The 144,179-nt window shown below is 38.2% G+C and overlaps 3 protein-coding genes across 4 annotated transcripts in view; 1 reads left to right on the top strand and 2 right to left on the bottom strand.

Moving 5' to 3' along the window:
- The window catches only part of mideasb (mitotic deacetylase associated SANT domain protein b), a 73,869-nt gene extending 64,574 nt beyond the window's left edge, over positions 1-9,295 (top strand). For both annotated transcript variants that reach the window (XM_061896259.1, XM_061896258.1), the window contains exons 12-13: positions 2,429-2,646; positions 7,720-9,295. In XM_061896259.1, coding sequence (XP_061752243.1) covers positions 2,429-2,646; positions 7,720-7,969 — 468 coding nt within the window. In that variant the 3' untranslated portion in view covers positions 7,970-9,295. The remainder of the gene's footprint in view (positions 1-2,428; positions 2,647-7,719) is intronic.
- Positions 9,296-18,515: 9,220 nt separating this feature from the next.
- Positions 18,516-25,297, bottom strand: crip1 (cysteine-rich protein 1). The gene is made up of 4 exons (XM_061896256.1): positions 25,138-25,297; positions 18,828-18,922; positions 18,707-18,764; positions 18,516-18,632 (listed from the first exon to the last, which is right to left on the bottom strand). The coding sequence occupies exons 1-4, from the start codon at positions 25,175-25,177 to the stop codon at positions 18,595-18,597; spliced, it is 231 nt and encodes a 76-aa protein (XP_061752240.1). The 5' UTR covers positions 25,178-25,297; the 3' UTR covers positions 18,516-18,594.
- A 30,061-nt stretch (positions 25,298-55,358) lies between these two features.
- On the bottom strand, positions 55,359-132,859 carry crip2 (cysteine-rich protein 2). Its single transcript, XM_061896255.1, has 8 exons — positions 132,700-132,859; positions 86,480-86,574; positions 63,204-63,261; positions 62,992-63,126; positions 60,587-60,655; positions 60,399-60,493; positions 56,231-56,288; positions 55,359-56,085 (listed from the first exon to the last, which is right to left on the bottom strand). Exons 1-8 carry the CDS (start codon positions 132,740-132,742, stop codon positions 56,036-56,038), a joined length of 603 nt encoding a protein of 200 aa, XP_061752239.1. The 5' UTR covers positions 132,743-132,859; the 3' UTR covers positions 55,359-56,035.
- Between the last annotated feature and the right edge of the window lie 11,320 nt (positions 132,860-144,179).

Below are 144,179 nucleotides of genomic sequence, written 5' to 3'. Positions count from 1 at the left end.
GAGTTATGTTAGGGTTGTGTTAGGTTATCTTATTTTAGGTTATCTTAACTTAGATTAGCCTAAAATAGCTGGTTAGCTTAGCTTAATTTTGGTTACTTTAGGTTAGGTTAAATTCAATTATCTTTGGTTAGGGTTTGGTTAAGTTAGTTTAAGTTTAGGTTGGGGTAGGTTATCTTAAATTAGCATAAGTTATCTTAGGTTATGGTTTGGTTAAGTCAGGTTAGGATAGGGTAGGTTATCTTAAATTAGGGTAGATCAGCCTAAAATTGCTTTGGTTTGGTTTTGGTTAAATTAAGTTAGGTTATTGTTTGGCTATGCGAGTTATGTTCGGTTTATGTTAGATTATCTTATTTTAGGTTATCTTAATTTAGATTAGCCTAAAATAGCTGGTTAGCTTAGCTTAATTTTGGTTACTTTCAGTTAGGGTTAGGTTGGTTTACAATAATTTAGGTTATGTTAAGTTAAGGTAAGTTAGGTTAGGTTAGGTAGTTTATGGAACTACTTTTACAATATAACTTACATTTTAACTACTTAACTTAAAGTTACACTTAACTTTAACTACCTAACTTCAAATACTTTTCCTAAACTTTGACTACTTAACTTGAGCTTGAGGTTCAAGTTAAGCGATCAAAGTTAATTAGTTAGAAGTACAGTTTTAGCTCAAAGTTAAAGTTCAGTTCAAAGTTCAGGGTACCTAAAGTCAAAGTTCTTTTGCAGCCACATTAAGTCATCCATGAAACATCCAGGATAAAGTGCAATCCTCGACATATTTATTATTACTCATCCCATCCAGGAATTAGCGCTACCATTTTTGATTTATTTTGTATTTTTTCAAAAAGTTCCTACATTTCCAGGAATGACTCTTTACTTGAAATGAATTTATTATTTATCAAACATCCACCTTTCTCAGCCCATTCCAAACATTCCAAGCTGTGTTGCGTAAACCTTCTGGATATTAGATCTCTCCCTTATTTTGCCTGGGATTAAACAGTCAAATAGTGAGCACAAATAGACTAAAGAAACAGTTTCCACCCAAAGGCCATTGTAGCATTGAACAGGCCTCAGTGAATGTGTCCCTCAGTTCCTCATGTGTCATGTCTTTTTATTTTTTCGGACTGTAATGTGCAATAATGTTATGTATATATATATATATATATATATATATATACAGTATATATATATATATATACATATATTCATGTGTGTGGATATATACATAGATACCTATGCATGTATATACAGAGTTAGCTGAGTGGTGAGCCCTGTAAACTAGTGCAAACTAGGCCAACGACAACACCATGGAGCCGGGGGGGCTTTTGCAGTTCCAAATAAAAAATAAAAAAAGATGAGAATTTTTCAAAATGTCTAAGAGGAGCCCACCCCGGATAGAAAAGTCAGATTAGTGCTACTTGCTGAAAATCACCAAAAAAAGCTGTACATTTGCATAAGTGTTTAGGTGCGTGTGCCTTTAAGACCTGCCTTGGATCTCCACCTGGGTCAGGAATACAAAATTAGTCCCTGTATTTGCTGGAAGTCACCGAAAAAAGTTGTAAATTTGCCCAAGTGTTTAGGTGTGTGTCCCTTTAAGAAGCCCGACCTGCCTATTGATCTCCACCTGGGTCAGAAATTAAAAATTAGTCCTCTACTTGCTGGAAGTCACCAAAATAAGCTGTACATTTGCCTAAGTGTCTAGGTGTGTGTCCCTTTAAGAAGCCTGGAATGCCTTGGATCTCCACCTGGGTCAGGAATACAAAATTAGTCCTTCTATTTAATGGAAGTCACAAAAAAATCTGTAAATTTGCCCAAGTGTCTCGGTGTGTGTCCCTTTAAGAAGCCCGACCTGCCTATTGATCTCCACCTGGGTCAGAAATTAAAAATTAGTCCTCTACTTGCTGGAAGTCACCAAAATAAGCTGTACATTTGCCTAAGTGTCTAGGTGTGTGTCCCTTTAAGAAGCCTGGAATGCCTTGGATCTCCACCTGGGTCAGGAATACAAAATTAGTCCTTCTATTTAATGGAAGTCACAAAAAAATCTGTAAATTTGCCCAAGTGTCTAGGTGTGTGTCCCTTTAAGACCTGCCTTGGACTATTTAGATTGCCTAGTGGACATTTATCGCTATAGCAACTGTCTTCTTGTCATCGTGGCGGCATAGCTCGGTTGGTAGAGCGGCCGAACCAGCAACTTAAAGGGTTGCAGGTTCGATTCCCGCTTCCGCCATCCTAGTCACTGCCGTTGTGTCCTTGGGCAAGACACTTTACCCACCTGCTCCCAGTGCCACCCACACTGCTTTAAATGTAACTTAGATATTGGGTTTCACTATGTAAAGCGCTTTGAGTCACTAGAGAAAAGTGCTATATAAATATAATACACGTGTCTGCCTTGCACGCACAGACTGATGAATCTCATTTATTTCACATTTCATGGCAGCTCACAACTGTCCTGATCATGAGAACTCAGGATGACATCATCGAGAGAGATAAGCCGCCGCCCCCGCCGTCGCCGCCTCCTCACTTGGGCTCCGCCCCTCGTCCGCCCCCTCCCGGCCCAAAAAAGCAGCACAAGGACGGCGCCAGGATGGTCCCGCCCCCGGCCAGCAAAGGCACCGCCGGCCCCGAGGGGGAGTTTCCCTGCAAGAAATGCGGCAGGTGAGTCGTCTACTTCCTGTTACGTGACCAACCGAGCGAAGGCAGGAAGTAAGAGCAGGTGCTAGCGGTATCCTAGCAACCGATAACACCTGCAAAGTAGTAGCGACCCGAAAAGGATGGATGGATGCTAACTTTTTACTGCATACTATTGTTTTTCCCAGCATGCTAACCATTTTCCACATGCTAACGTTTTTCAGCATGTTTACTTTTTCCAACCTGCTAACTTTCCAACATGCTAAATATTTTCTACATGCTAACTTCTCCCGCATTAACTTTTCTTCACATGGTAACTTTTTTTCAGAATGCTACATTTTCCAGCGGGCTAACTTTTTTCATTGTTTACTTTTTACAGCATGCTAACTTTTTACCGTATGCTATTTTTTTCCCAGCATGCTAACCATTTTCCACATGCTAACTTTTTTCTGCATGTTTACTTTTTCCAACATGCTAACTTTCCAACATGCTAAATATTCTCTACATGCTAACTTCTCCCACATTGATAACTTTTCCTCACATGGTAACTTTTTTTCAGAATGCTAGATTTTCCAGCGGGCTAACTTTTTTCAGTGTGTTTACTTTTTACAGCATGCTAACTTTTTACCGCATACTATTGTTTTTCCAGCATGCTAACCGTTTTTCCACATTCTAACTTTTTTCAGCATGTTTACTTTTTCCAACTTGCTAACTTTCCTACATGCTAAATATCCTCTACATGCTAACTTCTCCCGCATTGATAACTTTTCCTCACATGGTAACTGTTTTTCAGAATGCATAATTTTCCAGCGGGCTAACTTTTTTCGGTGTGTTTACTTTTTCCAACATGCTCACTTTTTCCCTGCATGCTAAATATTCTCTACATCCTAACTTCTCCCGCTTTGATAACTTTTACCAACATGCTAACTATTTATGCAGAATGCAAAATTTTCCAGCAGGCTAACTCTTTTCAGTGTTTTTACTTTTTTCGACATGCTAACTTTTTCCCCGCATGCTAAATATTCTCTACATCTTAACTTCTCCCAGCTTTGATAACTTTTACCCACATGCTAACTATTTATTTCAGAATGCCTAATTTTCCAGGAGGTTAACTTTTTTTGGTGTGTTTCCTTTTTCCAACATGCTAACTTGTTCCCGCATGCTAAATATTCTCCCGCATAAATATTCTCTACATCCTAACTTCTCCCGCTATGATAACTTTTACTAACATGCTAACTATTTATTCAGAATGCAAAATTTTCCAGCGGGCTAACTCTTTTCAGTGTTTTTACTTTTTTCAACATGCTAACTTTTTCCCCGCATGCTAAATATTCTCTACATCTTAACTTCTCCCAGCTTTGATAACTTTTACCCACATGCTAACTATTTATTTCAGAATGCCTAATTTTCCAGCTAGTTAACTTTTTTTGGTGTGTTTGCTTTTTCCAACATGGTAACTTGTTCCCGCATGCTAAATATTCTCCCGCATAAATATTCTCTACATCCTAACTTCTCCCGCTTTGATAACTTTTACCAACTTGCTAACTATTTATTCAGAATGCAAAATTTTCCACCGGGCTAACTCTTTTCAGTGTTTTTACTTTTCTCAACATGCTGACTTTTTCCCCGCATGCTAAATATTCTCTACATCTTAACTTCTCCCAGCTTTGATAACTTTTACCCACATGCTAACTATTTATTTCAGAATGCCTAATTTTCCAGCAGGTTAACTTTTTTTGGTGTGTTTGCTTTTTCCAACATGGTAACTTGTTCCGGCATGCTAAATATTCCCCCGCATAAATATTCTCTACATCCTAACTTCTCCCGCTTTGATAACTTTTACCAACTTGCTAACTATTTATTCAGAATGCAAAATTTTCCAGCGGGCTAACTCTTTTCAGTGTTTTTACCTTTTTCAACATGCTAATTTGTTCCCGCATGCTAAATATTCTCTACATGTTAAATTCTACCACATGGATAACTTTTAACCAACATGCTAACTGTTTTTTTCAGAATGCAACATTTTCCAGCGGGCTAACTTTTTTTCCAGCGTGTTTACTTTTTTTCAGCATTCTAACTTTTTACCGCATACTAAATATTTTCCAGCAGGCTAACTTTTCCCGCATTGATAACTTTTTTTTCCAGAATGCCTAATTTTCCAGGAGGTTAACTTTTTTTGGTGTGTTTGCTTTTTCCAACATGCTAACTTGTTCCCGCATGCTAAATATTCTCCCGCATTGATAACTTTTACCAACATGCTAACTATTTATTCTGAATGCTAAATTTTCCAGCGGGCTAACTTTTCAGTGTTTTTACTTTTTCTCAACATGCTAACTTGGTCCCGCATGCTAAATATTCTCTACATGTTAAATTCTACCACAAGGATAACTTTTAACCAACATGCTAACTATTTTTTTCAGAATGCAAAATTTTCTAGCGGGCTAACTCTTTTTCAGCATACTAACTTTTTACCGCATACTAAATATTTTCCAGCATGCTAACTTTTCCCGCATTGATAACTTTTTTTTCCCAGAATGCTAACTTTTCCAGCGAGGTAATTTTTTTTCAGCATGCTAACTTTTTCCCGCTTTGGAATCTGATTGTTCTCAGTCCATCAGTTTGTGTCAAGGCAGTATACACATTATACTGGTACATGTCACTTTAACGTGTGTGTGTGTGTGTGTGTGTGTGTGTGTGTGTGTGTGTGTGTGTGTGTGTGTGTGTGTGTGTGCGTGTGTGTTAGCATTTTTTCAGAATGCTGACTTTTCTTGCGGGCTATCATTTTTGGTGTTGACTTTTTCCATCATGCTAACTATTTACCACGTGCTAACTTTTCCTTCATACCAACTTTTTTCAGCATGTTTACTTTTTCCGACATGCTAACTTTTTCCCCGCATGCTAAATATTCTTTATATCCTAACTTCTCCCGCTTTGATAACTTTTACCCACATGCTAAGTATTTTTGTTCAGAATGCATAATTTTCCAGTGGGCTAACTTTTTTCAGGGTGTTTACTTTTTCCAACATGCTATTTTTTCCCCCGGATGCTAAATATTCTCTACATCTTAACTTCTCCCAGCTTTGATAACTTTTACCCACATGCTAACTATTTATTTCAGAATGCCTAATTTTACAGGAGGTTAACTTTGCTTTTTCCAACATGATAACTTGTTCCCGCATGCTAAATATTCTACCACATTGATAACTTTTACCAACATGCTAACTATTTATTCAGAATGCAAAATTTTCCAGCGGGCTAACTTTTTTTCAGCATGCTAACTTTTTACCGCATACTAAATATGTTCCAGCATTCTAACTTTTCCCGCATTGATAACTTTTTTTTCCCAGAATGCTAACTTTTCCAGCGAGGTCATTTTTTTTTCAGCATGCTAACTTTTTACCGCATACTAAATATGTTCCAGCATGCTAACTTTTCCCGCATTGATAACTTTTTTTCCCAGAATGCTAACTTTTCCAGCGAGGTCATTTTTTTTTCAGCATGCTAACTTTTTCCCGCTTTGGAATCTGATTTATTCTCAGTCCATCAGTTTGTGTCATGGCAGTATAGACATTATACTGGTACATGTCACTTTAACGTGTGTGTGTGTGCGTGTGTGTGTGTGTGTGTGTGTGCGTGCGTGTGAGCGTGCGTGCGTGCATGCGTGCGTGTAGTTATTATAATATTACAATATTGATTTGAACATATACATGTCATTTTAAATGAAATTAAAGCTGCAAGCAGCGTTGGTCGGGTCCGCCTTTGGCTGCTGCCCCCGAGACCCACGGCCGGATAAGCGTTAGAAGACGCCTTGGAGCCACTATTTTGAGAATCTAATGCATTGTGAAAGTAATGCAGTTGTTGTATTGAAGTGAAAATATCAAACTTCCTGTTGATTTTTGCTAAATTATGTTAATTATTAAAATGTAGGTCTAAATGAGACCTACATAGTGGTTTTTGTTTCATGTCTCTTTGACATTTCTACCGGAAGTTACAAGCAGTTTTGTCTGCGTTTTCTTCCTAGGAGCAGTATGTCTGTGTTGTATTCCTAGGGGGCGCTAGAGCACAATTTTGAGTTTTGGGGTTTGTTTTTTTAATTACCTTGCAATTGTTGGCAGTCCTGATGTGTGTGCCAAGTCTGGTGAATTTTGAAGCATTGTAAAGGGGTCAAATTACAGATGAAAGAGGCAAAAATTAAATTTTTTAGGACAATTTGCGCGGGTGTTCTTTGAAGGCACGTAAAATCAAAACCGGAGCAGTAATCAAAACTCTGATCTACACTTTTAATCAGAAGGGTCCAAACTCTCTCCTGTGCGAGTTTGAAGCCGAAACAACAAACGCACTCGGAGGAGTTTTCATTTGAAAAAAGGTGACGGGTTTTCACAAAACTTTTATTTTGAAGGGGTAATTGCCAACTTCCTGTTAATTTTTTCTGCAGGCTGTCAATTATTAAAATGTAGGTTTAAGTGAGACCTACATAGAACGTTTTGTTTCATGTCTTTCCGGCATTCCTACTGGAAGTTACAAGCAATTTTGTTTGTGTTTTCTTCCTAGGAGCAGTTTTTTCTGTGTTTTATTAAAATATTGCGCTAGAGTGCATTTTTTGATTTTGGGGTTTGTTTTTTCATTGGATCGCAATATTCGCCAGTCCTTATGTGTGCGCCAAGTTTGGTGACTTTTGAAGCATTTTAAAGGGGTCAAATTACAGCGCAAAGAGGCAAAAATTGCATTTTTTGCGAAAATTTTATTTTGAAGGGTTTTTTGCCAACTTCCTGTATATTTTTGCTGAAAGAAGTGAGTGTATGAAAATTGGGTCTAAGTCAGACCTACATAGGAGTTTTTGTTTCATGTCGCTATGACATTCCTAACAGAAGTTACATGCAGTTTTGTCTGTAATTTTTTCCTAGGGGGCGCTAGAGCGCAATTTTCAATAGGGTCCCTAAATAGTACTAAAGCAGCCTAATTGTTATCGACATGATACTTCCTAGCAGGTTGATTAATATCTTGATGACATCATTATACGTCAACTTGTTTAGCAATATTAACATGCTCACTTATACGTCTGCTGTTTTCCGACCTCTGACCTTTCCTTCCCCACCGCAGGATCTTCTACAAGGTGAAGAGTCGCAGCGCCCACATGAAGAGCCACGCCGAGCAGGAGAAGAAGGCCGCCGCCCTGCGCCAGAAGGAGGCGGAGGACCGCGCCGCCGCCGCTCAGGCCGCCACCGCCGCGGCATTCGTGGCCGCCCGGCAACAGAACGGAGCCCGGCCGGCGGGCGGAGACAGCGAGGACGACGAGGCCTCGACGGACAGTGGCGAGGACGACTACTGGCAGTGGCGAGGAAGGACATGAGGACTTTGACGGCATTTTCAGGGAAACGTATGTGTGTGTGTGTGTGTGTGTGTGTGTGTGTGTGCGTGTGTGTGTGTGAAGCAGCACAAATGCCATTTTCCAAGAGGTCTGTCACGCCAATCAAAACTGCAATGAGGTTGTTGTTTTTTTGCTGACTATCGCCAAGCCACGCCCACTCTTAGCACTTTGCACCCCCTGGGATCTCAACACACATTTGTATTACTATTATTACTATTATTACTATTAGAGATGTCCGATAATATCAGACTGACGACAGTATCGGCCGATAAATGCTTTTAAATGTAATATCGGAAATTGTCGGTATCGGTTTCAAAAAGTACAAACCCCGTTTCCACATGAGTTGGGAAATTGTGTTAGATGTAAATATAAACAGAATACAATGATTTGCAAATCCTTTTCAAGCCATATTCAGTTGAATATGCTACAAAGACAACATATTTGATGTTCAAACTCATAAACATTTTTAGCTTTTTTGCAAATAATCATTAACTTTAGAATTTGATGCCAGTAACAGTGCTTGGTGGTCTGAGAATCTGGAGAAATCACTGCACGTAAGCGATGATGTTACGGTCTTTTGATCCCTCAGTCGGTACTGCATCAAAAACTGACATCGGCGTGTAAAGGATATCACCACATGGGCTCAGGAACACTTCAGAAAACCACTGTCAGTAACTGCAGTTGGTCGCTACATCTGTAAGTGCAAGTTAAAACTCTACTACGCAAAGCGAAAGCCATTTATCAACAACACCCAGAAACGCCGCCGGCTTTGCCAGGCCCGAGCTCATCTAAAATGGACTGATGCTCAGTGTGAACCTTAAATATTTTGTCTTTGCAGTCTATTCAATTGACAATAAGTTAAAAAGGATTTGCAAATCATTGTAGTCTCTTTTTATTTACCATTTACACACACTGGTTTTGGGTTTTGTAATATTGTGTGATATGAATATGAATTTTGACGTCAAACAATACTCTTAAAATACGAACTAAATGACATTAAAATATAATAATGAAATAAATACAAACCCCGTTTCCATATGAGTTGGGAAATTGTGTTAGATGTAAATATAAACAGAATACAATGATTTGCAAATCCTTTTCAAGCCATATTCAGTTGAATATGCTACAAAGACAACATATTTGATGTTCAAACTCATACTTTTTTTTTTTTCTAAATAATAATTAACTTAGAATTTGCATGGCTGCAACATGTGCCAAAGTAGTTGGGAAAGGGCATGTTCACCACTGTGTTACATCACCTTTTCTTTTAACAACACTCAATAAACGTTTGGGAACTGAGGAAACTAATTGTTGAAGCCTTGAAAGTGGAATTCTTTCCCATTCTTGTTTTATGTAGAGCTTCAGTCCTTCAACAGTCCGGGGTCTCCGCTGTCCTATTTTACGCTTCATAATGCGCCACACATTTTCCATGGGAGACAGGTCTGGACTGCAAGCGGGACAGCAAAGTACCCACACTATTTTACTACGAAGCCACGTTGTTATAACATGTGCTGAATGTGGCTTGGCATTGTCTTGCTGAAATAAGCAGGGGCGTCCATGATAACGTTGCTTGGATGACAACATATGTTGCTCCAAAACCTGTATGTACCTTTCAGCATTAATGGTGCCTTCACAGATGTGTAAGTTACCCATGCCTTGGGCACTAATGCACCCCCATACCATCCCACATGCTGGCTTTTACACTTTGCGTCGATAACAGTCTGGATGGTTCGCTTCCCTTTTGGTCCGGATGACACAATGTCTAATATTTATAAAACAATTTGAAATGTGGACTCGTCAGAAGCCCTCTGACGAGTCCACATTTCAAATTGTTCCTCCCATCTCAGCAGGATCCCAGGTTGGTCCTTCAAGGTACACAAGCCGTCTGCTGTTTTCAGGGGATTGATGCAGCGGTTTGTTGGGCCGTAGGTCTTCTTGGCAGCATTGTAAAAGTACGGAGTTGTACACGGACTATAGGATGCCAATAAAACCTTAAAGGCACTGCCTTTTTCGTGCCGGCCCAATCATATAATATCTATGGCTTTTCACACACACACAAGTGAAAGCAAGGCATACTTGGTCAATCAGCCATACAGGTCACACTGAGGGTGGCCGTATAAACAACTTTAACACTGTTACAAATATGCGCCACGCTGTGAACCCACACCAAACAAGAATTTTGGGAGAACATCCGCACCGTAACAAAACATAAACACAACAGAACAAACCCTTGCAGCACTAACTCTTCCGGGACGCTACAGTATACACCACCCGCTACCCGCCCACCTCAACCTCCGAGCATGTCCCAAATTCCAAGCTGCTGTTTAAAAAAGATAATGCACTTTGTGACTTCAATAATAAATACGGCAGCGCCATGTTGGCATTTTTTTTTTTTTTTGCCATATCTTTGTTGATTTGTTTTGGAAAACTTTGTTACATTGTTTAATGCATCCAGCGGGGCATCACAACAAAGTTAGGCATGATAATGTGTTCATTCCACCACTGTATATATCAGTATCGGTAATTAAGAGTTGGACAATATCGGATATCGGCAAAAAAGCCATTATCGGACATCTCTAATCATTATTATTATTATTATTATTGTTATTATTCCGTCCAGCATCAAAGAGTGTTGTTGTCCACTTCAGCTCCACAATTGTTTGGTTTCATGTGTTTTTATACCCGGGAATGACAATCATTTCACTTTTTAGGAAATATATATTTGAAATGTACATAATCAAGGAAATGTTACTTGTGAATATTCTCGTTTATTATTAATATTATTATCATATTATATCATCCTTTTTTTTAATTTATTTCAAAACAACTGTGACAAGACAAATGAAAGTGCAATGGACGGCTTCTCTTTTTGAACTCTCTTAAGCCCCGCCTCTTTTTCCCCGAGAGTCTGCCTCTGTTGCCATGGTAACTTTCAGTTGGAGAATTTTTTTTTTTTTTTTAAAGAGGATTAAAGTACCGCAGCGGGGAAACAACTGGAGTCTATGCACTGTGTGCGCGCGCATACAAGGACGTTGTTTTTTTTTTAAATGAAGTTTTGCTTGCTTTGTTTTAATTTATATTTTTAATTGAGTCAAAAGTGGTGTTAAAACATAAGGGACAAAATGTTAAGAAAAAAACATGTTTATTTAGCTAAACATTAAAAATATATATGTGTGTGTATATGTATATATATATATATATATATATATATATATATATATATAGGTTCACACTAACGATTGGAGAGAAAAAAATATTTGTGATTTTTATTAGTCAGCGTAACTTATTTATTTTTATTTGGAGTTGATTCCTTGCCACGTTTGTGTTTTCATCATTTATATATTTTACCACGCACTATTTAAATAAAGTGTTTTTTATTTTGTATGTCAAGCACTGCTTCTGACGTCATTGCAGTTCCACAAAAATGCACCAGAGGGCGACGTTGCAGCGCTCAGCACATAAAGCGCAATCTTCCGGTGAGACTTCAAAGTACAACATTTAAAATGCATTAAAGACGGGATATTTGGATATTAAAAAATACAAATAAAAGGTCAGAATTTAAAAGTTAAAGTACCAATGATTGTCACACACATACTAGATGTGGCGAAATTATTCTCCACATTTGACCCATCACCCTTGATCACCCCCTGGGAGGTGAGGGGAGCAGTGAGCAGCAGCGGTGCAGCGCCCGGGAGTCATTTATGGTGATTTAACCGCCAATTCCACCCCTTAATGCTGAGTGCCAAGCAGGGAGGTAATGGCTCCCATTTTTATAGTCTTTGGTATGACTCACGACCTGTTTTTCCTCAATGTTCAAACTCATCTTATACAATTAGTATAGTTATAAACTAGTAAACTTTAATACTGTTACAGAAAAAAATGGAACAAAACAGCAAACAGGTGAATTGTAACAAAGAAAAGTTGTAATGGTGACGAACAAAAAGCTGTCATTGCTAAAAATAATAAAGTATCAAAATCAATGTTGTGAAGTATTTGACCCATTCAGTGCTCAAAATACTTCATGTCAATTATTCCACTAAGAAACATTTTTTTTAGAGAAAATATTGTATATTTTCTTTAGTTTGCAATAAAAAAAACTATGTTTTCTATGACAAAAAGGGCTTTTTTAAAAAAATGAAAACTTATCACTAAATGGTCCCTAGTGTGTGAATGTGAGTGTGAATGTTGTCTGTCTTTCTGTGTTGGCCCTGCGATGAGGTGGGAACTTGTCCAGGGTGTACCCCACCTTCCGCCCGAATGCAGCTGACATATGTTTCAGCGACCCCAAAAGGGACAAGCGGTACAAATTGGATGGATGGATGAATGAAAATTTAAATTAATCTAGAGATTTAAGCGTTGAAAGTATGTGTGTGTGTGTGTATATATATATATGTATATATGTATATATATATATATATATCCATCCATCCATCCATTTTCTACCGCTTATTCCCTTTCGGGGTCGCGGGGGACGCTGGCGCCTGATGAGGTGGCGACTTGTCCAGGGTGTACCCTGCCTTCCGCCCGATTGTAGCTGAGATATATATATATATATATATATATATATATATATATATATGTATGTATATATATATATGTATGTATATATCCATCCATCCATCCGTCCATCCATTTTGTATCGTAATGTATGTAATTTATATAACGTATGACTTATTTTTAACATTTTTTTGGGTGGGAGTCCTTTAGAATACCTAAGAATTGTATTAATTTATTTTTTTATTCCTGAAAGAAAAAAAAATCAAATCAATATAATGAAGTATTGACCCATTCAATGCTCAACTTACCTCACGTCAAATATTCCACAGAGAAATGTATTTTTAGAGAAAATATTGTATATTTTGTTTGGTTGAGTTGGTAGAGTGGCCGTGCCAGCAACTTGAGGGTTGCAGGTTCGATTCCCGCTTCCGCCATCCTAGTCACTGCCGTTGTGTCCTTGGGCAAGACACTTTACCCACCTGCTCCCAGTGCCACCCACACTGCTTTAAATGTAACTTAGATATTGGGTTTCACTATGTAAAGCGCTTTGAGTCACTAGAGAAAAGCGCTATATAAATATAATTCACTTTATTTTGTATACAAAAAACTGATTTCTATGAAAAAGGGCTTTTTTTTTTATAATAAAAACTTATAATCAAAGGATGGATCTAAAGTTAATCTAGAGCTTTAAGCGTTGAGTGTATATATATATGTGTATATATGTGTATATGTATATATATATATATATATATATATGCATATATATGTGTATCTATGTGTATATGTATATATATATATATATATATGCATATGTGTGTATATACGTATATGTATATTTATAAATGTATGTGTATATATATATATATGCGTATATATGTGTATATATATATGTATATTTATAAATGTATATATATATATATATATATATATAGATATATGTGTATGTATATATATATATATATATATGTGTACATATGTATATAAATGTGTATATATATATATATATATATATACATATATATATATATATATATATATATACCGGTGTACACAATGTTAGTTTTAATTCAGTATATGTAACATAAAATCATCCAGTCGGTAGGCCTTGTCCTCTCATTAACTACCCCAGCGACGAGGCCTCTTCCTGGGCTTGGAATCATGGGTGCCCACCCCCGCCCCTCCCGCAAGTTCTATTTTCATATTTCAAAACATACATTATCATTTCGTGTGTGTGTTATGTTGCTTACGCGGTCAGAGGACAGCTGCTTTAATAGTGTTGGAGCGTGTTTGCCTCGGGCAGGCACGCACACACAATGGCCAGCAGGTCTGTTGGGGCCTGTTGGTGTCTGTTGCCGTGGCAACAGTCTGCACATTGGCGACACGAGGCTGCTGTGACCCTGAATCATTCACCATTTTATTTCATTATTTATATTGGGAAATATATCAATGCATTCCCACAGTTTTAATCAAAGTTGCACATATACTGACACATCCACAAGAAGCAGACTATCAATAAAACTTATACATAAATATGAAATATTTATATATTATATATATTTACTGTATATATTATATATTTGTACCCCATTTTTGTTATTACTCAGTTCCAAAAAGTCATTTGAAAAGAAACTATTTTTCCCATAGGAAATGATCTAATTCAGGGGTCCCCAAACTACGGCCTGAGGACCGGATATGGCCTGCCAGCATCCAAAATCCGGCCTGCGGGAAGTCCCAAGTTAAAAAATAAACAAAAATAAAATAATAATTGTATAATAACAATGATAATAATTAAAAACTTTTTTATTTTTTTTTCACCTGTCCTTTCTAATCCATTTTCTACCGCTTGTTACCCTTGGTGTCTCCTCGTCACTCAGGCAATTCATATTGTCTAAAAAATGAAATAAAAATAAAAATAAATAAATAAAATAAAATGAATAAATGCGTGTGTATGTGTATATGCATATGTATATATATGTATAAATATTGGTCAGGAAATAACACAGAGACTATTTCATATACACATACATGGCCTATTATTTGAGGGAGTCTGAGTTTGCCGGGGACATTTAAAGTTGGCGGACCGCCAGCTAACCTGCTTGTCATTATGCTCGCCGCTCTTTTAAATCAAGCAGATGTTTAATCTCTGCCATTCAAAGTGTCAAGTTCAGGATAAAGTAACTTCAAAATTGCGGACGGCAGCCGGTAAGTAATATTATTATTACCCATATTACCCATATCTTACCTTAACAGTGTGGTACGTTCAGGGACACTCTGGAAACATGGGTTCTGAGTCTTATTGGAAAACTACTGGTAACTACATCTACTCTTTATTGTACATTAAATATACGTTTTTTTTACATGTTATGTAATGTAAGAAATTAAACATCTGAATATACATATAATACTTTAGGTGTGTAGAATAAAATATGACATATTCCACCTAAATATTCTTGTTGTAAATGTGGTATAAAAACATAGTGCAGGAAACTTTTTGGCTGAGAGAGCGAAGAAGCCAAATATTTAAAAATGTATTTCTGTACAAGCCATATAATTTTTTTTTTTTTAACACTGAACACAACTAAACGCGTGCATTTTTAAGTAAGACCAACATTTCTAGAGTGTAATAGGTCTCTTATTCTTTTTTATTAACATTGTTATTATGAAGCTAACTGTGGAGGGGTCGTGGCCTGCGGGCCAGCAGCAAAGCGGGGTGTTGCCAGGACTGGCCTCGAAATCAGCCACGGGGGTGTAGACGGCCCACTGGGCCTTGTTATCAAATCACATGTCGCTCTGTTATACTGTAAGAGGAGAGACAGGGTTGGAGCTGGAGCCAGAGCGCGAGTGAGAACGAAAGAGAAAAATACAATTGCTGGAAAGCGACTGAGAGACTTATTGAAAAATAAAACAATATTGAAACCCTGAAACAGGCTTTAATGTCAGTGCTTGGTGGTCTGAAGAACCCCCAGGAGGGCAAGCCCCATACTAACCAATAATAAATAAATAACTTCTTACTATTAACGCAACTTCTTAATCCTAAAAAAGCATGAGAATGTTTTATATATTGAACGTTATTTTTAACACTGTGATTACAAGTGGAATTATTCATTACTTATCGTGTTAAGCAATGTCAGCTCAGATTTATCCGAGAGCCAGATGCAGTCATCAAAAGAGCCACATCTGGCTCTAGAGCCATAGGTTCCCTACCCCTGACATAGTGTAATAGAACATATAGTTGACAAATTAAATTCATAATGATGGTAATAATAATGGGTAATGATAACAATTAATAAAAAAAACAGCTCCAATTATATAAGTTTTATATATGTGACACAGCAAAAAGGAAACTTTACTGTGCAAAACCCAAAAGCAGTGAAGTTGTGTGAAAGGAAAATAAAAACAGAAAACAATGATTTGCAAATCCTGTTCAACTTATATTCAAATGAATGAACTGCAAAGACTACATAACATTCAAACTGGAAAATGTTATTTTCAGCAAATATTAGCTCATTTGGAAGGTTATGCCTGCAACATGATTCAAAAAAGTTGGCACAAGTGGAAAAAAAGACTGTGAAAGTTAAGGAGTGCTCATCAAACACTTATTTGGAACATCGCACAGGTGAACAGGCTAAATGGGAACAGCTTGGTGCCATGATTGGCTATAATAGCAGCTTCCATGAAATGCTCAGTCATTTACAAACAAGGATGTGGTGAGGGTCACCACTTTGTCAACAAATGTGTGAGCAAATTGTCCAACAGTTTAAGAACAGCATTTCTCAAAGAGCTATTGCAAGGAATTTAGGGATTTCACCATCTAGGGTCTGTAATATCATCAAAAGGTTCAGAGAATCTGGAGAAGTTGCTGCACGTAAGCGATGACAATGCCTGGGTCCTTCAATCGATCCCTCAGGCGGTACTGCATCAAAAAGCGGCATCAGTGTGTAAAGGATATCACCACGTGGACTCAGGAACACTTCATAAAACCGCTGTCAGTAACTGCAGTTGGTCGCTACATCTGTAAGTGCAAGTTAAAACTCTACAATGCAAAGCGAAAGCCATTTATCAACAACACCCAGAAACGCCGCCGGCTTTGCCAGGCCCGAGCTCATCTAAAATGGTCTGATGCTCAGTGTGAACATTAAATAGTTTGTCTTTGCAGTCTATATTCAATTGAATATATGTTAAAAAGGATTTGCAAATCATTGTATTCTCTTTTTATTTACCATTTACACACACTGGTTTTGGGTTTTGTAATATTGTGTGATATGAATATGAATTTTGATGTCAAACAATACTCTTAAAATACGAACTAAATAACATTAAAATATAATATTGAAATAAATACAAACCCCGTTTCCATATGAGTTGGGAAATTGTGTTAGATGTAAATATAAACGGAATACAATGATTTGCAAATCCTTTTCAACCCATATTCAGTTGAATATGCTACAAAGACAACATATTTGATGTTCAAACTGATAAAAAAAAAATTATTTACAAATAATCATTAACTTTAGAATTTGATGCCAGCAACACGTGACAAATAAGTTGGGAAAGGTGGCAATAAATACTGATAAAGTTGAGGAATGCTCATCAAACACTTATTTGGAACATCCCACAGGTGTGCAGGCTAATTGGGAACAGGTGGGTGCCATGATTGGGTATAAAAGCAGCTTCCATGAAATGCTCAGTAATTCACAAACAAGGATGGAGTGAGGGTCACCACTTTGTAAGCAAATTGTCGAACAGTTTTAGAACAACATTTCTCAACGAGCTATTGCAAGGAGTTTAGGGATTTTACCATCTACGGTCCGTAAAATCATCAAAAAGTTCAGAGAATCTGGAGAAATCACTGCACGTAAGCGATGATATTACGGACTTTTGAGCCCTCAGTCGGTACTGCATCAAAAACCGACATCAGTGTGTAAAGGATATCACCACACGGGCTCAGGAACACTTCATAAAACCACTGTCAGTAAATACAGTTGGTCGCTACATCTGTAAGTGCAAGTTAAAACTCTACTTTGCAAAGCAAAACCCATTTATCAACAACACCCAGAAACGCCGCCGGCTTGGCTGGGCCCGAGCTCACCTAAGATGGACTGATGCAAAGTGGAAAGGTGTTCTGTGGTCTGACGAGTCCACATTTCAAATTATATTTGGAAACTGTGGACTTGGTGTCCTCCGGAACAAAGAGGAAAATAACCATCCGGATTGTTATAGGCGCAAAGTTCAAAAGCCAGCATGTGTGATGGTATGGGGGTGTATTAGTGCCCAAGGCATGGGTAACTTACACATCTGTAAAGGTCCATACAGTTTTTTGAACAACATATGTTGTCATCCAAGCAACGTTATCATGGACGCCCCTGCTTATTTCAGCAAGACAAGTGTTGCAACAGCGTGGCTTCGTAGTAAAAGAGTGCGGGTACTTTCCTGGCCCGCCTGCAGTCCAGACCTGTCTCCCATGGAAAATGTGTGGCGCATTAGGAAGCGTAAAATACGACAGCGGAGACCCCGGACTGTTGAAGGACTGAAGCTCTACATAAAACAAGAACGGGAAAGAATTCCACTTTCAAAGCTTCAACAATTAGTATCCTCAGTTCCCAAACGTTTATTGAGTGTCGTTAAAAGAAAAGGTGATGTAACACAGTGGTGAACATGCCCTTTCCCATCTACTTTGGCACGTATTGCTGGCATCAAATTCAAAGTTAATTATTATTGGCAAAAAAAATAAAGTTGATGAGTTTGAACATCAAATATGTTGTCTTTGTCGTATATTCAACTGAATATGGCTTGAAAAGGATTTACAAATCATTGTATTCTGTTTATATTTACATCTAACACAATTTCCCAACTCATATGGAAACGGGGTTTGTATAATAGTAGGTTATAATATACCAGAAAATAAAGTATTGAGGGCAGATGGACAATACCACTACTACTACTACTACTACTACTACTGTACTCTTTATAATGATAACAATCATGGGTTTTATTTAAATGAGATATGAACTGAGAGAGGAAAAAACAAGAATTATTTTTAGATATTTTTGGGTATTTATTTGCTTCAATGGATGAAGTCTGCAGGATGACACGCTTGTTTCCTCCCCTTCTTAGTAAGCATGACTCTCTGTTCCGCCATGTCCAAACCCTGCAAAAATAAAAGATACACACATGTATATGAAATACATACTTGCACGGCATGTACCGTGTCGGGTGGTTTACCTCCAGGTCCAAACAGTGCACTGTAGCAAGGCTTGTTGCAGTAAGGTTTTCCTTCGTGCTGCAAGAAGACACGTTTGAATATGCATTCGGTGATATTGGCCCCGCAGGTCACATGACTCACCTCAGCATGAGAGCCAGAGGACAGCGTCTTGCTGCACTTTTCACACCTAAGACACGGCCGATGCCAGTCCTTGCCCAGCGACGTCACTTTCTCCGCTGCGCCCCCCAAAAAAATTTCAACAACAAAACATGTCAGATGTCTTCTCTAAGAAACTCCTAGAAAGAAATTGAAGCAAGCTGGCTGCTATCGAAGAGCTACATGTGGTATTTGGCTATGTCACCGGTTGCTATGGCGATTCTTTCAGAACAATTGCGCATAATTGGAAATGTTGGATTTAGTATTTTAATTAGTTATTTACGCAATTTAATCACTTTTAAATTCAGATAATTTATTCAATTGTTTGAATTTTAAATATTACAATAGCTGTGTTGGCCCTGCGATGAGGTGGCGACTTGTCCAGGGTGTACCCCGCCTTCCGCCCGATTGTAGCTGAGATAGGCGCCAGCGCCCCCCGCGACCCCGAAAGGGAATAAGCGGTAGAAAATGGATGGATGGATGGACAATTCAATATAGCAAAAGAAAAAACTTTGATGGAAAAAAAATATAGAAAAGGTTAATAAATTGAAGTGAAGTGAATTATATTTTATATAGCACTTTTCTCTAGTGACTCTCAGCGCTTTACATAGTGACACCCAATATCTAAGTTACATGTAAACCAGTGTGGGTGGCACTGGGAGCAGGTGGGTAAAGTGTCTTGCCCAAGGACACAACGGCAGTGACCAGAATGGCGGAAGCGGGAATCGAACCTGCAACCCTCAAGTTGCTGGCACGGCCACTCTACCAACCGAGCTATGCCGCCCCAAATTATTATATTAAATGTAATAATACAAAATTAATATAATTTAAATATATATCACAAATGTACTATATCAGGGGTCACCAACACGGGGTCGCCCGTAAGGACCAGATGAGTCGCCCACTGGCCTGTTCTAAAAATAGCTCAAATAGCAGCACTTACCAGTGAGCTGCCTCTATTTTTTAAATTTTATTTACTAGCAAGCTGGTCTCGCTTTGCTCCACATTTTTAATTCTAAGAGAGACAAAACTCAAATAGAATTTGAAAATACAAGAAAATATTTAAGACTTGGTTTTAACTTGTTTAAATAAATTCATTTATTGTTTTACTTTGCTTCTTCTAACTTTCAGAAAGACAATTTTACAGAAAAATTACAACCTTAAAAATGATTTTAGGATTTTTAAACACATATACCTTTTTACCTTTTAAATTCCTTCCTCTTCTTTCCTGACAATTTAAATCAATGTTCAAGTAAATTTATATTTTTTATTGTAAAGAATAATAAATACATTTTGATTTAATTCTTCATTTTAGCTTCTGTTTTTTCAACAAAGAATATTTGTGAAATATTTATTCGAACTTATTCTGATTCAAATTTAAAAAAAATATTCTGGCAAATCTAGAAAATCAATAGAATCAAATTTGAATCTTATTTCAAAGTCTCTTTAATTTCTTTTAAAATTTTTGTTCTGGAAAATCTAAAGGAAATAATGATTTGTCTTTGTTACAATGGTCCAATTTGGTCCAATTTGTTATATATTCTAACAAAGTGCAGATTGGATTTTAACTTATTTAAAACATGTCATCAAAAATATATATTTTTTGTGAGAAATCAATAATATGATCAGTGTTTCCACAAAGATAAATATCATTAATTATTAATAATAACATAGAGTTAAAGGTAAATTGAGCAAATTGGCTATTTCTGGCAATTTATTTAAGTGTGTATCAAACTGGTAGCCCTTCGCATTAATTAGTACCCAATAAGTAGCTCTTGGTTTCAAAAAGGTTGGCTATATAATATTAAAATTAATGTATTATATTAAATACCCAGGGAGCTTTTTGGAAGTTTCCTAAATAAAAATGTCTGACATGTTTTTTTTTTAAAAACAATTTAAAGTTTAGAAAAAGTTACTTACTCAAAAAAAAAAAAGGTTTTACAATATTATTTTGATATTCAACATTTCTAATTAATTGAAGGAGATCATTTAGAATTTAAGCCACGGTTTAATTGCACTTTTAATGAAAATGTAAAACTAATAAAAATCCCCTTCTACAGGTATTTTAGGAACAATTATTAAATAAAATCACGTTTTTAGGGTGGGAGAGAATCAATATGTAAAATTTACCACCGTTTCATTGAGCTAATTTAGCAATTAAACCAATAATTAATTAAATGTATTTTTTGTAATAAAAAAAAATCATAGTGCATTGATAAACACAAAAAAATATACTTTTTTTTTAAATTTGGAAAAGGTTACTACAATAAACAAATATTGCAAATAAGATGGAATAAAGTTGGTGTATAAAACATAACATAAACTTATTTAATTTAGAAAACGCCACTAAAGTAAAAAAATAATAATATTTTTATACATACTGTATTAAAAAACACATTACGCTGCTATAGTACACAAACAATTCGTATCATGTTTAAAAAAAAAGTATTAAGATCAAGAAAATGTAATTTTTTTATAGCAAACAATAATAAAGTGAAAGGTAAATTTTCTAATATACTGAATTCTAATATTTCTGTCAAAAATGTAGTGATAATTAAAAAGTATTTTAAAGAACTATAACCATTTTCTTGGGGTCAAATTGCGGGGGTGGAAACAGCGACACCTGTTGGCTCTAACGAGGCACTGCAGCCTGACCTAATTAAAGTTAAACCCCAACAAGAACAGTTCAAAGACGTTTGGGTGGGGATTGAATGTTGCAAATATGAACTTCATGTCCTCATAAAGTGCGATAAAGACGACACGTCATCTTTTTACTCAATAGGAAGCTTTGATAGGAATAAAAAAAAAGTCTTAAATCTCAATTGTTTTTCTATTGCTTCAAAATCAACACACAGGTGGAGGTCAGCCAATGTAGACACACACACACACACACACACACACACACACACACTGCTAAAAAGGGAAAACCCATCGTGTGTTTATGTTTGTGTGTGCGTGAGTGTGTGTGTGTGTGTGTGTGTGTGTGACAGATTTCTACATTCCATCCAGAGAAAGAAAGATGTTGTAGAAGTTGTTAATATTGTAGTAAATAAAGTCAACATCCAGGTTAAAGTACACATCATGAAGTATGTGACTTTTTGTTTTGCCTTTTTTGCGATTGGAATGTTAAAACCAGGCAATGGAAACATGTCCACATTCCCAAAAAAAGAAGAAGAAGAAGAAGAAGAGTGAAAATGTTTAACTAACATGATCCGGTTTGTCATCATTTCTAAAACGCACGAAATTGTTGAAAAACAAACACAAATCTGGAAGAAAATATACTTTTAAAAGTTTCCAATATAAAACTAACTAAATATACTTTAAAAACTGCAAAAATACTAATAAAAATATACCCACATTTTAGGGAAAAATAAACCACTTAGTGTAGTTCCTAAAACCCATGACATTGATGTAAAACAAACAAAAATCTGGAAGAAAATATACTTTTAAAAGTTTTTAATAAAAAAAAAAAAACAAAAAAACACCTGCAAAAATAAAATAAAAAAATCTACCTGCATTTTAGGGGAAAATAAACCACTGTGTGTAGTTCCTAAAACACATGGCATTGATGAAAAACCAACAAAATCTGGAAGAAAATATACTTTTAAACATTTAAAAAAAAAAAAAAAAACAATAACAAAAAAACTGGAAAAACAAAAAAAGATCCGCCTACATTTTCGGAAAATATAAACCACTCCGCGAAGTTTCTAAAACACACGAAATAGTCAAACTAATGAGACTCACATTGTATTTTAGGGTGGGGGAGAATCAATATGTAACATTTATTTCAAGGAGCTAATTTAGTACTTGAAACACTAATTAATTAAATGTATTTTTTGTAATGAAAAAAACCCATTGTGCGTTGATATACAACACAAAAAAAATAGGTATATTTTTACTTATTTAGAAAAGGTTACTACAATAGACAAATATTGCAAATAAGATGTACTAAACTAGGTGTATAAAACATATCACAATTTTAAATTTAGAGAACGCCACTTAAGTAAAAAAATAACAAACAATATATATTTATACATACTGAATTAAAATTTAGGCAAATTTTTGTTTTGCCTTTATTGCGATTGGAATGTTAAAACCAGGCAATGGAAACATGTCCACATTCCAAAGAAGAAGAAGAAGAAGAAGAAGAGTGAAAATGTTTAACTAACATGATCCTGTTTGTCATCATTTCTAAAACACATGAAATTGTTGAAAAACAAACACAAATCTGGAAGAAAATATACTTTTAAAAGTTTTAAATATAAAACTAACTAAATATACTTTAAAAACTGCAAAAATACTAATAAAAATATACCCACATTTTAGGGAATAATAAACCACTTAGTGTAGTTCCTAAAACCCATGACATTGATGTAAAACAAACAAAAATCTGGAATAAAATATACTTTTAAAAGTTTTCAATAAAAAAAACAACAACAAAAACCCCTGCAAAAATAAAATAAAAAAATCTACCTGCATTTTAGGGGAAAATAAACCACTGCGTGTAGTTCCTAAAACACATGACATTGATGAAAAACCAACAAAAATCTGGAAGAAAATATACTTTTAAATATTTCAAATAAAAAAAACAACAACAAAAAAACTGAAAAAAGAATAAAAAGATACGCCTATATTTTAGGAAAATATAAACCACTACGCAAAGTTTCTAAAACACATGAAATAGATGTAAAAGAAACAAAAATCTGGAAGAAAATATACTTTTAAAAGTTTAAAATAAAAAACAACTGAAAAAACTGCTACAAAAAAATCCACCTACATTTTAGGTAAAAAAACCACACCACTTTGTGTAGTTCCTTAAACACATGAAGTCGGTGTAAAAGAAACAAACATCTGAAAGAAAATATACTTTTAAAAGTTTTATATAAAATACAAAAACAAAAACCTTAAAAAATAAAATAGGGGAAAACAAACCACTCTGTGTAGTTCCTAAAACACACGACATTAATGAAAAGCAAACACAAATCTGGAAGAAAATATACTTTTAAAGGTTTTAAATAAAATGAAATAAAAACTGCAAAAAAACCCATCCACCTACATTTTAGGGAAAAATAAACCACTCCGTGTAGTCCCAAAACACTTGAAAAAGATGTAAAAGAAACAAAAATCTGGAAGAAAATATACTTTTTAAAGTTTTTAATAAAAAACAACAACAAAAACCCCTGCAAAAATAAAATAAAAAAATCTACCTGCATTTTAGGGGAAAATAAACCACTGCGTGTAGTTCCTAAAACACATGATATTGATGAAAAACCAACAAAATCTGGAAAAAAATATACTTTTAAACATTTCAACAACAAAAAAAAACAATAACAAAAAAACTGGAAAAAAAAAAAAAAGATCCGCCTACATTTTCGGAAAATATAAACCACTCCGCGAAGTTTCTAAAACTAATGAGACTCACATTCTATTTAGGGTGGGGGAGAATCAATATGTAACATGTATTTCAAGGAGCTAATTTAGTACTTGAAACACTAATTAATTAAATATATTTTTTGTAATGAAAAAAACCCATTGTGTGTTGATATACAACACAAAAAAATAGGTATATTTTTACTTATTTAGAAAACAAACAATATATATTTATACATACTGAATTAAAAAAAACACATTATACTGGTACATTACACAAACAATTCGTACCACATTTTTTTCAACAACATTTTGTGACGATTGCCAATAGCAATGCTTAACTTCTTTTTCCACTTCTACAGCAGGTACTTAAAACTGTTTTATGACGAATAACTGACAGAAACTCCATAAAAAAATGGCCAGGGTGTAACCTCATAACAGACTCGTTCTTTTTCCCTTCCTTCCTATTCGACAAAAACAGGTTTTTTTTCTTGAAAAAATACATTTTTGTGTGTTCTCCACCCCGAGCTAACAGAACATGTTGTTGTGTCGCACACACATTCTTCCATCCTGGTCTTCATCATTCCAACATTCCTGCAGCAGCAAAGCCTGCAGGCCAATGTCACAAACTTCTTGTTTTGATGGACATTTTACACCTCAACTCAGCGCCGTGTCGCAACACAACCGGTGATGCAATAGTGACGGAAACATAGCTTTATTATTCTACAAAATAATGTTAAAAGTGCAACGCAGAATGACACGATCCTACTTTTAGCAACACTGTTAAACACGAAGCTTTTTTTGCACAACAGCACGATGATGGTTGATGGTGTTTGAAAGCTACTTCCTGTTTTTTGTTTTTTTTTTGTTTTTTTTGGTGAAGCTGAGCAGCAAAGAGAAGTGAAAGAAACTAAATAATTCTTACCAAAGTAGACCTCCTTGTTGCATTTGGGACACTTTGGCATCTTCTCGCTTCTCCGGGTCTCACAGATGAGAAGAATCGAAATGAAAAAACACGCCGAGCCGTCACTTGTGTGCTGCACGCTTACTTATTTGACTTTTATACGCCCAGTTTGGGACAGGATTACCTCTCTCTCTCTCTCTCTCTCTTTCTCTTACTCTCTTTCTCTCTCTCTCTCTTACTCCCTCCCACTGAAGACATCAGAACGTCCTTGTGGTGCACACACTTCAAAACAAGCTTTGATAAAACACCATTTGACACATTTAAAATGCATCAGGAAAAAAAAAAATCTGTGGCAAAAACACAGTAATACTTACATAAATACGATAAAATGAAAATAAATTATATAGAAATTATAAATGCATGTATTTTATCAAATTCTTTGAAATGTATTCAAAAATTAAATTGTTTGAAGTAGCCCTGCATAAAATTAGATTCAGTTTATAAATTAAAATTAAAAAAAAAATCACAAAAAATTACAGAATTTGTTAATACTTTAAAAGCAACATTTTTGCATTTAAGAACACATAATAGATTATTATTAGAAGTAGTAAATACAAATACAAAAAACCCATCCATCCATCCATTTTCTACCGCTTATTCCCTTTTTGGAGTGGCGGGGGGCGCTGGCGCCTATCTCAGCTACATCTCAGCTACAATCGGGCGGAAGGCGGTCTACACCCTGGACAAGTCGCCACCTCATCGCAGGGCCAACACAGATAGACAGACAACATTCACGCTCACATTCACATTAAGGATACATTTTGTTGAATAGTAAATACTTAAATAAATACAATAAAATTAAACGAAATGATATAGAAATAATAAATGCATGTATTTTATCAAATTCATTGAGATTTATTTAAAAAATAACATTTTTGAAGTAGTACTGTAGAAAATTAGATTCAGTTTATAAATTACAATAAAAAAGAAAAATCACAACAAATTACAGAATTTGTTAATAATTTAAAAGCAACATTTTTGCATTTAAGAACACATAATAGATTATTATTAGAAGTAGTAAATACAAATACAAAAAACCCATCCATCCATCCATTTCCTACCGCTTATTCCCTTTTTGGGGTCGCGGGGGGCGCTGGCGCCTATCTCAGCTACAATCGGGCGGAAGGCGGTCTACACCCTGGACAAATCGCCACCTCATCGCAGGGCCAACACAGATAGACAGACAACATTCACGCTCACATTCACATTAAGGATACATTTTGTTGAATAGTAAATACTTAAATAAATACAATAAAATTAAACAAAATGATATAGAAATAATAAATGCATGTATTTTATCAAATTCATTGAGATTTATTTAAAAAATAACATTTTTGAAGTAGTACTGTAGAAAATTAGATTCAGTTTATAAATTAGAATTAAAAAAAAAAAATCACAAAAAGTTACAGAATTTGTTAATAATTTGAAAGCAACATTTTTGCATTTAAAAACACATAATAGATTATTATTATTTTTAGTAAATACAAATACAAAAAACCCATCCATCCATCCATTTTCTACCGCTTATTTCTTTTTGGGTTGCGGGGGGCGCTGGCGCCTATCTCAGCTACAATCGGGCGGAAGGCAGTGTACACCCTGGACAAGTCGCCCCCTCATCGCAGGGCCAACACAGATAGACAGACAACATTCACACTCACATTCACATTAAGGATACATTTTGTTGAATAGTAAATACTTAAATAAATACAATAAAATTAAACGAAATGATATAGAAGTAATAAATGCATGTATTTTATCAAATTCATTGACATTTTTAAAAAAAAATAGTTTGAAGTAGTACTGCATAAAATTCGATTCATTGTATAAATTAAAATAAATAAAAAAAATCACAACAAATTTCCGAATTTGTTAATAATTCAAAAGCAAAATTTTTGCATTTGACAACACATAATAGATTATTATTATTAGTAGTAAATACAAACACAAAAACCCCTTAAGGACATATTTTGTTGAATAGTAAATACTTAAATAAATACAATAAAATAAACAAAATGATATAGAAATAATAAATGCATGTATTTTATCAAATTCATTGAATTTTTTTTTAAAAATACAATTTTTGAAGGAGTACTGCAGAAAATTAGATTCAGTTTATAAATTACAATTTAAAAAAAAATCACAACAAATTAAAGAATTTGTCAATAATTTAAAAGCAACATTTTTGCATTTAAAAACACACACACACACATATATATATATATATATATATATATTTTTTTTTTTTTTGACGCTTGCTGCATTTTAGTAAATGAAAAGTCCAATTTAAAAAAAAATAACTTCACCTGGCAACAAACATCTCGGAAGTTTTTCCCTTTTAGAAATATGTATAAAAAAATCTTGTGCATTCTTGTTCCAAACGCATACAAGTGCGTGTATAGTTCCTAAAACACATGAAGTTGATGTAAAAGAAACACAAATCTGGAAGAAAATATGATTTTAAAAGTTAAAAAATAAATAAATAAATAACATTTTGACGCTTGCTGCATTTTAGTAAATAAAAAGTCCAATTTAAAAAAAAAAAACTCACCTGGCAACAAACATCTCGGAAGTTTTTCCCTTTTAGAAATATGTACTTCCGAGATGTTTTTTGTTGCCAGGTGAGGTTTTTTTCTTAAATTGGACTTTTCATTTACTAAAATGCAGCAAGCGTAAAAAAATAATAAAATAAAATTAAAAAAAATAAAAGTATATATATATATATATATAGATGAGGTGGTGACTTGTCCAGGGTGTACCCCGCCTTCCGCCCGATTGTAGCTGAGATAGGCGCCAGCGCCCCCCGCGACCCCGAAAGGGAATAAGCGGTAGAAAATGGATGGATGGATATATATATATATTTTTTAAAAGTAAAAAAAAAAAAAAATTAATAAAAAAAAAATATATACATATATATATATATATATATATATATATATATATATATATATATATATATATATATATATATATTTTTTGTTTGTTGTTGTTGTTGTTTTTTTTTACTTTTAAAATTATATTTTCTTCTAGATTTTTGTTTCTTTTACAAGTGTGTGTATAGTTCCTAAAACACATAAAGTTGATGTAAAAGAAACAAAAATCTGGAAGAAAATATAATTTTAAAAGTAAAAAAAACAAACAAACAAAAAAATATATATATATATGTATATATATATATATATATATATAGATATGTATATCTATATATATATATATCTATATATATATTTTTTTTGTTTGTTTTTGTTTTTGTTTTTTTCACTTTTAAAAAAACGACATCGCATACAAGTGTGTGTATAGTTCCTAAAACACATGAAGTTGATGTAAAAAAAACAAAAATCTGGAAGAAAATGTGATTTTTAAAAGTTAAAAAAATAAATAAATAAATACAATTTTGACGCTTGCTGCATTTTAGTAAATAAAAACTCCAATTTAAAAAAAAAACACCCTCACCTGGCAACAAACATCTCGGAAGTTTTTCCCTTTTAGAAATATGTATAAAAATATCAAGACCCAGGACACGTTGGGAAGACTATGTCTCCCGGCTGGCCTGGGAACGCCTCGGGATCCCCCGGGAAGAGCTAGACGAAGTGGCTGGGGAGAGGGAAGTCTGGGTTTCCCTGCTTGGGCTGCTGCCCCCGCGACCCGACCTCGGATAAGCGGAAGAAGATGGATGGATGGATAAAAATAAATCTTGTGCATTCTTGTTCCAAACGACACTTCTGTTCCACATGTGCTCATTTTTTTTAATTGAAACACGCTTTTACTCGACGACGACAAACATTTTCCCGAAGGTGACGCAACCATTTGGTGTCCATGGTAACAGCATGTGACCGAGCAGGTGTGTCTGTGTTTACTCAAGGTCGTTACTCTGACCCACAAATATTTGCAAAGGTGCTCACTAAACATCATCACAGTCAAGTGGACCAGTCGGAAACGAGTCCTCGCCGCTGTAATTACGATAAAACTCGCCAATCGTCCATTTTCAAACACGACCTCATGATGACAGGAAGTAATTAGCCGACTCTGGCAGGAAGACTTTGCTCGGCCTGATAAAGCCATCGCCATGGCGACCGTGTTTGACCTTTGAGCCTTTGGAACAGAGCAGGTGTGTGACACTTTGGGAGAGTTATTCTGTGCCAGCAACCTGAGGGTTCCTGGTTCGATCCCCAGCTTCGACCAATCCGTTGTGTCCTTGAGCAAGACACTTCACCCTTGATCCTGATGGGTGGCGGTTAGGGCCTCGCATGGCAGCTCCCTCCATCAGTGTGTGAATGTGTGAATAGTATCAAAGCGCTTTGAGTAGCTTCAAGGTAGAAAAGTACAAGTATAACCCATTTATCATTTTACTTTATTAGCACGATCTCTTTTTTTCCAGGGGTTAATGAGACTAAAATATATATATTTATATATTTTAATTTTTTTTTTTTTTTTTCAGAACCGAAAGCCTTTAAAAGTCACACATTTTATTTCTTTATTTTTAATTTTACTTTTCCAAAATGCCTATTGTTCACAATCATTATGAGAGACAAGAAGACAAGATGTCCAACACATAAAAAATGGTTTGTTGTTGGTGACTAGCAATGCAACATATCATGCACTATCAAACTTTGTTTTACTTTCTTCCTGTGCGGCGTATCATTCACTATCAAACTTTGTTTTATTTTCTTCCCGTGCAGCATATCATGCTTTATCAAACTTTGTTTTACTTTTCTTCCGTGCAGCATATCATGCTTTATCAAACTTTATTTTACTTTTCTTCCGTGCAGCAATTCATGCACTGTCAAACTTTATTTTATTTTTCTTCGTGCAGCATATCATGCACTATCAAAACGTTGTTTTACTTTCTTCATGTACAGCATGTCATTCACTGTCAAACTTTGTTTTACTTTCCTTCTGGGCAGCATATCATTCACTATCAAACTTTATTTTACTTTCCTTCCGTGCAGCAATTCATGCACTATCAAACATTGTTTTACTTTCTTAATGTACAGCATGTCATTCACTATCAAAACGTTGTTTTACTTTCTTTCAGTGCAGCAAATCATACACTATCAAACTTTGTTTTGCTTTTCTTCCGTGCAGCATATCATGCTTTGTCAAACTTGTTTTACTTTCCTTCCATGCAGCATACTATGCACTATCACAACTTCGTTTTACTTTCTTCCCGTGCAGTCTATCATGCACTATCAAACTTTGTTTTGCTTTTCTTCCGTGCAGTATATCATGCACTATCAAATTGTTTTACTTGTCTTCCGTTTAGCATATCATGCACTATCAAACTTTGTTGTACTTTTCTTCCGTGCAGCATATCATGCTTTATCAAACTTGGTTTTATTTTTTTCCGTGCAGCATATCATTCACTATCACAACTTTGTTTTACTTTCTTCCCGTGCGGCATATCGTGCTCTATCAAGCTTTATTTAATTTCCTTCCGTGCAGTATATCATGCACTATCACACTTTGTTTTATTTTTTTTCTTCCGTGCAGCATATCATGCACTACACTACCACACTTTGTTTTTTGTTTTTTTTCCGTGCAGCATATCATGCTTTATCAAGCTTTATTTAATTTCCTTCCGTGCAGCATAGCATGCACTATCAAACTTTGTTTTATTTTTCTTCCGTGCAGCATATCATGTGCTATCGAACTGGGTTTTATTTTTTTGTGTGCAGCATATCATGCACTATCAAAGTTTGTTTTATTTTTCTTCCGCGCAGCATATCATGCGCTATCGAACTTGGTTTTTCTTTTTTCCATGCAGCATATCATGCACTATCAAACTCTGTTTTATTTTTTCTTCATGCAGCATACAATGCACTATCAAACTTTGTTTTACTTTATTTCCCCCGTGCAGCTTATCATGCACTATCAAACTTTATGCTTTACTTTTCTTCCGTGCAGCATATCATGCTTTATCATACTTTATTTAATTTCCTTCCGTGCAGTATATCATGCACTATCACACATTGTTTTATTTTTTTTTCCTTCCGCGAAGCATATCATGCACTATCACACTTTGTTTTATTTTTTTTTCCCATGCAGCATATCATGCTTTATCAAGCTTTATTTAATTTCCTTCCGTGCAGCATATCATGCATTATCGAACTTGGTTTCATTTTTCTCTGTGTAGCATAACATGTACCATCAAACTTTGTTTTATTTTTCTTCCGTGCAGCATATCATGCGCTATCGAACTGGGTTTTATTTTTTTCTGAGCAGCATATCATGCACTATCAAAGTTTGTTTTATTTTTCTTCCCCGCAGCATATCATGCGCTATCGAACTTGGTTTTTCTTTTTTCCATGCAGCATATCATGCACTATCAAACTCTGTTTTATTTTTTCTTCATGCAGCATACAATGCACTATCACACTTTGTTTTACTTTATTTCCCCCGTGCAGCTTATCATGCACTATCAAGCTTTATGCTTTACTTTTTTTCCGTGCAGCATATCATGCTTTATCAAGCTTTTTAAAATTTCCTTCCGTGCAGCATATCATGCGCTATCACACTTTGTTTTATATTTTTTTCCGTGCAGCATATCATGCACTATCAAACTTTGTTTAATTTTTTCTTCATGCAGCATACAATGCACTATCAAACTTTGTTTTGCTTTATTTCCCCCGTGCAGCTTATCATGCACTATCAAACTTTATGCTTTACTTTTCTTCCGTGCAGCACATCATGCTTTATCAGGCTTTATTCAATTTCTTTCCGTGCAGCATATCATGCACTATCACACTTTGTTTTATTTTTTTTTCCGTGCAGCATATCATGCACTATCAAGCTTTATTTAATTTCCTTCCGTGCAGTATAGCATGCACTATCAAACTGTGTTTTATTTTTCTTCCGTGCAGCATATCATGCGCTATCGAACTTGGTTTTATTTTTTTTCTGTGCAGTATATCATGCGCTATCAAACTTGACTTTAGTTTTATTCCGTGCAGCATATCATGCACTATCAAACTTTGTCGATTTTTTTCTCCATGCAGCATACAATGCACTATCAAACTTTGTTTTACTTCATTTCCCTCCCTGCAGCTTACCATGCGACTATCAAACTTTATGTTTTACTTTTCTTCCGTGCAGCATATCATGCGCTACCTTACTTTATGTTTTACTTTCCTTCCGTGCAACTGTTTGAACCCCACCTACTTGCCTCGGCTTATCTGTGCTCTTGTTGTTTTGAGTTAGTCTTTGCATCTGTGGGCAACACACACACACACACACCCACATGCACGCACACACACACACACACACACACACACACACACACACACACACACACACACACACACACACACACACACACCCACACACTTAAGTTAGCAGCTTATTTCCAATGTAGTTAAAAGTGTATTGCACTTTAGTTGCATGTAGCGGAGTACAATAACTTGTGGCCAAACAAACACTGCGTTGTCCTTGACGACCGGTGGCTGTTTATTAGGCCAGTCGCCATAGCAACGGGGAGTTCTCAATAACAGGAAACTGGGCGAAGTCATCTGAGGTTAGCTGGCGCGTGACAGAGAACGTCCCATTTGATCAAAATAAAGAGCTTTTATTTTGGTGACCTTCTACTCACACTTTTGTTGTTCTCACTCGCAGGAGACCCTGACGGTCTGTTCCGGGGTCAAACTGTGGCCCTCATAAAAGCTTTATCAACAAAACAAGTGCTTTTTTTTTTTTTTACCATTTTAGTATTTTAAACATTTTTTTCAAGTGTGAAAATAAGTTGAGCGTCAACATTTTTAAATGACAAGGTACTAAAGTTCTGGAAGTGTAAAAAGATGCTGAAGGGTCTCAGTCATAAAAATATTTAAAAAAATAAGTCATAAATGTAGTAATTTGAAAATCTTTTTTTGTTTAAAAGGCATAGACTAAAAATAAATGTATATCAAAAGAGGAATATTTTTTGTGAAGTAATTGGAGCCTAAAAAAATAAGTCAATAATTCATAACATTGTTTTTTATTATAATTTTTTTATCACATTTTTTATTTATTTAATCCCATCAAAATAATTGGGGTCCATAAAAGTGCTAAAATAACGCTTAATCCGTTGATTATAAGTTTAAAAAACAAAACATTTTTTTTATGCTTTGTTTGTCAAAAAAAACGTTGTTTTTATGGCAAACACACAAAATATGCAATATTTCCAAGTGGAATATTTGATGTAAACTAATTGCAGCCTTGAATAAATCAATAATTCATAACAATGAATTTGATTCATTATTATTTTTTGAGCAATGACAGTTTCAAAGAAAAATAAACTGTTATTAGAGTCAACATTGCAACTTTTTCTTTTTGCATTTCACCTGTTTTATTATTTTTTCATTATTTTGTTTTTTTAAATAGTATTTTTACAACGTGCTGCGGACCGTTAAAAAAAAGTCAGAGGAAAAAAGTATAAATAAAACTTATGTACGTTTGTATGTAGCAAAAAAAGACAAACAAAAGCAAATAAAAATTTCAATATTAAAGAAAAAAGTTAGAAAAAAAAAGCAGGTTAAGGCAGATCAGATAACGTTAAGTAAAAAATAAAAAAAAATACATGAATCTGGTGTATAACTGCAAAATGATCCAAAAACTAGCATGCTAACATTAGCATGGGTGAAGTGACAAGGTATATGACTCTTACGCGCATACCTGCAAAATTATCTAAAAAAAACTAGCATGCTAACGTTAGCATGGGTGAAGTGATTAAATATTTGACTCTTAGGCACATACCTGCAAAAGTATGTAAAAAGAGTAGCATGCTAACATTAGCATGGGTGAAGTGACAAGGTATTTGACTCTTACGCGCATACCTGCAAAATTATCTAAAAAAAACTAGCATGCTAACGTTAGCATGGGTGAAGTGACTAAATATTTGACTCTTAGGCACATACCTGCAAAAGTATGTAAAAAGAGTAGCATGCTAACATTAGACGGCGTGGCGCAGTGGGAGAGTGGCCGTGCGCAACCCGAGAGTCCCTGGTTCAAATCCCACCTAGTAACAACCTCGTCACGTCCGTTGTGTCCTGAGCAAGACACTTCACCCTTGCTCCTGATGGGTGCTGGTTGGCGCCTTGCATGGCAGCTCCCTCCATCAGTGTGTGAATGTGTGTGTGAATGTGGAAGTAGTGTCAAAGTGCTTTGAGTACCTTGAACGTAGAAAAAGTGCTATACAAGTACAACCCATTTATCATTTATAGGTGAAGTGACTAAATATTTGACTCTTAGGCGCATACCTGCAAAAGTATGTAAAAAAAAAAATATCATGCTAACATTAGCCTGGGTAAAGTACAAAGTATTTGACTCTTAGGTGCATACCTGCAAAATGATCTGAAAAACTAGTATGCAAATGTTAGCATGGGTGAAGTGACCCAATATTTGACTCTTAGGCACATACCTGCAAAAGTATGTAAAAAAAAAAATATCATGCTAACATTAGCCTGGGTAAAGTACAAAGTATTTGACTCTTAGGCGCATACCTGCAAAATGATCTGAAAAACTAGCATGCAAATGTTAGCATGGGTGAAGTGACCCAATATTTGACTCTTAGGCACATACCTGCAAAAGTATGGAAAAAAAAAAAAATAACGTGCTAACATTAGCCTGGGTAAAGTACAAAGTACTTGACTCTTAGGCGCATACCTGCAAAATGATCTGAAAAACTAGCATGCAAATGTTAGCATGGGTGAAGTGACCCAATATTTGACTCTTAGGCGCATACCTGCAAAAGTGTGTAAAAAAAATATCATGCTAACATTAGCCTGGGTAAAGTACAAAGTATTTGACTCTTAGGCGCATAGCTGCAAAAGTATCTAAAAAAAACTAGCATGCTAACATTAGCATGGGTGAAGTGACTAAATATTTGACTCTTAGGCACATACCTGCAAAAGTATCTAAAAAGAGTAGCATGCTAACATTAGCATGGGTGAAGTGACTAAATATTTGACTCTTAGGTGCATACCTGCAAAAGTATGTAAAAAAAATAGCATGCTAGCATTAGCATGGGTGAAGTACAAAGTATTTGACTCTTAGGCACATACCTGCAAAAATATTTTTAGAAAAATAGCATGCTAACATTAGCATGGGTGAAGTGACAAAGTATTTGACTCTTAGGCACATACCTGCAAAATGATCTGAAAAACTAGCATGCAAATGTTAGCATGGGTTAAGTGACCCAATATTTGACTCTTAGGCGCATACCTGCAAAAGTATGTAAAATAACTAGCATGCTAATATTAGCATAGGTGAAGTGACTAAATATTTGACTCTTAGGCGCATACCTGCAAAAGTATGTAAAATAACTAGCATGCTAACATTAGCATGGGTGAAGTGACCAAATATTTGACTCTTGTGTATTATTTTTAGAAATGGGATTATAAAAAACAAATAGCAGCGTTTTGGTGTCAAATGAATAAACTCTATGGATTAAATAACTAAAACTGGGCCGCGGCCGTGTGTTTGTTGCTGTTTTGTTCCTGATATTGCATGTTTTGCTGCTCAGGAAGTGTCTGCAGAGTACAGAAAAGAGCCAAAAATAGAGTATTTGGGTTGGAAAGCATAAAAGCAGATGTTGGCTTTTTAAAATGTTGTCATCAACACTTTTCTGGACTTGGCAAACAAAGTTTAAAAAAAAAAAAGGATCTGGTGGTGTGTTGAGAAGCCGGCCAGAAGACGGCCGGTCCACACGCCGCTGTCATGTGGCGGCGATGGCGAGGGCGTTAATTAGTACCGAAGGGATGGTTCCTCACAAATGGGGCAGGCCACGCCCCCAAAGAAGAAAGATGTCCGCCATGGAAAGAAGAAAGAAGTAGTGGGAACCAAACCCGGCCTGCTGGAAAAAACCACATCCCGTGTTGACCAGTTGATAAAAAGCAGACTTTTCAATTTCCTGGCAGATTTTTGATGTCTGAGGTTTGGAAGTTTCCACGCCTGCAGAACCACTGATGAGGATGAAGAACATCTTTCGTTCTTTTTTTTCTGTATCAGATATGGACACAGCAAGAAGGTTAGAAATGAGGATTTATTTCCACTACAAAAAAACAGACTAGGAACAGAAAACACTTGCACAAAGGCACTAGGGACAAAAGCAACAGAACTAGCATGAGAGCTAGAAAGAACTAAAGACGCTAGCATGTGAGCTAGGGAAAAAAAAAACAATGGATGGCGGGGATAGCGATGTCACCTGTTGCATTAGCTCGGTTGGTAGAGTGGCCGTGTCAGCAACTTGAGGGTTGCAGGTTCGATTCCCGCTAGTTACTGCCGTTGTGTCCTTGGGCAAGACACTTTACCCACCTGCTCCCAGTGCCACCCACACTGGTTTAAATGTAACTTAGATATTGGGTTTCACTATGTAAAGTGCTTTGAGTCACTTGAGAAAAGCGCTATATAAATATAATTCACTTCACTTCACATTGAATAGCAAACTACAATCCGAGATCGAATGACAAAAAAGGGCAGGCTTAAATAGAGGGGATAATCAACAAGCAGGTGCAGGTGAAAAACAAAAGGCAGGTGACACAAAGGCGTTACTATGGAAACGGAGCAAACATGGAAGTGCCACCAGGAACTAAGGAAGACAAACTAACCAGATGTGATACAAAACGGAACCAGAAAACCAGAATGTGACGTGGTCCAAGTAGTGGATCGTGACAAGTGTGGCCCACAAGTTTTATATCAGGGGTCTCAAAGTCCATTCACCTGGGGGCCACTGGATGCAGAGTCCAGGTGAGGCTGGGTTGCAAGGAAAGATTTCTTGATTTTTTTTTGCATACTTCTCTTCATGTCTAGTTGTATAATGATGTTTCAAATGGTTTCTCTGTGCAAATAAGACATGCAGCATATCATGCACTATCAAACTTTTTTTTACTTTCTTTCTGTGCAGCATATCATGCACTATTAAACTTTGTTTTACTTTCTTTCTGTGCAGCATATCATGCACTATTAAACTTTGTTTTACTTTCTTTCCGTGCAGCATATCATGCACTATTAAACTTTGTTTTACTTTCTATCTGTGCAGCATATCATGCACTATTAAACTTTGTTTTACTTTCTTTCCGTGCAGCATATCATGCACTATTAAACTTTGTTTTACTTTCTTTCCGTGCAGCATATCATGCACTATTAAACTTTGTTTTACTTTCTATCTGTGCAGCATATCATGCACTATTAAACTTTGTTTTACTTTCTTTCCGTGCAGCATATCATGCACTATTAAACTTTGTTTCACTTTCTTTCTGTGCAGCATATCATGCACTATTAAACTTTGTTCTACTTTTTTCTCATGCAGCATATCATGCACTATAAAAAAGTTGTACTTTTTTTTCTCATGCAGCATATCTTGCACTATCCTACTTTATTCCATTTTTTTCTCATGCAGCATATCATGCACTATCAAACTTTTTTGACTTTTCTCATGCAGCATATCATGCACTATCAAAAATTCATACTTTCTTTCCATGCAGCATATCATGCACTATCAAAACTTTTTCGACTTTTCTCATGCAGCATATCATGCACTATCAAAAATTCATACTTTCTTTCCATGCAGCATGTCATGCACTATCAAATTATGTGTCTTATTTTCTTTCTGTGCAGCATATCATGCACTATTAAACTTTTGTATTACTTTCTTTCTTTACAGCATATCATCCACTATCAAACTTTATATGACTTTCTTTCTGTGCAGCATATCATGCGCTATTAAATTTTTTATTACTTTCTTTCTGTACAGCATATCATGCACTATAAAACTTTGTTTTACTTTCTTTCTGTACAGCATATCATGCACTATCAAACGTTGTTTTACTTTCTTTCTGTGCAGTATATCATGCCATATTAAACTTTTTTTACTTTCTTGTTTTCGTAATAAGTTGTTTTACTTATTCTTCATGCAGCATATCATGCACTATCAAACTCTTTATCTTATTTCCTTTTTGTGCAGGATATCATTCCGTAGTAAACCTTGTTTTACTTTCTTTCCGTGTAGCATAGCATGCACTATAAAAACGTTGTTTTTACTTTTTCTTCATGCAGCATATCATGCACTATCAAACTCTTTATCGTGTTTTCTTTTTTGTGCGGCATATCCTGCCATATCAAACTTTGTTTTCTCCTTTCTTTCTGTGCAGCATGTCCTACACTATCAATATTTGTTTGACTTTCTTTCTGTGCAGCATATCCTGCACTATCAATATTTGTTTTACTTTCTCTACAGTATATCATGCACCAACACACTTAGTTTTACTTTTTTCCTTGCAGCATATCATGCACTATCAAACTTTGTCTTATTTTCTTTTCGTGCAGCATATCCTGCACTATCAAACTCGATGTTTGACTTTCTTTTCGTGCAGCATACCATGAACTATAAAAATTGGGTTTTACTTCATTTCTGTGCAGCATGTTATGCACTATCAAACTATGTGCTTTGTTTTCTCTTTGTGCAGTTTATCATGCACTATCATTTTTTGTTTTACTTTTTCTTTACAACATATTATTTTTTCAAACTTTCTTGCCATGCAGCATATCATGCACTATCAACCTTTTTGTTTTACTTTGTTTTCTGTGCAGCATATCATGCAGTGTCAAACTTTTGTTTTACTGTGTTTTCGTGCAGCATATCTTGCACTATCAAACTTAATGTTGCACTTTCTTTTTGCGCCGCCTGTCATGCACTATCCAACTTTGTCTTATCTTCTTTACGCGCAGCATATCCGTCACTATCAAACATAATGTTTCCCTTTCTTTCTGTGCAGCATATCATGCACTATCAAACTTTGTTGGACTTTTTTTTGTCCAGCCTGTCATGCACTATCAAACCTTATTTTATTTTCATGCAGCATATCATGCACTATCAAACTTGATGTTTCACTTTCTTTCTGTGCAGCATATCATGCAGTGTCAAACTTTTGTTTTACTTTATTATTGTGCAGCATATCTTGCACTATCAAACTTGATGTTGCACTTTCTTTTCGCACATCTGTCATGCACTATCAAATCTTCTTATTTTCTTTTCACGCAGCATAAGTGGTAGTATCAAACTTGATGTTTCCCTTTTATTTCTGTGCATTATATCATGCACTATCAAACTTTGTTGCACTTTCTTTGTGCGCAGCCTATCATGCACTATCCAACTTTGTCTCATTTCATAAACATGATGTTTCCCTTTCTCTCTGTGCAGCCTATCATGCACTATCAAACTTTGTTGCACTTTCTTTTCGCGCAGCCTGTCATACACTATCACATCTTTTTATTTTATTTTAATGCAGCATAACCGGTACTATCAAACATAATGTTTCCCTTCCTTTTTGTGCAGCATATTATGCACTATCAAACTTGATGTTTCCCTTTCTTTCTGTGCAGCATATCATGCACTATCAAACTTTGTTCCACTTTCTTTTGCTCAGCCTGCCATGCACTATCAAAACTTCTTATTTTATTTTCAGGCAGCATATCATGCACTATCAAACTTGATGTTTCACTTTCTTTCTGTGCAGTATATCATGCAGTGTCAAACTTTTGTTTTACTTTGTTTTTGTGCAACATATCTTGCACTATCAAACTTGATGTTTCCCTTTATTTCTGTGCATTATATCATGCACTATCAAACGTTGTTGCGCTTTCTTTGTGCGCAGCCTATCATGCACTATCAAACTTTGTTGCACTTTCTTTTCGCGCAGCCTGTCATACACTATCACATCTTCTTATTTTCTTTTCATGCAGCATAACCGGTACTATCAAACATAATGTTTCCCTTTCTTTTTGTGCAGCATATTATGCACTATCAAACTTGATGTGTCACTTTCTTTCTGTGCAGCATATCATGCACTATCAAACTTGATGTTTCACTTTCTTTCTGTGCAGCATATCATGCAGTGTCAAACTTTTGTTTTACTTTGTTTTTGTGCAGCATATCTTGCACTATCAAACTTGATGTTGCACTTTCTTTTCGCGCATCTGTCATGCACTATCAAATCTTTTTATTTTATTTTCATGCAGCATAACCGGTACTATCAAATATAAACCCCTTTCTTTTCATGCAGCATATCATGCAGTGTCAAACTTTTGTTTTACTTTGTTTTTGTGTAGCATATCTTGCACTATCAAACTTGATGTTGCACTTTCTTTTTGTGCAGCATATCATGCACTATCAAACTTGATGTTTTACTTTCTTTCTGTGCAGCATATCATGCCGTGTCAAACTTTTGTTTTACTTTGTTTTTGTGCAGCATATCTTGCACTATCAAACTTGATGTTTCCCTTTCTTTCTGTGCAGCATATCATGCACTATCAAACGTTGTTGCGCTTTCTTTGTGCGCAGCCTATCATGCACTATCCAACTTTGTCTTATTTTATAAACATGATGTTTCCCTTTATTTCTGTGCAGCCTATCATGCACTATCAAACTTTGTTGCACTTTCTTTTCACGCATCTGTCATGCACTATCAAATCTTCTTATTTTCTTTTCACGCAGCATAACCGGTACTATCAAACATAATGTTTCCCTTTCTTTTTGTGCAGCATATTATGCACTATCAAACCTTCTTATTCTATTTTCATGCAGCATATCATGCACTATCAAACTTGATGTTTACCTTTCTTTCCGTGCAGCATATTATGCACTATCAAGCTTTGTTGCACTTTCTTTGTGTGCAGCCTATCATGCACTATCCAACTTTGTCTTATTTTATAAACATGATGTTTCCCTTTATTTCTGTGCAGCCTGTCATACACTATCACATCTTCTTATTTTCTTTTAATTCAGCATAACCGGTACTATCAAACTTGATGTTTCCCTCTCTTCCTGTGCAGCATATCATGCACTATCAAACATAATGTTTCCCTTTCTTCCTGTGCAGCATATCATGCACTATCAAACATAATGTTTCCCTTTCTTCCTGTGCAGCATATCATGCACTCTAACAAGACGTTCTGCATGCGTTTGCATCCCAAAGATCCTAATCTCTGCTGGGAAACTGTTCGAAACGTCCAAGAAGGCGAAAATAAGTCGGAATGCGGCGTGTCTGAGAAAAAGTGGAGTTTCCGTGGCAACCGCCTCCTCTAATAACACAAACAGAACGTTTCTGTTTCCACCCAGGCTGATTAAAAAAAAAAGTCAAGTAAAAACAAAGCAAAATGTTCTCCCAAGTGATGCTGCTCAACGACAGCTTCCGTGGGAACGCTGAGGCAGGATGATGTGGTGGCAGCAGCTGCTCCATGACATCATCGCCATGACGACGAAAGCTGGAGGATCTTTGAAAATGTAGTGGAACTTGACACACGAGGTCACGCATCACCTTGTTTGTTTTTGACTCACATTCCAGTCATCAACACAACACCCTCGTCTCCTTTCACACTCCAGCCTTTGTTCACCTTTTGGCTCTACACAAAGCACCGATACACGACACTCATGCTGCCTGCGTGATACCAATATGATACCAACACGATACCAACACGATACCAACAGGAAGCCCTCACACAGCAACAGTTTTTTGTTGTAATTTTACACTTAGAAATGTATTAAATTCAGTATGTATAATGTTACCTCATTTTCTCAAACATATTTAACAATTCTAACATACTTTTAAACAATATAAAACAAATGTTTTTGTATTTTTTTCATGTAATTTTGAAGTATTCATTTTATGAGAATGAATGTGGGATCACCACAATTTTATTTGACACTATTATGGCAATGAAGTCATATATTTTCAATTTAAAAAAAGTATGTTTTATATATTTTATATAATCCTTAACATATTTTTACATATTTTAATGCATTTTAACATAATTTATTAGTAATATTTTACGTGATATGATGTATTTTTTAACATAATTTTTAATGCATTTTGACACAATTTATGGGTAGTATTTTTTATAACATGATGTATTTTGTTTACATATTTTAATACATTTTAACATAATTTATTGGTAATATTTTACGTGATATGATGTTATTTTTAACATAATTTTTAATGCATTTTGACACAATTTATGGGTAGTATTTTTTATAACATGATGTATTTTGTTTACATATTTTAATGCATTTTAACATAATTTATTGGTAATATTTTATGTGATATGATGTATTTTTTTAACATATTTTTTAATGCATTTTAACACAATTTATGGGTAGTATTTTTTATAACATGATGTATTTTTTTTTACATACTTTAATGCATTTTAACATAATTATGTGTAATATTTTACATAGCATGATGTATCTTTTTAACTTAATTCATGAATGCATTTTAAACATGATTTTTGAGTGATATTGTTATGTAATTTTACATATGTTTTACCGAGTCCAAGTTACTTAAATTTTTTATGGATGTTAAGCAGTTTTCACATTATCAGGTCATAATATTTTTACATAATTTTTTAATGAATTTTTAAAATAATGTTTGCATTATGTAATTTTACATTTGTTTTTGCATAATCAACATTTTTTTTAAAAACAATTGGTAGTATATTTTTTATGCATCTTTAACATGTGTGTGTGTCAAGTTTTACATTATTTTAAACGATGTAAACGAATGCCTTTTTAACCCATTTTTTAAAAAAGAAATACATTCCTAATTTTACAGCAACAAAACAAACTGTGAAAAACATGATGTATTTTTTTTAAAATTCATGTTAAATATGATTTTTTGCGATATTCTTATGTAATTTTACACGTGTTTTACCGAGTCCAAGTAATTCAAACATGTTTAAGTATTTTAAGCATTTTTCACATAATCTTTCAAATATTTTTACACAATTTTTAAATGTATTTTAAACATAATGCTTGCATTATGTAAATGTACATTTGTCTTTGCGTAATCTACCTTTTTTTTTTTAAAACAATTTGTTGTAAATTTTTTATGCATCTTTAAACATTTTTGAAAAAAATAATGTAATGCCTTTTTAGCCCAATTTTTTTTTTGCAATAAATTTTTTCCAACAAAAAAAAAATAATAATAATAATTGTGATATCAATTAAAAAAGAGGAGATTTTTGGTAGAAGACAAGAGCTTACATTTTTACATGAATAAATATATACTATATAAAACATGAAAAAAAAACTATTTATTCTTTCTGTGCAGCATATCATGCTCTATCAAAATTGATGTTTAACTTTCTTTATTTAACAGAAACATCACCTCACATAATTTCCACTCTCATGCTATTACCCCCCCAAAAAGGGTCATTTCACAATAGTTGATTTGATCAAAATTTGGTCGTAAAACCGTTGCAACATTATGTTTTTAAAAAAGTAGTATTTTAGAGATAAACTCATGAAAATAAATGTATGACGTTGTGGTATTGTTGGCCACTAGGGGGCGTAGTTGCATGTTGTCCATAAAGTGCTATGATTTTCTGTGTTCGTCATGTAAATATTGTTGCATAATCCTAATAAAAATGTCATATTAGCATCGTGTAGTAGCTTCTAGAATAATAAAAAAGGGAACATGTTGACAGAGGCGGAAATGTGGTTTTAACCAGCTGTTTCCTGACCTTTTGAAAAAAAAAACCAAACAGATTTTATCTTCAAAGTAACAAAGTGTCCTGATAAAAAGTGGCTACTTTGGCAGCGCTAACAAAAGAACAATCCGGAACAGATGGGAATATTTTTAGGTGCCAAAACAAACGTGGAAAATTCCAGTGCATCACAAGTCAGGTCTTTGAAGACAAACTTGCAAAAATAATCTTTGAATATTTTCATCCGGAACAAATCCTGACTACTTTTTTGTGCTGCTTTTACGTCCGGAAATTTCATTGCATCAGTTTTTCATGCCTTGTTCTTCTTCATGTTCATTCTTTGGAGGAGAATAAACCTGGTTTTATTCGAAACTAATATGGGAATAAACTTTCTTTTGAAATACATATTGTGCACAACATGGTTCACACATTTTAACACAAATGTATTTTGAAGCATTTTTAACCATTTTTTAGTGTCATGTTTGTCAGAATTTAATATATTTTTTACACAATCTAACATATTTGAACATTACATTCAGTGCATTTTTAACGTAATTCTTATGCAATTTTACATAATTTTGTCTTTTTTTTTTACATAATCCTACATAGATGTACTTACTTTTAATGCATTTATTTAAAAAAAATGCATATTTCATGTAATTTAATGATTTACATAATTGTAATGCATTTAAAACACAATATGTGTACAATATGTATATTTTTACATAATCGAATGTATTTAAAAAAAAATTATATATATATATTTTTTAAATGTTTGCATAATATTTAATGCAATTGTATGTATATTTTACATAATATTTAACACTTTTTTTCTACAAACTTTTTATGTATTTTTAAAAGATTTGTTGCATAATATTTACGCAATTTTACAATTTTATTCAAACATATTTTTAAGTTAATTTTACGAATTTTTAAATGGAATTTAGCATATTTTTGTGGCATATTATTGTGCATAATTCTAATCACGGTTGACCTTTTTTTTTAACATAATGAATCATTTTAAACATTTTTTTAGTATCATGTTCATCAGAACTTAATATATTTTTACATAATCCATCCTATTTTAAGACTATTTTTTTAATTGAATTCTTATGCAATTTTACATAATTGTCTTTTTTTTTACATAATCCAATATGTTTGTAAATTTTTTAAGCATTTTTTTCAAAAAAACATATTTTATGTAATTTAATTATTTAAATAATGTTTATGCATTTTAAACACAATATATGGACAATATGTTTATTTTTACATAATCGAATGTATTTAAAAAAAATTATATATATATTTTTTAAATGTTTGCATAATATTTAATGCAATTGTATGTATATTTTACATAATATTTAACACTTTTTTTCTACAAACTTTTTGTGTATTTCTAAAAGATTTGTTGCATAATATTTACGCATTTTTACAATTTTATTCAAACATATTTTTTAACTTAATTTTACGAATTTTTAAATGGAATTTAGCATATTTTTGTGGTATATTATTGTGCATAATTCTAATCATGGTTGACCTATTTTTTAACATGAATGAATCATTTTTAACAATTTTTTTGTATCGTGTTTATCAGAACTTAATATATTTTTTACACAATCTAACATATTTTAACATTACATTCAGTGCATTAACGTAATTCTTATGCAATTTTACATAACTTTGTCTTTTTTTTTTACATAATCCTACATAGTTGTACATACTTTTAATGCATTTATTTTTTAAATGCATATTTTATGTAATTTAATTATTTACATAATTTCAATGCATTTAAAACACAATATATGGATAATATGTTTATTTTTACATAATCGAATGTTTTTAAAAAAATGTGTATATATATATTTTTTAAATGTTTGCATGATATTTAATGTATTTGTATGTATATTTTACATAATATTTAACCCTTTTTTTCTACAAACTTTTTGTGTATTTTAAAAAAAAGTTTTGCGTAATATTTACGCATTTTTACAATTTTTTTCAAACATATTTTTGACTTAATTTTACAAATTTTTAAATAGAATTTAGCATATTTTTGTGGCATATTGTGCATAATTCTAATCATGGTTGACCTATTTTTTAACAAATGAATCATTTTAAACATTTTTTTAGTATCGTGTTCATCAGAACTTAATATATTTTTACATAATCCATCCTATTTTAACACTATTTTTTTAATTGAATTCTTATGCAATTTTACATAATTGTCTTTTTTTTTTTTACATAATCCAATATATTTGTAAATTTTTTAAGCATTTATTTCAAAAAAACATATTTTATGTAATTTAATTATTTAAATAATGTTTATGCATTTTAAACACAATATATGGACAATATTTATATTTTTACGTAATCGAATGTATTAAAAAATAATTAAATATATATATTTTAAATGTTTGCATAATATTTAATGCAATTGTATGTATATTTTACATAATATTTAACACTTTTTTTCTACAAACTTTTTTTGTGTATTTTTAAAAACATTGTTGCATAATATTTATGTAATTTTACAATGTTATGCAAACATATTTTTCTGATTCAGATATTGGCTTAATTTTACAAATTTTTAAATGGAATTTAGCATATTTTTGTGGCATATTATTGTGCATAATTCTAATCATGGTTGACCTATTTATTAACAAATGAATCATTTTAAAAAACATTTTAGTATCGTGTTCATCAGAACTTAATATATTTTTACATAATCCATCATATTTTAACACTATTTTTTTAATTGAATTCTTATGCAATTTTACATAATTGTCTTTTTTTTTACATAATCCAATATATTTGTACAATTTTTATGCGTTTATTTCAAAAAAACATATTTTATGTAATTTAATTATTTACATAATGTTTATGCATTTTAAACACAATATATGAATAAAGTGTATATTTACGTGTATTTTTACGTAATTGAATGTGTTTTTTTATTAAATATATTGTTAAAATGTTTGCATATTATTTAATGATTTTACGGAGTTTCTAATGGAATGTGGCATATATTTTTGTGTCGTATTTTACATATTTTGACTCATTTTTTACATAGCGTTGAAACGGAACCGTCTGGAATTTGAGCCACTGTCAAGCTTAGCTAAAATAAAGCTAAGCCACTCAAAGATAAACTAGCATTTTTTTTATTATTTTTTTTACTTAATGTAAACATTCTTTTTACCCCAAAAAATGTACTCTTCTTTTTCTGACGCTCAACTTTTTTTTTTTGTTGCAACAGGAAGTAGAAAGAGACAAACAGGAAGTGGCGTGAAAGCTAAGTGTGAATTGAAATGTGAACTCTTTCATTTAAAAGCTGAGGTGATAACAATCCTGTTGGAGTGCAGCTGGGATGGGCTCCAGCCACCCCTGACTTCCTGAGAGGGACAAGCGGTAGAAAATGTTACGTACAAATATGTCCAACTTTTTCCCCCCCCCAAAAAATTCTAGGATTTGAAAAAAGTGCTCGGAAGAATAATGTCATAAGTTTTTATTATTCATTATTACATACAATTGGAGTTGTTTTTTCCTAACTGTGGTGATACTCTTTACTGTATAAATACAATAAAAACATTCATAATAGTTGTTGTCGCCACAAAGTACAGAATGCATATTTTTATTATTTTATTTACTTTTTTTTTAAATTACTTATATATTTTTATTTGTATTTATTTGTTTTATTATTAAGTGTTATGTTTTCCAGCAAAATACATTTAGAATTTTTTTTAAAGTAACAGTGTTGATATTATTATGCAATTTAACAAAATACTACACGCACACACGTACATATATGTGTGTGTGTGTGTGTGTGTGTGTATATATATATATATATATATATTTATATATTTATGTATATGTATACGTGTGTGTGTGTACGTGCTAATATTTTTTTCAAATTGTATTATATTAACACCGTTACTTTAAAATGTTTTTTTTCCAACACACACACACACACACATATATATATATATATATATATATATATATATATATATATATATATATATATATATATATATATTTATATATTTTTTTGTACATTTGTAATTATTCAATGGAAATAAAATAATTAAAATGGTATTTAAATTACATTTTAATTTATAATTGCTATGTTCACTTGATAATTATTAGTATTTTTTAATGAAAATATTTGACTGATTCAAATGATTAAAATCGTAATTTAAAATGGTGATTTTTTGTATTTACTTGGTAATTAAATCAATTAAAAATAAAAATGTTAGTCACTTCACTTAATCACAAGTGTATATTTAAATATCAGTTTTTATATTGGTGATTAAATGAATATATATATATATATATATATATATATATATATATATATATATATTTATATATGTATATATTTTTATATATTTATTTGTACATTGGTAATTATTCAATGGAAATAAAATAATTAAAAGGGTATTTAAATTACATTTTAATTTATAATTGCTATGTTCACTTGATAATTATTATTATTTTTTTAATGAAAACATTTGACTGATTTAAATTATTAGAATCGTAATTTCAAATGGGGATTTTTGTATTTACTTGGTAATTAAATCAATTAAAAATAAAAATGTTAGTCACTTCACTTAATCACAGTTTTCATATTGGTGATTAAATGAATCGAAATACATTTTAAAATCAGTATTTTTATTTTAATCTATTATAATTATTTTAATTGTTTGAACTTTAAAATTGTACAATCTTATTAATTAATGTGTAAGCACAACTTTAGCAAGAAATGTTCTTGCACATTGCATAATAATTCATGTAATAATTATTGTGATTCTGAGGAGCCCCAACAGTAGTTCTAATAATGTTCAGTTGGAGGTCCAAATGCTAACATTTCCACCAAGAGAAGGCGCTAACATCACCACAACTTTCAACATTATTTCAACAGCTCTCTCAGCTTCCTGACAGGAAACAAAAAGGGGAAAGTTCTCCTTGGAGCAAATGATGTCACTCACTGACCTCCTTTGACCGAGAAGCAGAAATGTCAACTTCTTAAGACCTGACCTGTTTTTTGTGCCTTTGAAAAAAGAGTTAGAACATTACTTTGAAACGCTAGCAACCAAAAAGCTGTGAAAACTATAACGCTATGTTCCAAATTTAAACTATTGACAGAACTTGTGTGATTATACACATTACTACATATATATATACATATATATACATACATATATATATATATATATATATATGTATATATATGTATATATATATTTTTTTATATATGTATGTATATATATACATATATATATATATATATATGTGTGTGTGCTACTGTACATATATATGTGCATGTGTGTATATATATATATATCTATAAATATGCATATATATGTATATACATATATATATATATACATATATATATATATATGTGTGTGTATATATGTATGTGTATGTATGTATGTGTGAAAAAAAAATCACAAGACTACTTCATCTTTACAGAACTGTTTCATGAGGGGTTCCCTCAATCACCAGGAGATTTTAATGTTAGCATTCACATACAATGGTTTATATAGAGCACAGAGTGGGTGGGTACAGGCAGGCGTAGGGGCGTGGTGATTGGCTCATGTGTTACCTAGGAGGTGTTTCCGTCTGTGGCGGCATGTTGAAATGATTTCACTGCGCTTGTTGAGGGATGACAGGTCTGGATGATATCTAATAAACAGTTTCTCTTTTAAGCATAGGTTGCATCTTTTATTACCACTGTTGTAAGGTGTGCTGGATGCAAAAATTTGCCATGTTATTGAATATTCAAAATTATTGTCTTTGAGGTTCCAAATGTGTTTGCTGAGTTCTGTAGAATTCCGCAAAGTCTGGTTTCTAAAGGAGGCGTTGTGATTATTCCATCTTGTTTTGAACGCTCCTTCGGTTAATCCTACGTACGTGTCGGATGTGTTAATGTCCTTGCGTGTTACCTTTGCTTGGTAAACGACTGATGTCTGTAAGCACCCTCCGTTGAGAGGGCAATCAGGTTTCTTGCGACAGTTACATTCATTATTGGTTTCAGAGTCGTTTAGTCCGGGGGTAGGCAGTCCTTTTGCAATTGCTTTGTTGTGGTTTGAAATGATTTGTTGTATGTTATTCATACATACATATATATATATATATATATATATACAGTGGGGCAAAAAAGTATTTAGTCAGCCAGCGACTGTGCAAGTTTTCCCACTTAAAATGATGACAGAGGTCTGTAATTTTCATCATAGGTACACTTCAACTGTGAGAGACAGAATGTAAAAGAAAATCCAGGAATTCACATTGTAGGAATTTTAAATAATTTATTTGTAAATGATGGTGGAGAACAAGTATTTGGTCAACCATTCAAAGCTTTCAATGATGGAAGGAGGTTTTGGCTCCAAATCTCAGGATACATGGCCCCATTCATTCTTTCCTTAACACGGATCAATCGTCCTGTCCCCTTAGCAGAAAAACAGCCCCAAAGCATGATGTTTCCACCCCCATGCTTCACAGTAGGTATGGTGTTCTTGGGATGCAACTCAGTATTCTTATTATTTTAAACACCACCAGTTGAGTTTTATACCAAAAAGTTCTATTTTGGTTTCATCTGACCACATGACATTCTTCCAATCCTCTGCTGTATCATCCATGTATCCATTTTGGTATAAACTCAACTCCTCGTGTTTGCAGGAAGAAGTGTTTGGTTCATCTTTAAATAAAATGTGAACCAATTAATAATATTCATATAAATTCATAATAAAATACGTCTAAGATCAAACACATTTTTTTTTACTGTAAATAGTCTGTTTTAGTACTTGTTTTAATTGTCCCTGTTCATGTTTGTAAACGTTGAACTTTATAAAAAAAAAAGTATATGAAAAAAACGGTTGTGTTGCCATCTAGCGGCCATTTTGGCAAATAACACGGGACATTTATTTTTATTTTTACTAACACGCACAAATCATACGGCGATATTTGTTCCAAAATACAAATATGAACCAATTAATAATATTCATAATCAAAGATGTTTAAGATGAAATACAAAACATTTTTTCTTGCTGTAAATATTCTGTTTTATACTTGTTTTAATCGTCCTCGTTCATATGGTTGTTTGTATAAGTTGTCCTTTATAAATAAAGGTATATGAACATTGAAAAAAAAAGAAAAACATTGCTGCTCCACTCGGGTTGTGTCGCCATCTAGTGGCCACTTTGGCGAATAACACGGGACATGTATTTTTACTTTTTAACTAAAGTGCAAATTATATGGCGATATGTGTTTTAAAATAAAATATGAACCAATAAATTACACAGAAAAATCGTCAAACCATGCGTTAAATAAAATTATACATGCGTGAATTGTCCTTGTTCATATCTGTGTCTATAAATGTTGAACTTTATAAAAAAAGTATATGAAAAAAAACTAAAAGGTTATGTCGCCATCTAGTGGCCAATTTGGCAAATAACACGGGATATTTATTTTTACTTTTTGCTAACGCGCAAATTATCTGGCGTTTTTTAATTCCAAAATGAAATATGAACCAATTACATCTACTAATAAAATTTGATTTGATCAACTATATGGAAAAATCCTCAAACTATGCGTTAATTTAAATTATACATGCATTAATGTTCCTTGTTCATGTTTGTTTGTAAATGTTGAACTTTATAAAAAAAAGTATATGAAAAAAAATAAAATAAAAGGTTATGTCGCCATCTAGCGGCCAACTTGGCAAATAACACGGGATATATACTTTTACTTTTTGCTAACTCGCAAATTATCTGGCGTTTTTGTTCCAAAATAAAATATGAACCAATTACATCCAGTAATAAAATTTGATTTAGCAACTATATGGAAAAATCCTCAAACTGTGCGTAAATTTAAATTATACATGCATTAATTGTCCTTGTTCATGTTTGTTTGTAAATGTTGAACTTTATAAAAAAAGTAAATGAAAAAAATAAAATAAAAGGTTATGTCGCCAACTAGCGGCCAACTTGGCGAATAACACGGGATACATACTTTTACTTTTTGCTAACGCGCAAATTATCTGGCGTTTTTTGTTCGAAAATAAAATATGAACCAATTAGATCTACTAATAAAATTTGATTTGATCAACTATATGGAAAAATCCTCAAACTATGTGTTAATTTAAATTAAACATGCATTAATTGTCCTTGTTCATGTTTGTTTGTAAATGTTGAACTTTATAAAAAAAAAGTATATGAAAAAAAATAAAATAAAAGGTTATGTCGCCATCTAGCGGCCAACTTGGCAAATAACACGGGATATATACTTTTACTTTTTGCTAACTCGCAAATTATCTGGCGTTTTTGTTCCAAAATAAAATATGAACCAATTAGATCTACTAATAAAATTTGATTTAATCAACTATATGGAAAAATCCTCAAACTGTGCGTAAATTTAAATTATACATGCATTAATTGTCCTTGTTCATGTTTGTTTGTAAATGTTGAACTTTATAAAAAAAGTAAATGAAAAAAATAAAATAAAAGGTTATGTCGCCATCTAGCGGCCAACTTGGCAAATAACACGGGATATATACTTTTACTTTTTGCTAACTCGCAAATTATCTGGCGTTTTTGTTCCAAAATAAAATATGAACCAATTACATCCAGTAATAAAATTTGATTTAGCAACTATATGGAAAAATCCTCAAACTGTGCGTAAATTTAAATTACACATGCATTAATTGTCCTTGTTCATGTTTGTTTGTAAATGTTGAACTTTATAAAAAAAGTAAATGAAAAAAATAAAATAAAAGGTTATGTCGCCATCTAGCGGCCAACTTGGCGAATAACACGGGATACATTTACTTTTTGCTAACGCGCAAATTATCTGGCGTTTTTTGTTCGAAAATAAAATATGAACCAATTAGATCTACTAATAAAATTTGATTTAATCAACTATATGGAAAAATCCTCAAACTATGCGTTAATTTAAATTATAAATGCATTAATTGTCCTTGTTCATGTTTGTTTGTAAATGTCGAACTTTATAAAAAAAAAGTATATGAAAAAAAAAAAAGGTTATGTCGCCATCTAGCGGCCAACTTGGCAAATAACACGGGATATATACTTTTACTTTTTGCTAACGCGCAAAATATCTGGCGTTTTTTGTTCCAAAAAAAATATGAACCAATTACATCTACTAATAAAATTTGATTAAACAACTATATGGAAAAATCCTCAAACTATGCGTTAATTTAAATTATACATGCGTTAATGTTCCTTGTTCATGTTTGTTTGTAAATGTTGAACTTTATAAAAAAAAGTATATGAAAAAAAATCAAATAAAAGGTTATGTCGCCATCTAGCGGCCAACTTGGCAAATAACACGGGATATATACTTTTACTTTTTGCTAACTCGCAAATTATCTGGCGTTTTTGTTCCAAAATAAAATATGAACCAATTACATCCAGTAATAAAATTTGATTTAGCAACTATATGGAAAAATCCTCAAACTGTGCGTAAATTTAAATTACACATGCATTAATTGTCCTTGTTCATGTTTGTTTGTAAATGTTGAACTTTATAAAAAAAGTAAATGAAAAAAATAAAATAAAAGGTTATGTCGCCATCTAGCGGCCAACTTGGCGAATAACACGGGATACATTTACTTTTTGCTAACGCGCAAATTATCTGGCGTTTTTTGTTCGAAAATAAAATATGAACCAATTAGATCTACTAATAAAATTTGATTTAATCAACTATATGGAAAAATCCTCAAACTATGCGTTAATTTAAATTATAAATGCATTAATTGTCCTTGTTCATGTTTGTTTGTAAATGTCGAACTTTATAAAAAAAAAGTATATGAAAAAAAAAAAGGTTATGTCGCCATCTAGCGGCCAACTTGGCAAATAACACGGGATATATACTTTTACTTTTTGCTAACGCGCAAAATATCTGGCGTTTTTTGTTCCAAAAAAAATATGAACCAATTACATCTACTAATAAAATTTGATTAAACAACTATATGGAAAAATCCTCAAACTATGCGTTAATTTAAATTATACAAGCATTAATTAGGGTCCTTGGACCATGGCAAAGAACTCCAGAGGAGTCCTTTGCCATGGTCCAAGGACCCTAATGAAACTGCTGTGTTTTATTATTATTCCGCACCTACGCGCTGTAATTTGACCCCCTTAACATGCTTCAAAACTCACCAAATTTGACACACACGTCGGTATAGCAAACCTTCCCAACATATTAAGCAACCAATCCCCCAAAATTAAAATTGCGCTCTAGCGCCCCCTAGGAAAAACTTACAGACAAAACTGCATGTAACTTCTGTTAGGAATGTCATAGCGACATGAAACAAAAACTCCTATGTAGGTCTGACTTAGACCCAATTTTCATACACTCACTTCTTTCAGCAAAAATCTACAGGAAGTTGGCAAAAACCGCTTCAAAATAAAACTTTCGCAAAAAATGCAATTTTTGCCTCTTTGCGCTGTAATTTGACCCCTTTAAAATGCTTCAAAAGTCACCAAACTTGGCGCACACATAAGGACTGGCGAATATTGCGATTTAATGAAAAAACCAAACCCCAAAACTCAAAATTGCGCTCTAGCGCTATTTTTGAATAAAACACTGAAAAAAATGCTCCTAGGAAGAAAACAGACAAAATTGTTGTAACTTCCGGTCAGAATGTCGGAGAGTCATGAAACAAAAACCTCTATGTAGGTCTCGCTTAGACCTACATTTCATAGATTGACAACCCCCAACAAAAATCAACAGGAAGTTTGCAATCCCCCCTTCAAAACAAAAGTTTTGTAAAAACTGGTCACCTTTCTTCAAACATTATTTCCTCTGAGTGCGTTTGTTGTTTTGGCTTCAAACTCGCACAGGAGAGAGATTGAACCCTTCTGATTAAAAGTATAGAACAGAGTTTTGATAAGTTCTCAGGTTTTGATTTTACACACCTTCAAAGAACCCCTGTGCAAAGTCTCCTAAAAAATATCATTTTTGCCTCTTTGAGCTGTTATTCGACCCCCTTAAAATGCTTCTAAACTCACCAAACTTGACACACACATCAGGACTGGCAAACATTACGATCTGATGAAAAAACTTAACCTCAAAACTCAAAATTGCGCTCTACCGCCCCCCTAGGAATACAACATGGACAAACTGCTCCTAGGAAGAAAACACAGACAAAACTGCTTGTAACTTCCGGTAGGAACGTCAGAGACATGAAACAAAAAACACTATGTAGGTCTCACTTAGACCTACATTTTAATAATTAACATACTTAAGCAAAAACCAACAGGAAGTTTGATATTTTCACTTCAATACAACAACTGCATTACTTTCACAATGCATTAGATTCTCAAAATAGTGGCTCCAAGGCGCCATGGGTCTCGGGGGCAGCAGCCAAAGGAGTACCCGACCAACGCTGCTTGCAGCATTAATTGTCCTTGTTCATGTTTGTTTGTAAATGTTGAACTTTAGAAAAAAAAAAGTACATTTATATACAAAAAAAGGTTGTGTCTCTTTCCAGCGGCCATCTTTGGGAGCAACACGGGACATTTATTTTTACTTTTTATCTTGCGTTTTTTCTTCCAAAATAAAATATGAACCAATCAATAAATTAATAAAATTGGATTTCATCAACTACATGCGTTATTTGAAATTATGTTGAAATTGTATAATTGTTCTTCCCGTTCCTTACAGCTCTTACCAACAAGGATATGATTTTGAATGTAAAAGACGACACAAGTAGACTGTTTTGATGTATTTATTGTTTATACAAGATCAATCTGTTGGGCACAGAAACACACTAAAATGAATATTATTATGAATAATAACAACAGGTGTTCCAAGATGCAACAACGGATGATATAATAGTAATAAACCAAAGACAGCAACAGTCGTTAGGCAGTGTGTCGAGCAGCTAAGCTAACGGAACACTTTGTCGGTAAAAACAAGGGGATTGTTACGACTAATAATAACAATAATCAATAACCAGAGAAAAATGTTACAGCTTATTTTCAAGGTGTTGAAATGACAGAAATCATAAATAACTTTGCACACCACGGCTAATAGTCTCCACCTTTTAGGACGTAGACAAAGAAAATAAACACTTTAGTCTTTGCACGCTAAAAAACGATCGTTCTTGTGTCATCAAAATGTAAATACGGCATTAAAAGGAAACTTTATTGGCGAACATTTTCGTCCTACTGGTTGCTGTAAACATGACAAGAACATTTGTGATAATATGAACTTTGGCCACTAGAGGCGCTGGTGAGCGCAGCCAGTTAACTACTGCGCACTTCTCAACTTTGAATGGGCGACGTGCGACTGCAATACGTGAAGTGAGGAGGGGTGGAGGAGAAGGCAGGGGGGAGGGTGAGGGTGAGGATGGAGGGTGGGGGGGTGAGGGGGTGCAGGAGGAGGGCGATCACTGCGCAGGCTCGTAGATGTAGCTGCCCACGCCGCCCGTGTTGACGCCTGCAGGAAGGAAGAAGAAGCAGAGGGGAAAGTGTTGAGCAAAAAGAGGCGGGGCAGGTGGGCGGAGCCTAACAGCAGCGACTGGAGCGAATCACAGTTTAAAAGGTTGCCGTGCGGATGATATTTGGCGCCCCCTAGCGGTTACCTTTGGGCCCGAAGAGCACGGCGTAGCAGGGCTTGTGGCAGTAGGGCTGGCCGTCGTGCTGAAGGGAGACAAACATCTCAATGATGCAAATTATATTCCTTCTTGGGAACAAACATTTACAAACCCCGTTTACAAAATGAGTTGGGAAATTGTGTTAGATGTAAATATAAACAGAATACAATGATTTGCAAATCATTTTCAAGCCATATTCAGTTGAATATGCTACAAAGACAACATATTTGATGTTCAAACTCATAAACTAATTAACTTAGAATTTCATGGCTGCAACATGTGACAAAGTAGTTGGGAAAGGGCATGTTCACCACTGTGTTACATCACCTTTTCTTTTAACAACACTCAATAAACGTTTGGGAACTGAGGAAACTAATTGTTGAAGCTTTGAAAGTGGAATTCTTTCCCATTCTTGTTTTATGTAGAGCTTCAGTCCTTCAACAGTCCGGGGTCTCCGCTGTCCTATTTTAGGCTTCATAATGCGCGGTTTGGTGACCGCGGGACTGGGTCTCTGCTTTTTGCAGATGATGTGGTCCTGATGGCTTCATCTGACCGGGATCTTCAGCTCTCACTGGATTGGTTCGCAGCCGAGTGTGAAGCGACCGGAATGAGAATCAGCACCTCCAAGTCCGAGTCCATGGTTCTCGCCCGGAAAAGGGTGGAGTGCCATCTCCGGGTTGGGGAGGAGACCCTGCCCCAAGTGGAGGAGTTCAGGTACCTAGGAGTCTTGTTCACGAGTGGGGGAAGAGTGGATGGTGAGATCGACAGGCGGATCGGTGCGGCGTCTTCAGTAATGCGGACTTTGTACCGATCCGTTGCGGTGAAGAAGGAGCTGAGCCGGAAGGCAAAGCTCTCAATTTACCGGTCGATCTACGTTCCCATCCTCACCTATGGTCATGAGCTTTGGGTCATGACCGAAAGGATAAGAACACGGGTACAAGCGGCCCAAATGAGTTTGGGTCTCTCCCTTAGAGATAGGGTGAGAAGCTCTGCCATCCGGGAGGAACTCAAAGTAAAGCCGCTGCTCCTCCACATCGAGAGGAGCCAGATGAGGTGGTTCGGGCATCTGGTCAGGATGCCACCTGAATGCCTCCCTAGGGAGGTGTTTAGGGCACGTCCAACCGGTAGGAGGCCACGGGGAAGACCCAGGACACGTTGGGAAGACTATGTCTCCCGGCTGGCCTGGGAACACCTCGGGATCCCCCGGGAAGAGCTAGACGGAGTGGCTGGGGAGAGGGAAGTCTGGGCTTCCCTACTTAGGCTGTTGCCCCCGCGACCCGACCTCGGATAAGCGGAAGATGATGGATGGATAATGCACCACACATTTTCCATGGGAGACAGGTCTGGACTGCAGGCGGGCCAGGAAAGTACCCGCACTCTTTTTTTTACGAAGCCAAACTGTTGTACCGCCTGCTGAATGTGGCTTGGCATTGTCTTGCTGAAATAAGCAGGGGCGTCCATGAAAAAGATGGCAGCATATGTTGTTCCAAAACCTGCATGTACCTTTCAGCATTAATGGTGCCTTCACAGATGTGTAAGTTACCCATGCCTTGGGCACTAATGCACCCCCATACCATCACACATGCTGGCTTTTCAACTTTGCGTCGATAACAGTCAGGATGGTTTGCTTCCCCTTTGGTCCGGATGACACGATGTGGAATATTTCCAAAAACAATTTGAAATGTGGACTTGTCAGACCACAGAACACTTTTCCACTTTGCATCAGTCCATCTTAGATGATCTCGGGCCCAGAGAAGCCGGCAGCGTTTCTGGATGTTGTTGATAAATGGCTTTCGCTTTGCATAGTAGAGCTTTAACTTGCACTTAAATATGTAGCGACCAACTGTATTTAGTGACAGTGGTTTTCTGAAGTGTTCCTGAGCCCATGTGGTGATATCCTTAAGAGATTGATGTCGGTTTTTGATACAGTGCCGTCTGAGGGATCGAAGGTCACGGTCATTCAATGTTGGTTTCCGGCCATGCCGCTTACGTGGAGTGATTTCTCCAGATTCTCTGAACCTTTTGATGATATTATGGAGCGTAGATGTTGAAATCCCTAAATTTCTTGCAATTGCACTTTGAGAAAGGTTGTTCTTAAACTGTTTGACTATTTGCTCACACAGTTGTGGACAAAGGGGTGTACCTCGCCCCATCCTTTCTGGTGAAGGACTGAGCATTTTTTCGGAAGCTGCTTTTATACCCAATCATGGCACCCACCTGTTCCCAATTAGCCTGCACACCTGTGGGATGTTCCAAATAAGTGTTTGATGAGCATTTCTCAACTTTATCAGTATTTATTGCCACCTTTCCCAACTTCTTTGTCACGTGTTGCTGGCATCAAATTCTAAAGTCAATGATTATTTGCGAAAAAAGAAAAGTTTATGAGTTTGAACATCAAATATGTTGTCTTTGTAGCATATTCAACTGAATATGGCTTGAAAAGGATTTGCAAATCATTGTATTCTGTTTATATTTACATCTAACACAATTTCCCAACTCATATGGAAACAGGGTTCGTGAATGACAGAAATACTCCTTATTAAAAATAAACATCTAAATGACAGAAATACTCCTTGTTGGAAACAGGAGTTGAGGAAATCATAAATGACGTCTAAGATCAAACAAACTTTTTTTCACTGGAAATAGTTTGTAGCAGGGTCACGTTGTGGCCTTTCGAGTCACATTTCAAGTGTAAAAAGAAGTTCTAATTAAGGCTACAGCTGTTGATTATTTTAGTAATCGACTAATCTATGGACTACTTTGTCCAAATAATCCAATAACATACTTTATAGCCTCAATTATTTGAGGGAAAATAGTTTTAGAATAAATGTTTTTGCTTGCCATAACCTTTAGTAGCTTCTTTTACTTCTTATTTACCTTGTTTTACCTTCTATTTACCTTGTTTTTTACAAATCTTCAATTGACCTTTTATTTACATTTTCTAAACCTTAGAATTTACCTTTAATTTATCGTCTATTAAGCGTGTTTTATCTTCAATTTTCCTTCTATTTCAGTTGTTTTACCTTTCAGTTACCTTATTTTACTTTGTATTGACTTTTTTTGACCTTTTATATACTTCATCTTCTATTTAGTATGTTTGTATTTTGCTTTTTTATTTACTTTTTTATTGAACCTTCAATAGAACTTATTTTACTTTTAGATATTTGCCTTCTACGTACCTTAAATCTGCCTTTATATTCCCCTTATTTGGCTTGCTTACCTTCTATGTATTTACCTTTTTACCCTCCACCTATTAACTTCCTATATAACGTGTTTACCTTTTGTTTACGTTTCTACCTTACTTATCTTTAAATCAAATGTTTTACCCTCCTACTTATTTACCAGTTTTTAACCTTAGCTTTTTTTACTTTCTAAATATTTACCTTATACCTATTTTTTTACCTTTTTATTAACTTTTTATTAACCTTATTTTTCATTTATTTACCTTTTACATATATTTTAAGTTTACCTAGAAATTTTGTCCATATTTATCTTTCTATATAACTTTTTTTTTTAAACTTTTATTTACCTTCTATTTAGCTTGTTTTACATTCTATGTATTTTTTTTTACCTTTTATTGAATTTGTTTTGCTTTCTAATTTACCTTTTACTTCATATTTACCATATTTTACCTGCCATTTAATTTGTTTTACCTTAACTTATGTGTGTATTTAATAGTTATTATTATTTACATAATGAAACAATCAATTAAAGCAACAAAATAAAGAATTCACCTTGATTGTAATGGATGAAAGGTTGCAGGTGTCAAGTAATACAAGTAGCAAGTAACAGTTGACTCCCATCTTCTCCTGCTCAAATGTCACTTACTTATAATAATAATAATAGATTTTATTTGTAAAAAAAAAAAAAAGCACTTTACGTTGAGCAAACAGCCTCAAAGTGCCACAGTGTGAAAAAAATAGTAATAATAATAATACTAAAAAGATAATAAAAATAAATAAAATATAAAACTAGAACCAGCCCAATAGCCAGAACCAGCATGCATGTCTACAAAAAGACTTTTTTTTTAAAAGATGGGTTTTTAAGCCTTTTTTTAAAAGCATCCACAGTCTGTGGTGCCCTCAGGTGGTCAGGGAGAGTGTTCCGTATTTGCTGCATTACTTGATAAAACACCAGAAGTGTGTATTAGTTGTACCTCTGCATGGCTGCCAGCGGACAAAGTCTTGCTGCACCTCTCACAGCGCAGGCAGGGGCGATGCCAGTCTTTGCCCAGCGATGTTACCTTCTCAGCTGCCAGGAAACACACACACACACACACACACGCACGCACACACACGTTTAAAAGGGTGTGACATAAGAGACATAAATTTATGCGGGACTTACCAAAGTAGACTTTCTTGTTACATCTGGGACACATGTTGGCCTCGCCGGAGAAAGTGGTGATGCTGCCAGCTGCTCTCACACACACACACACACACACACACACACACACACACACACACACACACACACACACACACACACACACACACACACACACACACACACACACACACACACACACACACACACACACACACACACACACACACACTCACTCTTTATATTTGCACTTAAAATAAAGAGAATTTAACTGCCAAGTTAAAGCTGCAGTATGTGTAAATTGTATGGCTCAACTCCCCACACCCATACTGTTACTACTAGTACTACTACTACTGCTGCTACTAGTACTAGTAGCAGTAGTACCTATACTACTACTAGTAGCAATAGTAGTACCTATACTACTACTACTACTAGTGCTGCTACTACAACTGCTTCTACTAGTACTACTACTTTTAGTAGTAGTACTACTACAATATAGGTACTACTACTTTTAGTAGTAGTACCTATACTACTACTACTACAACTGCTTCTAATGCTACTACTACTAATGGTATTACTGCTGCTACTACTACTAGTAGTACTGCTACTGCTAATACTACTCCGACTAATCAATCAGTGTTTATTTATATAACCCTAAATGACAAGTGTCTCAAGGGGCTGCTGCTAATACTACTACTAGTGCTATTACTGCCGTTGGTACTACTACTTCTAGTAGCACTACTACTATTAGGATACTACTACTAATAGTACTACTACTATTAGGATACTACTACTACTACTCTTAATAGTAGTACCAATACTACTACTACTGCTGCTACCACTACTAGTGCTGCTACTACAACTGCTTCTACTGCTACTAGTAGTGTTGCTACTACTACTAGTGCTATTACCGCTGTTACTACTAGTAGTAGTACTACTACTACTAGTGCTATTACCGCTGTTACTACTACTAGTAGTACTACTACTACTACTGCTACTACTCCAAGTGCTATTACTGGTGCTGCTACTACTACTACTAGTAGTAGTAGCACTACTACTATTAGGATACTAAAATAGTAGTAGTAGTACTACTATTAGGATACTACTACTACTGCTATTACTACTTGTAGTAGTAGTACCCATACTACTACTGCTACTACAACTGCTTCTACAGCTACAACTAGTGCTGCTACTACTACTAGTAGTAGTACTACTACTAGTAGTAGTAGTACTACTACTACTACTACTACTACTACTACTACTAGGATACTACTACTACTATTAGGTTAGTAATACTGGTAGTGCTACTACTATACTACTACTACAAGTGCTGCTACTACTACTAGTAGTAGTACTACTAATACTACTACTAGGATACTAGTAGTACTACTACTAATATTAGGTTACTAATACAAGTAGTGCTACTACTATACTACTACAAGTGCTGCTACTACTACTAGTAGTAATACTACTACTACTACAGCTACTACTACTACTACTAGTGCTGCTACTAGTACAAATACTACTATTATTACTACTACCACTGCTACTACTACTAGTAGTACTAATACTACTAGTACTACTAGTGCTATTACTGCTGCTACTATACTACTACTACTACTACAAGTGCTGCTACTACTACTAGTAGTAATACTACTACTACAGCTACTACTACTACTGCTTCTACTACTACTACTAGTGCTGCTACTAGTACAAATACTACTAGTACTATTACTACTACCACTACTACTACTAGTGCTATTACTGCTGCTGCTACTACTACTAGTAGTGCTACTACTAGTAGTAGCGCTACTACAAGTAGAAGCACTACTAGTAGTAGCGCTACTAGCCCTTTGAGACACTTGTGATTTAGGGCTATATAAATAAACATTGATTGATTGATACTAGTGTTACTACAACTACTTGTACTACTACTACTACTACTACTACTACTGCTGCTACTACCACAATTATACATTTCAGAGCTGAAAATACCCAATGCATCACAATTTGCTGGTCTTAGCGTAGACATTAAAAACATATTTTTTCAAAGCAGTTTAGTTTTATCTGCAAACAAAGCAGTTATCTTTGAATACCTTTAATAATAATAATAATAATAACAACAATCACAGGGTATTTTGCGGAATAAACAAATTGATGCAGAACAGATCCTCAGCGGCTGTGTGCCATGTTGCATCACACTTTATAGTTATTATTCACATAAATGTGTCGAACACAACATTTTGTCATGCAGTTTAGTTATGCCTGCAACCAAAGACATTAAAATGCCATCTTTTGGGAGTTCAAAGACTGTAAAATGACCATTATACAGACTTTGGGCCGCAGTGTTTAGTCGTGACCTGCAGGTGGCGCCAAAGGAAATGAAAACGCGCCTTTTTTCATCCTAGGCAAGGTCTTCTTCCTACCTTTGGAGGGAGGCTTGACTGCAAATGTCTTCTTCTCCTCCGCTCGGGAGGACGAGGAGTCCCCGCCAGTTGCCGAGCCGTTGTTGTTGGCGGGGGCGTCGTACACGTAGGAGCCCGCCCCCCCGATGTTCACGCCTGCAGGGAATATAAACTTCTGGTCACATATTTCTACTGTCTAATTTCTGCAGGGTGTAACATGACATGCAGTGCACCTTTTGGCCCAAAGAGGGCAGCGTAGCACGGCTTGTGGCAGTAAGGCCTTCCGTCATGCTGCAGGGGACAAAAACATGCATGATTAATAAATAACTTCTTCTCAAGGAGTGTAAGAAATGCAGTTTTCATATTTAGTTATGTTTACACCCAGGGATGGGTACTGTTCACATTTTAACCGATAGACTTGGGAATCGATACCAGTACCGGTTTTATCGTTTGATAGCACCATTTTACTTTAAACTGAGCTGATTATGATAAATGTGCTGCCCAGTTGTTGTATTGTCATAGAGGAAGTAGCTTTTTTCCATGAAGCTGAATGTGTTGTGCCCTACAAAGTGCTTACACTGTACATAATGTGCCTATTGCCAGCTGTTTTGATTATAACATTCATCCCAGTTGTCATTTTTCCCCCCACCATGTAACAATGCTAATGGTAATAGTAGCCTGCTTTAGGAGCACTTGCATTCAGAAGAGAGGAGCTACACCTCCATGTTGAGATGGCAGTTTCACGCATTAAAGGGGAACATTATCACCAGACCTATGTAAGCGTCAATATATACCTTGATGGTGCAGAAAGAAAGACCATCTATTTTTTTAACCGATTTCCGAACTCTAAATGGGTGAATTTTGGCGAATTAAACGCCTTTCTGTTTATCGCGCTGGAGGCGATGACGTCAGAATGTGACGTCGCCGAGGTAACACACCCGCCATTTTCATTTTCAACACATTACCGCTCTGTTATTTTCCGTTATTTTTACTATTTTTTGGAACCTTGGAGACATCACGCCTCGATGGTGTGTTGTCGGAGGGTGTAACAACACTAACAGGGAGGGATTCAAGTTGCACCACTGGCCCGGAGATGCCAAAGTGTCTGCCGCCAGACCCCATTGAATGTGCCAGAGTGTCTCCACATTTTACCGGCGATGCTAAGACAGACATGGCACAGAGATGTATGGATAACCTGTAGATGCATTTGCAACCATTAAGTCAACTAAATCACAAAGGTGAGTTTTGTTGATTTTGACTGCCAGCTAATCGATCCTAACATGCTACGCTAATCGATACTAACATGCTATTTACCGGCAGTGCTAAAGCAGACATGGCACAGAGATGTATGGATAACCTGCAGATGCATTTGCAACCATAAAGTCAACAAAATCACAAAGGTGAGTTTTGTTGATGTTGACTTATGTGCTGGCGTGACTGCCAGCTAATCGATGCTAAAATGCTACGCTAATCGACGCTAACATGCTATGTACCGGCGGTGCTAAGACAGACATGGCACAGAGATGTATGGATAACCTGCAGATGCATTTGCAACGACAGTCAACAAAATCACAAAGGTGAGTTTTGTTGATTTTGACTGCCAGCTAATCGATGCTAACATGCTACGCTAATCGATGCTAACATGCTATTTACCGGCGGTGCTAAAGCAGACATGGCACAGAGATGTATGGATAACCTGTAGATGCATTTGCAACTATATTACGTTTCCTTCCACCCACATTTAATGCGAAACAAACACTTACCAATCGACGGATTTAAGTTGCTCCAGTGTCAAAAGATGCGAAAGTCCTGATCGTTTGGTCCGCACATTTTACCGGCGATGCTAACGCAGCTATTCGGCCATGCTATGGCTATGAATAGCGTCAATAGCTATTCGCTCAATAGCTCCAGTTTCTTCTTCAATACTTTCATACTCCAACCATCTCTTTCAATACATGCGTAATCCGTTGAATCGCTGAAATCCGAGTTTGAATCCGAGCTAATGTCGCTATATCTTGCTGTGGTTTTCCCATTGTTTGTTTACATTGGCAGCACTGTGTGACGTCACAGGGAAATGGCCAGTGTCTTCGCAGAGAGCCGAAAATAAGGCACTTATAAGCTTTATTTAGGGATATTCCGAGACCGGTAAAATTTAGAAAAAAAAAAATCAAAAAATACAACAAGCCACTGGGAACTGATTTTTATTGTTTTTAACCCTTTTGAAATTGTGATAATGTTCCCTTTTAACAATTTTACACATAAGTCGCTCCGGAGTATATGAAAAAAACTGAGATTTATAGTCCGAAAAATACGGTACTATGGTAATCTACAACACAGCAGCTCAGACGAGGCACCAAGCAGTGTGGGCGGGAAGCGTTTCCGCAGACGCGGAAGGAGCTTTTCACAACAAAATTCCGAAGCTTAGTGATGTATCAGATATGTCAGATTGTAGGTGGGTTTATTTTGTACCCTTCGCGTTCATATTTCACTGTTTGTTGCATTTTTGTTGCGTTTGATTGCAAAATATGTCCATCGAAAGGGGGTGTGACATTCATACTTTGTCAATATTCAATGTTTTATCGTTAATAGAAAAATGTACAATTCCATTATGTTTTTTAAGGCGGTCTGTCATAACCTTTTTAGCATTCAGTCAGACATTATTGTGAAGTTTTGTATTAGTGTCCCTAAAAATAGACGTACAGGCCCCCAGACACATTAAGAACTGTCACTTTAGTAGATTACGACTGAACTGTGAGCGTCTTTCTGACTCTTTCCAAAAAAGGGGACACTCGGCAGCCAGATGATGTCATCGCCCCAGCTTTACGCGACACATAACAGCAACGGCCGCTGTATCCTAGCAACCGTATTCACACTTCCAGGGGCGCCAGGTGACTACTTTGTGTTTCCACTTGAATCATGGATGGCCCATTGCATGCTGGGAATGTGGCGGTCACAGGGAGCATGGCCACTGGTCCACAGCAAAATGACCATAGATGAGGAGGACAGTAGCACTCCTGGCATTTAGGGGCCAAACAAGGTTTTAGAATAAATTACTGTTGCCTAAGAAAAAATAGGATGGACATGTGACTCAATTATGGGAAAAGCAGGTGAATGTACACAAAAATGTTATTTTGATAATGGTTTTATATTTTTTTTTTAAATGAGGAAAGCATTATGTTAAGCAGCTATTGTGAATACACAGCGCCCCTGCTGGTAGGCATGTGACAAAATATTGGAAACTGAGTAAAACAATATTAACATTCATCCATTTTCATTATTTAGTAATATTTTTAGATGGGAAAAAAAATTGTAGCAAAATAGTATTTTAATAATAGTTTTGGATGACAAATAATAATGAGGAATGTGTTTCTTCCCCACAACATCTGTTTTTCTCCCCAAGAAAAAACATCTTGAGTACACAGCGCCCCTTCTGGTGGCATCCAAGTATGACACTTTATTTCGCCTTAATACAGTGGTCCCCAACGCTTAATAATTTGTCCCGCGGCCCGGGTGGGGAGGGATCCTTTTTTTTTTTCTCTTTGTCATGAAAAAGGGAGGTTTTTGTGGTCCGTGCACTAATTGTAAGTGTATATTGTGTTTTTTATGTTGATTTTATAAAAAATAAAATATTTATTTTCATTCTATCTTTTTTAAATAAAAATGAATAAAAATTTCTTCTGCGGCCCGGTACCAATCGAGCCACGGCCCGGTGGTTGGGGACCACTGCCTTAATAGGTTTAAATGTTTATCGTAGGTCTTTTTATCTTTTAAAAATGAGCATGTGAAGTGAAGTGAATTATATTTATATAGCGCTTTTTCTCAAGTGACTCAAAGCGCTTTACATAGTGAAACCCAATATCTAAGTTACATTTAAACCAGTGTGGGTGGCACCGGGAGCAGGTGGGTAAAGTGTCTTGCTCAAGGACACAACGGCAGTAACTAGGATGGCACAAGCGGGAATCGAACCTGCAACCCTCAAGTTGCTGGCATGGCCACTCTACCAACCGAGCTATGCCGCCCCGTGACAAAATTATGCAAACTATGAGCAAACCCATCCATCCATCCATTTTCTACCGCTTATTCCCTTTCGGAGTCGCGGGGGGCGCTGGCGCCTATCTCAGCTACAATCGGGCGGAAGGCGGGGTACACCCTGGACAAGTCGCCACCTCATCGCAGGGCCAACACAGATAGACAGACAACATTCACACACTAGGGACCATTTAGTGTTGCCAATCAACCTATCCCCAGGTGCATGTCTTTGGAAGTGGGAGGGGCCTATCCCCAGGTGCATGTCTTTGGAAGTGGGAGGAAGCCGGAGTACCCGGAGGGAACCCACGCATTCACGGGAAGAACATGCAAACTCCACACAGAAAGATCCCGAGCCTGGATTTGAACCCAGGACTGCAGGAACTTCGTATTGTGAGGCAGACGCACTAACCCCTCTGCCAACGTGAAGCCACTATGAGCAAACATGCGATAAATTAATACATTCATTTATATGTCTTAAATAGCATTTAATACTATTTGCAGAAGGGAAAATAGGTAGAAAACGATGTATTTTATAAGAATAGAATCAACAGCGCCCCTGCTGGTGGCACCCGAGTGTGGCACTCTGTTTTGCTTCAATAAATTTAAATAGTTTACATTTTTCTTTCAGAATGTTCATTGAACAAAATTATGGAAATGATGACCAAATATACGATGAATTAATACATTTCTTAAATATAATTTTTTATCCATTTTTATTAGGGAAAATAGGTAGAAAACTATGTATAAGAATAAAATCAACAGCGCCCCTGCTGGTGGCACCCAAGTATGGCACTCAGATTTGCCTCAATAAGTTTAAACGGTTTTATTTTTATTTTTTTTGGATGGGCATTTAACACAATTATGGAAACTATGACCAAAAATAGGATACCGGTACATTAATCCATTCCTTTAAATTTGTTAAATACGATGAGGTGGCGACTTGTCCAAGGTGTACCCCGCCAACCCCCCAAATGCAGCTAAGATAGGCTCCAGCACCCCTCGTGACCGCAAAAGGGACAAGCGGTAGAAAATAAATGGATGGATTATTTAATACTATTGGTAGAATGGAAACTAGATGAAAAATTATGTATTTTATAAGAATGGAGATTGGCAACACTAAATGGTCCCTAGTGTGTGAATGTTGTCTATCTGTGTTGGCCCTGTGATGAGGTGGTGACTTGTCCAGGGTGTACGCCGCCTTCTCCCCGAATGCAGCTGAGATAGGCTCCAGTATCCTTCGCGACCCCGAAAGGGACAAGCGGTAGGAAATGGATGGATGGAATCAACAGTGCCCCAGCTGGTGGAACCCAAGTATGGCACTCAGTTTGGCCTCGATCAGTTTAAATTGTTTTATTTTTTCCTTTAGGGATGGGCATGTGACAAAACTGAAACAAACTGAGGGAAAAATTTACTATTATCCATCCGTCCATCCATTTTCTACCGCTTGTCCCGTTTTTGGGGTTGAGCTGGGCGCTGGAGCTTACTTTAAAAACATTTAGTACTACTTTTGGATTGAAAAAAAAGGTAAACTGTGTATTATTCCTTTTTGAAAATCTCGAAATAACAGCTCCCCTGCTGGTGACAGCCAGGTGTTGCACTAAGGTTTAAACAATACGTCGATTATAAATCGAAAACATTCCTAATTAAATAAGTATTTAAATGTGCATTACACTGGCAGTTTCTTTACAGGTGACATCGCCAACTAGTGGCCTGGAATGCATACTTACAGGAGTGAAGTGATTTATATTTATATAGCGCTTTTCTCTAGTGACTCAAAGTGCTTTTACATAGTGAAACCCAATATCGAAGTTACATTTAAACCAGTGTGGGTGGCACTGGGAGCAGGTGGGTAAAGTGTCTTGCCCAAGGACACGACGGCAGTGACTAGGATGGCGGGAGCGGGGATCGAACCTGGAACCCTCAAGTTGCTGGCACGGCCGCTCTACCAACCGAGCTATGCCGCCTCTGTTATTGATGGTTAGGTGGAACATTTCAATAAATGTTTTTTTCTTTTAACTAGAGTATTGTAGGGCTGGGCGATATATCGATATACTCGATATATCGTGTGTTTGTCTCTGTGCGATATAGAAAATGACTATATGGTGATATTGGAGTATACATTCTCACGCAGTTACTTTTAGCTGCTGGCATTACACTACAGGCTCTAGACAGCAAGCGCACCTTCTTACATACGTCACATACGTGTACGCCCTCGCGGAGCAGAGAGGTAGCGCCATGGGTAACATTAGCTGTGGTGCTAGTGGTAATGTGAGAGAAATAAGGTGCGAATCTGGTTACAAATGAAGGAAGAATTAATTCCCAAGAAAAATAGCAAGAGGTCGGTCCATCGTCTGGCGGTGGTTTGGCTTTAAGTCGGAATATGTCGAACAGACAACCGTAATTTGTCGAGTGTGGGGCAAAAGCGTTGCTATAAAAAGTAGCATTACTGCTAATATGTAGCATCATTTGAAAAGTCACCCGCTAGAGCAGGGGCGGGCATTACGTCGATCGCGATCGACTGGTCGATCTCGGAGGGTGTGTCAGTCGATCTCAAGCCAGGCATTAAAAAATAGACATAAAAATGAGCAATCATCAATCATACCAAGACGTCACCTTCGTCAGTTGTTTGACATTCTCGGCACCCGAGGATCTTGTGAGATGACGCTGGCTGCTGCGAGCTCATATTTAAGAAAAAAATCACTAACAGGGCGGACGCAGAGAAACACATTTTATTTCTAGAGACTCCGTACCTACTGTCAAAACTCTAAAGACCGACAGCACAGTTCCTGTCTTCACCATAAAAGACCTGTTTCATCCTGCCTGTGCTAACAAAATAAGAGTCTCAGAAATCTAGCAAGCTACGGAGTTTGATGCCAATGTATTTGCACTTAAGATGTGCACTTAAGATGTGACTTTAAGGTTTTACTACTTACGTATAAAATACTACACGGTCTAGCTCCAGCCTATCTTGCCGATTGTATTGTACCATATGTCCCGGCAAGAAATCTGCGTTCAAAGGACTCCGGCTTATTAGTGATTCCTAGAGCCCAAAAAAAGTCTGCGGGCTATAGAGCGTTTTCCGTTCGGGCTCCAGTACTCTGGAATGCCCTCCCGGTAACAGTTCGAGATGCTACCTCAGTAGAAGCATTTAAGTCTCACCTTAAAACTCATCTGTATACTCTAGCCTATAAATAGACCTCCTTTTTAGACCAGTTGATCTGCCGCTTCTTTTCTTTTTTCTCCTATGTCCCCCCCTCCCTTGTGGAGGGGGTCCGGTCCGATGACCATGGATGAAGTACTGGCTGTCCAGAGTCGAGACCCAGGATGGACCGCTCGTCGGGACCCAGGATGGACCGCTCGCCTGTATCGGTTGGGGACATCTCTACGCTGCTGATCCGCCTCCGCTTGAGATGGTTTCCTGTGGACGGGACTCTCGCTGCTTTCTTGGATCCGCTTGAACTGAACTCTCGCGGCTGTGTTGGAGCCACTATGGATTGAACTTTCACAGTATCATGTTAGACCCGCTCGACATCCATTGCTTTCGATCCCCTAAAGGGGGTGGGGGGGGGTTGCCCACATCTGAGGTCCTCTCCAAGGTTTCTCATAGCCAGCATTGTCACTGGCGTCCCACTGGATGTGAATTCTCCCTGCCCACTGGGTGTGAGTTTTCCTTGCCCTTTTGTGGGTTCTTCCGAGGATGTTGTAGTCGTAATGATTTGTGCAGTCCTTTGAGACATTTGTGATATGGGGCTATATAAATAAACAGTGATTGATTGATATTTCTCCCCCGCCCTCAGCGACCGCTTTCTCACTTGCTTGCCCACCCGCACACTCACTGACGTCACTCACCTGCTGCCAGACATTAAAGGGCCACACACATATGCTACTCTCATAACAAAGTGTTTAAAAACCAGTATGCAAGTTGGACAAATGAGATGCCAAATCCAACCACTTTCATGTGGTATTGGACAGAAAGGAGGACTTTTTTTCCCTCCATTTGAAAATGCGGATGTTATCAGCACCACTGTCTAATTCCAATCAATGCAAGTCATCAGAATCAGGTAATACACCAACTTATATTCTTGTCTTCATGAAAGAAAGGAATCTATGTGTGTTAAACATGCTTGTATTATCATTAAACACCATTAACTTGTTAACAAAAATGTCTCTTTCATGAATAAATAAATATAAATTATAAATAGGAATGAGGTAAATCTCCTCGACTTGGTCAATTGAAAAGTAGCTCGCCTGCAGAAAAAGTGTGAGCGCCCCTGCGCTAGAGAATGAAGAGTGCTTGAAACTCTGCATGTCAACATCTCCATTCGCTGCCACATTTTCAGATCAACAATGTATGAAAAAAATAGTCAACAACAGAAGGAGATAACGTCCGCAGTAACCTACCACATAGCCAAGGACGAACACTATTTGATTTCCAATCATGCAGCTCATTTTTATACGACACTTATTGAAATATCTTGTGTGACATCATGCACAAAAGTGCACTTTGCTTGTTTTAAACTATTGTAGTGGGTTTCTGTACAAAAACTGACGGTCAAAGATTCTTGATTGGAAATCCGAGGCTAGACTGGAAAGTAGTGAAATACTTCATGTACAACAAAATAATGTCTATAAAGAGGAACTTGTGCCAATAGAAGACCAATAATCTTAATTAACTGCTGAATACTGGGAGCTTGCACTATGACAGTGGACCCCTGTCATTCCATACACTATAAGTGTGGACCATTTTCTTTTGGGTTGGATCCACTATGGATTGAACTTTCACAGTATCATGTTAGACCCGCTCGACATCCATTGCTTTCGGTCCCCTGAGGGGGGGGTGTTGCCCACATATGTGGTCCTCTCCAAGGTTTCTCATAGTCATCATTGTCACTGTCACTGACGTCCCACTGGGTGTGAGTTTTCCTTGCCCTTATGTGGGCTCTACCGAGGATGTTGTTGTGGTTTGTGCAGCCCTTTGAAACACTAGGGATTTAAGGCTATATAAATAAACGATTGATTGATTTAATTTAGTCTTGTTATGATAGGTCATCTTAGTGACATTATGCACAAAATTGCACTTACAGCTTGTTTTAATACGTCTCTGACAATCTTGCACTTTCTGTTTTGGAAATGACATGAATGTTTGTGCCACTGCTTAATAACTGTTTAATAAATACACTTTTGGTCAATTGACTTAGTTGTGGTTTCTCCCTCTGCAGGAAAGTTTAAAATGAGCATATATTAATGCAGTATGAAGAAGAATGTTTTAATGGAGTTATACTGTAGAATCATCATACTGCTGTGATTATATGTATCAAGTGTTGATCAAGGCTAAGGCAAAATATCGAGAGATATATCGTGTATCGCGATATGGCCTAAAAGTATCGAGATATTTCCTTGCCCTTTTGTGGGTTCTTCCGAGGATGTCGTAGTCGTAATGGTTTGTACAGTCCTTTGAGACATTTGTGATTTAGGGCTATATAAATAAACATTGATTGATTGATGGGGCTTCACGGTGGCAGAGGGGTTAGTGCGTCTGCCTCACAATACGAAGGTCCTGCAGTCCTGGGTTCAAATCCAGGCTCGGGATCTTTCTGTGTGGAGTTTGCATGTTCTCCCCGTGAATGCGTGGGTTCCCTCCGGGTACTCCGGCTTCCTCCCACTTCCAAAGACATGCACCTGGGGATAGGTTGATTGGCAACACTAAATGGTCCCTAGTGTGTGAATGTTGTCTGTCTATCTGTGTTGGCCCTGTGATGAGGTGGCGACTTGTCCAGGGTGTACCTCGCCTTCCGCCCGATTGTAGCTGAGATAGGCGCCAGCGCCCCCCGCGACCCCGAAAGGGAATAAGCGGTAGAAAATGGATGGATGGATGATTGATTGATTGATATTAAAAAAAGGCCATATCGCCCAGCCTTAGAGTATTTCCACAATCCATTCTTCATACAAGACTTCAACGTTCAACTCTTCACTTTTCTTGTCTTTTATATGACCAGAGACACTATGGACGGCCATTTCACAACCTGATGACTTTCTCAGGACACACGCACACACACACACACACACACACACACAAGGCTTCTTTGTCGGGGGAGTCTGCTGGCGCTGGCTATATAGATCACAACACAGCCCACTCGCTTCCCACAGGGTGAAAAATAAATCTTCTCCTCCGACGGACGCTCCACTTTCTATCAACACGGTGACTCACACAACAGAGCCGAAAGTGGACTACTGCAGGAGCTCTTGAACGCACCCCTAATGGGACAACCGGTTCAACAGATGATTGTTTTTGATGACGTGACCTTTATGCGGAATGTAAGGGCCTGAGGAGGGTTTCAAGTATTCAAGCAGCTGGACCACTTTGAAGCTTTCATCATCCAGTCCTACAAAATAGGGCTGGGCCATGAAACGATACCATTATACTGTATATCATATTGGTGTAACGGTACGTGGATTTGTATTGAACCGTGTCGGTACGGGGGTTTCGGTTCGGTTCGGAGGTGTACCGAACACGTTTCCACAGGGACATATTAAGTAGCGTACCGCACGTTGTGTAAACAATGCAGTGCACAGGAAGCCAGTGCAGGTGAGCCAGTACAGGCGTAATGTGATCAAACTTTCTTGTTCTTGTCAAAAGTCTAGCAGCCGCATTTTGTACCAACTGTAATCTTTTAATGCTAGACATGGGGAGACCCGAAAATAATACGTTACAGTAGTCGAGGCGAGACGTAACAAACGCATGGATAATGATCTCAGCGTCTTTAGTGGACAGAATGGAGCGAATTTTAGCGATATTACGGAGATGAAAGAAGGCCGTTTTAGTAACGCTTTTAATGTGTGCCTCAAAGGAGAGAGTTGGGTCGAAGATAATACCCAGATTCTTTACCGTGTCGCCTTGTTTAATTGTTTGGTTGTCAAATGTTAGAGTTGTATTATTAAATAGAGTTCGGTGTCTAGCAGGACCGATAATCAGCATTTCTGTTTTTTTGGCGTTGAGTTGCAAAAAGTTAGCGGACATCCATTGTTTAATTTCATTAAGACACGCCTCCAGCTGACTACAATCCGGCGTGTTGTTCTCATAGTCATTATTGTCACCGACGTCCCACTGGGTCATTTTTGTCACCGATGTCCCACTGGGTGTGAGTTTTCCTTGCCCTTATGTGGGCCTACCGAGGATGTCGTGGTGGTTTGTGCAGCCCTTTGAGACACTAGTGATTTAGGGCTATATAAGTAAACATTGATTGATTGATTGATTGAGTAACCGGGCTACGATAAACTGACCATACCTCCTTTTTTCACCAGATGTCCTCTTTTGCGGGGCTGTCCGGGTGGGGTTTCTTAAATGCCTCAAATGTCCGGCATTTTGAGTTAGGGTTGCGTGTATTTTTAATGTACGTTCAGGGTTAAGAAGGGGTTAAAAACAAAATAATTTGTGAAGGTGTGAGCAGTAGCAGCATTCGTGAGAGAGGGGCAGAGACAGAGAGCGAGAGAGTTATGATGAACGTGCATGCGTCGCCAGGCTCTGCTAGATTGATCAGATTTTAGTGTTTATTATCTATAGCAGGGGTGTCAAAAGTGTGCCCCGGAAGCAATTTGCGGCCCACGGCTAATGTTTGAAAGGCCCACGGCAAATTCTAAAAATACTATTAAAATAAACAAAAGTGAAATAAAAAAGCTTAAAGGCTAAATGTAATTTAGAAAAAGTTGCAACGTTGACTAATAAAACAAAGCTGTTTTTCTTTTCTTTCAAACTGTCATTGCTCAAAACAAAATATTGAATCAAAATCAATGTTATTATGTATTATTGACCAATCCAAGGTTCCGATTACTTCACATCAAATAGTCCACTAAGAAAAATATTTTTGGTGGAAAATTTTGCAAATTTGGTAAATTTTGTTGTTTTCTTGCTGTACTGAAAATGAACCGAACCGTGACCTCTGCACCGAGGTATGTACCGAACCGAAATTTTTTATGTACCATTACACCCCTAGTATATCGCAATAGATATAATTAAAAATGTGTTTGATAAAACGTTAGATCATTTATTTTTTTCTTCTTCGCTGGAAGAAAGTGGAAGTTACCAAGCAATTATGGTTGCATTAAGGAAGGCAAATAAACAAAAAAAATAAACAAAAGTGAAATAAAAAAGCTTAAAAGCTAAACGTAATTTAGAAAAAGTTGCAACGTTGACTAATAAAACAAAGCTGTTTTTCTTTTCTTTCAAACTGTCATTGCTCAAAACAAAATATTGAATCAAAATCAATGTTATTATGAATTATTGACCTATCCAAGGTTCCGATTACTTCACATCAAATATTCCACTAAGAAAAATATTTTTGGAAGATTTTGCAAATTTGGTAAATAAATAATCAAAAAAATATATATTTTGTTGTTTTCTTACTGTACCGAAAATGAACCGAACCGTGACCTCTGCACCGAGGTATGTACCGAACCGAAATTTTTGTGTACCGTTACACCCCTAGTATATCGCAATAGATATAATTAAAAATGTGTTTGATAAAACGTTAGATAATTTTTTTCTTCTTCTTCGCTGGAAGAAAGTGGAAGTTACCAAGCAATTATGGTTGCATTAAGGAAGGCAAGTAAACAAAAAAAATAAACAAAAGTGAAATAAAAAAGCTTAAAGGCTAAATGTAATTTAGAAAAAGTTGCAACGTTGACTAATAAAACAAAGCTGTTTTTTTTCTTTCAAACTGTCATTGCTCAAAACAAAATATTGAATCAAAATCAATGTTATTATGAATTATTGACCTATCCAAGGTTCCGAATACTTCACATCAAATTGTCCACTAAGAAAAATATTTTTGGTGGAAAATTTTGCAAATTTGGTAAATAAATAACCAAAACATTTATATTTTGTTGTTTTCTTACTGTACCGAAAATGAAGCGAACCGTGACCTCTGAACCGAGGTATCTACCGAACCAAAATTTTTTATGTACCATTACACCCCTAGTATATCGCAATAGATATAATTAAAAATGTGTTTGACAAAACGTTAGATCATTTATTTTTTTCTTCTTCGCTGGAAGAAAGTGGAAGTTACCAAGCAATTATGGTTGCATTAAGGAAGGCAAATAAACAAAAAAAATAAACAAAAGTGAAATAAAAAAGCTGAAAAGCTAAATGTAATTTAGAAAAAGTTGCAACGTTGACTAATAAAACAAAGCTGTTTTTCTTTTCTTTCAAACTGTCATTGCTCAAAACAAAATATTGAATCAAAATCAATGTTATTATGAATTATTGACCTATCCACGGTTCCGATTACTTCACATCAAATATTCCACTAAGAAAAATATTTTTGGTGGAAAATTGTGCAAATTTGGTAAATAAATAACCAAAAAATGTATATTTTGTTGTTTTCTTACTGTACCGAAAATGAACCGAACCGTGACCTCTGCACCGAGGTATTTGCGGTGGTATAGCTCGGTTGGTAGAGTGGCCGTGCCATTAACTTCAGGGTTGCAGGTTCGATTCCCGCTTCCGCCATCCTCGTCACTGCCGTTGTGTCCTTGGGCAAGACACTTTACCCACCTGCTCCCAGTGCCACCCACACTGGTTTAAATGTAACTTAGATATTGGGTTTCACTATGTAAAGCGCTTTGAGTCACTAGAGAAAAGCGCTATATAAATATAATTCACTTAATTCCCACTATGTACCGAACCGAAATTTTTGTGTACCTTTACACCCCTAGTATATCGCAATCGCCCGATTGTAGCTGAGAGAGGCGCCAGCGCCCCCCGCCACCCCGAAAGGGAATAAGCGGTAGAAAATGGATGGATATAATTAAAAATGTGTTTGATAAAACGTTAGATAATTTATTTTTTTCTTCTTCGCTGGAAGAAAGTGGAAGTTACCAAGCAATTATGGTTGCATTAAAGAAGGCAATTGCTCTCTGGTAAACGAGCAACGCAGGAAGTGATTACTGACACAATCAGGTAATGGTATCAACTATCTTTTTGGTTGCGCTATTGTGTTACGTGGTTGATTCTTTGCATGGACTGAGAAGACCAAGTAAAAATTAAGAATTTGTGAAAAAAAAAATAGGAAAAGTCACCTCGACAGTATGGCAGTTTTTTGTTTTTTTTCCCAAAAGGGACCATAGTCAGACCAATGTGGTCTGTAAATGATGCAAGGCGCTCGTAACGACCAAGACTGGTAATACGACACCACCTTAGCCGCCGCGCTCACCCTTTAAAGCACAGCTGTAACTTCCTGTTTTTTCTTCATTTACATGTTCACACCAATTGATTGATTGAAGCTCTGATTGAAACTTTTATCAGTAGATTGCACAGTATCAATCAATCAATCAATGTTTACTTATATAGCCCTAAATCACTAGTGTCTCAAAGGGCTGCACAAACCCCTACGACATCCTCGGTAGGCCCACATAAGGGCAAGGAAAACTCACACCCAGTGGTACGTCGGTGACAATGATGACTATGAGAACCTTGGAGAGGAGGAAAGCAATGGATGTCGAGCGGGTTTAACATGATACTGTGAAAGTTCAATCCATATTGGATCCAACACAGTCGCGAGAGTCCAGTCCAAAGCGGATCCAACACAGCAGCGAGAGTCCCGTTCACAGCGGAGCCAGCAGGAAACCATCCCAAGCGGAGGCGGATCAGCAGCGCGGAGATGTCCCCAGCCGATACACAGGCAAGCAGTACATGGCCACCGGATCGGACCGGACCCCCTCCACAAGGGAGAGTGGGAATAAAACAAACGGCAGATCAACTGGCCTAAAAAGGGAGTCTATTTAAAGGCTAGAGTACACAAATGAGTTTTAAGGTGAGACTTAAATGCTTCTACTGAGGTGGCATCTCGAACTGTTACCGGGAGGGCATTCCAGAGTACTGGAGCCCGAAATGAAAACGCTCTATAGCCCACAGACTTTTTTTGGGCTTTGGGAATCACTAATAAGCCGGAGTCCTTTGAACGCAGATTTCTTGCCGGGACATATGGTACAATACAATCGGCAAGATAGGATGGAGCTAGACCGTGTAGTATTTTATACGTAAGTAGTAAAACCTTAAAGTCACATCTTAAGTGCACAGGAAGCCAGTGCAGGTGAGCCAGTATAGGTATATATGTATGTATATATGTATATAAAAGGTATATACAGTATAGGTATATATGTATGTATATATGTATATAAAAGGTATATACAGTATAGGTATATATGTGTGTATATATGTATATAAAGGTATATACAGTATAGGTATATATGTATGTATATATGTATATAAAGGTATATACAGTACAGGCGTAATGTGATCAAACTTTCTTGTTCTTGTCAAAAGTCTAGCAGCCGCATTTTGTATCAACTGTAATCTTTTAATGCTAGACATGGGGAGACCCGAAAATAATACGTTACAGTAATCGAGGCGAGACGTAACAAAGGCATGGATAATGATCTCGGCGTCTTTAGTGGACAAAATGGAGCAAATTTTAGCGATATTACGGAGATGAAAGAAGGCCGTTTTAGTAACGCTAAAAAGACAATGTCTTTAAGGTTTATTGGCGCTCTGTACTTCTTCCTACGTTCGTGTACACAGCGGCGTTTTAAAAAGTCATAAATTTGACTTTTTGAAACAAATACCGATAATTTCCGACATTACATTTCAAAGCATTTATCGGCTGATAATATCGGCAGTCCGATATCGGACATCTCTACATTTAATATATTTTTCTCCTGCTCCTTATATTCCATTGGTCCTAAAAACATGAATAATCATCAATATCGACCGATATAGAACACCTCTATCGTGATAGATTTCAGCCCTATTGCGGAGTCTCTTTAGAGATGTATGGATAAGGTCTGAATGTGTTTCTATGACGATGGAGATTGCCCTCATCGTCCATCAATGTCAGTATTAAAATAACTACAGGATGTTCTGTAATCATGCAGAGATTAAACAGCAGCTTCCTTTTCAAGGTCCGTCGGGGGAAATAGCTTTTAAAGCGGAGATCACAAGAGAGGGAAGATGCTCAAAGTGATAAACAGAGAGCGATAGATGTATTGTTGTCACGGTTACGGATGCTCGGCATAAAACGGGTGCATGTCTTGTAGTGCTGAGGTCACGTAACCTTATCCAAAACATGGCCCAACCTTTGCCATTTGGTGCTGAAATTCTAACCAAAACAAAGCTTTTATGTCCCAGTGTTATGAACTCGTCTTTTATTATAAGGACCCCCCTTTAGGACGGGAGAGTCCACCCAGACTTTAGTTCTAATGATTAGAGGTGACTACAATACAAATTTAACAATTTATTCTACAAAACAGGAGTAAGGACAAACAATACAACTACCAGCCCTGTGAGAGAGAGCCAAGCTATCTAAAGGTCGGAGCTATGTCTAAAATGGTTGCCCGTCTCTCATGATTTTGTCCACCGAGTTTGCAACTCCTTTAGAAGGGATCGAAACTGAAATTTAACTTGATGTGCGCACATTGCCCTCCACTCTCCCTCCAGGCAGGTACTTCATGACGCCTTCAAACTGGAGAACATAATGAGTGTGTGTGAGAGTGCATAGATAACGAAACAGGGGTGAGCTTATTACGTGTGTATCTCTTCAAGGCTGAAGCTAGTGATTTCTAAGGTGTTCTTATTCTGCCAAAAGGAGGGAAACTATACCTCCAACAGTAACATCAATAGATACAGTATGTTTTTGCCACTGACGGAATCCCGCTGATCCTACCAGGTAGGGCTAGGCCAGGGGTGCCCATTACGTCGATGGCGAGCTACCAGTCGACCGCGGGGGATGTGTCAGTCGATCTCCAGCCAGGCTTTTTTAAAAAAAATAGACCTAAAAATGAGTGATCATCAATCTTCACCAAGACGTCACTTAAATGACATTCACGGTACCGGAGGGTCTTGTGAGATGACGCTGGCTGCTGCAAGATCATTATTATGAAAATATGACCGAGAGGAAGGCGAGAAACACTTTTTATTTCAACAGACTCTCGCGCCGTACCTTCCGTCAAAACTCTAAAGGCCGACTGCACATTTCCTATCTTCACAATAAAAGCCCTGCTTCATGCTGCCTGCGCTAACTAAATACAGAGTCTCGGAAAACTGGCGTGCACAAGCGATCCCTCAGAAAGCTGGCGTGCACATCACTTGTGCGCGCCAGCTTTCCGAGACTCTTATTTTGTTAGCGCAAGCAGCATGAAGCAGGGCTTTTATTGTGAAGATAGGAAATGTGCAGTCGGCCTTTAGAGTTTTGACGGAAGGTACGGCGCGAGAGTCTGTTGAAATAAAAAGTGTTTCTCGCCTTCCTCTCCGTCATTTTTTCGTAATAATGAACTGGCAGCAGCCAGCGTCATCTCACAAGACCCTCGGGTGCCGTGAATGTCAATCAAGCAAGCTACGGAATTTGCCGCCAATGTTTTTCTTGTAAAGTGTATGGAAGCTGGATGAATTAGATGCCAAAAACCAACCACTTTCATGTGGTATTGTACAGAAAGGACAACTTTTTTTCTCCTCCATTTGAAAATGTGGGCGTTATCATCATTACTGTCTGATTCCAATCAATGCAAGTCATCAGAATCAGGTAATACACCAACTTATATTCTTGTCTTTGTGAAAGAAAGACATCTATATGTGTTACACATGCTTGTATTATCATTAAACACATTTAACTTGTTTACAAAAATGTCTCTTTCATAAATAAATAAATATAAATGATATATATAAATGACGTAGATCCCCTCGAGTTGGTCAATTGAAAAGTAGCTCGCCTGCAGAAAAAGTGTGGGCACCCCTGTGCTAGGCAATAAGGCCTTTTTTTTAATATCTCAATATTGGTAGGCCATATCGCGATACACGATATATATATCTCTCAATATTTTGCCTTCGCCTTGAATGAACACTTGATACATATAATCACAGCAGTATGATGATTCCATGTGTCTACATTAAAACATTCTTCATACTGCATTAATATATGCTCATTTTAAACTTTCATGCAGAGAGGGAAATCACAACTAAGTCAATTGACCAAAAGTGTGTTTATTAAAGAGTTATTAAGCAGTGGCACAAACATTCATGTCATTTCCAAACATTAAGTGCAAGATTGTCAGAGACATTTTAAAACAAGCTATTAGTGCACTTTTGTGCATGATGTCACTCAAATGACATATCAAAACAACACTAAATTAAAGTGCACTTTTTGTACAGAACGCCACTAAGATAGTTTGAAACAGTGGTTCTTAACCTTGTTGGTGGTACCGAACCCCGTTAGTTTCATATGCACATTCACTGAACCCTTCCTAGTGAAAAATAAAATGTTGTCTGGGTATTATCTTCGACCCAACTCTCTCCTTTGAGTCACACATTAAAAGCGTTACTAAAACGGCCTTCTTTCATCTCCGTAATATCGCTAAAATTCGCTCCATTTTGTCCACTAATGACGCCGAGATCATTATCCATGCGTTTGTTACGTCTCGTCTCGACTACTGTAACGTATTATTTTCGGGTCTCCCCATGTCTAGCATTAAAAGATTACAGTTGGTACAAAATGCGGCTGCTAGACTTTTGACAAGAACAAGAAAGTTTGATCACATTACGCCTGTACTGTATATACCTTTATATACATATATACATACATATATACCTATACTGTATATACCTTTATATACATATATACATACATATATACCTATACTGTATATACCTTTATATACATATATACATACATATATACCTGTACTGGCTCACCTGCACTGGCTTCCTGTGCACTTAAGATGTGACTGTAAGGTTTTACTACTAACATAAAATACTACAGGGTCTAGCTCCATCCTATCTTGCCGATTGTATTGTACCATATGTCCCGGCAAGAAATCTGCCTTCAAAAGACTCCGGCTTATTAGTGATTCCTGAGCCCAAAAAAAGTCTGCGGGCTATAGAGCGTTTTCCATTCGGGCTCCAGTACTCTGGAATGCCCTCCCGGTAAGTGAAGTGAAGTGAATTATATTTATATAGCGCTTTTTCTCTAGTGACTCAAAGCGCTTTACATAGTGAAACCCAATATCTAAGTTACATTTAAACCAGTGTGGGTGGCACTGGGAGCAGGTGGGTAAAGTGTCTTGCCCAAGGACACAACGGCAGTGACTAGGATGGCGGAAGCGGGAATCGAACCTGCAACCTTCAAGTTGCTGGCACGGCCGCTCTACCAACCGAGCTATGCCGGTTCGAGATGCTACCTCAGTAGAAGCATTTAAGTCTCGCCTTAAAACTCATCTGTATACTCTAGCCTTTAAATAAACCTCCTTTTTAGACCAGTTGATCTGCCGCTTCTTTTCTTTTTTCTCCTATGTCCCCCCCTCCCTTGCGGAGGGGGTCCGGTCCGATGACCATGGATGGAGTACTGGCTGTCCAGAGTCGAGACCCAGGATGGACCGCTCATCGGGACCCAGGATGGACCGCTCGGCTGTGTATCGGTTGGGGACATCTCTACGCTGCTGATCCGCCTCCGCTTGGCATGGTTTCCTGTGGACGGGACTCTCGCTGCTGTCTTGGATCCGCTTTGAACAGAACTCTCGCGGCTGTGTTGGAGCCACTATGGATTGAACTTTCACAGTATCATGTTAGACCCGCTCGACATCCATTGCTTTCGGTCCCCTAGAGGGGGGGGGGTTGCCCACATCTGAGGTCCTCTCCAAGGTTTCTCATAGTCAGCATTGTCACTGGCGTCCCACTGGATGTGAATTCTCCCTGCCCACTGGGTGTGAGTTTTCCTTGCCCTTTTGTGGGTTCTTCCGAGGATGTTGTAGTCGTAATGGTTTGTGCAGCCCTTTGAGACATTTGTGATTTGGGGCTATATAAATAAACATTGATTGATTGATTGATTGATTTTCAAATTCAAGACAAAGTTATGTGTTTTTGGTAACACTTTAGCATGGAGAAAATATTCTAAGTAACAAAGACTTAATTTAGAGGTTTTTGGACACTAGGAGAACATTCTAAGTAACGAAGACTTAATTTGGAGTTATTTGGTTAGGGTTCGAGGGTTAGCGTTATAATGAGGCCATGCAGAATAAGGCATTAATAAGTACTTAATAATGACTAGTTAAGAGCCAATATGTTACTAATTTGCATGTTAATAAGCAACTAAGTAATGGTGAAAATGTCCCCCATACTAAAGTGTCACCATGTTTTTTTTACTGGTGCACAAAATGAACCGTGCATGAACATCACCTTGTTCAAACAACAAAACGACACTAAACTCACACTAGGCTGCATAAACTCACAACAAATTACACACCTGCTTTTGCCGTATCCGTGTTACGCCGATAGGGAGAAGTTTTTATTGTGACGATGAGTCGGGTGTGTTTTGACCTCTGCCGAACCCCTGAGGCAAAACTCACTGAAACCATAGAGTTCGATCGAACCCAGATTAAGAACCACTGGTTTAAAACTAATAAAGTGCACTTTTGTGCATTAGTTTGTGGGTGTGTATCACCGAATGGAGATGTTGACATGCGGAGTATGCACTCTTCATTCTCTAGCGGGTGACTTTTCAAATGATGCTACATATTAGCAGTAATGCTACTTCTTGTACCAATGCTTTTACCCCACACTTGATAAATTACGGTTGTCTGTTTGACATATTCCCACTTGAAACCAAACCACCGCCAGACGATGGACGCCCCTGCTGTTTTTCTTGGGAATTAATTCTTCCTTCATTAGTCTTGGCTCGGTGAGCAGGTGTCGGACACCTCAGTCACCTTGGACGTATCCTCGCTCATCCATGCAGACTGGACACTGGCCGAGAGTGGAGTCGGCTGTCTTGGTTGCTTTGTTGGGTCTGCTCCTGTCTCTGGCCATGCTCCCTCCACCCCAGCGGACGATGGCGTGGAACACCACAGAGGCCACTACAGTGTATATGTTTCTTTTACTTTTTATTCATAGCTGTATGTAGAAGTGTCTGCTTGTATCTGCTGCTTTAATGTCTTTAATGTCCTCTGTGTTCTTTGATGTTTGATGTTTCCCACTTACACACATGTAAGAGGGATGTGTACTATGGCTATGAGTTGTTTTTTTCCTTTGGCCTCAGTCTGCACCCCCTCTCCAGGGCCCAGGCTAAGACCGATTTTTTTATTTTATTTTAATCTTCTATTTTTTCTTTTCTCCCATTTCCCCCCCACCTCTTTGTTTCCCCGTATTTCATCTTTTTTGTAAGGGGCGCTGGAAGCCGGCAGACCCGTCAGCGATCCTGTTCTGTCTCCCTGTAATGTTTGTCTGATCTTGAATGGGATTGTGCTGAAAATTGTAATTTTCCTGAAGGAACTCTCCTGACGGAATAAAGAACTATGTAATCTAGAGGCCACCACAGTGTATATGTTTATTTTATTTTTTATTCATAGCTGTATGTAGAAGTGTCTGCTTGTATCTGCTGCTTTAATGTCTTTAATGTCCTCTGTGTTCTTTGATGTTTCCCTCTTACATGGGTACTATGGCTATGAGTTGTTGTTTTTTTCCCTTGGCCTCAGTCTGCACCCCCTCTCCAGGGCCCAGGCTAAGACCGATTTTTTAATTTTATTTTAATCTTCAATTTTTTTTCTCTCCCATTTCGCCCCCACCTCTTTGTTTCCCCGTATTTCATCTTTTTTGTAAGGGGCGCTGGAAGCCGGCAGACCCGTCGGCGATCCTGTTCTGTCTCCCTGTAATGTTTGTCTGATATTGAATGGGATTGTGCTGAAAATTTTAATTTTCCTGAAGGAACTCTCCTGACAGAATAAAGTACTATGTAATCTAGAGGCCACCACAGTGTATATGTTTATTTTATTTTTTATTCATAGCTGTATGTAGAAGTGTCTGCTTGTATCTGCTGCTTTAATGTCTTTAATGTCCTCTGTGTTCTTTGATGTTTGATGTTTCCCTCTTATACATATGTAAGAGGGATGTGTACTATGGCTATGAGTTGTTTTTTTCCTTTGGCCTCAGTCTGCACCCCCTCTCCAGGGCCCAGGCAAAGACCGATTTTTTTATTTTATTTTAATCTTCTATTTTTTTTTTCCTCCCTTTTCCCCCCCACCTCTTTGTTTCCCCGTATTTCATCTTTTTTGTAAGGGGCGCTGGAAGCCGGCAGACCCGTCGGCGATCCTGTTCTGTCTCCCTGTAATGTTTGTCTGATATTGAATGGGATTGTGCTGAAAATTTTAATTTTCCTGAAGGAACTCTCCTGACAGAATAAAGTACTATGTAATCTAGAGGCCACCACAGTGTATATGTTTATTTTATTTTTTATTCATAGCTGTATGTAGAAGTGTCTGCTTGTATCTGCTGCTTTAATGTCTTTAATGTCCTCTGTGTTCTTTGATGTTTGATGTTTCCCTCTTATACATATGTAAGAGGGATGTGTACTATGGCTATGAGTTGTTTTTTTCCTTTGGCCTCAGTCTGCACCCCCTCTCCAGGGCCCAGGCAAAGACCGATTTTTTTATTTTATTTTAATCTTCTATTTTTTTTTCCTCCCTTTTCCCCCCCACCTCTTTGTTTCCCCGTATTTCATCTTTTTTGTAAGGGGCGCTGGTAGCCGGCAGACCCGTCGGCGATCCTGTTCTGTCTCCCTGTAATGTTTGTCTGATCTTGAATGGGATTGTGCTGAAAATTTTAATTTTCCTGAAGGAACTCTCCTGACGGAATAAAGTACTATGTAATCTAGAGGCCACCACAGTGTATATGTTTATTTTATTTTTTATTCATAGCTGTATGTAGAAGTGTCTGCTTGTATCTGCTGCTTTAATGTCTTTAATGTCCTCTGTGATCTTTGATGTTTGATGTTTCCCTCTTACACACATGTAAGAGGGATGTGTACTATGGCTATGAGTTGTTTTTTTTCCTCTGGCCTCAGTCTGCACCCCCTCTCCAGGGCCCAGGCTAAGACCGATTTTTTAATTTTATTTCAATCTTCTATTTTTTCTTTTCTCCCATTTCCCCCCCACCTCTTTGTTTCCCCGTATTTCATCTTTTTTGTAAGGGGCGCCGGAAGCCGGCAGACCCGTCAGCGATCCTGTTCTGTCTCCCTGTAATGTTTGTCTGACCTTGAATGGGATTGTGCTGAAAATTTTAATTTTCCTGACGGAATAAATAAAGTACTATCTAATCTAATCACCATATAGTCATTTTCTATATCGATATATCGCCCAGCTCTACTTTCCACCCCTTTGCAACTCTAGTATTAACACTTTTAAGGGTGTAACAAAAAAACAAAACACCATAATATTATACATTAATTTATGGTTTATCTTTGTTATTTTACCTAACATAACACACTTAGGAGCAGCTTGATCTGTTGTTTTCAAATGTGCTTTATAAGTAAACCTGACGTTTTTCCAACTGTGTTTACCACTCATGGTTTTAGAATGATTTGAAAACGGTAGCGCTGACTGTCCTGAGTTTTACCGTGGTTTAATGGCGGCGACGATGACCACCTCGTGGCGGCGTGATACTGACCTCTGCGTGTCCGCCGGCGTTGAGAAGCTTGTTGCAGCGGTCGCACTTGAGACACAACTTGTGCCAGTCCTTGCCCAGCGATGACACTTTCTCAGCTGCACAGGAAGGACACACAAAAGGGTTGTTGCGTTAGGACCACAAAAGCATCAACTCAACAAGGGGCTTTATTCCGAGAGAAAGGGGGGGTGTCATGTGACGGCCTTTATGGCTTCACAGTGCAAAAGAATGATGTGGTAAAAACTCCTGTCATTACTGCGAGTACTGGGAATGCTTGTGTACGAGACAGGATGCTGCGATGATGTCATCATGGGACACTCGGACAGTGATGAGAGTCCCAGTCCAGCTGGAAAAGTAGTGGGGGAGTCCCCAGTCCACGTCTAACCCAGATCCTTTGTGTAACACCCCCCCCTCCAATCCTCCATGACCCGTCCTGCCCTCCCAGACATGCCAAAGGGCCCTATTATTAATACTCTTTCCAATAATAAGTCTATAGCACACAATGGGCTCCAAGGAAGTGTGTGGACCACGGAGGAAAGGACTTCTCTTATCGCGTCGGGACACAAATAACCGGATGCCGGCTTCCTATACACCCCCGCCCCATTCAAAAATCTCACCAGCAACTTGCTAACAGGGCTGGCCTAAGAATATCCTGTCAGATTCTCCTGGGCAAACCATATGAGGAAGACCACGACAAAGTCCAGATAAGCATACTTGTCAACCTTGAGACCCCTGACTAGATAGATAGTACTTTATCGATTCCTTCGGGAGAGTTCCCTAAGGAAAATTAAAATGCTCTCATTAGCATTCTAAATCAGAACATCAAATTAATAATATCAAAATCAAATGACAGGATGTTAATGTAAATTACTCATTTTCCTCAACTAATGCACCATGTGATTTATTCTGTATTATGTAGCATCATCTACAACAAAACTTGTGTGTGTACTTATGTTTTTTTTGGGTAATACATGTAAATTAGTTTAATAATACAATCCAAAGAAACGTTTACGTACAATTTTACAATGAGCTTCTAATAAATGTGCTGCTATTTTTACACTTCTAAGTATCCTTATGCATTACGTATCAAGTATGCATTCATTTCAGTTTGTCCTAGGTGTGTTACTGTAGCCGGGAAGTAGTCTTTGCCATTACGTTGAATGTCTTGTCGAGTCCTACATGGTGTTTGTACTGTAAGTATTGTACTTAATACAGACCAGCTGTTTGTTTGTAACCCGTATCTGAGTTGTACTTTTCATTGTCAAATTTGAAGGGGTTGAAATCGCCATGTAAAATCGCTAATGCTAATAAGTAGCACATCCAATGTGAATTATCACTGAGCTACAACATTTTCAAAAGTGAAATGCTTGCTTTGTTGGCATGGAAAATGTAAACATTAGCTAAAGCAGTCCGCTACAAATACGCCCGTTTACCCATCAAGTACTTGAGCCAGTGTTGGGACTGCAACCGTATGTGCAACAAGGTATCGGAATATATTTACATGAATTGGTAGTACTGACAGATTGTTCTTATCAAATTAATAATATCAAAATCAAATGACAGGATGTTAGTGTAATTTCCTCATTTTCCTCAACTAATGCACCATGTGATTTATTCTGTATTATGTAGCATCATCTACAACAAAACTTGTGTGTGTACTTATGTTTTATTTTGGTAATACATGCAAATTAGTTTAATAATACAATCCAAAGAAACATTTACGTACAATTTGACAATGAGCTTCTAATAAATGTGCTGCTATTCTTACACTTCTAAGTATCCTTATGCATTACGTATCAAGTATGCATTCATTTCAGTTTGTCCTAGGCGTGTTGTAGCCGGGAAGTAGTCTTTGCCATTACGTTGAATGTCTTGTCGAGTCCTACATGGTGTTTGTACTGTAAGTATTGTACTTAATACAGACCAGCTGTTTGTTTGTAACCCGTATCTGAGTTTTACTTTTCATTGTCAAATTTGAAGGTGTTGAAATCGCCATGTAAAATCGCTAATGCTAATAAGTAGCACATCCAATGTGAATTATCACTGAGCTACAACATTTTCAAAAGTGAAATGCTTGCTTTGTTGGCATGGAAAATGTAAACATTAGCTAAAGCAGTCCGCTACAAATACGCCCGTTTACCCATCAAGTACTTGAGCCAGTGTTGGGACTGCAACCGTATGTGCAACAAGGTATCGGAATATATTTACATGAATTGGTAGTACTGACAGATTGTTCTTATCAAATTAATAATATCAAAATCAAATGACAGGATGTTAGTGTAATTTCCTCATTTTCCTCAACTAATGCACCATGTGATTTATTCTGTATTATGTAGCATCATCTACAACAAAACTTGTGTGTGTACTTATGTTTTATTTTGGTAATACACGTAAATTAGTTTAATAATACAATCCAAAGAAACATTTACGTACAATTTGACAATGAGCTTCTAATAAATGTGCTGCTATTCTTACACTTCTAAGTATCCTTATGCATTACGTATCAAGTATGCATTCATTGCTGTTTGTCCTAGGTGTGTTGTTGTAGCCGGGAAGTAGTCTTTGCCATTACGTTGAATGTCTCGTCGAGTCCTACATGGTGTTTGTACTGTAAGTATTGTACTTAATACAGACCAGCCGTTTGTTTGTAACCCGTATCTGAGTTGTACTTTTCATTGTCAAATTTGAAGGGGTTGAAATCGCCATGTAAAATGGCTAATGCTAATCAGTAGCACGTATATGGCACATCCAATGTGAATTATCACTGAGCTACAACATTTTCAAAAGCGAAATGCTCGCTTTGTTGGCATGGAAAATGTAAACATTAGCTAAAGCAGTCCGCTACAAATACGCCCGTTTACCCATCAAGTACTTGAGCCAGTGTTGGGTCTGCAACCGTATGTGCAACAAGGTATCGGAATATATTTACATGAATTGGTAGTACTGACAGATTTTTGTTATCAAATTAATAATATCAAAATCAAATGACAGGATGTTAGTGTAATTTCCTCATTTTCCTCAACTAATGCACCATGTGATTTATTCTGTATTATGTAGCATCATCTACAACAAAACTTGTGTGTGTACTTATGTTTTATTTTGGTAATACATGTAAATTAGTATAATAATACAATCCAAAGAAACGTTTACGTACAATTTTACAACGAGCTTATAATAAATGTGCTGCTATTCTTACACTTCTAAGTATCCTTATGCATTAAGTATGCATTCATTTCAGTTTGTCCTAGGTGTGTTACTGTAGCCGGGAAGTAGTCTTTGCCATTACGTTGAATGTCTCGTCGAGTCCTACATGGTGTTTGTACTGTAAGTATTGTACTTAATACAGACCAGCTGTTTGTTTGTAACCCGTATCTGAGTTGTACTTTTCATTGTCAAATTTGAAGGGGTTGAAATCGCCATGTAAAATCGCTAATGCTAATAAGTAGCACATCCAATGTGAATTATCACTGAGCTACAACATTTTCAAAAGCGAAATGCTTGCTTTGTTGGCATGGAAAATGTAAACATTAGCTAAAGCAGTCCGCTACAAATACGCCTGTTTACCCATCAAGTACTTGAGCCAGTGTTGGGTCTGCAACCGTAAGTGCAACAAGGTATCGGAATATATTTACATGAATTGGTAGTACTGACAGATTTTTCTTATCAAATTAATAATATCAAAATCCAATGACAGGATGTTAGTGTAATTTCCTCATTTTCCTCAACTAATGCACCATGTGATTTATTCTGTATTATGTAGCATCATCTACAACAAAACTTGTGTGTGTGCTTATGTTTTATTTTGGTAATACATGTAAATTAGTTTAATAATACAACCCAAAGAAACGTTTACGTACAATTTTACAATGAGCTTATAATAAATGTGCTGCTATTCTTACACTTCTAAGTATCCTTATGCATTAAGTATGCATTCATTGCAGTTTGTCCTAGGTGTGTTGCTGTAGCCGGGAAGTAGTCTTTGCCATTACGTTGAATGTCTTGTCGAGTCCTACATGGTGTTTGTACTGTAAGTATTGTACTTAATACAGACCAGCCGTTTGTTTGTAACCCGTATCTGAGTTGTACTTTTCATTGTCAAATTTGAAGGGGTTGAAATCGCCATGTAAAATCGCTAATGCTAATCAGTAGCACATCCAATGTGAATTATCACTGAGCTACAACATTTTCAAAAGCGAAATGCTTGCTTTGTTGGCATAGAAAATGTAAATATTAGCTAAAGCAGTCCGCTACAAATACGCCTGTTTACTCATCAAGTACTTGAGCCAGTGTTGGGTCTGCAACCATATGTGCGACAAGGTATCGAATATATTTACACGAATTGGTAATACTGACCGATTTTTCTTACTAGTCATAAAAGTCCTGAATCCAGTAACCAATCCCTAATTTTGAATGATTTTTTTCTGGGAAGATTTTGTTTGAAAACTGCATAAATCATCAATCAACAGATTACATAGTTGGGGAAAATTCCCACTTTCTTTACAGTTTCAGGCGCATCGAGGCGGCTAAATGGACGCTGCTGCCTATCTTGACAAAAACGAGCTTCATGTTTTGGCTCATGTTGGTCAGTTCACAGAAACCTTCCTAAAATCTCACATCACTGCAACATTTGCTTCAATCATCACTGCTACTTTCCCAAGGCGCTTGCATTAGCAAAAAAACCCAACAAAAAAAGCACTGAGGCAGTGTAAAAAGTAAGGACGCCTGCACTTTGCTTGTTTACTAAACAATCAACACCTCAGGGAGGGACTTGTATGCTAACAGTCTTTAAGTCTGACATTCCAGCTGTCCAATTTAACACTGACCCGTGAGCCCAAACATAATCTCTATTTGTGAAATGTCATTCAACAGATCAAGGGACCATCCAAGCTCTTACTTCGGATCGGTATCAGTCCGATACTGGCCAAATGTATTGTATTTGGTGGTTGTTGCTTTTTTAATTTCCTATGTAATTGAGGTAAAAGCTAAACTGAGTGTGAAGCATTATTTATTTTTCCTTTGTTTCAAGACTCCGATTTAAACCTTGGTGAAAAGTTTCACATTATTTGATTTACTTTTTTAATCTTTGAAAGGTGCTACGTTTGGTGACCAATCAAAGATGTTATTAGAAGTAGGGCTGGGCGATATGGCCTTTTATTAATATCTCGATATTTTTGGGCCATGTCACGATACACCATATATATCTGGATATTTTGCCTTAGCCTTGAATGAACACTTGATACATATAATCACAGCAATATGATGATTTTATGTGTCTACATTAAAACATTATTGTTCGTACTGCATTAATATATGCTTTTTTTGATTGATTGATTGAAACTTTTATTAGTAGATTGCACAGTTCAGTACATATTCCGTACAATTGACCACTAAATGGTAACACCCGAATAAGTTTTTCAACTTGTTTAAGTTGGGGTCCTCGTTAATCAATTCATGCTTATTTTAAACTTTCCCGCAGAGAAGGAAATCAAAACTAAGTCAATTGACCAAAAGTGTATTTATTAAACAGTTATTAAGCAGTGACAAAAACATTCATGTCATTTCCAAAACGGAAAGTGCAAGATAGTCAGAGACATTTTAAACCGAGTTACGAGTGCACTTTTTGTGCATGATGTCACTATGATGATGTATCAAAACAACATGAAATTAATGTGCACTTTTTGTACACAACACCACTACAATAGTAAAAACAAATAAAGTGCACTTTTGTGCATGATGTCACACAAGATATTTCAATAAGTATCAAATAAAAATTAGCTGCATAATAGGAAATCAAATAATGTATGTCCTTTGCTATGTGGTTATACTTTACATAAATTGGTAGTACAGACATTATCTCCTGAACGGAGATGTTGACATGCAGAGTAATCCCTCTTCATTCTCTAGCACAGGGGTGCCTACACTTTTTCTGCAGGCGTGCTACTTTTCAATTGACCAACTCGAAAGAATAAGAGTCACGCCAGCTTTCTGAGGGATCGCTTGTGCACGCCAGTTTTCCGAGACTCTGTATTTAGTTAGCGCAGGCAGCATGAAGCAGGGCTTTTATTGTGAAGATAGGAAATGTGCAGTCGGCCTTTAGAGTTTTGACGGAAGGTACGGCGCGAGAGTCTGTTGAAATAAAACATGTTTCTCGCCTTCCTCTCGGTCATATTTTCATAATAATGATCTTGCAGCAGCCAGCGTCATCTCACAAGACCCTCCGGTACCGTGAATGTCATTTAAGTGACGTCTTGGTGAAGATTGATGATCACTCATTTTTAGGTCTATTTTTTTAAAAGCCCGGCTGGAGATCGACTGACACACCCCCCGCGGTCGACTGGTAGCTCGCCATAGACGTAATGGGCACCCCTGCTCTAGCAGGTGACTTTTCAAATGATGCTACATTAGCAGTGGTCCTACTTTTCGTAGCAACGCTTTTGCCGCATAATTGTTCAACATCTTCCCGCTTGAAGCCAAACCACCGCCAGACGATGGACCCCCTGCTGTTTTTCTTGGGATTTAAGTCTTCCTTCATTTGTTACCAGATTCGCACCTTGTCTCTCTCGTATCAACACCCGCACTGCACCGTTAGCATCACAGCTAACGTTACCATGCCGCTACCGGTCTGCTTCGCGAGAGCCTGTGACGTTGCACACGGGGGCGGCATAGCTCGGTTGGTAGAGTGGCCGTGCCAGCAACTAGAGGGTTGCAGGTTCGATTCCCGCTTCCGCCATCCTAGTCACTGCCGTTGTGTCCTTGGGCAAGACACTTTACCCACCTGCTCCCAGTGCCACCCACACTGGTTTAAATGTAACTTAGATATTGGGTTTCACTATGTAAAGCGCTTTGAGTCACTAGAGAAAAGCGCTATATAAATATAATTCACTTCACGTATGTAAGAAGGTGCGCTTGTTTCAAGTCTCTGTGAGAAGGAGAGACAAGAAAGAGTGGGAAACGCATGTAATGTAATGCCCGCAGCTAAAAGCAACTGCGTGAGAACGAATACTCGAATATCACGATAGTCATTTTCTATATCGCACAGAGACTACCCGTGATATATCGAGTAAATCGATACATCGCCCAGCCCTAATTAGAAGCTAAGGCTGAGCGATAAAACGGGATCAATATCTATTGCAAGAGGCACATAATCAATATCGATAAAAAATGTGTTCGGTAAAACGTTAGATATTTACATTTTTTTAAATAATTTTTCCGAAGAAAGTGGAAGTTGTGAAGCAAAGCTGGTTGCATGAACGGAGGCACTCGCTCTCTGGTAACCAGGCAATGCAGGAAGTGATCAGTGGGAGTGACACGCTAACAACAGCCAATCAGGTAACAGTATCAATTGTTATGTTTGGTTGTGCCATCTTGTCTTCTGGCGGTTGATTCTTTGCATGGAGTGAGAAGAGAAAGTAAAAGTGAAGACACTGTGGATACAAAAGGAAACGTCACCTCGACAGTATAGCAGTTTTTTGGGATTTTTCAAAAAAGGGACCATAGTTAGACCAATGTGGTCTGTAAATGATGGACCCTTATTCTTATTGGGGTGTTACCATTTAGTGGTCAATTGTACGGAATATGTACTGTACTGTGCAATCTACTAATACAAGTTTCAATCAATCGATCGATCGATCAATCAAAAAGACTATTAATACATTGCTCACCCTTTAGAGCACAGCTGTAACTTCCTGGCAATAAACCTGCAAAAATTAGTTATTTTCAGGTTTCTCTATGTTTACTTTTTTGTTAAAATTTAAGCATTATATATAGCTCAGTTGGTAGAGTGGCCGTGCCAGCAACTTGAGGGTTCCCGGTTCGATCCCCGCTTCCGCCATCTTAGTCACTGCCGTGGTGTCCTTGGGCAAGACACTTTACCCACCTGCTCCCAGTGCCACCCACACTGGTTTAAATGTAACTTAGATATTGGGTTTCACTATGTAAAGCGCTTTGAGTCACTAGAGAAAAGCGCTATATAAATCAAATAAATATAATTCACACATTTCTTACATATTTCTTTATTGTTGCACCTTCATTTTAAGAGCTCACTAAGTGTTGGATGTGATTTTACAATTTTATTGACATTGATTGTTTCCCATGTTTGTGTTGACCTTTCCTTTCCGCCTTAATAGTTGAGGGGATTATAATCAGAGGAAGGTTACATTTAATATGAAATATTTTTTTCTACTGCTCCTTATTTTCTATAGGTCATAAAACTTCAGTATAAAACACTGATATCATGATACAATTTTCAGCCATATCGGCACGGCAGTATTGCATAATGTGAGTCACATTGTGGGCAGTTTAATGTTGTCCGTCATGGGAGCAGAATATTTATTGCACAGTTCGAACATAGGGATTCTTAGGTTTGTATCAGGGATGCACCGAAGTGAAAATTTGTGGCCGAAGCCGAATAAAATTTAAACGCTTGGCCGAAGGCCGAATACCGAATACTGAATGCAGTTTTTCACAATTTTTTCTATATTGCATAAATAGCACAGAAAAAGATTTAGACTTGTTTTTCAAATAAAGTATTTTTTTATTGAATATTGACATTGTTTTAATATTCCAGTAGCCTTTGCTTTTCAAAAAAAGCACAAAGTTTTTCATTTACATTAGGCCTTCAAACAAAACATGCATTCCAAAAAAACCCAAAGTGCATTAAAGTGGATAAACCCACAACAAATGAATTATTGTCCTTTTGGCAAAAGTCTGCTTAGCCACAGTAGATATGCTAATAATGTAAACAGAAGGCTCAAGTAAATCTCAATTAAGTGTGTGCTTGTAACCTCATACACTTATACAGGTAGCCTACACAACAGGCTAATAATGTAAACAGAGACCCCACTAAATCTCAATAAGTGTGTGCTTGTAACCTCATACACTTATACAGGTACACAACATATCCCAACGTCACTGCACGTTGGTTGATTGCGTCACCGCGTCAAAAAATTGCATCACATGCCACTATTCGGCCTTGTTTTTAACTCATTCCAACGAAAGCCGGATGTGGCTTTTTTTGCCATATTCGGCCGAATATATTCGGTTACCGATTAATCGGTGCATCCCTTGTTTATATTAAGCAAGGTACATGCATACATATCTATTACTATGACAATAACAAAGAATGTAGACATCCATATCAGATTGGTTTCAGTTGACACACAACATTGTGTTATCGGTATCAAACATGGAAAAACACTATCAATAAACCCGCCTGACACCAACTAAAGGACTGTCTGGGATGCTAAAAGTGTTTGATATATTCCCTCGTAAATCTGAAAACACCTATCAACATCCTGACACCTCTAGGTTTAAAAATAGACCCACAGCGAGACCCGGTGTGCACTTCAGTGAATGAAAAAAAGAGAGTACTGGCTCACCTGCACTGGCTTCCTGTGCACTTAAGATGTGACTTTAAGGTTTTACTACTTACGTATAAAATACTACACGGTCTAGCTCCAGCCTATCTTGCCGATTGTATTGTACCGTATGTCCCGGCAAGAAATCTGCGTTCAAAAGACTCCGGCTTATTAGTGATTCCTAGAGCTCAAAAAAAGTCTGCGGGCTATAGAGCGTTTTCCGTTCGGGCTCCAGTACTCTGGAATGCCCTCCCGGTAACAGTTCGAGATGCTACCTCAGTAGAAGCATTTAAGTCTCATCTTAAAACTCATCTGTATACTCTAGCCTTTAAATAGACCTCCTTTTTAGACCAGTTGATCTGCCGCTTCTTTTCTTTCTCCTATGTCCCCCCCTCCCTTGTGGAGGGGGTCCGGTCCGATGACCATGGATGAAGTACTGGCTGTCCAGAGTCGAGACCCAGGATGGACCGCTCGTCGGGACCCAGGATGGACCGCTCGCCTGTATCGGTTGGGGACATCTCTACGCTGCTGATCCGCTTGAGATGGTTTCCTGTGGACGGGACTCTCACTGCTGTCTTGGAGCCACTATGGATTGAACTTTCACAGTATCATGTTAGACCCGCTCGACATCCATTGCTTTCGGTCCCCTAGAGGGGGGGGGGTTGCCCACATCTGAGGTCCTCTCCAAGGTTTCTCATAGTCAGCATTGTCGCTGGCGTCCCACTGAATGTGAATTCTCCCTGCCCACTGGGTGTGAGTTTTCCTTGCCCTTTTGTGGGTTCTTCCGAGGATGTTGTAGTCGTAATGATTTGTGCAGTCCTTTGAGACATTTGTGATTTGGGGCTATATAAATAAACATTGATTGATTGATTGATTGAGTATGATAAAGGGAAAGAGGGGGATCGTAAAATCTGTCCACTTTAACAGCTTGCTGTTGTTATTGTGTGTGTGTGTGTGTGTGTGTTGTTGTGGGAGTGGGGGAAGGTGGATGAGCGTCTGGTCCAGATGATGATGATGATGTTCATAACCCCAGTGAAGCCGGCTTCCATCCTCATTATCCCTCGTGGAAGGGCGAGCCACGGAAAATGAGAAGTCAAGGCTTCATCCGTGCGGTTACCGTAACAACGCCTCACTTCATATTCAGATCTATTTCTTCAATTAGGTCATTGCATATACATTTGGGTCAATACGGTGACGTGTTTTTAACCGAGAGGAGCTGCAGACTACACAACGCGGGGAGATCATTCACCCGGCACCAATTATGATATAGTACCTGCATGACCCTAAGCCGCTTAGGTTGAAGTTCTTTACTTAAGTCATGCTGACATTTCATACACATTTTGGGTCCATTCCTGGTTATGGTTTGCCATGTCCAACATTTTTAACACATCATTCATCATTTGTTATTCGTTTAATGAAAATGCATATACACAAGTAGGCTTGGGCGATGTATCGATATATCGCGGGTTTGTCTCTTTGCGATATACAGTAGAACAGGGGTGCCCACACTTTTTCTGCAGGCGAGCTACTTTTCAATTGACCAACTCGAGGGGATCTACCTCATTTATATATATCATTTATATTTATTTATTTATGAAAGAGACATTTTTGTAAACAAGTTAAATGTGTTTAATGATAATACAAGCATGTGTAACACATATAGATGTCTTTCTTTCACAAAGACAAGAATATAAGTTGGTGTATTACCTGATTCTGATGACTTGCATTGATTGGAATCAGACAGTAATGATGATAACGCCCACATTTTCAAATGGAGGAGAAAAAAAGTTGTCCTTTCTGTACAATACCACATGAAAGTGGTTGGTTTTTGGCATCTAATTCATCCAGCTTCCATACACTTTACAAGAAAAACATTGGCGGCAAATTCCGTTGCTTGCTTGATTGACATTCACGGCACCCGAGGGTCTTGTGAGATGACGCTGGCTGCTGCCAGTTCATTATTATGAAAAAATGACAGAGAGGAAGGCGAGAAACACTTTTTATTTCAACAGACTTTCGCCCCGTCCCTTCCGTCAAAACTCTAAAGGCCGACTGCACATTTCCTATCTTCACAATAAAAGCCCTGCTTCATGCTGCCTGCGCTAACAAAATAAGAGTCTCGGAAAGCTGGCGTGGACATCACTTGTGCACGCCAGCTTTCCGAGACTCTGTATTTATTATTTTTTAACTGAATGGGACACCCAGGATGTACAAGAAAAAACAAAAGGATGCAGGATTTACAATATTAACTATGAACGATAAAACACTGAATATTGACGACATATGAACATCACACCCCCTCTCCATCAACATATTATACAATCAACAAAAATGCAACAAACAGCGACGTATGAAGGCGAAGGGGAGAAAAACCCCACCTGTTATCTGATACCTCACTAAGCAAGACCACTCTACCAACCGAGCTATACCGCCCCCGAGAGAAGCCAATGGAGGAGCCAAAATGACAGCTGCTGCAGAAAGGCGCTAACTCCGCACAAGTAAGAGACGACTTAATATCACAATTTTCTCATCCAAAAACTTGCTGGTTGACATGTGGTAGTGAAACATGTTCGCCAAAGCTTCACAACAAAGAAACACCGGCTGTGTTTCGGTTGCTAAAGGCAGCCGCAATCCACCGCTTTCCACCAACAGCATTCTTCTTTGATGTCTCCATTATTAATTGAACAAATTGCAAAAGATTCAGCAACACAGATGTCCAAAATACTGTGGAATTATGCAATGAAAAGAGACGACTTTTAGCCGTGAGAGGTGCTTGGCTAAAAATGTTCGCTCAACCAATAACGTCACAAGCGCACGTCATCATAAGCGTCATTATTCCGCGACGTTGATTCGTGGATGAGGAAAGTTAGAGTCAAGCAGTAGGAAAAAAATAAATAAATAAAGGTGAGTGCAGTGGGAGCGATTCAGATGTTATTAGACACATTTACTAAGATAATTCTGGAAACTCCCTTATCTGCTTATTATATTAATAGTGTTTTAGTGAGATTATAAAGTCATAACTGAATGTCGGAGGGCTGCGGTGACCGCCAGTGTCTCTGGGAGTGAAGTGAAGTGAATTATACTTATATAGCGCTTTTCTCTAGTGACTCAAAGCGCTTTACATAGTGAAACCCAATATCTATGTTACATTTAAACCAGTGTGGGGGGCACTGGGAGCAGGTGGGTAAAGTGTCTTGCCCAAGGACACAACGGCAATGACTAGGATGGCGGAAGTGGGAATCGAACCTGCAACGGCCACTCTACCAACCGAGCTATACTGATCCACGTAGTATATCAAGCAAAAGCGCAGATTCCAACCATTGAAATACTTTGGATAGTTCAAGACTTACTACGGTCATTAGAAAAACATCACTGCACATCATAATGGCAGCTACACTTTCCCTCTTAAATAGCTGAAACATTTATTTGGGAATGCCCGGTGGGCCAAAATAAATCCGGCCCCCGGGATTTAATTCGGTCCGTTGTGAAAATGGCTAAAACGTTAGCATGCTAATGCCAACTCAATGTATGAATTCTTTGGAGCATTGAAAGCAGAATCCTAGGGTGCAGTGGGGCAGGAATGTCGGCCAGTCAGCGGTTGGACTAACGCTTGCTTCTCTTTTTCCTTCAATAAATCGACCCCAGCGCTTGGGCCAGAGGCGGATGCAATGGCTTTGACAGACGCAGGAAGTCCACACAGGAGCTACTTTTCATTTACAGAGCCAGATCGCACCAAATCATCATCTCTGTGGTGTTTATGATGTAACCATTGTGTTTGTTGTTAGACAGCACGCTTGAGTGGTTTCTGGACCCATCTGCTCGCCGCTTGAAAGGCAACACGGCCAAACCACGCCTCGCCAAAGGCGGCAGCTGAGTCCCGGCGTAGGGGCAAAACATGTCCAGAATGTGGACGACACAGTTGTCCTGATCAATGCCAGGAAGAAGGACGAACAAAGTAGCATCCTGGACTTTACCCTGACGACAACGGACTTTCAGTAAGACAATCAATGTCAATTCAAAGAAACATTGCTTCCTTTGTCGACATAAGTCTGCAGAATGATTCATTAGATTAGATTAGATAGTACTTTATTTATTCCGTCAGGAAAATTACAATTTTCAGCACAATCCCATTCAAGATCAGACAAACATTAAAGGGAGACAGAACAGGATCGCTGACGGGTCTGCCGGCTTCCAGCGCCCCTTACAAAAAAAGATGAGATACAGGTAAACAAGCGGGGGGGATAGAAGATTAAAATAAAATTAAAAAATCGGTCTTAGCCTGGGCCCTGGAGAGGGGGTGCAAACTGAGGCCAAGGGAAAAAAACAACTCATAGCCATAGTACACATCCCTCTTCCATGTGTGTAAGAGAGAAACATCAAACATCAAAGAACACATAGGACATTAAAGACATTAAAGCAGCAGATACAAGCAGACACTTCTACATACATGGAGATCCTCTGAGCCTTCATGGCTCTTCTTTCAGGCCATTTTAAGGAGTTTGACATTCCTGGTGTGCGTTGATGCCTGACAAATCAAACTGACATATTTTTTTTTTGCTAGGTTAAGCAAATCTGCCTTCAAATTGAATGTTTCTGTAGCTCATAATCAATTTCATTCCGGGTCGCCGTGTACGTGTAGCACCCCGTGGCGGCCGGCGCAGGCCCAATGCCACGGTTTGTGAGCTTTTTTTTATTTTTTTAAAACTGGGCCCCTCCCCGTGGTTGATGAAACCTCGCGGCAAAACCCAGCTATGGAGGTTGTTTGTCGCCTCAGCCGAGGCAAGGTTCCCTCCGCGGGTGAACACCCCCACCCCTGCCTCCGTCATCTGCCCCTGTGGATAAAAGAGGCCAACCTCATGAATCCGGGAGTCTGACGTAAATGGGCTGTAGTTAACTCGCATCCTGTCTGTTTTGGTCAGAAAAAGCCGCGGGGCGAGGCAGCTTTGCCTTGGTGAGTCCTTTCTCAGCGTCCCTACCCAGCCATGTTTCACAGTACAGACTTCAGAGTTGCTGTCAGTTTTAAGCACCGAACTATCTATTAAACAGAACAAGAAGCAAAGAATTAGGAAGAGACAGAGTTCGATTTTGCTCCTGAGGAGAACGCATGGAGCTGCACACTCAGTTAATCAATCAATCAATGTTCATTTATATAGCCCCAAATCACAAATGTCTCAAAGGACTGCACAAATCATTACGACTACAACATCCTCGGAAGAACCCACAAAAGGGCAAGGAAAACTCACACCCAGTGGGCAGGGAGAATTCACATCCAGTGGGACGCCAGTGACAATGCTGACTATGAGAAACCTTGGAGAGGACCTCAGATGTGGGCAACCCCCCCCCCTCTAGGGGACCGAAAGCAATGGATGTCGAGCGGGTCTAACATGATACTGTGAAAGTTCAATCCATAGTGGCTCCAACACAGCCGCGAGAGTTTAGTTCAAAGCGGATCCAAGAAAGCAGCGAGAGTCCCGTCCACAGGAAACCATCCCAGGCGGAGGCGGATCAGCAGCATAGAGATGTCCCCAACCGATACAGGCGAGCGGTCCATCCTGGGTCCCGACGAGCGGTCCATCATGGGTCTCAACTCTGGACAGCCAGAACTTCATCCATGGTCATCGGACCGGACCCCCTCCACAAGGGAGGGGGGACAAAGGAGAAAAAAGAAAAGAAGCGGCAGATCAACTGGTCTAAAAAGGAGGTCTATTTAAAGGCTAGAGTATACAGATGAGTTTTAAGGTGAGACTTAAATGCGTCTACTGAGGTAGCATCTCGAACTGTTACCGGGAGGGCATTCCAGAGTACTGGAGCCCGAACGGAAAACACTCTTTTTTCGGGCTTTAAGAATCACTAATAAGCCGGAGTCTTTTGAACGCAGATTTCTTGCCGGGACATATGGTACAATACAATCGGCAAGATAGGCTGGAGCTAGACCGTGTAGTATTTTATACGTAAGTAGTAAAACCTTAAAGTCACATCTTAAGTGCACAGGAAGACAGTGCAGGTGAGCCAGTATAGGTATATATGTATTAGATTAGATTAGATAGTACTTTATTTATTCCGTCAGGAGAGTTCCTTCAGGAAAATTACAATTTTCAGTATGTATATATGTATATAAAGGTATATACAGTATAGGTATATATGTATGTATATATGTATATAAAGGTATATACAGTATAGGTATATATGTATGTATATAAAGGTATATACAGTATAGGTATATATGTATGTATATATGTATATAAAGGTATATACAGTATAGGCGTAATATGATCAAACTTTCTTGTTCTTGTCAAAAGTCTAGCAGCCGCATTTTGTACCAACTGTAATCTTTTAATGCTAGACATGGGGAGACCCGAAAATAATACCTTACAATAATCGAGACGAGACGTAACAAACGCATGGATAATGATCTCGGCGTCTTTAGTGGACAAAATGGAGTGAATTTTAGCGATATTACGGAGATGAAAGAAGGCCGTTTTAGCAACGCTTTTGATGTGTGACTCAAAGGACTTTGAGTTGCTGTCAGTTTTAAGCACCAAACTATCTATTAAACAGAACAAGAAGCAAGGAATTAGGAAGAGACAGAGTTCAATTTTGCTCCTGAGGAGAACGCATGGAGCTGCACACTCAGTTAAAGTCTCCAACAGTTGCACCCACTAATGGAGAACTCCAACCTAAGTATGTTACTTAGTTCACACACTTCCGATTAGACCGTTTCTTTGGTCAGGGTTCTCCCTTAAAGGGGAACTGCACTTTTTTTTTTTTTTTATTTAGCTTATGTAAGTCAAGTACACAGTTTACTTTTATGCATTCTCGATCATAGTGTTGAGTCGCTCTATTCCGCCCACAAAACCCACCAACAATACTAGATTTACATATCGTGACCTAACCATATATTTGCGATATTGTCATAATAAGCGTTACCGCAGACTATTTTTCGTGGCGCATTGATTACACAAAGCTAACTAGCTAATGATGCTACATTGAAATAATGAACCGGTGACTAGCTACTGCAACTGTTTCACCTCTGAGTTGGTAAAAGTTACATCTGGAAGATAAATTATGCCTCTCACCTGGATAGTAGAAGGTTGTGGCCATAAACCGAGAATTTGGTCAACTTTGACATCCTACTTACAGTCATGGTCAAAAGTGTATATACACTTGTAAATAACATAATGTCATGGCTGTCTTGAGTTTCAAATAATTTGGATTGGAGCACATACTTGTTGGTCACTAAAAACATTCATGAAGTTTGGTTCTTTTATGAATTTATCTGACATCACATGGACAAAGATAAGACATTCTGGAGGAAAGTTCTGTGGTCAGATGAAACAAAAATTGAGCTGTTTGGCCACAATAACACCAGGAATATGTTTGGAAAGGTGAGGCCTTTAAGCCCAGGAACACCATGTCTAGCATCAAGCATGGTGGTGATAGTATTATGCTCTGGGCCTTTTTTTTGCTGCCAATGGAACTGGTGCTTTATAAAGATTAAATGGGACAATGAAAAAGGAGGATTATCTCCAAATTCATCCGGAAAACCTAAAATCATCAGCCCGGAGGTTGGGTCTTGGGCGCAGTTGGGTGTTCCAACAGGACAATGACCCCAAATTAGGGATGCACCGAAATGAAAATTTGTGGCCGAAGCCGAATAAAACTTAAACGCTTGGCCGAAAGTCGAATACCGAATAATGAATGCAGTTTTTAACAATTTTTTTTATATTTCATAAATAGCCTAGAATAAATGTTTGGACATGTTTTTCAAAAAAAGTAATTTTTTATTGAATATTGACATTTTTTTAATATTCCAGTAGCCTTTGCTTTTCAACAAAAGCACAAAGTTTTTCATTTATATTAGGCCTTCAAACAAAACATGCATTCCAAAAAAAAATAAAGTGCATTAAAGTGGATAAACCCACAACAAATTAATTATTGTCCTTTTGGCAAAAGTCTGCTTAGCCACAGTAGATATGCTAATAATGTAAACAGAAGGCTCAAGTAAATCTCAATTAAGTGTGTGCATGTAACCTCATACACTTATACAGGTAGCCTACACAACAGGCTAATAATGTAAACAGAGGCCCCACTAAATCTCAATAAGTGTGTGCTTGTAACCTCATACACTTATACAGGTACACAACATATCCCAACGTCACCGCGTCAAAAAATTGCGTCACACGCCACTATTCGGCCTTGTTCTTAACTCATTCCACCGAAGGCCGTATGAGGCTTTTTTTGCCATATTCGGCCGAATATATTCGGTTACCGATTAATCGGTGCATCCCTACCCCAAACCCACGTCAAAAGTGGTAAAGGAATGGCTAAATCAGGCTGGAATTCAGGTTTTGGAGTGGCCTTCCTAAATTCCTGACTTATATATGTGGACAATGCTCAAGAAACAAGTCCATGTCAGAAAACCAACACATTTAGCTGAACTGCACCAATTTTGTCAAGAGGAGTGGTCAAAAATTTAAGCAGAAACTTGCCAAGGGACATGTAAGCAAGTATTATGTATACTTTTGAGCCAACAGATTTGCTCACATTTACAGTAGACCCATAATAAATTCGTAAAAGAACCAAACTTCATGAATGTTTTTTGTAACCAACAAGTATGTTCTACAATCACTCTATCACAAAAAAATAAGAGTTGTAGAAATGATTGGAAACTCAAGACAGTAATGAAATTATGTTCTTTACAAGTTTGATTGATTGATTGATACTTTTATTAGTAGATTGCACAGTTCAGTACATATTCCGTACAATTGACCACTAAATGGTAACACCCCAATAAGTTTTTCAACTTGTTTAAGTCGGGGTCCACGTTAATCAATTCATGGTTAAGTGTATGTAAACTTTTAACCACGACGGTATACATATAGTTTGATAACATTTTTTTAACCCTTCGTATTAACATGTATTCTTCATCTAAACAGGAAGATACAAACATCCCATCAGTCTGCATCCTAGTGAGAGTAGACATTGTGCAGTAAGTGATTGTTTTAATGTGTTGGTGATTTGTATTTCTTGTTTAACACTTAGCAATAATGCTATATAACGCTTCTGTTTAGCACACGGCTTCTAAAACTTTTAGCTCATCCTCCTTTTATTCAGAATCAAAAATAGAAGTTTCTGGATAATCATTTGTTCCAAAGTAGTCTTTGCTTCCTCCAATGAAGTCTGCATGATTAGCAGTGTTGTTGTTAAAGGGAAAAGCGAACGTTATGATACGTCTGTTAGACGAATATGAAAATTAGCGAAATACATAAATATTACACGTTATCTTATTAATATTACATTACATCTATACTTAGTGTGTCTATAAAATGTTGACGGAGGTGTTTGAATGTTTTTAGGAGTGCTTTACAAGCAGAATAGAGCAACTCTATCGATTGAATTGCTAGCCGACTTTTGCTAATGTTAATTTAAGATTTAGAATGCATTAAAAAAAACAAAAAAACTGTTCCTGTCTTACATGAAATTATGAATGATAGGCCATTTCAAAAGTGTGCACTTCCCCTTTAAGAAAAGTTCAAACCTGTATTCAAACGTCCCTTGTTTGACATCATTTATCATTATTGTCAAATGCGCTTTTATTAGGTTTAATGCTGGCAAGCTGATTTAAAAACCAATTAGTTGCACTGAAAGGCCATCTTGCCTCAATTGAAGGCTTGACTTAAATTAATCCAAAACCGGATTGTGGCAGACGGGGGGAGGTCAGCCAGTATTAAACCACTATGTCAGAAAGTGTGACAGCAACAGCTCTTTGGTTTATCTGTGTGGGATCTGAACAGAGTATGTCGTTGTGGCTTGTGCAGCCCTTTGAGACATTTGCGATATAGGACTATATATATATATATATACATATATATATATATACATATATATCAATCAATGTTTACTTATATAGCCCTAAATCACTAGTGTCTCAAAGGGCTGCACAAACCACTACGACATCCTCGGTAGGCCCACATAAGGGCAAGGAAAACTCACACCCAGTGGGACGTCGGTGACAATGATGACTATGAGAACCTTGGAGAGGACGGAAGCAATGGATGTCGAGCGGGTCTAACATGATACTGTGAAAGTTAAATCCATATTGGATCCAACACAGTCGCGAGAGTCCAGTCCAAAGCGGATCCAACACAGCAGCGAGAGTTCCGTTCACAGCGGAGCCAGCAGGAAACCATCCCAAGCGGAGGCGGATCAGCAGCGCAGAGATGTCCCCAGCCGATACACAGGCGAGCAGTACATGGCCACCGGATCGGACCGGACCCCCCTCCACAAGGGAGAGTGGGACATAGGAGAAAAAGAAAACAAACGGCAGATCAACTGGTCTAAAAAGGGAGTCTATTTAAAGGCTAGAGTATACAGATGAGTTTTAAGGTGAGACTTAAATGCTTCTACTGAGGTGGCATCTCGAACTGTTACTGGGAGGGCATTCCAGAGTACTGGAGCCCGAAATGAAAACGCTCTATAGCCCGCAGACTTTTTTTGGGCTTTGGGAATCACTAATAAGCCGGAGTCCTTTGAAGGCAGATTTCTTGCCGGGACATATGGTACAATACAATCGGCAAGATAGGATGGAGCTAGACCGTGTAGTATTTTATACGTAAGTAGTAAAACCTTAAAGTCACATCTTAAGTGCACAGGAAGCCAGTGCAGGTATATATGTATGTATATATGTATATAAAGGTATATACAGTACAGGTATATATGTATGTATATATGTATATAAAGGTATATACAGTACAGGCGTAATGTGATCAAACTTTCTTGTTCTTGTCAAAAGTCTAGCAGCCGCATTTTGTATATATATAAACATTGATTGATTGGTTATCTCAAAGATTTTAGACCAGTTAAATCGAATCCCAGTCTGTTTTGATCAGGTAAAAACACAGTAGGCGAACTCTAGCGTGGCGCGATCATACCCACAACGTCCATGCTATCTTTCTGGCAAATGAACGAATCAGGTAGTATCCTAAAAGGCACTACGGTGGAGTAAGTGCAGGTTGTAAACAAACCTAACCATTGACTTACCAAACATATGGGTGAACCCCACCTTCCGCCCGAATGCAACTGAGATATGCTCCGGCACACCCCGTGACCCCAAAAAGGGACAAGCGGTATAAAATGGATGGATGGATTTTTTATTGATATTGATTACGTGTGTATTGCGATATATATTGAAACGGTTTGATTACCCATCCCGATGCGTCTCTATGAATGAGATATCTCTAGAGTACAAGTTTCAGCGAATGGACACACGATGTTGAGCCGATTCATCAGCAAAAGGCACTAATCCCGTAATATTTTCAATTATACAATGTGACAAACCAACGGTTAGCAGGTCTTTTTTTTTTTTAAAGGGGAACATTATCAGCAGACCTATGTAAGAGTCAATATATACCTTGATGGTGCAGAAAAAAGACCATCTATTTTTTTAACCCATTTCCGAACTCTAAATGGGTGAATTTTGCCGAATTAAACGCCTTTCTGTTTATCGCGCTGGAGGCGATGACGTCAGAATGTGACGTCGCCGAGGTAACACACCCGCCATTTTCATTTTCAACACATTACAAACACCGGGTCTCAGCTCTGTTATTTTCGTTTTTTTTGACTATTTTTGGAACCTTGGAGACATCATGCCTCGACGGTGTGTTGTCGGAGGGTGTAACAACACTAACAGGGAGGGATTCAAGTTGCAACACCGGCCCGAAGGTGCGAAAGTGGCAAGAAATCTGCCGCCAGACCCCCATTGAATGTGCCAGAGTGTCTCCACATTTTACCGGCGATGCTAAGACAGACATGGCACAGAGATGTATGGATAACCTGCAAATGCATTTAAACGATAGTCAACTAAATCACAAAGGTGAGTTTTGTTGATGTTGACTGCCAGCTAATCGATGCTAACATACTACGCTAATCGATGCTAACATGCTATTTACCGGCGGTGCTAAGACAGACATGGCACAGAGATGTATGGATAACCTGCAAATGCATTTAAACGATAGTCAACTAAATCACAAAGGTGAGTTTTGTTGATGTTGACTGCCAGCTAATCGATGCTAACATGCTACGCTAATCGACGCTAACATGCTATTTACCGGCGGTGCTAAAGCAGACATGGAACAGAGATGTATGGATAACCTGTAGATGCATTTGCAACTATATTACGTTTCCTTCCACCCACATTTAATGTGAAACAAACACTTACCAATCGACGGATTTAAGTTGCTCCAGTGTCACAAGATGCGAAAGTCCTGATCGTTTGGTCCGCACATTTTACCGGCGATGCTAACGCAGCTATTCGGCCATGCTATGGCTATGAATAGCGTCAATAGCTTCAGTTTCTTCTTCAATACTTTCATACTCCAACCATCTGTTTCAATACATGTGTAATCTGTTGAATCGCTTAAGTCGCTGAAATCCGAGTTTGAATCCGAGCTAATGTCGCTATATCTTGCTGTGGTATTCCCATTGTTTGTTTACATTGGCAGCACTGTGTGACGTCACAGGGAAATGGCCAGTGTCTTCGCAGAGAGCCAAAATAAGGCACTTTAAAGCTTTATTTAGGGATATTCCGAGACCGGTAACATTTTGAAAAAAACTTCAAAAAATACAACAAGCCACTGGGAGCCGATTTTTATGGTTTTTAACCCTTTTGAAATTGTGATAAGGTTCCCCTTTAAGGAAACCAGATCAGGTGGGAAACAGACCAAGCATATGAAGCCTTTACGGATCCGGAAAACTTGATACTGGTGAAAGCACCCTCAGAGAGCACCTCTTCCGTTACACGAGAGGCGATGATGAGAGGTAAAATGGGTTTCACTTAGGGATGCACCGATTAATCGGTAACCGAATATATTCGGCCGAATATGGCAAAAAAAGCCACATTCGGCCTTCGGTGGAATGAGTTAAAAACAAGGCCGAATAGTGGCGTGTGACGCAATTTTTTGACGCGGTGACGCAATTTTTTGACGCGGTGACGTTGGGATATGTTGTGTACCTGTATAAGTGTATGAGGTTACAAGCACACACTTATTGAGATTTAGTGGGGCCTCTGTTTACATTATTAGCCTGTTGTGTAGGCTACCTGTATAAGTGTATGAGGTTACAAGCACACACTTATTGAGATTTACTTGAGCCTTCTGTTTACATTATTAGCATATCTACTGTGGCTAAGCAGACTTTTGCCAAAAGGACAATAATTCATTTGTTGTGGGTTTATCCACTTTAATGCACTTTTTTTTTTTGGAATGCATGTTTTGTTTGAAGGCCTAATATAAATGAAAAACGTTGTGCTTTTTTTGAAAAGCAAAGGCTACTGGAATATTAAAAAAAAGTCAATATTCAATAAAAAAATACTTTATTTGAAAAACATGTCTAAATATTTATTCGATGCTATTTATGCAATATTTAAAAAATTGTGAAAAACTGCATTCATTATTCGGTATTCGGCCAAGCGTTTAAATTTTATTCGGCTTCGGCCACAAATTTTCATTTCGGTGCATCCCTAGTTTCACTAGACTCCCTTTTTAGACCAGTTGATCTGCCGTTTCTTTTCTTTTTCTTCTATGTCCCACTCTCCCTTGTGGAGATGCGATGCTGATCCGCCTCCGCTTGGGATGGTTTCCTGCTGGCTCCGCTGTGAACGGGACTCTCGCTGCTGTGTTGGATCCGCTTTGGACTGGACTCTCGCGACTGTGTTGGATCCATTGTGGATTGAACTTTCACAGTATCATGTTAGACCCGCTCGACATCCATTGCTTTCCTCCTCTCCAAGGTTCTCATAGTCATCATTGTCACCAACGTCCCACTGGGTCATTATTGTCACCGATGTCCCACTGGGTGTGAGTTTTCCTTGCCCTTATGTGGGCCTACCGAGGATGTCGTGGTGGTTTGTGCAGCCCTTTGAGACACTAGTGATTTAGGGCTATATAAGTAAACATTGATTGATTGATTGACTTGTGTCAATCAGCAAAGGCTACTGGAATATTAAAAAAATGTCAATATTCAATAAAAAAATACTTTATTTGAAAAACATGTCTAAATATTTATTCGAGGCTATTTATGCAATATAAAAAAAATTGTGAAAAACTGCATTCATTATTCGGTATTCGGCCTTCGGCCAAGCGTTTAAATTTTATTCGGCTTCGGCCACAAATTTTCATTTCGGTGCATCCCTAGTTTCACTTGTGTCAATCAGAATCAGAATAACTTTTATTGCCGTTGTTTGAGAACGGGTTCACAAACTAGGAATTTTTCTTGGTGCAATCGTGCAACATAGAAGACATTTAAGACGGAATAGGTAATAAGATGAGCTGTAAGTGAGCTATCAGATCTTGTTCTTGTTCATGTGTCTGACGGCCGAGGGGAAAAAACTGTTCAGGTGGCGGCAAGTGTGGGTCTGGATGGACCGTAATCTCCTGCCTGAGGGGAGAGGGGAGTATAGTTTGTGTCCAGGGTGAGAAGAGATCCTTATCCAGGACCAAATGGCACCTTCATTCTGGGATCGTATTTGTTCCTCCCGACAAGCAGAGGACAGGGACCGTCACTGAGTGGCCGTTGGCAGGGTTATGCAACGCAGGAGGCAGCAAGTGAAGAAACGACCTTACGTAACTGGCGAGGAGCATTCATGCAGCCACCGCTGGGCAGCCAAGTGGAAAAAAGGGTACTCCAACGTTGACAGAGGATAAAAAGGGATATTGTGTGGTGGCCTGATGCGAAAGTGGCATTTTAAAGAAAGACGGGGTGGGAAAGAGCACGGCCGGGCAGAGAGAGGATGAAGGTATTCTCGCCTGAAAAGGTGCAGACAGAAAAAAAGCCTGGTGTGAAGGGAAATGTCGCCTGTGATTATAATGCATGAGGCGCTTTGGGAGACACTTGTTAAAATAAAGGCCAGTCGTCTCAGCCCGTTTGCCTCAGGAGACCAGGAATGAGGAATTCAGGGCCCGAGGCGACACTGAACCACCGCGCACAAATGAGCCACGAAGAAGAACGTCCAAGCAGAGCTGCATTAAGGCCTCGTTTACTCACTCAGCTGGACACAGCAGCTTAGTTCGATGGTGCCAGATTGCCAATCTCCAAAATGCATCCTGATTCATCGTTATATTCCCCAGGTTGGCAAAGTTAGCTCACCAATCTCCACATCTTCGATAGCCTTAATGCCAGGTTTTTTTCGTTGACGGGACTCACTGTCACGAGGCTGATTTAGGAATTGAGTGAGTTTTCCCAGGTTTGGCAAAGTGTTTGAATAATTATGTGTAAGTTATCACACAACTCTTATGCTTAAAGGCCGTTGCTATACTTATTATCAATTGTGTTCAAGTTGTACTTTTCTACTTGTAACCTTGCTTTCCGGGTTGTCTCGTATCAGCAGTTTGTTTACAGATTCTGCCCGCTGACAGCCATGGACGGACATCGAGTACCTCAACGCAGACAAAACAGAGACAGGGCGAAATTACGAGTGTCAGCACATTTCCATTCTGAATAATCATGTATTGTGTCTACTGGAGCTGCTTACATTACCCCTCCCTTTAGAGCAGCCTCGATGGTAACTAGGGACCTCCAGAATAAATAGAGGAGCACGTGGGACTGTACCTTATAGCGTAGGGTGAAACTGTAACTGAGTGTACAGCCCAATACGTCTCTCCTCATGAGTAAAATTCAACTCTGTCTCTGCCTGATTCCTTCTTCTAGTCTTCTGTAATAGTTATTCCGGTGTTTGACCCTGACACAAAGTTAACACCCTAATATCTTTTGATCAAAGATCTTCATAACTTCGATCACAACCTTGCTTTGCGGGTTGTATTGTATCAGCAGTTTGTTTACAGACCCTGCCCGCTGACAGCCATGGACGGACATCGAGTACCTCAACGCAGACAAAACAGAGACAGGGCGAAATTACGAGTGTCAGCACATTTCAATTCTGAATAATCATGTATTGTGTCTACCGGGGATGCTTGCATTACCCCTCCCTTCAGAAGCAGCCTTGATGGTAACTAGGGACCTCCCAAAATAAATAGAGGAGCACGTGGGACTGTACCTTAGAGTGTGGGGTGAAACTGTAACTGAGTGTACAGCCCAATATGTCTCTCCTCATGAGTAAAATTCAACTCTGTCTCTGCCTTATTCCTTCTTCTAGTCTTTTGTAATAGTTATTCCGGTGTTTGACCCTGACACAAAGTTAACACCCTAATATCTTTTGATCAAAGATCTTCATAACTTCGATTTTGTTAGTATTGAGGTTTAGAGCTACTCAACACAACAACAAAAGGGGATGCTTTGTCATTAATTGATGTACTGAAAATGGAGTGAGATTCCCGAGGTCGGTAAAGTTAGCAACTGGAATGCATTTGGAATTTGACTTTATTGTGGCAGTTTTTTTCTACATGACTTACAGTTATTGGGGTGCTTTGGCATTAAGAATGGAGTGCAGTTCCTACGGTGGTCAAAGTTAGCAACTTTAATATGTTGGGAGCAGGAATGGGTACACATTTCAAACGATACGGTACCAATTCCCGGTACCTCAGAATCGATACCAGTACCACTTTTTGCTAATTTTGTGTGTTTAAATTAATATTGTTTTCGATGATAAAAATCACATTTTTTACAGCATTATTAAAAAAAAAATGTTAATGATAAATTCTGTCAAGTTGTTACAACTTGTTTTATTGTTCATTTACTATCTCATTTAAAAGCATGACATTAAGTAGCAATTACAGTTGCAAGTCCAAGACGGCAGTACTGTATAGTTTATGGTGTTTTTTGTTGTGCCCTAAAAAGCGTTAATACCATAAGTATTGTTTGTCTGATTTTAACGTGCATCTCAGTTGTAGTTTTCATGACCAAATTCCATCCATCCATCCATCCATCATCTTCCGCTTATCCGAGGTCGGGTCGCGGGGGCAACAGCCTAAGCAGGGAACCCCAGACTTCCCTCTCTCCACCCACTTCGTCTAGCTCTTCCCGGGGGATCCCGAGGCGTTCCCAGGCCAGCCGGGAGACATAGTCTTCCCAACGTGTCCTGGGTCTTCCCCGTGGCCTCCTACCAGCTGGACGTGCCCTAAACACCTCCCTAGGGAGGCGTTCGGGTGGCATCCTGACCAGATGCCCGAACCACTTCATCTGGCTCCTCTCGATGTGAAGGAGCAGCGGCTTTACTTTGAGTTCCTCCCGGATGGCAGAGCTTCTCACCCTATCTCTAAGGGAGAGACCCGCCACCCGGCGGAGGAAATTCATTTGGGCCGCTTGTACCCGTGATCTTATCCTTTCGGTCATGACCCAAAACTCATGACCATAGGTGAGGATGGGAACGTAGATCGACCGGTAAATTGAGAGCTTTGCCTTCCGGCTCAGCTTTTTCTTCACCACAACGGATCGATAAAACATTGGCATTACTGACGCCGCCGCACTGATCCGCCTGTCGATCTCACGATCCACTCTTCCCCCACTCGTGAACAAGACTCCTAAGTACTTGAACTCCTCCACTTGGGACAGGGTCTCCTCCCCAACCCGGAGATGGCATTCCACCCTTTTCCGGGCGAGAACCATGGACTCGGACTTGGAGGTGCTGATTCTCATTCCGGTCGCTTCACACTCGGTTGCGAACTGACCCAGTGAGAGCTGAAGATCCCGGTCAGATGAAGCCATCAGGACCACATCATCTGCAAAAAGCAAGACCTAATCCCGTGGCCACCAAACCAGAACCCCTCAACGCCTTGACTGCGCCTAGAAATTCTGTCCATAAAAGTTATGAACAGAATCGGTGACAAAGGACAGCCTTGGCGGAGTCCAACCCTCACTGGAAACGAGTCCGACTTACTGCCGGCAATGCGGACCAAGGTCTGGCACTGATCATACAGGGAGCGGACTGCCACAATAAGACAGTCCGGTACCCCATACTCTCTGAGCACTCCCCACAGGACTTCCCGAGGGACACGGTCCAATGCCTTCTCCAAGTCCACAAAGCACATGTAGACTGGTTGGGCAAACTCCCATGCACCCTCAAGAACCCTGCCGAGAGTACAGAGCTGGTCCACAGTTCCACGACCAGGACGAAAACCACACTGTTCCTCCTGAATCCGAGGTTGGACTATCCGACGTAGCCTCCTCTCCAGTACACCTGAATAAACCTTACCGGGAAGGCTGAGGAGTGTGATCCCACCATAGTTGGAACACACCCACCGGTCCCCCTTCTTAAAGAGAGGAACCACCACCCCGGCATGACCAAATTTGGAAGTGTTGAAATCGCCATGTAAAATCGCTAATGCTAATCAGTAGCATGCATATGGCATATTCAATGTAAATTGGCATTTTTTTGGAAAAGTGGAGCCTTACTTATGTTGGAACATTTTTTTGAGTCAATTTCCACATAGGACTGCAAAGTTAAGACTTTTGAAAGGAGGAGCAAACACGTTCCATCAAAACAACACCCTAATGCAGATAAATAATCAGAGTTTATTTGGTCTCTTTGAGAAAAATCAGCCGCACGTTTGTAAAAAGTTCAAAAAAGTAAAAACAGCAGTATTTAGCGGGAATGAAATAAAAACCAGTCTGCTTTAAAAAGAGCTGCATGTCAATGGAAAGTTATACAAACATGTCAGACTGTGGCGCACCGCCGCCGTGGATTGGAACGCTGTCAAGTTCTTTGACTTTCTGCCTGCCGCCATCCAATAAACGGCAGCAACAGCAGCGGGATGTGGCCGATCTCTACTATGAGACACGAAACACCCATGGAATTAGAGCTCCCATGCTTTTAATTTCCCAGCCATTTTGAATGTCAGGCGTTCCGCGATGGTGAATTAGCATTGATGATGGCATTAAGACGCTTAAAAAAAATGCTTTTAATAAGCCAAAGTGTGTTTAATGCTAATGAGCCGTGTTTGCCTCCAAAAAACAATATTGTGTACTTGATCATATACACTGTAACTGTGCACTTGCCCAACATAATAGATGTCATATCAAATACAAAAGTCTAATATGAAGGAGTACCGCTCACATTTGAACCAACACGGTACCAATTTTCAGTACTTTAGTGTGCTTTATTAAATATTAATAGTTCTTGATCATAACATCTCATTTTTTATTGCAACATTTAAAAATGATCTGATTATGATAACTGCTGACGAGTTGCTATAGCTTGTTTTATTATCACATTTCTGAGTCCCAATTACAGTTACAAGTACAAGACATTAGATGGCAGTAGTGTATAGTTTATGGTGTATTGGCTAGTCAGTTTAGTCTTTGCTGAATATAGTCTTTTGTTGCGCCCTAAAAAGTGTCTATAGTGTAAGTATTGCACTTGTTACACACCAGTTTGATTGTAACATGCATTTTAGTAGTAGTTTTAACAAACTGGGAGGTGTTGAAATCGCCATGTAAAATCACTAACCGGTAGCATGACAATAGCAAAGCCAGTGTATATTAGCATCAAGCTAGCGCATTTTTGGAAAAGCGGAGCCTTACTTTACGTACGTATTTTGAGTCACTTTCTTTGTAGCATCAAACATTTCAACAATACCTAGTGGTAGGTTGACAAAGTCCGCTCTCAGTGCTGCTGGAGTGATCGCATAGTTTCGAAGTGTGAATAACAACGAGGCACGACGGCATGGATTTGAACCAATGCCCGGTAGGACCGGCGGGATTTGGTCAGTGCTAAAAAGTACCGGATTCAATACCCATCCCTAGTGCTGCATGGAACTCTAACGACGAAGAGGATGGTCGTTTTCTTCTTTGTTCCGGAGGACACGAAGTCCACAGTTCCAAAAACAATTTGAAATGTGGACTCGTCAGACCACAGAACACTTTTCCACTTTTCATTAGTCCCTCTTAGATGAGCTCGGGCCCAGCGAAGCCGGCGGAATTTCTGGGTGTTGTTGATAAATGACTTTCACTTTGCATAGTTTTGCAGAGTTTTAACTTAAACTTACAGATGTAGCGACAAACTGAGTTTACCGAGTGTTGTTAAAAGGAAAGGCCATGTAACACAGTGGTAAAAATGCCCGTGACAACTTCATTGCAACGTGTTGCTGCCATTAAATTCTAAGTTAATGATTATTTGCAGAAAAGATGAAGTTTTTCAGTGTGAACATGAAATATCTTGTCTTTGCAGTCTATTTAATTGAATATAAGTTGAAAAGGATTTGCAAATCATTGTATTCTGAAGGATGGGTCAAATGCAGAGGACATCATTGGTACTTTAACTTAACTTAACTTAAAGGGGAACATTATCACCAAACCTATGCAAGCGTCAATATATACCTTGATGTTGCAGAAAAAAGACCATGTATTTTTTTAACCGATTTCCGAACTCTAAACGGGTGAATTTTGGCAAATTAAACGCCTTTCTGTTTATCGGTCTTTTAGTGATGACGTCAGAACGTGACGTCACCGAGGTAACACACCCACCATATTCATTTTCACATTACAAACACCGGGTCTCAGCTCTGTTATTTTCCGTTTTTTCGACTATTTTTTGGAACCTTGGAGACATCATGCCTCGTCGGTGTGTTGTCGGAGGGTGTAACAACACTAACAGGGAGGGATTCAAGTTGCACCACTGGCAAGAAATCTGCCGCCAGACCCCCATTGAATGTACCAGAGTGTCTTCACATTTGACCGGCGATGCTAAGACAGACATGGCACAGAGATGTATGGATAACCTGCAGATGCATTTGCAACCATTAAGTCAACGAAATCACAAAGGTGAGTTTTGTTGATGTATTTGACTTATGTGCTAATCAGACATATTTGGTCACGGCATGACTGCCAGCTAATCGATGCTAACATGCTACGCTAATCGATGCTAACATGCTATTTACGCTAGCTGCATGTACATTTGAAACTAGATACCCACATTTAATGCGAAACAAACACTTACCAATCGACGAATTTGAGTTGCTCCAGTGTCACAAGATGCGAAAGTCCTGATCGTTTGGTCCGCACATTTTACCGGCGATGCTAATAAGGCAGCCATGCTATGGGTCACTTAATTAGGTACACCCAGGCTATGGCCGAATAGCATCAATAGCTATTCGCTTAATAGCTTCAATTTCTTCTTCAATTTCGTTTTCGCTATCTGCCTCCATGCTCCGACCATCCGTTTCAATACATGCGTAATCTGTTGAATCGCTTAAGCCGCTGAAATCCGAGTCTGAATCCGAGCTAATGTCGCTATATCTTGCTGTGCTAACCGCCATGTTGTTTGTATTGGCAGCCCTGTATGACGTCACAGGGAAATGGATAGTGGTTTCGAAGACAGCGAAAATAAGGCACTTTAAAGCTTTATTTAGGGATATTCCGGGAGGTGTAAAATTTTGAAAAAAAACTTCAAAAAAATACAACAAGCCACTGGGAACTGATTTGTATTGGTTTTAACCCTTTTGAAATTGTGATAATGTTCCCCTTTAAAACAATGACACCTGTGAAGTGAAAACCCTTTCCGGTGACTCCATCTTGAAGCTCATGGAGAGAATGCCAAGCGTGTGCAAAGCAGTAATCAGAGCAAAGGGAGGCTATTGCGAAGAAACTAGGATATAATGTGAAGTGAAGTGAATTTTATTTATATAGCGCTTTTTCTCAAGTGACTCAAAGCGCTTTACATAGTGAACCCCAATATTTAAGTTACATTTAAACCAGTGTGGGTGGCACTGGGAGCAGGTGGGTAAAGTGTCTTGCCCAAGGACACAACGGCAGTGACTAGGATGGCTGAAGCGGGAATCGAACCTGCAACCCTCAAGTTGCTGGCACGGCCACTCTACCAACCGAGCTATACTGTCCCATATAAACATATGAAACATGTTTTCAGTTATTTCACTTTTTTTTTTTAAGTACATAACTCCACGTGTTCATTCCTAGTTTTGATGTGACAATCTACTGTAGGTCTTCCAAAACAGCAGTGTTCTTGTCGTATAGAGGATCTTCAATTAGTGTTCCAGTAGTTCCTCAAAAACAGCATAGTACTTCTGTTGTATAGAGGATCTTTGACTAGCATTTGTGCAGTAAGTCTTGAAAAACAGCATAGTCATAGTCCTTCTGCTATAAAGGATCTTTGACTAGCGTTTTTACTGTAGGTCTTCCAAAACAGCAGTGTTCCTTTCGTATAGAGGATCTTCAATTAGTGTTCCAGTAGTTCAACAAAAATAGCATAGTACTTCTGTTATGTAGAGGATCTTTGACTAGCATTTGTGCAGTAAGTCTTGAAAAACCCGCATAGTACTTCTGCTATAAAGGATCTTTGACCAGCGGTTTTACTGAAGGTCTTGGAAAACAGCATAGAACTTCTGCTATAAAGGATCTTTGACCAGCGGTTTTACTGAAGGTCTTGGAAAACAGCATAGTACTTCTGCTATAAAGGATCTTTGTCTAGCGTTTTTAATGCAGCTCTTGAAAAACAGCATAGTACTTCTGGACTGGACTCTCGTTACTGTGTTGGAGCCACTATGGATTGAACTTTCACAGTATCATGTTAGACCCGCTCGACATCCATTGCTTTCCTCCTCTCCAAGGTTCTCATAGTCATCATTGTCACCGATGTCCCACTGGGTGTGAGTGTTCCTTGCCCTTATGTGGGCCTACCGAGGATGTCGTGGTGGTTTGTGCAGCCCTTTGAGACACTAGTGATTTAGGGCTATATAAGTAAACATTGATTGATTGATTGAATCTACAATGTCAGTAGTCATGAACGTAAAGGAAACACATTGAATGAGAAGGTGTGTCCAAACCGTACTGTACATAAAAAGGCCTTTTAAATGCCTCGGAAAGTTACACTTCTGGGACTAGGAGGAGTGTTGTTGCGGCTGCTGAGCTTGGAACCATCAAACATGAGCTTGCCACGTTCCTCCTTCTTCCCACTCGTCCCGTGTGCCTTGTCATGTGTTTATTTTGCAACCTCCAGCGTGATGACCTTAATGCGGCCAGCGCCTCCCCGCACGTTGTTGTGGCGCATGTTCATGGTTCCTCATAGCTGCTCGTTATCCTCATCTTTACGTCAACACCGCGCGGCTCGCCCCCACCCGACCTAAAATAACTCCCCGGTACGCGGTTACATAAAAATAAAAACATAGGAGGAGCAGTCAAGTCTTTTACGGCTTTATCTGCATCTTGATGCGATTCCACGCTGGTGACTTTTTTCGGGAGCCACAGGATGAGCAGCAGCTGTGCGGCGTTCGCCGTCACGCCGCTTACGTAAGCCTCCATCCGCTCGCAAAATTGATTGGGAGCGCGCGTGATGTGGCGTGCTGTGACTTCTGGAGGAAGAGTGTGCAGCAAAAAAAAAAAACTAACACCAGATTACAGTGCCAGTCCAACACAATTAAACGCAGCAGCACAGACGCCGAAAGTCGCATGATTGAATCTCTCGCTAATCTTCTTTTCTCAGCTGTAAGACAGACCTTTTTAGTCGGAGTCGGCGATTTTTGCTCAGGTGTGTGCATGTAAAAGATGCACGATGTTTACACAGTTGGCGTACAGTAATGGGGTCTTTTTGCACTCTTGGCAAGAGTGGGACTCTTGCAGAGCTGTTGCCAACCTTCAGTGTTTACCGTATTTTTCGGATTGTAAGTCGCTCCAGAGTATACGTCGCACCGGTCAAAAATCCAATCAATCCAATCCCTCCATCCTTCCATCTTCCACTTATCCGAGGTCGGGTCGCGGGGGCAACAGCCTAAGCAGGGAAACCCAGACTTCCCTCTCCCCAGCCACTTCATCTAGCTCTTCCCGGGGGATCCCGAGGCGTTCCCAGGCCAGCCGGGAGACATAGTCTTCCCAACGTGTCCTGGGTCTTCCACGTGGCCTCCTACCGGTTGGACGTGCCCTAAACACCTCCCTAGGGAGGCGTTCGGGTGGCATCCTGACCAGATGCCCGAACCACCTCATTTGGCTCCTCTCCATGTGGAGGAGCAGCGGCTTTACTTTGAGTTCCTCCCGGATGGCAGAGCTTCTCACCATATCTCTGAGGGAGAGGAGGAAACTCATTTGGGCCGCTTGTACCCGTGATCTTATCCTTCCGGTCATGACCCAAAGCTCATGACCATAGGTGAGGATGGGAACGTAGATCGACCGGTAAATTGAGAGCTTTGCCTTCCGGCTCAGCTCCTTCTTCACCACAACGGAATCGGTACAACGTCCGCATTACTGAAGACGCCGCACCGATCCGCCTGTCGATCTCACGATCCACTCTTCCCTCACTCGTGAACAAGACTCCTAGGTACTTTGGGCAGGGTCTCCTCCCCAACCCGGAGATGGCACTCCACCCTTCTCCAGGCGAGAACCATGGACTCGGACTTGGAGGTGCTGATTCTCATTCCGGTCGCTTCACACTCGGCTGCAAACCGATTCAGTGAGAGCTGAAGATCCCGGTCAGATGAAGCCATCAGGACCACATCATCTGCAAAAAGCAGAGACCTAATCCTGCGGTCACCAAACCGGAACCCCTCAACGCCTTGACTGCGCCTAGAAATTCTGTCCATAAAAGTTATGAACAGAATCGGTGACAAAGGACAGCCTTGGCGGAGTCCAACCCTCACTGGAAACGAGTCCAACTTACTGCCGGCAATGCGGACCAAGGTCTGGCACTGATCATACAGGGAGTGGACCGCCACAATAAGACAGTCCGATACCCCATACTCTCTGAGCACTCCCCACAGGACTTCCCGAGGGACACGGTCCAATGCCTTCTCCAAGTCCACAAAGCACATGTAGACTGGTCGGGCAAACTCCCATGCACCCTCAAGAACCCTGCCCAGAGTATTCTTGAGTATTCTCAATCCAATCCACTTTATTTATATAGCACATTTAAACAACAATAACGTTTCCAAAGTCCTGCACAGCCATGTTCAAAACAATATTTAAAAAAAAAAACAATATTATGCTCCACCAATGACTGAATAAAAACAAAAAATAAATAAATATAAAAACCAATATACAAAATATGTATATATATATATATATATATATATATATAAAAGCAAATATGATTAATGCACCTGGGGATAGGTTGATTGGCAACACTAAATGGTCCCTAGTGTGTGAATGTGAGTGTGAATGTTGTCTGTCTATCTGTGTTGGCGACTTGTCCAGGGTGTACCCCGCCTTCCGCCCGATTGTAGCTGAGATAGGCGCCAGCGCCCCCCGCAACTCCGAAAGGCAATAAGTGGTAGAAAATGGATGGATGGATGATTAAAAACTATTTTAAAAGGGTTGGTAGAGTGGCCGTGCCAGCAACTTGAGAGTTGCAGGTTCGATTCCCGCTTGTGCCATCCTAGTTACTGCTGTTGTGTCCTTGGGCAAGACACTTTACCCACCTGCTCCCAGTGCCACCCACACTGGTTTAAATGTAACTTATATATTGGGTGTCACTATGTAAAGCGCTTTGAGTCACTTGAGAAAAGCGCTATATAAATATAATTCACAATTCACTTCACTAAAACATCCATCCATCCATCCATTTTCTACCGCTTATTCCCTTTCGGGGTCGCGGGGGGCGCTGGCGCCTATCTCAGCTACAATCGGGCGGAAGGCGGGGTACACCCTGGACAAGTCGCCACCTCATCGCAGGGCCAACACCGATAGACAGACAACATTCACACTCACATTCACACACTAGGGCCAATTTAGTGTTGCCAATCAACCTATCAGTAAAATATAAATCAAAGTGTATAAAAAACACAGAGGACAACAGAGGACCACACAACTCACGTAGTGTTAAAAGCCAAAGAATAAAAGTGGGTCTTAAGACGAGACTTAAAAGAGTCCACTGTGGAAGCAGTTTGAACATGGAGGGGCAGAGTGTTCCAGAGCTTAGGGCCGACCACAGAGAACGCCCTGTCTCCCCTGGTCTTAAGTCTGGTCTTGGGCACCACGAGCTGGAGCTGGCTCTCGGACCTCAGAGCGTGCGCAGGAATGTAAATTTGGATGAGGTCCGAGATATATTGAGGTGCCAGTCCATGTAAAGATTTAAAAACAAACAGCAATCTTTAAAAATCAATTCTAAAATGAACAGGGAGCCAGTGCAAACTCTCAAGGATTGGGGTTCTATGTTGGCGTTTCCTGGCCCCTGTTAAAAGTCGTGCAACCGGGAGAGAGCTTTTTGGCTAATGCCAGCATAAAGTGCACTGCAGTAGTCCAGGCCACTTGAAATAAAAGCATGCACCACTTGTTCAAAAAGGTTAAAAGATAAAAACGGATTAACCTTTACTAAAAGACGAAGGTGATAAAAACACAATTTTAAAACGCCATTGACTTGTTTGTCTGGTTTAAAATGGCTGTCTATAGTGACGCCAAGGCTGGTGACTTTGGGACGTACATCATTTTGCAATGGTCCCAAGTCAGTGAGGGCCGGACCAAAAACTAAAATTTCCGTTTTTCCCTCATTCATTGTTAAAAAATTCTGGGCTAACCAAGCCTTGACGTCGCAAAGACAGTTAAGAAGTCCTTATTAGCGCGCCGCTTGATCCTCTTGAAATGGAAGGAAGCTGCCCCACCCACAGTTTCACACTGGGTAAAAGACGTTTTATATCATCTCAAACTAGAGAAAATTAGACTTGTGATGAGGGGTTCTGAAAGGAAGTTTTATCAGGTGTGGAAGTGTTTTCTGACCTTTTTTGACCAACCATCCACAAAGGTACAACAGTGATTTTTATTCTTTTAACAGTTTTCTGGTTGGTTTACATACTGAAGGTCTACGTACAGTATATTTGTTTTATGTCATTACTGTATAAGTGAAGTGAAGTGAAGTGAATTATATTTATATAGCGCTTTTCTCAAGTGACTCAAAGCGCTTTACATAGTGACACCCAATATCTAAGTTACATTTAAACCAGTGTGGGTGGCACTGGGAGCAGGTGGGTAAAGTGTCTTGCCCAAGGACACAACGGCAGTAACTAGGATGGGACAAGCGGGAATCGAACCTGCAACCCTCAAGTTGCTGACACGGCCACTCTACCAACTGAGCTATGCCAGTGACAGTCTAAGCAAGGTTTGGTTTTTTGTTTATTTTTTTGTTTTTTTTGTGTTCCTTTTTGGGGTGGATGTTTGTTTTTTCTCTTCTATGTATAAGTAGTGTTATTTCTATTTTAGCTTTACTTGATTTGATTTAATTTTTTTTTCTCTCTTTGAAAAAAAAAAGTGTATTGTTGTTTTTCTGTTCTGTTCATCTCTGTCTAAACATTAATAAATAAATCAAACACTAAAGACAGTTAAGAAGGGGTGTCAGGGGGCTGGGGCTTTTTGAAATCGGCATATAAATTTGGCAATCATCTGCATAAAAGTGATAAAACACTCCATGTTTCTTAAAAATATCTCCAAGAGGGAGGAGATAAAGAGCGAACAGGACGGGGCCTAAAATAGATCCCTGTGCATAATAATAATAATAATGCATAATAAAGAAGGAAAAAAACACATATATATAAGTCGCACTGGAGAATAAGTCGCATTTTGGGGCAAATTTATTGGATAAATCCAAACACCAAGAATAGACATTTGAAAGGCAATTTAAAATAAATAAAGAATAGTGAACAACAGGCTGAACAAGTGTAGGTTATATGAGGCATAAATAAGCAACTGCTATGTTAACCTAACATATTATGGTAAGAGTCATTCAAATAACTATAACATATAGAACATGCTATACCTTTACCAAACTATCTCTCACTCCTAATCCATAAATCCCATGAAATCTTCTTCCTCGATGTCGCTTCCAAACAACTCTGCCAACTCCAAAAGGTATGCGCCGCGGGCCACGCCCCCTCTACAGTTAGCTTCAGAATAACAATGTTATTGCACAGAATAAGAGACCTATTATACTCTAGAAATGTTGGTCTTACCTAAAAATGCACACGTTAAGTTGTGTTCAGTGTTAAAAAAAATATTATATGGCTCTTACGGAAATACATTTTAAAATATTTGGCTTTTTGGCTCTCTCAGCCAAAAAGGTTCCCGACCCCTGATCTAGCCTATTTCTATTCATGTGGCCATCAGTCAAATATTTTTAAAGACTACTCCAATTGTTTAGCCGACTATTGATATCTGTGTGTGGCGTTGCATTAATGTTTTACAAGCTTATCATCGTATTCCACAGAATAAGATGGACGGTGTCCCACTTTGAGTAATCAAAAAATTGTCAAAATTTCCAAACTTCCAGAGCTTAAATTCTCGTGGTAAATTTCCGGAAACTTACCACCCCTTTGTAACCCAAGTGTTTACCAAAACAACAAATTAAAAATGGCACCAATCACAGTCAAAGTAGAATAAATCAGCACGAAATAGGAGTCAAGTGTGCATTTTAGCTGCCTTTTAACGCAATAAAGCATCATCAGTTGGTTGGGTTTTGGCTTGCGTTGACCTTTTGGCTTTTACTAAAGTTTGTCTCTGTGAATCATTCACCCTGTTGGTCCTTTTCTTCCAAAAAGAAAGAACACAGGAATGCTGTAAACCTTAAAAGGGAACTGTGCCTATCATTGATTTAAAGACAAGAACACGTAGGTTTTTATTTTGTTTATGCATTCTAAGTCGTAAACTACGACAAGTACGAGGTGGCTGAGAATGCAGCTAATGGGAACGGTGTTAATTTTGACAGCAGTTTAGTCATAGTCTTTTGATGAACATGTGTTTGTTTTAGTCATATTTTAGTCATCTAAATTGAATAACTTTTAGTATAGTCAACTAAATCCCTCCACATTTTTTTCTCACAAAATATAAAGTATGAAGGCTAAGGTATCTTTGAAGTTGTCTTTATATCACTTTTACTAAGGTTGTGGCACTTATACTGTACAACGTAATAAATCATCACTGCATAACTTAGCAGAGGGGTCGGCAACCTAAAACGTTGAAAAAGCCATATTGGACCAAAAATAGAAAAAAAACAAATCTGTCTGAAGCCGCAAAAAATGAAAAGCCTTATTTAAAAGCCCACTGAAAGCCACTACTAGCGACCACGCAGTCTGATAGTTTATATATCAATGATGAAATATTAGCATTGCAACACATGCCAATACGGCTGCTTTAGTTTTCCCAGGGAGTTTCTTCTTGAAAACGTCGCGGAATGCTGACGTGTACGCGTGACGTCACGGACTGTTAGGAAATATTAGCGCTGCGCACACACACAGCTAAAAGTCGTCTGCCTTAACCGCATACTTACACAGTATTTTGGACATCGGTGTTGCTGAATTTTTTGCAATTTGTTCAATTAATAATGGAAAAGTCAAAGTAGAAAGATGGAGTTGGGAAGCTTTAGCCTTTAGCCACACAAACACACGGTGATTCCTTGTTTAAAATTCCCGGAGGTGAAGCTTTACTATGGATCAGACCGGTCCAGCGAACATGGATCCCGACCACTTGTCAACCGGCAGTTTTCGGTGAGAAAATTGTGGTAAAAAGTCGCCACTTAACGGAGATCGGCTGAGCTTGTGCCGTCCATACAGCTGCCGTCGACTTCCATCAGACACTGGCGTCAACACACCCGTGGACACACCCTTCCGACTATCAGGTACTATTAAACTCACTAAAACACTATCAACAAAATAGAAAGATAAATGATTTCCCAGAATTATCATAGTAAATGTGTCTAACAACATAGCAATCGCAATTTTTTTTTACTTGAATTGTATTTCTTTTTTTTTTCTAGTCCGTCGCTATCAATATCCTCAAACACGAATATTTCATCCTCGCTCAAATTAATTGGGAAATTGTCGTTTTCTCGGTCCGAATAGCTCTTTTTGTTGCAGGGCTTTTTTATTAGTGAACAAAAGTGGCGAACTTTATCGTCGATGTTCTCTACTAAATCCTTTCAGCAAAAATATGGCAATTTCGCGAAATGATCAAGTATGACACATAGAATGGACCTGCTATCCCCGTTTAAAAAGGAAAATCTCAGTTCAGTAGGACTTTAAGTGTTTTGATGTCTGCATTAGCTATAATAGCCTACTATAAAAAGGACTTTAAAAATCTTATATAAGTGTTATAATGAAGGCAACACATGACGTAAGTGTCTACATTAGCTATACTAGCGTACTATCAAAATTACTTTAAAAATCTTATATCAGTATTATACTGAAGGCAACACATGACGTAAGTGTCTGCATTAGCTATAATAGCCTACTATCAAAAGGACTTTAAAAATCTTATATAAGTGTTATACTGAAGGCAACATATGACGTAAGTGTCTACATTAACTATAATAGCCTACTATCAAAATGACTTTAAAAATCTTATATCAGTGTTATACGGAAGGCAACACATGACGTAAGTGTCTATATTAACTATAATAGCCTACTATCAAAATTACTTTAAAAATCTTATATAAGTGTTATACTGAAGGCAACACGTGACGTAAGTGTCTACATTAGCTATACTAGCGTACTATCAAAATGACTTTAAAAATCTTATATAAGTGTTATAATGAAGGCAACACATGATGTAAGTGTCTATATTAGCTATACTAGCGTACTATCAAAATGACTTTAAAAATCTTATATCAGTATTATACTGAAGGCAACACATGACGTAAGTGTCTGCATTAGCTATAATAGCCTACTATCACAAGGACTTTAAAAATCTTATATAAGTGTTATACTGAAGGCAACACATGACGTAAGTGTCTATAATAACTATACTAGCGTACTATCAAAATGACTTTAAAAATCTTATATCAGTATTATACTGAAGGCAACACATGACATAAGTGTCTGCATTAGCTATAATAGCCTACTATCAAAAGGACTTTAAAAATCTTGTATCAGTATTATACTGAAGGCAACATATGACGTAAGTGTCTATATTAACTATAATAGCCTACTATCAAAATGACTTTAAAAATCTTATATCAGTGTTATACGGAAGGCAACACATGACGTAAGTGTCTATATTAACTATAATAGCCTACTATCAAAATTACTTTAAAAATCTTATATAAGTGTTATACTGAAGGCAACACGTGACGTAAGTGTCTACATTAGCTATACTAGCGTACTATCAAAATGACTTTAAAAATCTTATATAAGTGTTATAATGAAGGCAACACATGATGTAAGTGTCTATATTAGCTATACTAGCGTACTATCAAAAGGACTTTAAAAATCTTATATAAGTGTTATACTGAAGGCAACATATGACGTAAGTGTCTACATTAACTATAATAGCCTACTATCAAAAGGACTTTAAAAATCTTATATAAGTGTTATACTGAACGCAAAACATAACGTAAGTGTCTATATTAGCTATAATAGCCTACTATCAAAATTACTTTAAAAATCTTATATAAGTGTTATACTGAACGCAAAACATAACGTAAGTGTCTATATTAGCTATAATAGCCTACTATCAAAATTACTTTAAAAATCTTATGTAAGTGTTATACTGAACGCAAAACATAACGTAAGTGTCTATATTAGCTATAATAGCCTACTATCAAAATGACTATGTGTCACAGGCTGAAACAAATCTTTGTTGACAGAAAAGTTGAAATTTAATATTTATTCTACACATTAAAAACCATTAGTAAATCAGAGGTTATTTAGAAAGTGAGATAACTCCTGGAAATGACTGGCTTTTAATGGCCAAAGTTATAGATGTGTGTGTCCAAGTTAAAGGAAATGGCAGGCTGTCTTATTTTAGTAGATTTATTACAATCTTTGGCAAGATAATGTTTGCTGTGGTCTGGAACAACATGGCACACAAACAACTCTCTGAAATGCAGCCAATATTACATACAGATAATGTGGCATGAGACATGCAAAACTAAATTATATACAAAAAGGATCAAATTAGAGGGTATTAAAAGAGCTCAAATATACCTAAAAACGAGGCATAATGATGTACATACAGCTAGCCTTAGTAGCATGTTAGCATCAATTAGCTTCCAGTCACGCACTGACCAAATATGCCTCATTAGCACTCCAACAAGTCAATGACATCAACAAAGCACACCTTTGTGCATTCACACAGCATACAACTTTTGGTGGACAAAATGAGACAAAGAAGGAGTGGAAGATTTTGCATGTAAACACTATGGGGAGTTCAAAAACCGCCAAAATTGAATAAACCTGAATATGGTGCATCACATTTTTTCAGATTAAATTCGGACTTTGTGCTTTTTTTTATTATGCAAACACACAAAATACGAACCTTATCCCAGTAAAAGTACTGTCTGGGTTCAGGTCACACCAAAAAAATGTTGGATTCAAATGACAAAACAGAAAGAAGTATTACGAAAAATGTCACAACTCCATCAAAATGTAAAAAGGAATACAATTTTTGGTCCATGTTGGAATCTTAAGTACTGATACAAATACGAAAAACTTGAACTTGATACGAATAAAACTGTTCCCTCTGTTCAGCTCACAAAAAATGTATAGTAATAACTTGAGGAAAGCCATAAAGGTAAAAAAAACAACTGCTTATTGTGTTACTAGTGTTTTAGTGAGATTTTACGGTACCTGAAAGTCGGAAGGGTGTGGCCACGGGTGTGGTGACCGCCAGTGTCTCTGAGGGAAGCCACGTTTCTCGACTAGGCGAAGCGAAAGCAGCCGTTGGGGCTGGGCTGAGCTTTTTTACCCCCCCCCATCCACGGTGGAAGCATCCCACATTCGGGGGCCGCCGGTCGGAGGAGGCAAGAGTCCGCATCTTCCTCTTTGACAGGTGCATGAGGAACGACGCAAGCTATCCGCTCATGTTTACGTTAAGAGCCGACTTATTACCACAATTTTCTCACCGAAACCTGCCGTTTGACATGTGGTCGGGAACCATGTTCGCCTGACCGCTCTGTCCCATAGTAAAGCTTCACCGTCATCTTTCGGGAATGTAAACAAGGAAATACCGGCTGTGTTTGTGTCACTAAAAGCAGCCGCAATACACCGCTTCCCACCTACATCTTTCTTCTTTGACGTCTCCATTATTAATTGAACAAATTGCAAAAGATTCCGCAACACAGTTGTCCAGAATACTGTGTAATTATGTGATTGAAGCATACGACTTATAGCTGGGATCGGGGCTGGAACAACATGTCCGCTACAATCCGTGATATCACGCGCACGCGTCATCATAATGCAGCGTTTTCAATCGGGTACTTCGCGCGAAACTTAAAATTGCAATTTAGTAAACTAAAAAGGCCGTATTGGCATGTGTTGCAATGTTAAGATTTCATCTGTGACATAAACTATCGCTTGACCGCTCTGTTCCATAGTAAAGCTTTACCGTCATTTTTCGGGAATGTAAACAAGGAAACACCGCTTCCCACCTACATCTTTCTTCTTTGACGTCTCCATTATTAATTGAACAAATTGCAAAAGATTCCGCAGCACAGATGTCCAGAATACTGTGTAAGTATGCGATTGAAGCAGACGACCCGTAGCTGGGATCGTGGCTGGAACAAAATGTCGGCTACAATCCGTGACGTCACGCACACGCGTCATCATACCGCAGCGTTTTCAATCGGGTACTTCGCGCTTTATTTAAAATTGCAATTTAGTCAACTAAAAAGGCCATATTGGCATGTGTTGCAATGTCAAGATTTCATCAGTAACATATAAACTATCGCTTGACCGCTCTGTTCCATTAGTAAAGCTTCACCGTCATCTTTCGGGAATGTAAACAAGGAAACACCGGCTGTGTTTGTGTTGCTAAAGGCAGCCGGAATACACCGCTTCCCACCTACATCTTTCTTCTTTGACGTCTCCATTACTAATTGAACAAATTGCAAAAGATTCAGCAACACAGATGTCCAGAATACTGTGTAATTATGCGATTGAAGCAGACGATTTATAGCTGGGATCGGGGCTGGAACAACATGTCGCTACAATCCGTGACGTCACGCGTCATCATACTGCGATGTTTTCAACAGGATACTTTGCGCGAAATTTAAAATTGCAATTTAGTAAACTAAACCAGCCGTATTGGCATGTGTTGCAATGTTAATATTTCATCATTGATATATAAACTATCAGACTGCGTGGTCGGTAGTAGTGGCCTAGTGGTTAGAGCATGAGTGTCAAACTGTGGCCCGCCGTTTAATTTCATTTGGCCCTTGAGGCAATATCAAATTAACATTAGAGCACCACATTCACCGCTAATACTCATACTTGCCAACCCTCCCGATTTTCCCAGGAGACTCCCGAAGTTTAGTCCCCTTCCCGAAAATCACTCTGGGTAACCATTCTCCCGATTTCCACCCGGACAACAATATTGGGAGCGTGCCTTTAGCGTACTCTACAACATGTCATCACGTCCTCTTTTCCTCCATATAAACAGCGTGCTGGCCAAGTCACATAATATATGCGGCTTTCACACACACATACTTGGCCAACAGCCATACAGGTCACACTGAGGGTGGCCGTGTAAACAACTTAAACATTGTTACAAATATCCGCCACACTGTGAACCCACACCAAACAAGAAAGACAAAACACATTTCGGGAGAACACCCGCACCCTAACACAACAGAACAAGTACCCAGAACCCCTTGCAGCACTAACTCTACCGGAACGCTATAATATACACCCCCCCGCAACCACCAAACCCCGCTCACCTCATTTTTATTTTATTTTCGAATTTGTTAGCCTGTGGAAAAAATTAATGTTGATATTTACCTCAGAAAGCTGCAAATACAAAAGAGTCATTAATTTTTTAAAATAAAATGTTATTTAATATACCACTGATGTTTTTTCGTTTGTTTTTTAAAAGTTGATTTTGCACTATTACGTTATATAAGCTCTGCCTGTTCCATGGGAGGAAGCCGGAGTACCCGGAGGGAACCCACGCAGTCGCGGGGAGAACATGCAAACACCACACAGACACCACTCAGGACCTTCGTATTGTGAGGCTGATGCACTAACCCCTGTCCCACCGTGCTGCCATATATAAGCCTTGCTTGTTCAATATTCGGCTTCACGGTGGCAGAGGGGTTAGTGCGTCTGGCTCACAATACGAAGGTCCTGCAGTCCTGGGTTCAAATCCAGGCTCGGGATCTTTCTGTGTGGAGTTTGCATGTTCTCCCCGTGACTGCGAGGGTTCCCTCCAGGTACTCCGGCTTCCTCCCACTTCCAAACACATACACCTGGGGATAGGCCACTGCCACCTCCAAAGACAAGCACCTGGGGATAGGCCCCTCCCACCTCCAAAGAGATGCACCTGGGGATAGGTTGATTGGCAACACTAAATGGTCCCTAGTGTGTGAATGTGAGTGTGAATGTTGTCTGTCTATCTGTGTTGGCCCTGCGATGAGGTGGCGACTTGTCCAGGGTGTACCCCGCCTTCCGCCCGATTGTAGCTGAGATAGGCGCCAGCTCCCCCCGCAACCCCAAAAGGGAATAAGCGGTAGGAAATGGATGGATGGATGTTCAATATTCATTGCAAAACTTGTTTGGGTCCCTATTAAACGCTTAATTTCTTCAACCTTGGCCCGCGGCTTTGTTCAGTTTTAAATTTTGGCCTACTCTGTATTTGAGTTTGACACCCCTGGGTTGGAGTGTCCGCCCTGAGATCGGTAGGTTGTGAGTTCAAACCCCGGCCGAGTCATACTAAAGACTAGGGATGCACCGAAATGAAAATTTGTGGCCGAAGCCGAAGCCGAATAAAATTTAAACGCTTGCCCGAAGGCCGAATACCGAATAATGAATGCAGTTTTTCACATTTTTTTTATATTGCATAAATAGCCTAGAATAAATATTTAGACATGTTTTTCAAATAAAGTCATTTTTTATTGAATATTGACATTTTTTTAATAATCCAGTAGCCTTTGCTTTTCAAAAAAAGCACAAAGTTTTTCATTTATATTAGGCCTTCAAACAAAACATGCATTCCAAAAAAAAAAATAAAGTGCATTAAAGTGGATAAACCCACAACAAATGAATTATTGTCCTTTTGGCAAAAGTCTGCTTAGCCACAGTAGATATGCTAATAATGTAAACAGAAGGCTCAAGTAAATCTCAATAAGTGTGTGCTTGTAACCTCATACACTTATACAGGTAGCCTACACAACAGGCTAATAATGTAAACAGAGGCCCCACTAAATCTCAATAAGTGTGTGCTTGTAACCTCATACACTTATACAGGTACACAACATATCCCAACGTCACCGCGTCAAAAAATTGCGTCACACGCCACTATTCGGCCTTGTTTTTAACTCATTCCACCGAAGGCCGAATGTGGCTTTTTTTGCCATATTCGGTTACCGATTAATCGGTGCATCCCTATTAAAGACTATAAAAAAATGGGACCCATTGCCTCCCTGCTTGGCACTCAGCATGAAGGGTTGGAATTGGGGGTTAAATCATCATAAATGATTCCCGGGCGTGGTCATCCCGGCTGCTCACTGCTCCCCTCACCTGCCAGGAGGTTATCAAGGGGATGGGTCAAATGCAGAGGACACATTTTACCACACCTAGTGTGGTAAAATGAATTGATTAACGTGGAATTGATTAACGTGGAATTGATTAACGTGGACCCCGACTTAAACAAGTTGAAAAACTTATTGGGGTGTTACCATTTAGTGGTCAATTGTACAGAATATGTACTGAACTGTGCAATCTACTAATAAAAGTATCAATCAATCAATGTGTGACAATGATTGCTACTTTAACTTTAACATTCAGTAGGCCTTTAAAAGACATGTTGCGGGCCACAAATGGCCCCTGGGCCGCACTTTGGTCACCCCCGTAGCTGATTAATTAATACATCCATCCATTTATTTTCCTACCTCCAGTCACTCAGTACAATGCCATTCAAACCTAGCAGATGTTGTTTAAGAGTTATTTGGCGTTTGTTCCAAGTAATAATATCACTACTAGCAGCATGTTTAGCTAACATCCCCATCATGTCACAATAGTCATTCATTTTCACAGCCGTGAATGAAACAAAGCCTCAATTACTCACCAAAGTAGACCGTCTTCTCACACTTGGGGCATTTCGAAGACATGTTCGCTGCAGTTTGACGGCGCTCAAAGAGTCTGTTTGCTGGGGTTTAGGAGCGACGAAGACGTGCACCTTGTGTCCTGTGTGCGCTGTGGCGAGCAATGTCCCGCGCATCTAGTCGCTCAACCACTGCTCATTTGCATAACCCCGCCCCCCTGCCATGCCCGCGCCCGCGATGCCTTCAGGTACATCGGGAAATATTACGACCGAGAGATAGGCAGTAATTTAGATCGGTGGTGCCCAACCTTTTTGTATCCGCGGACCGGTTAACGCTTAATAATTTGTCCCGCGGCCCGGCGGGGGTGGGGGGGATGGGGGTGGGGGGGTGGTGTCCTTTTTTTTTTTTTTTTCTTTGTCATGAAAAAGGGACGTTTTTTTTTTTTTTTCTTCTTTGTCATGAAAAAGGGACGTTTTTGTCATGAAAAAGGGAGGGTTTTGTGGTTGGTGCACTAATTGTAAGTGTATTTTGTGTTTTTTATGTTGATTTAATAAAAAATAAAAAATAAATATATTTATATATATATATGTATATATATATATATATATATATATATATATATATATATATATATATATATATATATATATATATATATATATATATATATATACATTTTATTTTTTTTTTAAATAAAAAAATCTTCTGCGGCCCGATTGGTACCGGGCCGCAGAAGATTTCCCCGGTGGTTGGGGACCAGCTCGGTTGGTAGAGTGGCCGTGCCAGCAACGTGAGGGTTGCAGGTTCGATCCCCGCTTCCACCATCCTAGTCACTGCCGTTGTGTCCTTGAGCAAGACACTTTACCCACCTGCTCCCAGTCCCCACCCACACTGTTTTAAATGTAACATAGATATTGGGTTTCACCATGTAAAGCGCTTTGAGTCACTAGAGAAAAGCGCTATATAAGTATAATTCACTTCACTTCACTCCCAGAGACACTGGCGGTCCCCGCAGCCCTCCGACATTCAGTTATGACTTTATAATCTCACTAAAACACTATTAACATAATAAGCAGATAAGGGAGTTTCCAGAATTATCTTAGTAAATGTGTCTAATAACATCTGAATCGCTCCCACTGCACTCGCCTTTATTTATTTATTTTTTTCCTAGTTCTTGACTCTAACTTTCCTCATCCACGAATCAACGACGCGGAATAATGACGCTTATGATGACGTGCGCTGGTGATGTTATTGGTTGGAGCGAACATTTTTAGCCCAGCACCACTCACGGCTAAAAGTCGTCTTATTTCATTGCATAATTATCCAGTATTTTGGACATCTGTGTTGCTGAATCTTTTGCAATTTGTTCAATTAATAATGGAGACGTCAAAGAAGAATGCTGTTGGTGGAAAGCGGTGGATTGCAGCTGCCTTTAGCAACCGAAACACAGCCGGTGTTTCTTTGTTTGTTGTGAAGCTTCAGCGAACATGTTTCACTACCACATGTCAACCAGCAAGTTTTTGGATGAGAAAATTGTGATACTAAGTCGTCTCTTACTTGTGCGGGGTTAGCGCCTTCCTGCAGCAGCTGTCATCTTGGTTCCTCAATTGGCTTCTCCCGGGGGCGGTATAGCTCGGTTGGTAGAGTGGCCTTGCCAGCAACGTGAGGGTTGCAGGTTCGATTCCAGCTTCCGCCATCCTAGTCACTGCCGTTGTGTCCTTGAGCAAGACACTTTACCCACCTGCTCCCAGTGCCCCCCACACTGGTTTAAATGTAACATAGATATTGGGTTTCACTATGTAAAGCGCTTTGAGTCACTAGAGAAAAGCGCTATATAAGTATAATTCACCTCACTTCACTCCCAGAGACACTGGCGGTCCCCGCAGCCCTCCGAGTTTCAGTTATGACTTTATAATCTCACTAAAACACTATTAACATAATAAGCAGATAAGGGAATTTCCAGAATTATCTTAGTAAATGTGTCTAATAACATCTGAATCGCTCCCACTGCACTCGCCTTTATTTATTTTTATTTTTTTTTCCTAGTGCTTCACTCTAACTTTCCTCATCCACAAATCAACGTCGCGGAATAGTGACGCTTATGATGACGTGCGCTGGTAACGTTATTGGTTGGAGCGAACATTTTTAGCCCAGCACCACTCACGGCTAAAAGTCGTCCTATTTCATTGCATAATTATCCAGTATTTTGGACATCTGTGTTGCTGAATCTTTTGCAATTTTTTCAATTGATAATGGAGACGTCAAAGAAGAATGCTGTTGGTGGAAAGCGGTAGATTGCAGCTGCCTTCAGCAACCGAAACACAGCCGGTGTTTCTTTGTTTGTTGTGAAGCTTCAGCGAACATGTTTCTCTACCACATGTCAACCAGCAAGTTTTTGGATGAGAAAATTGTGATATTAAGTCGTCTCTTACTTGTGCGGAGTTAGCGCCTTCCTGCAGCAGCTGTCAGCTTGGCTCCTCCATTGGCTTCTCTCGGGGGCGGTATAGCTCGGTTGGTGGAGTGGCCTTGCCAGCAACTTGAGGGTTGCAGGTTCGATCCCCGCTTCCGCCATCCTAGTCACTGCCGTTGTGTCCTTGGGCAAGACACTTTACCCACCTGCTCCCAGTGCCACCCACACTGGTTTAAATGTAACATAGATATTGGGTTTCACCATGTAAAGCGCTTTGAGTCACTAGAGAAAAGCGCTATATAAGTATAATTCACCTCACTTCACTCCCAGAGACACTGGCGGTCCCCGCAGCCCTCCGAGTTTCAGTTATGACTTTATAATCTCACTAAAACACTATTAACATAATAAGCAGATAAGGGAATTTCCAGAATTATCTTAGTAAATGTGTCTAATAACATCTGAATCGCTCCCACTGCACTCGCCTTTATTTATTTATTTTTTTCCTAGTTCTTGACTGTAACTTTCCTCATCCACGAATCAACGTCGCGGAATAATGACGCTTATGATGACGTGCGCTTGTGACGTTATTGGTTGTAGCGAACATTTTTAGCCCAGCACCACACACGGCTAAAAGTCGTCTTATGTCATTGCATAATCAACCAGTATTTTGGACATCTGTGTTGCTGAATCTTTTGCAATTTGTTCAATTAATAATGGAGACATCAAAGAAGAATGCTGTTGGTGGAAAGCGGTGGATTGCAGCTGCCTTTAGCAACCGAAACACAGCCGGCGTTTCTTTGTTTGTTGTGAAGCTTCAGCAAACATGTTTCTCTACCACATGTCAACCAGCAAGTTTTTGGATGAGAAAATTGTGATATTAAGTCGTCTCTTACTTGTGCGGGGTTAGCGCCTTCCTGCAGCAGCTGTCATCTTGGCTCCTCCATTGGCTTCTCCCGGAGGCGGTATATCTCAGTTGGTAGAGTGGCCTTGCCAGCAACGTGATGGTTGCAGGTTGGATTCCCGCTTCCGCCATCCTAGTCACTGCCGTTGTGTCCTTGGGCAAGAAACTTTACCCACCTGCTCCCAGTGCCCCCCACACTGGTTTAAATGTAACATAGATATTGGGTTTCACCATGTAAAGCGCTTTGAGTCACTAGAGAAAAGCGCTATATAAGTATAATTCACCTCACTTCACTCCCAGAGACACTGGCGGTCCCCGCAGCCCTCCGACTTTCAGTTATGACTTTATAATCTCACTAAAACACTATTAACATAATAAGCAGATAAGGGAATTTCCAGAATTATCTTAGTAAATGTGTCTAATTACATCTGAATCGCTCCCACTGCACTCGCCTTTATTTATTTTAATTTTTTTTTCCTAGTGCTTCACTCTAACTTTCCTCATACACAAATCAACGTCGCGGAATAGTGACGCTTATGATGACGTGCGCTGGTGACGTTATTAGTTGTAGCGAACATTTTTAGCCCAGCACCACACACGGCTAAAAGTCGTCTTATGTCATTGCATAATCAACCAGTATTTTGGACATCTGTGTTGCTGAATCTTTTGCAATTTGTTCAATTAATAATGGAGACGTCAAAGAAGAATGCTGTTGGTGGAAAGCGGTGGATTGCAGCTGCCTTTAGCAACCGAAACACAGCCGGTGTTTCTTTGTTTGTTGTGAAGCTTTAGCGAACATGTTTCACTACCACATGTCAACCAGCAAGATTTTGGATGACAAAATTGTGATATTAAGTCGTCTCTTACTTGTGCGGAGTTAGCGCCTTCCTGCAGCAACTGTCATCTTGGCTCCTCCATTGGCTTCTCCCGGGGGCGGTATAGCTCGGTTGGTAGAGTGGCCTTGCCAGCAACGTGAGGGTTGCAGGTTCGATTCCAGCTTCCGCCATCCTAGTCACTGCCGTTGTGTCCTTGAGCAAGACACTTCACCCACCTGCTCCCAGTGCCCCCCACGCTGGTTTAAATGTAACATAGATATTGGCTTTCACCATGTAAAGCGCTTTGAGTCACTAGAGTAAAGCGCTATATAAGTATAATTCACTTCACTTCCCTCCCAGAGACACTGGCGGTCACCGCAGCCCTCCGACTTTCAGTTATGACTTTATAATCTCACTAAAACACTATTAACAGAATAAGCAGATAAGGGATTTTTCAGAATTATCTTAGTAAATGGGTTGTACTTGTATAGCACTTTTCTACCTTCAAGGTACTCAAAGCGCTTTGACACTACTTCCACATTTACCCATTCACACACACATTCACACACTGATGGAGGGAGCTGCCATGCAAGGCGCCAACCAGCACCCATCAGGAGCAAGGGTGAAGTGTCTTGCTCAGGACACAACGGACGTGACGAGGTTGGTACTAGGTGGGATTTGAACCAGGGACCCTCGGGTTGCGCACGGCCACTCTCCCACTGCGCCACGCCATCCCTAGTAAATGTGTCTAATAACATCTGAATCGCTCCGACTGCACTCACCTTTTTTTTTCTTTTTTCTTTTTTCCTAGTGCTTCACTCTAACTTTCCTCATCCACAAATCTTTTATCCTCGCTCAAATTAATGGGGAAATCGTCGCTTTCTCGGTCTGAATCACTCCGCTGCTGGTGGCTGTGATTATAAACAATGTGAGGAAGTGAGGAGCTCCACAACCCGTGACATCACGCGCACACCGTCTGCTACTTCCGGTACAGGCAAGGCTTTTTTATTAGCGACCAAAAGTTGCAAACTTTATCGTGGATGTTCTCTACTAAATCCTTTCAGCAAAAATATGGCAATATCGTGAAATGATCAAGTATGACACATAGAATGGACCTGCTATCCCCGTTTAAATAAAAAAAACTCATTTCAGTAGGCTTTTAAACCATATTGTGTGTCAGTGATGTGCGGTGAACTATCAGGTGAGGCACAGATACTTTTGGAGGTTTTTTTTCTCATTTTTTAAAAAATTAATCAGCAGTTCAAAACCATTGCTGATTTAGGTTGCAAATTAGAAAAACAGGAAAACGAAGGGAGTAATTTGCTTTCATAAAAACATTATCACAATGATAATATAGTATGACAAATTGGTCCAAAAAGTATACGACAAAGTTGTTATTAAATACTTGTTGGTCCCATTTTCTTTTAACAAAAATAAATCAAGTATTGTGAGTGTATCTTACCTTTCTGTGTTTGTACCTGAAGCAGCAATAACACCCACAAACGCTGGCTTACTCTTATAAAAATGCCATGTTTGTTATGAATACAGATTGAAAAAGAAGAAGAAAAAAGGCTGGCTTCCTCATTTCTCCCCAGTGTGGCGAGTCAGATTACTGCTGAGGCATCGAACAATATATCGCCCCCTACTTTGAGGCAGAGGTACTTGCTGCCTCATTGCCTGGCTTTTCCCCGTGGCATCAAGCACACGCCCCCTCTCATGCACACGCTCAATAAATGTGTGCAGCCATGGAGGCACCACCTGTGTCTGCCTCACTTCTGGTCTGCGGCGTTATTTTGATCAGGAAACACAGAATTTCCGCGATTTTGACCATGAAAATTATCCAAAAATACAAGAACCACACCCAAATCACATAGAAAGCATAGACCAAAAGAGAAATAATCAAACTTATTTTATTACACTGTTTTTGGAACATCTCAGAGTTAAGCCTTTTAGCCCTCCTGGAGGCAAGGTGAGGCACTGCCTCACTTGCCTCCCCTGACAGCAAGTCACTGTCGTGTGTAGTGTTTTAGTTCTTGTCTTGGCTCCTATTTTGGTGGCTTTTTTCTCTTTTTTTTGTATTTTCCTGTAGCAGTTTGATGTTTTCTAACTTGTTTTAGCAATCAAGACAATTTCAGTTGTTGTTATCCTTCTTTGTGGGGACATTGTTGATTGTCGCGTCATGTTCGGTTTTCATACTTGCAAACCATGAGACCTCAGAATTCGGGTGATGGGGGTAAAGGGGGTGGGGGGTATGTATGTCTCTACTTGGTTATTATTATGTTTTTTAAAATGTATTTTTATCATGAAATTAAATGTCCTTTTGTAAATTTAAAATTATAGAGTGAATGAATGTGATGTTTATTGTTTTATGTTTGTATTGTTATATTACGATTATTATTATGAAGATAATGACGATTAAGATTATCAATTAAATTTATATTCTATATATAAGAATAGATACAATAATAATAAAATACGAAAAAATAGATCAAGTAAAATATGTAACATTTTTCTCAATATTCTGTTCATCATATTATTAATATATTTAATTTGGATATATATCAGTATTTTTACTAAAAAGAAATACCTGGAATTCTGGGTAATCTGGGAATTTTTTTTAATGTGTCAAGGGATAGCCTACGAATTCAGAATAGGCTGAACTGTTTGAAGTTGGAATGGTTTGAATCGGTTGAAAAATGCAGAAATGGTGGAAGTTTGAAAAATTGCCAATTCATTTTGAATGGGAAAAATGTCCCGGAAAACCTCGGAATTCTGGAAAACCCTGGAATTTTTTTGTATTTGGGAAAACAAGTTGTTTAAATTTCCAGGATGGTGGAATGTGGTAAAGGTGGAATGGTTTGAATCGGTTGAAAATTGTGGAAATGGTGGAAGTTTGAAAAATGGCCTATTCGTTTTGAATGGGAAAAATGTCACGGAAAACCTGGAATTCTGGAAAATCATGAAAAGTTTTGTATTTGGGAAAACAAGTTGTTTCAATTTCCAGGATGGTGGAATGTAGTGAAGGTGGAATGGTTTGAATCGGTTGAAACATGTGGAAATGGTGGAAGTTTGAAAAATCGCCAATGAATTTTGAATGGGAAAAATGTCCCGGAAGTCCTGGAATTCTGAAAAAAATTATGTAATTTTTTGGAATTTTGAAAAAAAAAGTAGTTACAATTTCCAGAATGGTGGAATGTGGTGATGGTGGAATGGTTTGAATCGGTTAAAAAATGTGTAAACGGTGGAAGTTTGAAAAATGGCCAATTCATTTTGAATTGGGAAAAATGTCCCGGAAAACCGGAATATCCCGGAATTTTTTTGTATTTGGAAAAACAAGTTGTTTCAGTTTCCAGGATGGTTCAATGTGGTGAAGGTGGAATGGTTTGAATCGGTTGAAAAATATGGAAATGGTGGAAGTTTGAAAAATGGCCAATTCATTTTGAATGGGAAAAATGTCCCAGAAAACCTGGAATGCTGGAAAATCCTGGAATTTTTTTGTTAAATTTGGAAAAAAATGTTGTTTACATTTCTATGATGGTGGCATGCGGGGAAGGTGGAATGGTTTGAATCGGGTTGAAACATGTGGAAATGGTGGAAGTTTGAAAAATCGCCAATGAATTTTGAATGGGAAAAATGTCCCGGAAACCTGAAATTCTGGAAAATCTTAGAATTTCTTTGTATTTGTAAAAAAAAGTAGTTTAAAATTTCCAGGATGGTGGAATGTGGTAAAGGTGGAATGGTTTCAATCAGTTGAAACATGTAGAAATGGTGGAAGTTTGAAAAATCGCAAAATAATTTAGAATGGGAAAAATGTCCCGAAAATACTGGAATTCTGAAAAAAATAACGTAATTTTTTTTTAAATTTTGAAAAAAATAAATTAAGTAGTTACAATTTCCAGGATGGTGGAATGTGGTGATGGTGGAATGGTTTGAATCGGTTGAAAAATGTGTAAATGGTGGAAGTTTGAAAAATGGCCAATTCATTTTGAATGGGAAAAATGTCCCGGAAAACCGGAATATCCCAGAATTTTTTTGTGCTTGGAAAAACAACTTGTTTCAGTTTCCAGGATGGTTCAATGTGGTGAAGGTGGAATGGTTTGAATCGGTTGAAAAATATGGAAATGGTGGAAGTTTGAAAAATGGCCAATTCATTTTGAATGGGAAAAATGTCCCAGAAAACCTGGAATGCTGGAAAATCCTGGAATTTTTTTTTTTAATTTGGAAAAAAATGTTGTTTACATTTCTAGGATGGTGGCATGCGGGGAAGGTGGAATGGTTTGAATCGGGTTGAAACATGTGGAAATGGTGGAAGTTTGAAAAATCGCCAATGAATTTTGAATGGGAAAAATGTCCCGGAAACCTGAAATTCTGGAAAATCTTAGAATTTCTTTGTATTTGTAAAAAAAAAAGTAGTTTAACATTTCCAGGATGGTGGAATGTGGTAAAGGTGGAATGGTTTCAATCAGTTGAAACATGTAGAAATGGTGGAAGTTTGAAAAATCGCAAAATAATTTTGATTGGGAAAAATGTCCCGGAAATACTGGAATTCTGAAAAAAATAACGTAATTTTTTTTTAATTTTGAAAAAAATAAATAAAGTAGTTACAATTTCCAGGATGGTGGAATGTGGTGATGGTGGAATGGTTTGAATCAGTTGAAAAATATGTAAATGGTGGAAGTTTGAAAAATGGCCCATTCATTTTGAATGGGAAAAATGTCCCGGAAAACCGGAATATCCCGTAATTTTTTTGTATTTGGAAAAACAAGTTGTTTCAGTTTCCAGGATGGTGCAATGTGGTGAAGGTGGAATGGTTTGAATCGGTTGAAAAATATGGAAATGGTGGAAGTTTGAAAAATGGCCAATTCATTTTGAATGGGAAAAATGTCCCAGAAAACCTGGAATGCTGGAAAATCCTGGAATTTTTTTTTTAAATTGGAAAAAAATGTTGTTTACATTTCTAGGATGGTGGCATGCGGGGCAGGTGGAATGGTTTGAATCGGGTTGAAACATGTGGAAATGGTGGAAGTTTGAAAAATCGCCAATGAATTTTGAATGGGAAAAATGTCCCGGAAGTACTGGAATTCTGAAAAAAATTATGTAAATGTTTTGAATTTTGAAAAGAAAAGTAGTTACAATTTCCAGGATGGTGGAATGTGGTGATGGTGGAATGGTTTGAATCGGTTGAAAAATGTGTAAATGGTGGAAGTATGAAAAATGGCCAATTAATTTTGAATGGGAAAAATGTCCCGGAAAACCGGGAATGCTGGAAAATCCTGGAATTTTTTTTTTTAATTTGGAAAAAAATGTTGTTTACATTTCTAGGTTGGTGGCATGCGGGGAAGGTGGAATGGTTTGAATCGGGTTGAAACATGTGGAAATGGTGGAAGTTTGAAAAATCGCCAATGAATTTTGAATGGGAAAAATGTCCCGGAAACCTGGAATTCTGGAAAATCTTAGAATTTCTTTGTATTTGTAAAAAAAAGTAGTTTAAAATTTCCAGGATGGTGGAATGTGGTAAAGGTGGAATGGTTTCAATCAGTTGAAACATGTAGAAATGGTGGAAGTTTGAAAAATCGCAAAATAATTTTGATTGGGAAAAATGTCCCGGAAATACTGGAATTCTGAAAAAAATTACGTAATTTTTTTTAAATTTTGAAAAAAATAAATAAAGTAGTTACAATTTCCAGGATGGTGGAATGTGGTGATGGTGGAATGGTTTGAATCAGTTGAAAAATATGTAAATGGTGGAAGTTTGAAAAAAGGCCAATTCATTTTGAATGGGAAAAATGTCCCGGAAAACCGGAATATCCCGGAATTTTTTTGTATTTGGAAAAACAAGTTGTTTCAATTTCCAGGATGGTGCAATGTGGTGAAGGTGGAATGGTTTGAATCGGTTGAAAAATATGGAAATGGTATAAGTAAACATTGATTGATTGATTGAAGTTTGAAAAAAGGCCAATTCATTTTGAATAGGGAAAAATGTCCCGGAAAACAGGAATATTCCGGAATTTTTTTGTATTTGGAAAAACAAGTTGTTTCAGTTTCCAGGATGGTGGAATGTGGTGAAGGTGGAATGGTTTGAATCGGTTGAAAAATATGGAAATGGTGGAAGTTTGAAAAATGGCCAATTCATTTTGAATGGGAAAAATGTCCCAGAAAACCTGGAATGCTGGAAAATCCTGGAATTTTTTTGTTAAATTTGGAAAAAAATGTTGTTTACATCTCTATGATGGTGGCATGCGGGGAAGGTGGAATGGTTTGAATCGGGTTGAAACATGTGGAAATGGTGGAAGTTTGAAAAATCGCCAATGAATTTTGAATGGGAAAAATGTCCCGGAAGTACTGGAATTCAGAAAAAAATTATGTAATTTTTTGGAATTTTGAAAAAAAAAGTAGTTACAATTTCCAGAATGGCGGAATGTGGTGATTGTGGAATGGTTTGAATCGGTTGAAAAATGTGTAGATGGTGGAAGTTTGAAAAATGGCCAATTCATTTTGAATGGGAAAAATGTCCCGGAAAACCGGAATATCCCAGAATTTTTTTGTGCTTGGAAAAACAACTTGTTTCAGTTTCCAGGATGGTTCAATGTGGTGAAGGTGGAATGGTTTGAATCGGTTGAAAAATATGGAAATGGTGGAAGTTTGAAAAATTGCCAATTCATTTTGAATGGGAAAAACGTCCCGGAAAACCTGGAATTCTGGGAAATCTGGGAATTTTTTGGAATTTGTTTTAAGTGGGAACAGTTGGAATGGGATGAAAAATGTGGAAAATAGAGCTTGCCAAAATGTGGAGAAGTAGAAGAATTTGAATAAAAAGATGAATTTTGGTGTAGACAACCAATAAATACAATCAGTGACGGAATATTGCAGGTTTAATGGCTGAGTGCAACTTGCAAAGTTCATTTTTACGAGCAGCAATGAAAGGCAGCATGAATGTCTCTCCAGGCAGGAAATCATTTAAGTAAAGCAGGAAAAAAAAAAAAAGAGTCTACTGGCTCTTTCCTTCTTCCCACAGTAGAAGTGGGCAGAGTCTGGAATCACAATGCTCCCTTTGAGAGCCAGGGACCGGTTGGAATTTGTTAGGCCATGGAAGAAGACGCTGACAAGTGGCTTGACATCACCGCCGACATAAAACAACAACAGAAAAAAAAATAAGCAGCGTTGGTCGGGCCCGCCTTTGGCTGCTGCCCCCGGGACCCAAACCCGGATAAGCGGTAGAAGCATGGATAGTAGCTACTATTATTATAGGGTATTGTGTGTAGAATTTTGAGGACAAAAAAGATTTAATTCCATTTCACATTGTCATTGTCTACTGTTAGTCCTAAGTGGACCAATACTTTTGTCCAGTGGTAGTAGCCATCTTGAGACAACAGCAGC

This window comes from Nerophis ophidion, linkage group LG03, assembly GCF_033978795.1.
Source record: "Nerophis ophidion isolate RoL-2023_Sa linkage group LG03, RoL_Noph_v1.0, whole genome shotgun sequence".
Lineage (NCBI taxonomy): Eukaryota > Metazoa > Chordata > Actinopteri > Syngnathiformes > Syngnathidae > Nerophis > Nerophis ophidion.
This window is presented reverse-complemented; position numbering and strand designations above follow the sequence as displayed.

Bases quoted from the DNA above. Each gene is read 5' to 3' on its own strand.
- crip2 (XM_061896255.1), bottom strand. From the start codon at position 132,742: ATGTCTTCGAAATGCCCCAAGTGTGAGAAGACGGTCTACTTTG. The intron at 63,262-86,479 runs GTCAGTATCACG...TGTCCCCTGCAG, and splicing joins ACGCCGGCGGACACGCAGAG to CATGACGGAAGGCCTTACTG. The intron at 60,656-62,991 runs GTAGGAAGAAGA...GTGTGAGAGCAG, and splicing joins AGTCAAGCCTCCCTCCAAAG to CTGGCAGCATCACCACTTTC.
- crip1 (XM_061896256.1), bottom strand. From the start codon at position 25,177: ATGCCAAAGTGTCCCAAATGCAACAAGGAGGTCTACTTTG. The intron at 18,923-25,137 runs GTAAGAATTATT...TGGGGGGCGCAG, and splicing joins CAACAAGGAGGTCTACTTTG to CGGAGAAAGTGACGTCGCTG. The intron at 18,765-18,827 runs GTGAGTCATGTG...GTCTTCTTGCAG, and splicing joins CCTCTGGCTCTCATGCTGAG to CACGAAGGAAAACCTTACTG.